Genomic DNA, 144,179 nt, shown 5'->3' on the forward strand with positions numbered 1-144,179 from the left:
GTGTTCATTTACTATGTATCAGGAGCTGCAACCACCTTTGTGAGGCAGGTATCTTGCTCCCATTCCACAGATTATAGCAAACAAATAAGAACCAAACCCAAACCACTCAAAACAACAAATGCTGTGTAAGGAAATCCATAACTTAGCCTTGTAACAGTGATCCTCAAAGTAACTGAACTGAGTTGTCCATCAAGTAGCAAAGTTGTATTTCTTTTCTTTTTAGGGAAGAGTGAAGTTTTTGAACATTGGGTATGGTAACATAAAGGAAACTCTTGAAGCAAAAGTCTTCATTGATATTTTTTTCCAGTTAGTTTCAGTGTGAGACATAAGAAATTTTCTTTTGTTCCTTGGTTTATGTAATTTTTTATAGGGGCTCTGATTATGGGGTCCACAGACTCCCAAAGGATTCTTGAACAGAATGCTGAGGTATTATGAACTTGGATGGGGAAAATATTGCATCTTTGATTTCATTGATCTCTGACTAAAATCAAACCCGTCTTTTGTTATGAATTTAGGCAACATCCTTCAGTCATATTAGTTGACCTTGTCATCAATAGAAATCACAGCTATTTTCACATTGCATTGTAGATGTTGAGGTCCTGATATACTTTGTCTGTCATTACTTTGCCTTTTTTTTTAAGTAGGCTCTACACCTGTTGTGGGGCTTGAACTCATAACCCTGAGATTAAGAGTCACATGCTCTACCGACTGAGCCAGCCAGGCACCCCTGTCTCTCACTACTTTGAAACTATGGCTGTTATAATACCTATCATTGTATATTGTTATTTAATAAAGAAGCGTATATATTTTGTATCACAAATTTGTCACTTTAGTATTTGGTAACTATTTACGATATAATTAGACTCCTTTACAACCTTACGTATGTCGTTTCATGTATTTAAAAATATTCTAAGAAAGGGTCTGTAGCCTTACAAAGGGTCTGTGGCATAAAAAGGTAGGTCTCCTAAATCCTTGCTGTGTTTCATCCTCCGTCTCTCCCTCTGTTATTCTTTTTTCTTTCTTTCATCTTCTCTTTTCTCTCTGTTTTCCTTCCTTCCTTTTGTTTTTTTCCCTCCTCTACCTGCTTATGCTAAACATGGAGACTCCATCCAGGCTTCTATGCTGAGAAATAATAAGTAAGTCTCCTTGACTTCATCTTTCCTTCTCTGACCCTCTTTACCTTCCCCTCTGAGATACAGGGCCCTGCTGCTTATTCACTTGAGTCTGAAGCATTGGGAGGGAGTAGAGAACCCAAATGGTCTGTGAGCCACCTTTGCGACTAAACCCAGTTCTGTTTTCTGAGATTTTGTTCAAGGTACCACATCCTGCCTTATATTCAGGAGTACTTACTCCTTAAATAAGAGGGAGGACCCAGATTTATTCTGTTACCCCAATTTAACTAACATGACTACAGCCTCTATTGGGGGGAGAGCAAGAGCGATGGGGATGAGAATCATGGCGATTCCTATTTTGGCCTCCTTGCTAACAGGATGGGAGAGGAGGATGTGAAAAGAACCCCTTGCCTTTTGTGCACCTCTTTTCCAGAAGTCCAGATTTCACAGATCTACATCTCTTTCATTTACCTCCATGCTATCTATGTTTATATTAAGTTCTTGTGTCTCACAGGCAAGAAATACTTCTAGGTCATTATGATTTCCCTGCCTTCTTTTTCTTTCACTCCAGAGGACTCAAATGTTATCCCATTCCAATGACTTCAGAAACAGTTCTTAAAACGCTTAAGACATGGGTTAGGGGCATATAATGCTGTGTCTCCAGGGAGCTTAATTCAAGCTAAAGATATTCTGAAACACAATCCTGCGACCACTTTCAACATGGATCTATATTGATATTTTTCTTTGTTCTCTTTATTTTGGCTATTCAATGGCCTAGTCATCTTTGTTCAAAAGGTGGGGGCTTAGCCTACTATTTAAAATCTGTTGTTGACAGGGCTAGAATTGGGCGTGAGGGTGGTAGTGTGATCCACCCTCAGGAAGCAAATTATGGAGTAAAGAGAGATAGGAAAGACAGCATCCACGGGCCAAGTTGAGATTCAGACAGAGAGTTGAACTTAGGCTGGAGTGAGTGATGAAAACAGAGAAGATAAAACTTGGAGAGATTGAGATAAAGAACTAGGAGCCTGACCAGAGGACAGGAGGCAAAGCTTGGACAGAAGGCTTGAAATACTTGTACCTAGCAGTGACCACTTTTTATAGGTATTTGACCTTTTCCAAACCTGGGGATAGAGAGCTATCAAGGACATTTGGAAATTTTCTCCCCATATAACTTTTATGTTCTGATGAATAATTATATTCCTTTATGTCTTGATTCTTTTTTTCTTTTACTTTTTTTTTTTGACATGTTCTTATAATTATGGGAGAGTGGAGCTTTCTTGCATGTCTGAGGATCAGTGAAGGTACCCATGCTGCTGCAATGAAATTAGAAAGATCCGGGACAGTGGATAGGAGATAAGGACAGAAAAGAGACAGGATAGAAGGGAGACGGGAGTCCAGATTATGTAGGATATTCCGGATCTTATGATAAAGACTTTGGATTTTCTCTGAGAGTGTTGGGCAGCTACCTGAGCATTTCAAGTAGAGGAATAATATAACGAGGTTGCTACTGTTGAAGGGTCTTTCTAGCTGCTGTGTTGAGAAGAGATTATAGGAGTACAAGAATAAATGCAGAGTGATCACTTTGGAGTCTATTGCAATTTTCCAGGCAGGAGATGGTGGTGGCTTGGCTTATGCTGGGACAGAAGGGATGTGAGAAATCTTGTCAAGGATTTGCTGATGGGTTAGATGTAGGGTATAGTAGAAAGAGAGCATTACAGATGATACTAGGGATTTGGAACTGAGGAATGAATAGGATTGAATTGCCATAAACTTCAGTAGAGAAGCTCCCGAAGAAACAGGTTTTTGGGAAAGGCTAAATCTAAAGCTCCCTCAACAGTGATATAGCTGACTTGCTCCCCAACCAAATGTGGAGGGTTCTCCAGAATTGCTATGTAGGAAGAATTTAGAGACCATACTCTCCCATTCTAGGGATGGAGGTGAAGCTTAGAACTACTTTTCTTATCACATTATAGGAAATTAAGAGAATAAAACTGTACACATTGCAGAGTAAGAGGCTAGTGGAGAGTTGGGTTAACTAATCCATCCTTTGATAACACAGCCCAGAGGGAAATTTGAATCTCCAGTTGTGGGTCTTTTGATCTTCCTGGAAATAACCCCCTCCCTGACATTCTTAGGGTTTTTCTGAAATTTGCTCTTTTGCCAGAATTGGGGCTATGGAAAATGTTGCTATCGTGTAGTTCAATGACCTTGTTTGAGGTCTTTGATGAAGAAGGAATCACCAGCATATCCTTCCTTATCAGAGAAGATTTGACCTGCCAGCAGAAGCCATGCTAGCTAATTTTAAAAAAGGAATCTATTACATGTATTTATGAAAGCATTAGGAAGTGCAACCAGAAGACAAGGGAACCTCAAGAATGGTGATTGTGGGAAGCTGCTGCCAACCTTAGGGTTGGAGGGATGCATAGAAGAGCCAGGCCACCAGAAGAAGTGGGAGCCCATGCATGTCTGCTCAAGGGGAACTGGGACCACAGATTTCAAAGCTTTGTCATATCCCCATGTGGATTTTAATTTTCCTTATGGTAGTAAATGCTTTAAACAGAGACAGCAGGGAAGGGAGGCCCAGGAAGACAACATTCCGTTTCACCAACACTTTTGGGGTAGGAAAATCTCACACGATGGAACTGGCAAAGGAAGATTTTTAAGAGGAGAGAGACTAAGCAATCATGTGGAATTATTAATTATGACAAAATAAAAATAAAACCGAGATGAAGAGGTAACCGCCAAGCAGGACTAATTCTTAAGTTCAGCTTTCCTTTCTGATATTCTAGACCATGGTGAGCAGTTCTCACTAAAATCATCATTTGCTTTTCCATCACCAGTTGTTGTTAGAGTTATGATAAGCAAACCTCTTTGTTTCTCTTTCACATTAAAGTCATTGCCTTTGTGTCTAAAAGAACACCTACCCTGGACAATGTAAATGATATTAGTTCTTCTGCAAGCATCATAACCTAGGAAGATTTGTTAGATAAAATCAGTATGGAGTCTGGCTTTCAGAGATTGATAAGTTATATTTTGCAGATTCATTTATTATGAGCAACTGCTGGATTTTTCTTTCTTTGTTTCTTTGTTTCTTCTTTTTTTTTAAAGCAGTACTTTAAGGAGACACTAAAGTCAAAACTTTGGTAATTCAAAATTCCACTCCATGATTTATAATTGTTGTAGACAAGCCAGATTTGATTTGCTGTCTGCAAGTCTAAAGTTTATAATGCATGTAATTTGATTTTCTTTCTCTAGAGATATTTTATCTAGCTGATATGAGTCTTTATCAGCTTAAGCAAAGTGAAAACTTCATAAAAGTTATTGTGAAGAATCCTTTAAAAGAGACTATTAGAAACTGTTGCTAATTTTAAAAGATATTTGTAACATTACTGTTGGACTTCAAGTATAAATTCTAGAAATGTTTCTAATTTTTAGTTTTACTTTTTATCATACTCATCTCCTTTTGTATCCTCTGACATGTCAGTGATATTTCCCATGTTAAATATTTGAAAATTCATCAAACTGAAAATCATTTTCAGATATTCAAATTTGTATTTTAGAGATATTTATATCTTAGTATATAAACTATTTCAATAATGAAAACTCTACAAATTGCTCAGTCTTAAGAACCTCTCAATGTGGTAAGTGCTTTATACTTCTCACATTTTGCTTTTGTATATATTATCACAAGAACCCTATGGAAGAGTTCAAGAGCTTTACCCTTTTGGAAGTGAGAACATTGAAGTTCAGAGAGGGTAGGTGACAACCGTCATTGTGATAGTGTGGCATGAACCCAGGTCCGTTGATGTAGAGTCTGTCTCTTTAAAGATGTCTTGTGTATAGAGCCCAGCAGAGTGAATGGTGGAGTAGAGGTTCAGGAAATGTTGGCTTTATTACATTTACTGTCTCGTATTTGGCACATTGTTTGATTCTGGGGGGCGGGGGGATGTAAAAATAGGGGAATTGCTTTGACTCTCATAAGATTCTTTAGTATCTTTCAGAAGCCGATAAAATAATAGCTTTTAAAGCAGCAGATGAGCCCAATTTACCTGTCCTGTTAATTCTGAAGGTTGTCATTTATGAAGATGGGGTTCAGAAATTTATGAAATAAGTGAATGCACAAGAAGACATAGAATAAGAAGCCTAAGTGCTTTGAATAGAGATTGAATCTAAAATAGCCATAATATCTTGTTTCTTTTGAATTCATTCTTCACCGGAATGACTTCTAGTTTCGACGAAGTCCAGTTCTCCACAGAAGCAAAATAGATGTCCTCTCTGCTCTGGTTTAGTAAAGGAATTTCTTTCTCTTTACTTTCTTCCCTTTCTTAATCCCCAGACTTCTAGGCATCATAATTTGCAGTAGAATTGTACTTTCTGGTTGGTACAATCTATAAATAGTATTGACATCTGACCCTGGGTCAGGCACCATGCATGGGAATAACAGAGAACAGGGCACATTCCCTGCCCTCGGAAATTCAGAGGAATCCTCCATGGAATTCAATAGCTTTGCCATTATTGCAATAACTGCCTTCCTATCCATAATCTCATGAATTTCTCACCAATGTCTTTTGAGGATGGTACTAAGATTTTAGTAACAGTTGAGTCCTGAGGTTAAATATGCTTAGTGTCTCTTGGAGATGAGGTGGTGTCTACGTGAATGGCATCTACACCTCTGTTTTCCAAGGTGCCTTTTCTCCTGTGTCTGTGTGAACATGAGGAAATGTTTGGGCTAGCCTGATGGAAAATGAAAGACATGTAGAAAAGAGACATATAAAGTTGAGGCCACCGGAGTTCACCCAACCGTGGGCTAATGGTAGACGTGAGCAATTTCAGCTGATAAGAAGAGCTTCCTAGCTGACCCTGAGCTAACCCTAGATGCTTGGGTAATAAACACCCTTGCTGTATGCCACTGAGACTCATGAATGTTTATTATCATTATTATATAGCATTATAATGGCAACAGGTAACTGACACAGTGGAATTACAAATATAAATACTATGCCTTCGTTCTGTCCAAGATGTTGACAATGGCCAAAAAGTAGGCCAATTGACAACTTGAAATCTTGAGTCAGGTGAGGAAAACAGGGGAAAAAAATTATTTTTGTTATCTTTCTGTTACAGACCACATGTTTTTGTCCCCTCCCCAAATTCATGTTTTGAAACTCTAATCCCCAAAGTGATGGCATTTGGAAATGGGGCCTTTGGGAGGTAATTAAGTCATGAGGGTGGAGCCATCATGATGAGATTAGTACCCTTCTAAGAAGAGATACTAGAGAGCTGCTTCTCTCTCTGCTCTCCTTCATGTGAGGATGCAATGAAAAGACACCTATATAGAAGAAAAGAAGCAGGCCCTTACCAGAAACTGGCTGTGTTAGCACACTGACCTTGAACTTCTAGCATCCAGAACTGTGAGAAATGAATTTGTATTATTTGAACCACCCAGTCTATGGTATTTTGCTATAGCAGCCTGAGCTAAACATGTTCATTCTGGTTGAAGGACCCAGATGAGATTGTTAAGTAGTTTCTGATACCTGCCTCCAAGAATATGCCTTGGCTTCTGCCCATTTGACTCTATAAGCCACATTCATTGTTCCAATAAACTTATTTTTCTTTGAAATTAGCCCATTTTCTGTTTGCTGTTTCTACTGCTTTGTTTAAAATTACTCCAAAACTAAGTAAATAATTACTTAATTCATGATTTTGGCGGGGGGGGGGGGAGTTAGGAATTTGAGGATGGCTCAGATGGGTAATTTTTACTTGGAGTCTTTCATGTAGTTGCAGTTATTCATTGGAATGACTCACTGGAATGCCTAATAGGGTCAGACTTCCAAGAATACTCACTTATGTGACTGACTGGTCATTGTTGCTGGCTGTTGGCAGAGAGTTCAGTGAGGCTGCCCTCCAGAATGCCTTCCTTTCACCTTTACAGTCAGTCCCAGGGAAACTGGACTTCTAGCATGGTAGCTGGCTTCCCTCAGAGTGAATGTCCCTAGAGAATCAGGCATGGTTCCTCCCATGGGAATAAGGTGAACAAATGTTGGCATGTTTTGAAACCACCCTATTCTGCCCTTTGGCCACAAATTATTTTGATCCTTCCGCTTGTAAAATATGCTTACCCCTCCCCACACCCCTCCCAGAGTCTGTCCACTGGGCCTGAGGTTCCAGCTCCAGGTCAAGAGCTTATCCTTTAAATCAGGTCCATGTGTAGATGCGGTTCCACGGATTTGTTTGCTTGGCTATGGTTTCTTTTAAGCTGAAAACCTTGGCACTAAGGGCAAGGTAGCAGTCATGGGTCCATGTTCGCTCTGAAATCCAGAGGGATGCAAGGCTCCCGTTTAATTAGAGCCTGGTTCTGCTTCCTAAAACAAAACTTATATTAGTGCAATGAAAGCAGTTGATTGGAAATTTATTTCATAATGAAGAATAGAAATAATCTTTTTTAAGAATTATAATTTTCACTCCTTTTTTCATATAAAAATTATCTCTACTTTCTGAAGAAAGGTTGACAGAGATCAAAATTATACTATCAGTTTGGTTGGGTTTGGTGATAATGAGGTGGTAAGATCATAGAGAGCACTTTGAAGTAACAATGTATAGGTATCTTTGATATCCATTTGATTTTGATTTTTTTTTAAAGATTTATTTATTTTGAGAGAGAGAGTGCAGTGCATGCGTACAGTGGGGGATGGGTGGAGGGAGAGAGAGAGAGAATCTTAAGCAGGCTCCATCCTCAGCACAGAGCCTGATGCAAGGTTCAATCCCATGACCCTGAGATCATGACCTGAGCCTAAAGTGAGAGACGCTTAACTGACTGAGCCACCCAAGTGCCCCTGATCTTGACTTTTATTTTCAGAGGAATAGTGTTGAAAACCCTAAATTATAAAGAAATAAGAGACAAACTGAGTATGCACTTTCATTATGCTTCATTATGCTTTTTGTTATGTGAGGGTGGCTTGTCTTATGAAACACTAGATATTTCCAAGACCCTTTCTTTTAAGGTTGAAATCATGATTTCATTTCCTTTGTCCTCAAATCAATGAGGGTATTTTCCCAGAAGTTTCATCGTTGATGCTATATATGTCTGCAAGAAAAGAGTTGTGAATCCTTTTTCTATCTCAACAGAAGTAATTTTCAGCAGACTTTTGTAGTATTTTTGACTGTCTGCAGACTTCTGACAAATTGACTAGATTTTATCATTTTCAACTTTTGCCTGCTGAAACGCTTCCTCCAGCATTGGAAAGTTTTCACAAATTTATGATTCTAATCTCCTCTTCCAGTGTGGCAAGTTTGCCAATGGAATCCACGGTTATCCAGCAGCAGCGTTCATAAAGGTGACTGCAGAGTTTCCAATTAAATGATTTACTTCATTCTTAAGTGCCCAGACAGCTGCCCAGCTGAACCAAGACATAAATGAACTCCACCCTTTCCAACTATTCTGAGAATCTGATTTACTTTTCTCATAAAAACATGTAACTTCTGCCCAAATTTCAATCAAATCCTTCAAGACTCATCTTCTTGTAAGCCAGGGAACATCTAGGTAGAAGATAGCTTTGTATTCTGTTTCCTCCCAGCCAAAACCACATGAAGAGGCTGTGATTCAAAACCTACTCAGATGAAAAAGCCCGCTTTAAGGGCAGCACACAACACTCCCAAGACTGTAGGTTGTCCGTAATTTCAGGACACAGTAAAGAAACCCCATGATGTGTACAGCTCCCTTCTTCATTGAAGTGGAAAAATATATTAACGTCATCAAGTGACAGGTGACACATCTGTAGAAAGCACCAAGAATTTGTGTGCCAAAGTTCTGCCTGGCAAATAAACTCTTCACTCTTTTGAGTTATCATTTGCACCCACAGTTTCCAAAAGGGGCTTAAAAAGTCATTTTTCATAGATATATTAAGTAGAAAATAAGTTTAGGTACTGGAACCACTGAGAGACCATGGTGGTTCCATCCAGTTAATGCTAAAGGAGAAAAAAAAGGTGCATTACTACATGAAACATATTAGAAGAGATACTGGCAGTTTTGGGTAGGATAATATTTTTGATAGAGGCAGTACTTCAATTTTTTGAATTTGGCCATTTCTAGATCACATGGTTTTATGGACCGAATTGTGTGCTGCTGAAATTCATATGTTGACGTTCTGACCCCGAGTGCCCCAGAATGTGACTGCATTTGGAGGTCTTTAAAAGGTATAATTAAGTTAAAGTGGGGCCATTAGGATGAGTCCAAATCCAATATGACTGGTGTCGTTATAAGAAGAGTTAGGACACAGACATTTACAGAGGGAAGACCATGTGGAGGCATAAGGAGAACATGGCCATCCACGAGCCAAGGAGAGAGATTTCAGTACAAAACCAACCCTGCTGATACCTTGGTCTTGGACTTCTAGTCACCAGACTTGTTAGAAAATAAATTTTTGTTGTTTAAGCCACCTAGTCTGTGGCACATTTTTATGGCAGCCCGGCAAACTAATACGCATGGATTCTCTAAGACCTTACCAATCATGTGAGGTTTTCTTTGATTGGCAATGTGATAAGCGTTGTTGGAGGATGCTTCAAACTTAGGTGTAACCTGGTAAAGTTAGTCTTTTCAAAGCGGGCTTCTTTTCATGAAAAAGATCTACAGTTCCTGCTGTCTTGACATAATGATCACTGAATATGTTGGTTTCTGTAATTGTGTTGACTTGAAGACTTTTACATGCAAATGAACCCTGTGGCTTTTGTGTCCCATCTTGCTCTGGAAGAAAGCAAACCCAAAAGACACCTAGGCTTTATCCTACTGGCTTTTTCCAACTGAAGGTAAAGGTAATCATGATGAAAACTCGGAAAAAACTCTCTAATTAGAATGGCAAGGTTTGTTTTCACTCATTCTTATCAGTGATACATTATTCTAGGCCTCATTACATAATGAATATTCTAATGAATTGTTATAGGACCCAATCAGTTGAGAGAAGAAAGAATAAAAGGCAGCCCAGAGAAGACACATGTGCTTTTTTTTTTTTTTTTAAGATTTATTTATTTTAAAGAGAGAGAGCGCATGCACCCACATGTAGATAGTGGGGGAGGGAGAGGGAGAAAGAGCCTTAAGCAGACTCCCAATGTGGGGCTCAAACCTCAGAGATCACAACCTGAGCCAAAACCAAGAATTGGACACTTAACCGACTGCGCCACCCAGGCTCCCCCACATGTGCTTTTTTAATGCCCTGTTCTGGAAGGGATCGTATCATTTCTGCTCACATTCTATGGGTGAGAACTAGCCACTTGGTCGCACCTATGTGCAGAAAGGCTGGGAGAGGTCTCTGACTACACAGCCTCTTTCCAGTCACAATGCTATGTAATTGGAAAGGGGTGACAGATTTTGGTGGAGAGCTGGCTGGTCTCTGCCAAAATAGCTACCACCCATTTAATCCTCACTATTTGCTGAGTACTGCTCTAAGCCCTTCCATTTCATATACCATTAAATGACCACATTTCATTAACTTTGGTTAGCTTTCCTAGAATATTAAGGACAAATTGGAGTAGAGAAGTTAAATCAGTTGGTTACACTGATTTAATGAGAATGGAGGAATAAGAAAGCAGGATTTCAACCCAGCTCAAGGAACGTTTATGAGACCACCTCTTGGTGGTATCTGAGTGTTTGAAGAAGATGGTGAAGGATACTTTCTCAGGAAAGCAACTCCAGCATCACTCCTGCCTTCCTTCTATCCTACCAAAATATCCCTAGTTTTCCAATAGCTGAGTAAATCCCATGTCTTGGTCCATCCGGGCTGACATAATAAAGATACCGTAGCCTGGGTGGCTTATAAACAACACATATTTCTTCTCACAGTTCTGAAAGCTCAGAAGTCCAAGATCAAGGTGCTGGTTAACTTGGTGTCTGGTGAGTGCCTACTTCAGGTTCATAGACGTCTGTTCTTCCCCTGTGCCCATACATGGTGGAAGAGAGAAGAGAGTTCTCTGGCATCTCTTTTATATGGGCACCAATCCTATTCATGATGGCTGTGCCCTCATGGTCTAACCAACGCTCAGAGGCCCTACATATTGGAGGTTAGGTTTCAACATATGAATTTTAGGGGGGACACATTCAAACTATGGCACCCAATGTCTTACATATATCATTTCCTTACCTCACTAGCCTATAGGAATATATTCCTCTGTTTGACTCCCATAGTACTCTGGATCATGCATCTGGTTCATATACGGATTTACTTATTGATTCACTTACTCATTTACCATCCATTAGCCATCTTTTAAGCATCTTTTTTTGTTCCAGTTACTGTGTTAGATACTGGTGGTATACTGAATACAACATGAATTGTTCTTCCAAGACTTCATAGTCCAAAGGAATATGTGCATGAGGAATAGACATCAAATAGGTTCTATTGTGAAATTCTCTTATATGTGCTGTGTTTTACTGGCAAATTGTTGGATTATAACTTCTATTACTTCTCTCTTTTCTGTTATGCCTAGATTGATGGCAGAGCCATAATAGGAGCTTAAAAAAATGTCTGTTTTTTAAAACATACAAATTTTGTTATTTTAACTAACACATATTTTGGAATAATATTTCAGCATCACTTTGAAAACACACCAAATAATGATAAGCTACTCCATTACCACATAAGGAAAGTTGAATTTAATAGCATGGTCAACATTTCTTGTACCATATAACTGCTTCCAGGGCTGGTTAATTTCTGCAGATGTGAGTTTGAGTGGAATCTGATAATGGGAAGTAGGCTGTTGGCACTGAGAGAGAAGGTGTCACACAATGCTCATCCAGTTTCTAACTCACTTAAATAAAATGTCACATTTGCTCACCTTTGCCTGAGCTCAAAATGGCTCAGATATTACACCTAACAATCAATGCTAACTTACAATATTTTTGCGTGTGTGAGATTTATGACACATCACACACATGCGCACGTGCGCGCGCACACATACACACAGAGTTAGAGGGGAGAACAGATGTTCAATTATACATTTGAATCCAAAGCCTCAAAATCCATCTTTCCCAGAGTTTGTGAAATTTTAATAATTAGTCTATCATACAGCAAATAGGGAGAAGAAAGCTAGGGGTGCTGCAGTTGCAACAATCAATTCAAGAAGTGAGAAAAAACTCAATTAACCAACTAGGTTGTGTTCAATGTCTGATTTTTCTCCCCACTGGAAGTGAGGAGTTATGGAAACAGTCTCAAAAACTCTAATTTTAATTCTCTGGGTTTTGGGGCTCTCCTTTGAGAAATGAGTTAACTGTGTTTGAGTTTGAGTAATCACTTTTGTAATGAATGTCTCTGTTGGTAGAGTGAAAATAAATTTTGATACATCAATTTGTATAGTTTTGGAGAAGTAATCTTTTATCCTTATACACCTTAATTATTAAGACAAATGAATATTTTGTTCAAATTAATTGAATGATAAATTACCCTAATCTTCACCTTAATTTTCCTATTAGTAATTTTTCTTGTTAATACTCTTAGTAGAATAAGGTCATCTCAGAGAATTATTCTAGTTGCTGTTCTAGGAAAAAAAGTCTTTCATAGCAATACAAACTATGGATTTTCACCATATTTACTCAGGTAGTATTTGCCTCTGCATTTCCTGACACAAAGTGTTGTCAACTTCTACATATGGAAAAGAAAATCAGGTATTTTCCCCAACAAAATTCTCCTCCCTATAGAAGATCTCAGGAAAGCACCCTACATCAGCTCTGAGACCCTATATTGCCACCAGGGAATATAGTTTCACTTTCAGGAGAAGCAGATGAAGTGAAGAGATTATGACTTGTTTGTTTTTAAGCAAGGTGTGGTAGGCAGCCTCCAACATGGCTCCAAATGATCCTCTTTCTGGTATTTGCATGCTTGTGTAATCCCCTCCCCTTGAATTTGCTGACCAGCCCCTAACAAATAGAATATGGCCAGCAGATGAGATATTACTCCTGAGATTATGTTCCAAAAGATTTTAATTGGAATCTAGAATTTTTGACATTTTCCTTTTAATACCCTATAGAACAAATCATTTCCCTTAATTGATGGCCTTAAGTTTCAGATTAATAAGGTCTACTTCATGCCCAGCAAAATGAAGAAAAAAGACCCACACCGAAGCCTGACCTCAAGAAAATGCAGAACATTAGCACTAAAGAGAGAATCCTGAGAGCTTCCAGACAGGAAAATAACTGCAGGTCACACATGATCAGGAATTATAAGGGCATCAAGCGTCTCAGTAACAACACTGGCCGTTAGAAGACAATAGAGAAATGCTTCGAAGTCCTGAGGAAAATGACTTCTAACTGGAACTGCATCCTCAACCCAACCATAAATCCAGTCTGAGGTACAATAACATTTTCAGACGAGCAAGAAGATGTCAGTGGATTCGTTGCCGTGGCTCCTCACTCAGTGCCTAGGGGCAGATAAGAGAAGAAACCACAGAGCATGACATCTGGGAAACAGAGGGTCCCCGAGGGTAGAGAGAAGTGCACAGGGAGAAGACGCAGCAGGCCAAGGGGGGGCCAGGCCACATGGACACCAGGAGAGGTGTCCCCAAGGAGAAAAGTAGGTCAGATGTCAACGTGTTTGAGCTTACTGAGAAGTGTTTTGCAGCTCTGACAGAGTTTGGGAATGTGGAGATGATTGACACAGAGGACACCGAGCAAACAAAACCCTGGTCTTCTTCCTTAGGAAGAGGAAATGAAGGTAATGTCCGTCCACAACTGCAAAATCAAGAGATAGCGAAGTAGATAGGTATCTTATGTTGAAACGAGGTGGCAAGTATCAGAAGAAACAGCTAAAGAGCTGAAGGTGGTGACTCTGGAGGTTAGGAAGTGAGGGTAAGAAGGGACAGAGGCAGGGCACTGCCTTTTTGGGGGGGGATTTAGAATCTAGTCATACTCTTTGACTCTTAGAATGATGCATTCATAAGAAAAGTGAGTTCCCATGATTCATATTGTGTAAGTGTTAGAATGCGTCACCTCATTCTTCCTCCCTGTGCGTCCCTCCCCTTCACACCCTGGAGACCCTGAAGTGTTCTACCTTCTCACTGCTGGTGTCCATAGAGACCCCACAAGTTCCCTCCACCAACTTCAGGATATCGTTCCTTTTCTGCGGGTGCCTCTCCCCCTCGATCCGCTCTGTGTCTGGGGGTGCTCCTGGGGCAAGGGCTTCACATAAACACGACTTTCTATCTCCTGCCTTTCCCTCCCTAGATGTTCACCGCCAGCCCCTGCCAGGCACTCAGCCGCAGCTGGGGTCATTGGCAGGTCTCGCTAATGATTTTTCCTCTTCCTCGTTTTGAAGCGGTTTGAAAGCCATAGACTTCCTGTCTAGTCAGCCTCAGTCTTAGCGCACCTGGGGAGTTTCTCCTGCCTGTGTTCTATCTCAGCCTGGGCTCTGCCCTAGAAATTGAATTGTCCTTTTGCTCATTTGGCCTTTTTAGAGAGGTTTCATTCCATTAGGATGTGCTAAGGCGCGCTTGGCTGTCATTGATTTCTACATGAATTCTGGAGAGCCAGGCTGTTAAACAAACACTGCTCACTGAGTTCCTCTTTTGAATGCACTCCCAGGAGGGAGGTCCGCAAACTCCTCGGAAGGTCATTATCGCGGCAGTTCGGCTGGCTATTGGGATAGGGGCAGGGGGAAGGTGTGCAGGAGCTTTGGGCCATACATTTCTTTCCTTTTCTAGGTTCTGGAATACTGAATCTGATCCAGTTCTTCGGTCAAACTCTGGTGTGATTTAGCAGGGGGACATTCTTCCTCTTTATTGCTCTCTATTTCATATGCCCGAAGTCTTGGAATGGGCTATGACAGGGCTAAGGACAGACTGCTATGGAAACGCTGAGGAGAGGTACCTAATTCAGGCTGGGCCAATCAGGGAACTCTTCCCTGGGTGGTGATGTCTGAGCATTGACTCTGCATGGAGCTAGAAAGTTACATCGTAATGAGCTCTTGAGCTAGGTGGGAAGACAACTAGGTGTAAAATGATACTAACAATCACACCAAAAGGTGAGTTCTTACCTTTACAGAGCATTTCACATTTTATAAACCTGACACCAAGTGCAGGAGTATCAAATAGGCCACCAGTTTGTGCTTGGAGCAACAGCAAAGTGGGGTCTGAGGGAATGGGCACAGTCCAGCTTTAGCAAATTTACCTACAATTTTGCAACTAAGAAAATCAACATGCTGTCTATCTTAATGGCAGATTTTAAGTTTTGGGTTTTGCAGTTTGCATTGATTTTATTTTGTCGGACATGTAGGATGAGAAGTAGTTGAGTGGGAGAGACACTCTAAGGTTTTGGTTTTTGTTATTTTTTTTTTTTTGACACTCAAGTCTTAAAGTGACTAACAGTCACTTTACATATATTTTTCTTATAACAACCTTGAGAATAGCTGGATAGGCTGAATAATAAAATATTATTATTGGGTTTTTTTAAAGATTTTATTTTTATTTATTTGACAGAGAGAGAGAGAGAGAGCACAAGCAGGGGGAGTGGGAGAGGGAGAAGCAGGCTTCCTGCTGAGCAGGGAGCCCGATGCGGGGCTCCATCCCAGGACCCTGGGATCATGACTGAAGGCAGATGCTTCACTGACAGAGCCACCAAGGCGCCCCATTATTGTTGTTGTTTATCATCACCACATTCATAGATGACCAAGCGTAGGTCAGAGGGCTGCTAAGGGACTTTGTCAAAAAATCACACCGCTGGACTGCAAGTAGAAGGCAAAAGTGGGGCTTGAACTCAAAAACCACTTTGATACCCTGACCTGTGAAGAGACCATGACTGGTGACAGGGCCAAATCCTTTTTCTACCATGTGATGACATTCCTTTACCTCATTCACCTTCGAATGGGGTGAAAATCTATATCCCATAGAGTTGTGGGAAGATGACAGAAGATCGTGTCGGAACAGCACCCAGCCTAGGGCTGACTTGAAGTGCATGTTGAATAAATGGTAGTTAGTAGCATCTCCTAGTTCCTGGGTTCAATATCTTGTCAACTTTGCAGGATGTGAGGCAAGATGGCAAGGAATTAAGTATTTAGCTTGCTGCTAGTGCGCTGCGGTCATTTTGATGATTCTTGGTGATCGACCTTGGTGCTCTGTGCCCTGCTTCTTCCATCTGATAGAGAGGGTTGAAGCAGCTGGGGTAATTTGTGAGTTCAGATCCTAGATAGAATTCTTGTAAATGCCTGTGTTTTCTAGTGAACCTTTTCTCTCTGATTGATTCAATCAGCACGTGGTGATCAGAGTGGATGCTCTGGGGCCAGCATGGCTGGGTTGGAAACCTGGCTTTCTTTACTTTATTTTATTTTATTTTATTTTATTTTATTTTATTTTATTTTATTTTATTTTATTTTATTTTAATTTTATTTTTCATCATGATAAGTGTACTGTTTAATCCCCATCACCCCACCCATCTCCCCTCTGGTACTTTCTCCTTACATTATTTCTACACCCACCTCTTTACTTTCTACTTGCATAATGTTGGAGACATTACGAAAATGGTCTGTGCCTGAGTTTCCCTGTCCATAAAATGGGAAAAGAGCAGCATCTACTTACTGGGTGGTTGAAGGGATTAAATGAGTTGATTAATGTAAGTTGCCCCCCCTTTCTTTTAGAGGAAAATGATTTTATTATGTCTTTATTCTCTAAGTATACCATAACTGGCATTCTTATTCTTTTAAAGTGAGGAAAAAAATCAGAACTAATCATTTTGAATTTATAAATGCTTTGCAAATACCAGCATCACCAACAAGAAATACCATCTCTTTAGCATGAAGAATCACTAGTATTTTGTGTAGACATTTCTTTAAGTTGCCTTTAAAAGGAACTGTTATGAAGTAAGTTTCAGTGTGAACTGAGTAGTATATGCCAGATCCTATTTTAAGTGCTGAGATATTACCAATGACCAAGATAGACAAAGTCTCTATCTCTATGGACCTTAAGTTCTAATGTGAACAAATAATTAATGTTAGGATTCTGAAAGTCTGAGATGTATTATGAGGACACGTTTTGATTCTGCCAGGTCAGAATGGAACAACAAACATTTTCAGTGTTCCTTTGGGTTTTGCCAGGTCATTCAGAACTGTGACAATATTTCCTTCAGCCCACGGGTAAGGCCTTAATTTTTTCCCTCGGGAATGACTTCCCACAAACTGATACTTAGGATTTCATAATAAGCAATGTCCTCGTAAGAACCATTTTATGGAGGTCAGGAAAAAAATGTGTTTGCTACAAGGCCAAAGATTAAAGATTAGAAGTGTCTAATTTTGAGTTTAGTTTTAACATGTGGGGATGAGCCACCTTCTTAAGTTCAGAGTACATAAAATTTGTCTCATAAAATTTGCATCATGCCAAAAATAACGGAAGGTTTATTATCAGCAAAGCCACTCCTTGACAAAGGGATGTGAAAGGAGATAACCTCTAGCTATCTGAAAATGCAGATCTAAGTGTCTTCCTTGATTCTCCTATAGTATTTTTATAATAACTCTAATCTACTTTTAACTGCTGTACTTCCCCAACTCAGGGAAGTTTTTTCCATTGAGTTGCAGGCAGAAATTTAACAACAGTTGATTTAAGACTGAAATATTGTGTTTGTGTTCTGCCTATTAGCATACATATAACAATTAACATAAACTCACAAATAACTTGAGGTTATCCAAAACCTAAGTCCCTGATGAGCTCATTCTGTGTAGACTATACACATCTCCCTTTCCAAAGAAAGCAGTTGGATAATTGGCAGGCAGAGTCCCAAATAGACATTGTTTCCTTTGGCAACAGCACACTACCACTTCCTCTGTGTCACCTGTTACATAGCAAGAAATTATGCACTGTCATAGCAGAGAGCCAGTGATTCTCTGTATGTGAGCGACTTCCTTAATTTCATCTAATTTGCATATTTCATAGTGTCCTAGATGCAGAATGCTCATGTCTATTTCGAAGTATACACATAGCCTCTCCCCAAACATGCAGAAGGATTTAAAAAACATTCAAAACCATCATCTCGGACTTCAAATTTGGAATTTAATTACCTCCCTCGTAATGGCCACTTGGTGATATTTCTTGTCAAAATCCCTTCTTCTGAGAAATGCATGCTGATCTCTCGTCTTGCATCCCAGTGCATGGGTTTATAGATTTTCCATTATTTAGCATAAATCCAACACCAAGTCCCCATCAAAATCCCAGCCACAATAGTTGAGTTCAAATTGGAGTAGCGTTCTTTGCTTTAGCAGACAGGACTACTATTTTACCAGTAGGCACTGGAAGGTCTTTACAGAAAAGCTTGTACGATCTTGGGGGTTAAATATTTTGAATAGGTCCCTAGGTAATCTTGCAGCTCTATGAACACATAATCAGTGACCTACAAATTATCACATGTTCATTTTGTCCATATAGATAAATTTTGTGTTTCCAAAAAGTTAAAGAACTTTTTTAAGTTTTAGAACACACAGTTTTGGGGAAAATGACTAGTGATTCTTGTGTTGATCATCTTGGCATCACCTTCCCTCAATACTTAATGAAACATAGGGTAATCCACTAATGTTCTTTAACAAGGTAAATGTTGGTTAAAAATTGTGGTATGAAATTATCTGTTAATCCATTTTGAGTGCCATTTGAAATTACTTGCTTTACTCAAGTATAGTCCTTTTTCTTAAATTAAGCAATAGGCACTTATGAAACACCACACCTCTTTTGACATTTAAAATATTGTGTAACTCTCTCTCTTTCTCAAATTAAAAAAAAGGGGGTGTGCATCTGGGTGGCTCAGTACGTTAAGCATCCAGCTCTTGATTTCAGTGAGGTCATGATCTCAGGGTCATGGGGTCGAGCCCTGCCTTGCCCTCCATACTCAGCACAGAATTTGTTTGTCCCTCTCCCTCTGCTCCTCCCCAATCATGCTCTCTCTCTCTCTCCCAAATAAAATAAAATAAGATAAAATAAAATAATAAAATCAGAGGGGGTGGAGCAAGATGGCGGAGGAGTAGGAGACCTGGATTTCATCTGGTCTCAGGAATTCAGCTGGATAGGGATCAAACCATTCTGAACACCTACAAACTCAACAGGAGATCGAAGAGGAGAGTAGTAACAACTCTCTGAACAGAGAAGCAACCACTTACTGGAAGGTAGGACGTGCGGAGAAGTGAATCTGAGCCGATATTTGGGAGGATAGATGGCGGGGGAGGGGGCCTCCGTGGGCTGCTTCTGGCAAGTGATAGAGCCGCGGAGCACAAAATCGGAACTTTTAGAAGTCGGCTCCGCTGAGGGACGTTGCTCCAGTGGCTCAGCGGGGAGTGGAACCCTCGCGGGACAGTGTGGTCTCAGGACCCTCGGGGTCACAAAAAGACCGGGGGTGCCTGAGTGCAGCAGAGCTCCCAGTTATCGGAGTGGGGAAGCCAGCTGCAGAGACGGAGCGGAGGCACGGGCTCTCAGCTCGCGGTGGCCATAAACTGTGATCCGCTGCCCAGTCGGGCCACTGCTCCTCCAGCAGGGACCCAACAAGCGGCAGAGCCAGGGAGACTCCCCTTCCTCCCCCGGGAGGAGCGGCGCGGGAGCATACCACAGGGATCTGCTGGGTTTGGAGACTCCACACGGGGTCGGGTGCCAGAGATAGCAATGCTTGGTCACAGGCCAGGTGAGCATGGAGTGCGGCCGGAGATCGGGGACACGGGAGTGACTGCTTTTCTCTGGGGGCGCACTGAGGAGCGGGGTCCCGAGTTCTCGGCTCCTCCGGGTGGAGATTGGGAGGCCACCATTTTCACCCTGGTCCTCCAAACCTGTACTGAGAGCTTGCAGGGAACAAAAGCCCCTGAGAGCAAACCCGAGCAGCTTGCATAGCCCAGACCGACAAGGGCGGGGCAATTCCACCTCCGGCAAAGACACCTGGGAACCACGGCAACCGTCCCCTCCCCCAGAAGATCAGCACAAACAGCCAGCAAGCCAAGACCAAGTTTACCCATCAAGGAGAACAGGAGAACTCCAGCGCTAGGGGAACCTGCACATAGAATTCATGGCTTTTTTTTAACCATGATTCATTAGTTTTTCAAAGTTAATTTTTTAACTGTTTTTTTTTTAATTTTACTTTTTCCCTTTTTCAACCAACATCTTATCAATCCCTTTTTTTAAAAACATTTTTTATTTTTCATTTTTAAAGTCATATTTTATCCCTTCATAGTAGTTGCCCTTATTTTTGGCATATATATATATAAGTTGTTCTCTCTTTAAAATTTTGAGATACAGTTTCTTCTAACAGATCAAAATATACCCTAAATCACTAGTGTATGGCTTTGTTCTAGTCTCCTGCCTGATCACATTCTCTCCCCTTTTTTTTTCTCTTTTTTTTAATCTTCTTTCTTTTTTCAAACAACTTCTTATCTTATCAATTCCTTTTATAAAATCTTTTATAATTTTCATCTTTACAGTCATCTTCCATCCCTTCATTGTATCATCCCTAATTTTGTACACATATAAGTCTTTCTTCCTTTAAAATTTTAGGAGGCACTTTTTTCTAACAGACCAAAATACGCCCAAAATCTAGTGTGTGGCACTGATCTATGCACTAGCCTGATCATATTTGATCATATTCTTTTTTTTTTTGTATTGTTCTGTTTTTGATTTATCTTTTTCTTTTTCTTTTTTTTTTTTTCCTCTTTCTTTTTTCTTTCTTTCCCTTTCTTTTCCCCTGGTTTCAGGTCTTATTTGATTTCTATAGAGTGTATTTCCCGGGGACATTGTAAACCAGTTAGCATTTTGTTCTTTCATACATCTATTCTCCTCTGGACAAAATGACAAGACGAAAAAAAACCACCTCAGCAAAAAGAACAAGAGGTAGTACCATCAGCCAGGGACCTACCCAATACGGACATTAGTTCGATGTCGGACCTAGAGGTCAGAATCATGACTTTAAAGATACTAGCTGGGCTTGAAAAAAGCATGGAAGTTATTAGAGAAACGCTTTCTGGAGAAATAAAAGAACTAAAATCTAAGCAAATCAAAATCAAAAAGGCTATTAATGAGGTACAATCAAAAATGGCAGCACTAACTGCTAGGATAAATGAGACAGAAGAGAGAATCAGCGATATAGAAGACCAAATGATGGAAAATAAAGAGGCTGAGAAAAAGAGAGATAAACAACTACAGGATCACGAAGGCAGAATTTGAGAGATAAGCGATATGATAAGAAGAAACAACATTAGAATAATTGGGATCCCAGAAGAAGAAGAAAGAGAGAGAGGGGCAGAAGGTATATTGGAGCAAAGAATAGCAGAGAACTTCCCTAAAGTGAGGAAGGAAACAGGCATCAAAATCCAGAAGGCACAGAGAACCCCTCTCAAAATCAATAAAAATAGGTCAACACCCCGACATCTAATAGTAAAACTTACGAGTCTCAGAGACAAAGAGAAAATCCTGAAAGCAGCTCGGGAGAAGAGATATTTAACCTACAATGGTAGAAATATTAGATTGGCAACAGACATATCCACAGAGACCTGGCAGGCCAGAAAGGACTGGCATGACATCTTCAGAGCACTAAACGAGAAAAATATGCAGCCAAGAATACTATATCCAGCTAAGCTGTCATTGAAAATAGAAGGAGAGGTAAAAAGCTTCCGGGACAAACAAAAACTAAAGGAATTTGCAAACATGAAACCAGCCCTCCAAGAAATATTGAAAGGGGTCCTCTAAGCAAAGAGAGACCCTAAAAGCAGCATAGATCAGAAAGGAACACAGACAATATACAGTCACAGTCACCTTACAGGCAATACAATGGCACTAAATTCATATCTTTCAATAGTTACCCTGAATGTAAATGGGCTAAATGCCCCAATCAAAAGACACAGGCTATCAGATTGGATTAAAAAACAAGACCCATCCATATGCTGTCTGCAAGAGACTCATTTTAGACCCAAAGACACCCCCACATTGAAAGTGAGGGGGTGGAAAACCATTTACCATGCTAATGGACACCAAAAGAAAGCTGGGGTGGCAATCCTTATATCAGACAAATTAGATTTTAAAACAAAGACTGTAATAAGAGATGAAGAAGGACACTATATCCTACTTAAAGGGACTATCCAACAAGAAGATCTAACAATTGTAAATATCTATGCCCCTAACATGGGAGCAGCCAATTATATAAGGCAATTAATAACAAAAGCAAAGAAATACATTGACAACAATACGGTAATAGTGGGGTACTTTAACACCCCCCTGACTGAAATGGCAGATCATCTAAGCAAAAGATCAACAAGGAAATAAAGACTTTAAATGACACACTGGACCAAATGGACTTCACAGACATATTCAGAACATTCCATCCCAAAGCAACAGAATACACATTCTTCTCTAGTGCCCATGGAACATTCTCCAGAATTGATCACATCCTAGGTCACAAATCAGGTCTCAACTGGTACCAAAAGATTGGGATTATTCCCTGCATATTTTCAGACCACAATGCTTTGAAACTAGAACTCAATCACCAGAGGAAAGTCGGAAAGAACTCAAATACATGGAGGTTAAAGAGCATCCTACTAAAGAATGAATGGGTCGACCAGGAAATTAAAGAGGAATTAAAAAAATTCATGGAAACCAATGAAAATGAAAACATAACTGTTCAAATCTTTGGGATACAACAAAGGCAGTCCTAAGAGGAAAGTATATAGCAATACAAGCCTTTCTCAAGAAACAAGAAAGTTCTCAAATACACAACCTAACCCTACACCTAAAGGAGCTAGAGAAAGAACAGCAAATAAAGCCTAAACCCAGCAGGAGAAGAGAAATAATAAAGATGAGAGCAGAAATCAATGAAATAGAAACCAAAAGAACAGTAGAACAGATCAACGAAACTAGGAGGTGGTTCTTTGAAAGAATTAACAAGATTGATAAAGCCCTGGCCAGACTTATCAAAAAGAAAAGAGAAATGACCCAAATCCACAAAATCATGAATGAAAGAGGAGAGATCACAACCAACACCAAAGAAATACAAACAATTATAAGAACATATTATGAGCAACTCTATGCCAGCAAATTAGATAACCTGGAAGAAATGGGTGCATTCCTAGAGATGTATCAACTACCCAAATTGAACCAGGAAGAAATAGAAAACCTGAACAGACCTATAACCACTAAGGAAATTGAAGCAGTCATCAAAAATCTCCCAACAAACAAAAGCCCAGGGCCAGATGGCTTCCCAGGAAAATTCTATCAGACATTTAAAGAAGAATTAATACCTATTCTCCTGAAACTGTTCCAAAAAATAAAAATGGAAGGAAAACTTCCAAACTCATTTTATGAGGCCACCATTACCTTGATCCCCAAACCAGACAAAGACCCCATCAAAAAGGAGAATTACAGACCAATATCCTTGATGAACATGGATGCAAAAATTCTCACCAAAATACTAGCCAACAGGATTCAACAGTATATTAAAAGGATTATTCACCATGACCAAGTGGGATTTATCCCTGGGCTGCAACGTTGGTTCAACTTCTGCAAATCAGTCAATGTGATAACAATACATTAACAAAAGAAAGAACAAGAATCATAGGATCCTCTCAATAGAGGCAGAAAAAGCATTTGACAAAGTACAACATCCTTTCTTGATCAAAACTCTTCAGAGTATAGGGATAGAGGGTACCTACCTCAATATCATAAAAGCCATCTATGGAAAACCTACAGCGAATATCGTTCTCAATGGGGAAAAGCTGAGAGCTTTTCCCCTAAGGTCCGGAATGCAGCAGGGATGTCCCCTATCACCACTGCTATTCAACATAGTATCAGAAGTCCTAGCCACAGCAATCAGACAACAAAAAGAAATCAAAGGCACCCAAACCAGCAAAGAGGAAGTCAAACTCTCACTCTTTGCAGATGATATGATACTGTATGTGGAAAACCCAAAAGCCTCCACCCCAAAACTGCTAGAACTCATACAGGAATTCAGTAAAGTAGCAGGATATAAAATCAATGCACAGAAATCAGTGGCATTCCTATACACCAAAAACAAGACAGAAGAGAGACAAATCAAGGAGTTGATCCCATTTACAATTGCACCCAAAACCATAAGATACCTAGGAATAAATTTAACCAAAGAGGCAAAGGATCTGTACTCGGAAAACTATAAAATACTCTTGAAAGTAATTGAAGAAGACACAAACAAATGGAAAAACGTTCCATGCTCATGGATTGGAAGAACAAACATTGTGAAGATGTCAATGCTACTTAGAGCAATCTACACATTCAATGCAATCCCCATCAAAATACCATCACTTTTTTCAAAGAAATGGAACAAATAATCCTAAAATTTGTATGGAACCAGAAGAGACCCCGAATAGCCAGAGGAATATTGAAAAAGAAAAGCATAGCTGGTGGCATCACAATTCCGGACTTCCAGCTCTATTACAAAGCTGTCATCATCAAGACAGTATGGTACTGGCACAAAAACAGACCCATAGATCAATGGAACAGAATCGAGAGCCCAGAAATGGACCCTCAAGTCTATGGTCAACTCATCTTTGACAAAGCAGGAAAGAATGTCCAATGGCAAAAAGACAGTCTCTTCAACAAATGGTGTTGGGAAAATTGGACAGCCGCATGCGGAAGAATGAAACTGGACCATTTCCTTGCACCACACACAAAAATAGACTCCAAATGGTTGAAAGACCTAAACATGAGACAGGAGTCCATCAAAATCCTAAAGGAGAGCACAGGCAGCAACGTCTTCGACCTCAGCCGCAGCAACTTCTTCCTAGAAACATCGCCAAAGGCAAGGGAAGCAAGGGCAAAAATGAACTATTGGGATTTCTTCAAGATAAAAAGCTTTTGCACAGCAAAAGGAACAGTCCACAAAACCAAAAGACAACCGACAGAATGGGAGAAAATATTTGCAAATGACATGTCAGATAAAGGGCTAGTATCCAAAATCTATAAAGAACTTATCCAACTCAACACCCAAAGAACAAATAATCCAATCAAGAAATGGGCAGAAGACATGAACAGACATTTTTCCAAGGAAGACATCCAAATGGCCAACAGGCACATGAAAAAGTGCTCAACATCACTCGGCATCAGGGAAATCCAAATCAAAACCTCAATGCAATACCACCTCACACCAGTCAGAATGGCTAAAATGAACAAGTCAGGAAAGGACAGATGTTGGCCGGGATGCGGAGAAAGGGGAACCCTCCTACACTGTTGGTGGGAATGCAAGCTGGTGCAACCACTCTGGAAAACAGTATGGAGGCTCCTCAAACAGTTGAAAATAGAGCTACGATAAGATTCAGCAATTGCACTATTGGGTATTTACCCCAAAGATACAAATGTAGGGATCCGAAGGGGTACGTGCACCCCAATGTTTACGGCAGCAATGTCCACAATAGCCAAACTGTGGAAAGAGCCAAGATGTCCATGGACAGATGAATGGATAAAGAAGAGGTGGTATATATACACAATGGAATATTATGCAGCCATCAAAAGGAATGAGATCTTGCCATTTACAACGACGTTGTTGGAACTGGAGAGTGTTATGCTGAATGAAATAAGGCAATCAGAGAAAGACATGTATCATATGACCTCACTGATATGAGGAATTCTTAATCTGAGGAAACAAACTGAGGGTTGCTGGAGTGGTGGGGGGTGGGAGGGATGGGGTGGCTGGGTGATAGGCATTGGGGAGGGTATGTGCTATGGTGAGCGCTGTGAATTGTGGAAAACTGTTGAATCACAGATCTGTTCTTCTGAAACAAATAATGCAACATATGTTAAGAAATAAAAAGAAGAAGATAGCAGGAGGGGAAGAATTAAGGGGAGTAAGTCAGAGGGGGAGATGAACTATGAGAGAGGATGGATTCTGAAAAACAAACTGAGGGTTCTAGAGGGGAGGGGGGTGGGGGGATGGGTTAGCCTGGTGATGGGTATTAAAGAGGGCACATTCTGCTTGGAGTAATGGGTGTTATGCACAAACAATGAATCATGGAACACTACATCAAAAACTAATGATGTAATGTATGGTGATTAACATAACAATAAAAAATAAAAAAAAATAAAATCAGAAAAAGATGGTGTGTAACTGAAGGGAATACATACCATGATTGAATTTATGAGTCAAAATCCTAATAACAGAAACACCTGGCAAATTGATGTCTAGATATTTGTTTTTCAAACCAAGTATTTAGGGACTGAAACATAAGAAATCCTGGCTAACATTTGTGAGTGCTGACCATATCTCAGACATTGTTTTTGGATATGCATTAACTTGTGTGCATTAACTTGGTTAATGCACACAAGACCCTACAAGACACTTACATTCATTATCTCAATTTTGCAGATGAGAAAACTGAGATGTATGACTTAAAGTTTTACACCTAGATGGTGGTTCAAAGTTAGATTCAAGTTCAAAGCCAGGATAAAGAGTCAGGTTCCCAGCTTAAGATCCCCTGCCTATAACCAACCACAGCATGAGCCTCTTAATATAAAATGGGGGTTGTGTATATATTTAAGTGAAAACTAAACCAGGAAAGCTTATTTTATGTACTCTAACTTCATTTCTCACTCTACTGAGCCTACAAATGGCCTTGGGATGTTAGTTCGTATGTTCCAGGGCATAATCTAAATCCAACTCACATATAGAAATTAATTGTTTCCTATTCACCACTGGACTCATGGAACCTTTCCTCACAGAAAGTCAGTCACTCAGCCAGTCCAATAATATAACTGTATGGGTTCTTCCACATCTTTCCGTGGTCACATTGACATTTCTCATCACTAGTAGCAATTCAGCAGGAAAATAATTCATGTTCCATGGAAGAGAACACTGGATGGAGGAGACATGCGAGTTCCTGACTCCAAGTCTCAGTTCTACAGTCAGCACGTTCTACATTGGGCATGGAACAGGGTTTGAGTAACCTAGATTGTAGCATTAACTTTGTGAAGAGCTCTTTCCCCTCTAGTTTTATTTCTTCACTTGAATACTTGAATAGAGACTGGATCAGATGCTTCTGTCTAGTTTGGAAAATCCTCTTATGCAATCGAATTATCACACTGAGTCACTGTTCTCTATGTCAGTGTATAAAGCAATGAGGTGTGTCTTCATTTCCTATTGCTGCAGAACAAATTATCACAAAAGTGGTGGATTATAACAATCCCCACTTCTTTTCTTTTTGTTAATTGAAATACATTTGACATATAACACTGTGCAAATTTGGGTGTACAACATTAATTTAATACATTTATATATTGTAATATGATTGCCACTGTAGTGATAATTAGCACTTCTATCATGTTACATAATGGTAGTTTCTTAAATCACTGAGTTCTAGACTCTTAGCAAGTTTATAATAAAATATTGTTGTCAATATTCACTGTACTGTGCACTAGATCTCTAGGGCTTATTTACTACTTATTGTAAATTTATACCCTTAAACAGCATCTGCCCTGTCCCCATATTTTCATCCACTGATAACTGCCATTGGATTTTCTGTTTTTATGAATTTGGCTTTTTTAGATTCCACATATAAGTGATATCATACAGTACTTGTCTTTGACTTACCTCATTTAGCACAGTGTGCTCTCCATCCATGTTGTTGCAAATGGCAGGATGTCCTTTCTCACAGCTTAAAAATATTCCATTGTGTATATATTTATCACATCTTTATCCATTCATCTGTTGATGAGCACTTAGGTTGTTTCCATATATGACTATTATGAATAGTGCTGCACTAAACATGGGAGTGCAACTATCTCTTTGTTATCCTGTCTTCATTTCCTTTGAGTATATAACCAGAAATAGAATTGCTGAACCATAGAGTAGATCTAGTTTTAATTTTTTCTGGAACCTCCATATTGTTTTTCCGTAGTGGTTGAACCAATTTACATTCCCACAAACAGTGCACAAGGCTTCACTTTTCTCCACATCCAACGTGTTATCTCTTATCTTCTTGATAATCAGTGAGGTGATATCTTATTGTGGTTTTGATTTGCATTTCCCTGATGATTAGTGATGTTGACCATCTTTTCATGGACCTGTTGACCATTTGGATGTCTTCTTTTGAAAAATATCTATTTTTTTTACTCTTTTTTTTATTATGTTATGATAATCACTATACATTACATCATTAGTTCTTGATGTAGTGTTCCATGATTCATTGTTTGCGTATAACACCCAGTGCTCCACGCAGAATGTGCCCTCTTTAATACCCATCACCAGACTAACCCATCCCCCCACCCCCTCCCCTCTAGAACCCTCAGTTGGTTTCTCAGAGTCCATAGTCTCTCATGGTTCATCACCCCTCTGATTTCCCCCTTCATTCTCCCCTTCCTGCTATCTTTTTTTTGTATATGATTCCATTTTTTTAATTATTATTATGTTATGTTAATCACCCTACATTACATCATTAGTTTTTGATGTAGTGTTCCATGATTCATTGCGTATAACACCCAGTACTCCATGCAGAACCTGCGGTCTTTAATACCCATCACCAGGCTAACCCATCCTCCCACCCCCTCCCCTCTAGAACCCTCAGTTTGTTTTTCAGAGTCCATTGTCTCTCATGGTTCATCTCCCCCTCCGATTTCTCCCCCTTCATTCTTCCCCTCCTGCTATCTTCTTCTTTTTTTTTAAATATGTATTATTTGTTTCAGAGGTACAGATCTGTGGTTCAACAGTCTTGCACACTTCACAGCACTCACCATAGCACATACCCTCCCCAATGTCTATCACCCAGCCACCCTATCCCTCCCACCCCCCCACCACTCCAGCAACCTTCAGTTTGTTTCCTGAGATTAAGAATTCCTCACATCAATGAGGTCATATGATACATGTCTTTCTCTGATTGACTTATTTCGCTCAGCATAATACCCTCCAGTTCCATCCACGTCGTTGCAAATGGCAAGATCTCATTCCTTTTGATGGCTGCATAATGTTCCATTGTATATATATACCACATCTTCTTTATCCATTCATCTGTCGATGGACATCTTGGTTCTTTCCATAGTTTGGCTATTGTGGACACTGTGGCTATAAACATCAGGGTGCACGTACCACTTTGGATCCCTACATTTGTATCTTTGAGGTAAATACCCAGTAGTGCAATTGCTGGGTTGTATGTAGCTCTATTTTCAACTTTTTGAGGAACCTCCATACTGTTTTCCAGGGTGGCTGCACCAGCTTGCATTCCCACCAACAGTGTAGGAAGGTTCCCCTTTCTCCGCATCCCCGCCAACATCTGTCGTTTCCTGACTTGTTCATTTTAGCCATTCTGACTGGTGTGAGGTGGTATCACATTGAGGTTTTGATTTGGATTTCCCTGATGCCAAGCGATGTTGAGTACTTTTTCATGTGTCTGTTGGCCATTTGGATGTCTTCTTTGGAAAAATGTCTGTTCATGTCTTCTGTCCATTTCTTGAGAAAAATATCTAGTCAATTCTCATTTTTAAGCTGGATTTTTTGTAGTTATGAGTTGTATGAGTTCTTTATATATTTTAGATGCTAACCCCTTATCTGATATGTGGCTTGCAGAAATGTCCTCCTTTTCTGTAGGTTGCCTTTGCATTTGGTTATTTCTTTTGCTGTGCAGAAGCTTTTAAGTTTGAAATAGTACAATTTTTGTTGATTTTTGCTTTTATTATTTGTACTTTGTGTGTAATATTCAGAAAATCATTGCCAAAAACAATGTCCATTTCTTATGCCAGAAGTCTGAATAGGATCTTTTGGATTCTCTTCTGAATGTCTCAGAAGGCAGACCAGGTTCTCTTCTGGGGTTGAGAGTCATCTTCTAAGCTACCTTTTGCTGGCAGAATGTAATATCTTGTGGTTGTAAGAGTGAAGTTTCCATTTTCTGGCTGGCTCTCAACTGGGGCTACTCTCTGCTCCTGGAGACTACCTGTGTTTCCTGCCACATGACTCCCTCTGCAACATGACAGTTTGTTCCTTTAAGGCCATAAGGAGAATCACTCACTTTGTATAACTCTGACATCTTTTTTTTTTAATCTTTGTTGATATGCTTCAGTTTTTTTTTTTTTTTAAAGTAACCTCTATGCCCAGTGTGGGGCTCAAACTCACGACCCTAGAGATAAGAGCTGCATGCTCTGCTGACTGAGCCAGCCAGGCACCCCAAACTCTGACATCTTTTAAGGGCTTACCTGATTAAGTGAAGCCCACCAAGTATGATCTCTTTTTTGGGTGGCTCAAAGTCAACTGATTAGGGATTTTAATTATATCTGCAAAATCCTTTCTTCTGTATAAGATGATATGATCCTGTGAGTGGTATATCATTGTATTCACAAGTTCTGCTTATAACCACATGGAGGTAATTGTACAGGTGTGTACATGAGAGTGCAGGAATCTTGGGGGCCATCTTAGAACTCTTCCTTTCAAAGAGTGTGTGGGTAGAGGGAACCTAAAATCTTGTTCGGTAATGGAGACTACCAATTGGAAGTCACCTGGGGGTCACTTTGGAAGAGATTGTGTTTGTGTCTTGGCTGCCTAGAGAACTTACATAAGAGTCCAGTGAACTTAGAAAAAGAAATATGTCAAGTTCCTGAACACATTGCTCTAAAAAAAATCCATGTTTTGAGAAATTCTGGTTTTGGATCTGGAATGCCTGCATTTGAATCCTGGAGTCATAACCTAACAACTGGGAGCCTAATAACTCTATGACCTTTGCAAGTTATTTAAAGTTTCTTGGCCTGTTTCCTCATCTCTAAAATATAAGAATTTACCTCGTAGAATGTTTCAAAATTAAATAAGTTAATACATGTGAACTATTTAAAAGAATAATAAATACATAGTGATTAGCACGTAAAGCTTCATTTTTTATTTTAGTTATTTAATCGACATTCATATAACACTTTGTGTGGAACAGGCACTTTCATAAGAACTCTGTGAGGTAGGTGCTGCTATTACCTCCATTTTATAGATAAGGAAATGGAGACACAGAGAATTTAAGTGACTTGTCCAAAGCCAAAGTGCTGGTAGGTAGGGACTTAGGATCTGAATCCAGGTAGTCTGTTCACTAATGGAGTTTTGCTGTCAGAAAAAGACACAAGGTCCTCAAGGGAGGGAGCTCATCCATGCAGAAAATTTGCCTTAAATCTATGCCTGGGCTTAGGTTGTTGGGGAGTTGGGGGTGGGGCACTGGTTCTGGCTCAGCAAACAGATGAGCATTAATGCCCTTCCCAAATTAGACACTCTGGGATGAATGGTATGCTTCAACAGAAAAAAAGTAAACTTTTAAAAGGCAGAATGGTTGTACCTAGTTCATGATTGGACCCTCAACAGCTGAAACTGAATTTTCCTTATGATTGATGCTTGCAATTGACCCAATCTGCAATGCCCAAATTCACATATTGAAATCCAAGCTCCCAATGGGATGTATTAGGAAAGTAATTAGGCCTTTGGGAAGTAATTAGGTCATAAAGGTGGAGCCCTCATGAGTGAGATTGGTGTCCAGAGAGCATTCCTGGCATCTCACAGCCACATAGAGTACAAGGAGAGGGTAGCTCTCAACAACCCAGGAGAGAGCCCTCCCAGAACCCAGCCCTGCTTGGCTCCCTGACCTGGCGTTTCCAGCCTCCAGGACTGTGAGAAACAGATTTCTGTTTTTCATCAGCCACCCAGTCTCTGGTATTTTGTTTCAGCAGCCTGAGCTAAGACAGTGCTCAATGAAAAATAATGGAATGTGTGAATGTAAGTTCAACTCTTGACCTGGGGAAGCCCAAGCTTTGAACACCCTTGTTTGGGCATAAAGAGTGCTGAAGGAATGGGATTGTCTTCTCTCAGGAAATCCCAGGAGACCGCATGGGGATCTGCAGCAGCAGCAGCAGCAGCAGCAGGGGTTAAAGAGCTAAAACACCAGGTGCTCTGGTTCCAGGTGGCCTGAGATGGCCCGGACTGAGCTTAACATTGAGGGGAAGTGGCTTCTTTTCTCCCCCAGTAAACCTTAAGTTATCACTGGCAGACCCCATCACACCAGTGGGATAGGATGGGACCAAGCAGTGCAGGGTCTAAGCAGCTGAACCCCAGCAAAGCAACACGTAGGAAAGGAGGGCTTCCAGTGGGCTCATCACATAAGCCAGTTTTTCTTCAGTGAAGGAATTATGGAGCAGGGCATGCCTCTCAGCAAACTTTGGGAAATTTCAGGGTCATCTTGGTCATATGGAGATGAGATAATTAACTTTGGAAATGTATATTTTATATATTATATAAGTTATATATATGTTACATATATATAAAATAAAAATATGAAATTTGCCAATTTGTACCCCAGACTACTTCTAAGGGTCAGATGGTTGATGTTGTAGTTTCTGACGCCAGGATGGCAAATGTTATTTAAGAAGAAATTGAAATGATAATGCTGTCAATGAGTCAAATCCATGAAATAAAGAATCAAGACCATTTCCAAGCTTTTGCATGCTTCCAAACCAAAATCTTCCATGTTGTTGAGTTTTTAGGCCTCGAAACTCAAGAGTTCGTAAAACAGGAAGGTCCCACAGGAGTTAAATATCTTTATCTTCCTCATGATTCCAACCCAGACACATCTTATTTCACTGAAATGGAATGCCAATCTCACAACTACCAGCGTAGATGGATTGTATATTCCAGTCTTTTGCTAGGGTTTTGGTAAATTTGGTAGGGTTGTCAGATTTGTTATCATGCTGCAGACCTTCTAAAAAAAACCCAGCAGGGCGACCAGAAACAATGAAGTGCCCCAGATGAAGTTGAGTTCAGGATTTTAACTGATAGTAGTCTCCTATTTCTTATTTTTCATGCCCAGCTTGATGTGATGCCACTGGGAACTTGTTAACTCAGCAGCGTTTATCATGATTCTGTTTTGTTGTACAACAGACTCTTTTTTCCCCCCTTTTAATCAATAAGTAAAAACAGGAGTCGGGTAGAGGGGAGAGGCATCCTGTTAGATTAATGGTTTCTGACTTATGGTGAAATTCAGCTCCAATATTGTACGCATTGTCCATCTGAGATAGTCTCTTCTAGGAGCAAAATATTTCCAAATAATTCAACCACATTGCTCCTATACATCACAGAGGCTATTTCACCTCTTCACTGAAAGAAGACATGAGAAGCATTTCACTCCGTCAAGATTTGTGTTACTTAGAAGATAGACTTTTGCAGGCAAGGTGAATGAAAATCTGGGGGAGGAGGATTGGCAGAAAGAGTAGAAGAAGAAAGGACATATTGGAGGCCTATCTAACTAGCCAGCTAGACACCGAACATACCTTATTTCATTTAACCTTCCTTATAAATGGAGTTCTAAGCTTATTTTGCAGATAAGAAAAGGACCGAGTAGTGTTGTGGTTTAGAAAGCTTGAGTAATCAGCTTAAGGTCTCAAGTCAGAAGGTGGCAAATGTGGCCACAGACTCAGGTCGGTATAATACGAAGCCCAGTATTTATTCCTTCTTTCGTTCCCCCCCAGTAGGCCACAATCTCTTTCTTTGGGTTTTTTATAATAATGGAGTGCGCATTTGCTATTATGGTCTATAATGAGGACTTTAGTGGAGGTTTTCCACAGAATGGGATATTAGGGTATTTGGTTTGATTTCCACTAATAACATTCTTTCTCTACAATCAAATAAGATCTGAGGAGACAAGACCTGAAGCAGTGAGTTTGAAAGGAAGAAGTAATGGCAAAGTTTATGGACATAAAAGGCATTGAGTGAGTTGTGTGTTATAAGAAATACTAAATCTAATACTTAAGTATCTTAAGTAAATATTAAGAGAAAATGATCTGAATTCTGTGGAACTCAGAGGAACACAAGGCCTTGCTGCCCCTTCTTGTCTGTCCTGAGTAATCTCCAGAGCTGCATGAGAGGTGAAGTGACATACTGGAAAGGACAAAGCTTTGGAGACACAAAGGTTTGAGTTTGAGTCAAGACCAACGTTGCCATCTCCTTGTGTCATGTACTTAATCTCTCTGGACTTTAATTTCCTGATCTGTAACACAGGCATGATAATGACTCCTTTCTGGGGTTGTTGGGAAGACTAAATGGATATAGAAAACATGGTGCCTGGCACATAGTAGACACTCACTAAGGAAGTCAGATCACCATGTTCAACTTGAATGTTCATTTTAAGATAGGAAATATAAATTGAGGAAAAATATGGGAAGAGTTGAAAAAAACAGTGTGAAAACATGTAACCCTTTCAAATGTGGCCATGCTTTGTATAATTAGGACTATTTTCTACATGATGTATCTGCTCCTTAGAAGACCCATAATCTACAAAGTCAGGGTGTCTGAAAAATCCACCAGTGGATTTCTTTTTGGCTCTTGAAGGCTTTTAGGAAATGACATTTTAGGAGGAAATGATGGTGAGGAAACTCAGAGAAGGGTGGGGAATCCATACCAAGGCCATATCACAATTTGCTAAGACCAACTCTGTTTTCCCAAAGTCCCATAGTAAAGCATACTGGAACTTGGAACACTAAGCACTACACTTGATTTCATTTTGAGAAATGGCCAATCAGGAAAAATGAGTCAGAAAGAGCTACTGCTCTCAGGGGCCTGAGCCAAGGCTTCCTTTCTGCTATTACAAATCATATCCCCCCTTGCAATCATATCCAACGCAGAATTTTACATTCAGATGCTTTTCTTTCTTCTGATCTCCTTGGAACAACAATATATGAAATCATTGCAGGAGGGAGAGCACCTTCTGTGAGATTAACCTGACATGTGATAGAAAGCGATGGAAGATAATAGAATGACATAAAATTTGACCATTTCTGGAAATGAGTAGGTTTTATACTATAGTTAGAGTAAAGGATATTTAGGACTTTGTGAAGGCACTGCCCAAGCAATGACTTACTCCACTTAGCATGGACACTTGGAAAGCTCAGTTCAGATATCATTATGACAAAGTATAATTTTCCTAGGCTGTGGGGTTCTCTCTGACTCAGCTGACACAAAACCTACCACATTTCCTTCACTTGGGTCATGACTAACAAAAACACTGAATCCAGAGAGCTATTTTGCTGTATCTCCAAAGAAGCACCCAAGGTTGTTATCATCATAAAGGGTACATTTGGCATGATAAATTAACCAAAACAAACAAACAAAAGCCCACTGTTATACCTCCAAGTAGAAACACTTAAGTACTGCATATGCAATCTCTAGGTAATAACATATTAAGGTAGTTCTTCACATTCCTTACCATGTACCTACTCTCTAAAGGGTGTTTGGAACCAGTATCAGAACACTTGAAAATTACATTATTTGAATTGAGACTAATAAAGTTCTGTATAAAACAGAAGAACATGGCCAGAAAGCTTTATTGTGTTGACAGCATTAAATTTAGGAAATAGTTTTGTGTTGTCTCATAGACATGAGCATATGTTATGATGGGATAATGTTTTTCAGACTTATTAAAGCTGCGCCTGGCATTTCAAAAAATTTAAAAACAGCCCATTGAAAGCATAGGATTCAGTATTTTGAAAATGAAGCAGTTAAATTCAAATAATCAGTTTCCAACTAGTCATTATCCAAAATAAGAAGACTCCAAATTAATTGAGCTATTCAGTGGGATATTCATAACCATTGTAGAAATAAGGGGAAAAAAATTATTTGCTCTGATAATACTTGATTGAAAAACAAATTTGGAATGCCTGGGTGGCTTAGTCAGTTAAACGTCTGCCTTCAGCTCAGGTCATGATCCCAGGGTCCTGGGATCAAGTCTCACATGGGGCTCCCTGTTCAGCAGGGAGCCTGCTTCTCCCTCTGTCTGCCACTCCCCCTGCTTGTGCTTGCACACTCTCTTTCTCTAACAAATAAATAAAATCTTTAAAAAAAATTTCATTTTCCCCAAACCTTAACATAGTGGCTTACATAGTAGGTACTGAAAAACTTTTCATTGAAAGAATGACTAGATGAACAAAAGGAGAGAAAATATATTATTTTGTAAAGAAGGCCATGATATGAATCTCTTGATGTCAAAAGAAGGCAAAATACTTTTAAGAAGGACAGCTTGTCTTTTGTTAGAAAAAAATAACCATAATGGTGGTTTTGATAATGAAAACAGTTGTCCTTCCCTTTGGGTATGGTCTGAAATTTATGCTCTGCCATAACCAAGTCTCAGGAAATTTGTTGTTACTCATAGCAGCTCTATTGAACGTGGAGGGGAAACAGAATGAGAGCTTGGAAAGGGTGAAAAAGAAGAGAAATATGGAATTAGGAGAGGAGTTTAAGAAGCTGGCAGGAACTACAATCCTCCAAAAGAGTATGGCCAACAAAATTTTTCTCTGTGGTGGAAATGGATTTGAAATTTTAGGGGAGTGAAGTCTAGTATTTAAATTCACATCGATCATCACTGTGCCTTGCCTTAACTTATTTCTGTCACCCCATCTTTAATCAAAAGGCTGCTACATTCAGGAGGATTGAGATAGTGTTTATTTTGGGAGAATGAAGGAACCTCGGTGTTTTTTAGTGTTTTTTAGTTTTTTAGTGTTTTTTAGTGGTAGGATAAAATGGATGAAAATAAAAAGATGGGGAAAAAAAGAAAAGAAAAAGATGGGGGATTAGAGGAGGTGGTACAAGGCAGATAATCAGAAATCACTGGAAACAAGAAATCTAAGCAATGGGAATGCAGAAGAATCTAAATCTATTCTTGACCTTGGAGATTTAGGACAGCCTGGCCTAGGAGTTGGGAGAAGGCGCTGGTACATGCTTTTTTCCCCACTACAAACATCCACCCATGTCTGTGCATTTTGTCTCCATCAACTACTTGTAATCATCTCTTCCCAGGAATATCTAATGAAAAGTACCTTGATCAATACCAATAATCACTGCCAAGGATTCTAGCCTTCTGGCAGCAAAGTATATTTTCATTTGATTTCCATTTAATTAACTAGTAGCTGATGAATTTTTTTATAGTTGCCCAGAACTAGGGGTTCTAAATGTCCTGATGATCTGATTAAATTTGGCCAAGGCATACCTTCTATATTACTCAGATATATGGTTGTTAAGTAACTCCTTAATTCTCTCTAACCCTGCAAGCTTATTACCTTATGATCTATTTAACAAATCCTCAGTTTCTTTTGATCACTACTTCCCCCCATCCTGAAAGCACTCAAGTGCTTAAATCTGTATCTCAAGCCTGGGTCTAGCTCCCAGAAAGAAGCTGAAAAAGTATTTTATATGGACTACTTGTCTCTGGATGAAGTTAGGGAATCGTGACAGAGATGGGATTTATGTGTATATAATGAGTATGTGTGTGTGTGTGTGTGTGTGTGTGTGTGTGTGTGTGTGTATGTGTATGGGTGTTGGATCTCTCCAGTTTTTCAAGTTTTATTCTAAAAGTAAAGAATATGAAAGGTATTAGGCAGGCTCTGTAGTAGTGGGAGGCATGGATACAGGTTTCATTTTTCTGTTTCCCACTGAATCTAGCACAGAGTACAAGCTCGATAAATATCTGCTGACTTAAAGAGCCAGAGTTTTCAGGATATATGAGGGCACTGTTTCTTTCTGCAGGGAAACCCCCACAGAACTTTGCTTCTCTATCATGATAATTTGAGCCTGGGAGCCAGGCTGACATTTCTTGATAACTATAAATTCTATTGGAGACAGTTATTCATTTGGCTGTCTCTCCAATCTCTGTCCACAGAGTAATGCTTGAAACAGTGGCTTAGCCAGGGGGCAGCTCTCCATGGCACAGAGGGTAGACAAGACCACTTTTTTCTTAAGAGGATTCTTTCTCTCCCTTGATTCTAAACTGATCTTCATTCGGATTCATCCTTTTAGTGGAAAGAAGCACTTCAAACCCAAGTTTGAGCACCATTAAAAAGTTTTCTTCTACCACTGTAACTAGATATGGTGCTTTATTTTTGGAATTTTAAGTAATTTAGCTCTAATTAGGGATCTTTTATTTCAAATGGGATGAAACTCATCCAGCTGTTCTCACCTCTGAGTGGGTGAATCCATGATGCTCCGAGTAGGCAAGACTTTGTAATGAGCTTCTTCCCTTGGAATGCAATTGCCTTCTTGTCTTTACTACAGAGCAGTTTCTTAAAAAGAGGGGGAGGGGAAGATGTGGGGATAGGTCTCGAAAAATGTAAAATCAAATTTTTGAGACTATATTTTCTATATGCTTTTAAGACAATCAGAAACCTTGTTGGTCAGATTGCCATGTGCAAATTCCCCCAGTAATATTCTACTGGGCTTCAAATATAGTATTCATCACGGACACTTATAATTGCAGATTTTGTACTACATTATCAACTCTGTACATGAGGGGAATATCAAGATAATGGGAAACAGACTCTGTAAATGAATATTGGGTGTTAATAAGAATTCCCACTCAAATTATGTTTTATTCAATTGTTGGACATCAAATAGTGTTATTAAGAGGCTCGTAGGAATACATGTGGGAAACATGGGAGAAGTAAGACAAAAGAGTACTTTACCAACCAGGAGAAACTCAAAGGAAATTTAAGACCTTTGTAGTTAAAGGTTTTTATTTTTAATTCCTTAAAATTTTATAGGCAATTCTATGACCAGTCTAATATTCTCTATTTATTTTCCAAAAAGTCTAGAAGGAAGACGAAGGTGGCATGATTACTTTTGTATCAGATGGCAGGCTTGGTTATTACAACTCTCTAAATGTTTGCCAGCTGGGGCGCCTGGGTGGCTCAGTCGTTAAGCGTCTGCCTTCGGCTCAGGTCATGATTCCAGGGTCCTGGGATCGAGCCCCGCATCGGGCTCCCTGCTCGGCGGGAAGCCTGCTTCTTCCTCTCTCTCTCCCCCTACTTGTGTTCCCTCTCTCGCTGTCTCTCTCTCTGTCAAATAGATAAATAAATCTCATTTCAGACATTTAACAAAATGCCATAGCTTTCTACTAAAAGGAGGATTGCCTTATTTTTTTATATGAACACTTTAAAATTATGGTATACAAGTGGCTAACCAACCACACAAACCAATAAAACAGTTGTTTCATGATCACAAGGGAGTGGTTTCTCCATTTGTGATTGGACAGCAATCGATTCTAAGAGTAGATAGAAAAGGGGTTGGGCTGACCTCTCTGAGGGCATACCACGGAGAGGCTCTGGGGAAGGTGAGTGAGCCTGGCCAATACTCCCCTCTTTTCCCATTCTGGTTCTACAGTCTTGCATATAGACTAGACTTTTATTTTTTAAGAGGCAGGTTTCAAGAGGAGTACAGAAAGCAAATCAAGGAGGAGGGAATGAAAGATTCAACTTTTCATCAAGTGAAGGAAAATGCCATGAAAGTGCTATGCCATTTGATACGGCAGCCATCCACAAGAAATAGGAAGAATTGGCTTCTTTCTAAAGCTGGTGGATATTATCATTCTTGGCTGGGCAACTCTCAGCTCAGGCCCCACATTTGTTTCTGCCAGTGCCTTTTCTACCGAGATGAAAACAACATCAGGAGATATGGAGGAGTTCTGAGTTCTAGAGCTACTGCCCAAAGCTACTGAGGCTGGGAACATCGGGAATGCTCTTATTTGGTGACTAAAAGTCATTAGAGGTCCCTCATTATGTCGGTGTCTATAATTCAGTGGTTCCTTCCCAGACTTCCTCTAGCATAACTTGAGTTGATCGCCCACAATCTGTCAATATGGATGACGCAGTGTAAAACACCATGCTCATGCTCTGAATGTTATTGTGGCAGCAATAATAAGAATTTTTTAGCACCTACTATGTGCCAGGCCTAGTGACATATGCTTTCATACATCCCAGTTTGTCCTCATGACAATCTTTTATTGGTAAGTATCTTTATCTACCCATTTTATAAAATTCGAGCAAGGAGCTAAGATTTAGACCATCATTTATCTTACTCTACAATTTGTGTTTTTCTTAGTCATCCACCATATTCTAGGCTTGTAACATTTCATTTTAACTTAAAAAATAGGCATAATTCTAGAATGATTCTACTACTATGCCATCAGACATGCTTATAACAGTTTTCTTCATCTTTTATTACCTTGTGACAGCTTGTCTTGGACATTGTTTAAATCATGACACTTTCTAACTCCTTTATTACTTGAGAGGCATGGATTTGTTGACAAAGATACCACACAAAAACAAAAAACACACAAAAAATTCAAAGTCAAGCAAAAGAAGTTTCATTTCTGGTTGTCCATAAGAGAATCACTTTTGCAGCCCTCCATAATTTACAGTTGTGTTAATTACATGTTCCATTGCATAGCCTGGTGATCCTGTTGGTAGGCAAAATATAACATATTAGTTTCATTCTAAAGGTGAATAAAGTTAAGCTCAAAGATTATTTACCAAAAGAATTAAATCCATATTTTCAAAGAATATGTATGAATTGCTTACTATCAGTGTCTCTGCTCTTAGGGGTTTTTTATGCTAGTGAATGGAGATAGAGAGTAAGGAAAGAAATTAGTTAGAGTCAGAGGGTGATGGTGAAAATGGGAAGAAGATGGGTGGTATTTTGAACTGAGATCTGAAAGCTGAGAAGGGTCCTGCTGTGTAAAATCTTAGGGAATGGTGATGAGGGCAGAAGAAAGAGCAAGTTCAAAGGCCCTGAGACTGGACCAGTACTGGCAAGTTTGAGGACTGAAGGCATGACAGGAGCATGGTAGTTAGAAGGCAAGGGGGAACAGTTGCTATCGAGATAATAAGGCAGTACCTGATCCTAAAAACTTTCAGAGGATGAAGATATTTATTCTACCTGTAATAAGGTAATGAGAAGATTTTAATCATAGGATCAATAGATTAAGAAAAATTCTATTTCCCCCAAAGATATCTTAAGCACATCTAGTCTTGGTGCTTGGATCTAATGGAAACCCCAAAGATTTCAGTTTTGTCCAGTAACTCTGCTTTGTCCACCAAGGACAATTGAGTGCAAAGCTTATTAGGCTCATTTCTTTCTTTCTTTTTTTTTTTTAAGATTATAATTATTTATTTGGGAGAGAGAACAAGAGTCGGGGGGTGGGGAGGAACAGAGGGAGAGGGAGAAGCAGACTCCCTGCTTAGCAGGGAGCCCAACACAGAACTTGATCCCAGAACCCCGGGATTATGACCTGAGCCGAAGGCAGATGCTCCAGCAACTGAGTCACCTAGGTGCCCCTCACATGTGCCTGGTTCATTCTCTACTCAGAGCTTTTGTATAAGCCCACACAGAATGCCTGAAATGCATTCCTTCCTTTCTGTCCTGGCCAACTCCTGTTCATTTATTAGGTCTCTGCTTGAATGTTATGTCTGTAGGGAAGCCTTTTGTGATCCTTAGACTAGCGTAATTCCTCTGTGTTCCTTGTAACACAGTTGTGATTCTTACAATATGCAGTTGTCTGTTCAATGTGCAGTTATCTGTTCAATGTCTATGTCTCCCACTAAACTGTAAGCTCCCTATGATGGCTAGTTGATGGGTCAGCTTGGCTAGGCTATTATTGTCAGTTATTGAATCAAACACTAATCTAAGTGTTGCCCTGAAGGTACTATGTGGATGTAGTTAACATCTACCGTCAATTGACTTTAAATAAAGGAGATGACCCTCAATGTGAGTGGCCTTAATATAAACAGTTGATAGGCTTTAACAGCAAAACTAAGATTTCCATGAAAAAGAAGAAATTTTAACTCAAGACTAACATGAGCTCCTACCCAGGAGTTTCTAAACTGCCAGGCTGCCCTGCGGATTTAGGTTCTGTCTGTCCCCAGAAATCATGTGAGCTAACAAATGTCTAAGAGAAGGAGGGAGTGATACATAGATTTAAGTCAAGGAAAGAAGATGCTCCTGGGAACTCTGTATGATGCAAACCCAAATTTTCATATATTAGTTTCAATCACACACAGAAATCCTTGGCATTTGAAGGTCATTTGTGGATTTAATTCATGGAAAGTGGCTCCCTCTTGCAAGGCATGCTGGTTCAAAGGAATGACAGGACTGAGATGGAGGTCAGGTTGTGTCAATTTCTCTTTTAATTCATTTTTTCTATGTTCCCTTTTTTCTTTTAGATTTCATTTAATTTTCTTGCTTCTGCTACAGAATTGTGAAGCGTTTTCATATTAGACAAGGAACATCTGCCTATAGTTACAGGCACTGTCAGAAAGGCCTTTGAGATTAACATATGCCCAAAGCAAATTTACTAGTTTTGCATAAGTCAAAAATCATCCATTAGAAAGAAAAATTAAGCTAAAAAGTGACATAGTATTGGGTCATATCTTATCAATCATGAGAATTAATGCTATTATTCTCAAAGTGCTACAGAAATGGACGAAAAGTTATTTGGGCATATTTAAATGACAAATTTAAATTATTTAACAGGTTTTCAGTTTGACTCTGGGGGACCACAGTTTTTTGACAATGCCCTGGAAGGAAGAACAGCTCCAATACTCTGATTCTGGGCTTTGTGTGATGATGAATCCATGATTACTTGGGCTGTCACCATCCACCCATGCTGCTGAAATAAGCTATTTAGCCAAAATAAGAATTAGTATAATTTATGGCTTTGTTTTTACAACTGGGACAAGGAAAGAATTGATCAAGTAGCAATCTATTAGTCTTGCTCAAGGCCTGGCTGTTTTTTTCCCCTTAAATTAAAATGAAAACCATGAAGAATATTGATTGAAAATCTTCCAAATTCTATTTAATTCCAAACCTCATCTCAGAAACTGTGATCACTTTTAAAGGTAAAATTGATAGCTTATTAGCTTTTTTATGGGGCTATTTCATTTCTTACTTCCCTTCATTATCTCTGCTTGAATATCCAGGTAAATTGTATCGGTCCTACTGTTTGTACCAGTCCAGCTTGCACCATCTTGGAAATAAACAAGCATTTATTGAATACCCTTTGGGTACCTACCACTGGCATACATCCTCCGCAGGGCACACAGAAGAGACAAACATAATCTCTGCCTTCATATACTTATACTCTAAAGGTATAGACATACTATATTTAACAATTAAAACCACTGCAGAGTCTGAAGAATCGGGGCCTAGTCTTGACTTTTTCTCTAAGCAGCTGTGTAGCTTTGATTAAGCACCAGACCTGTCTAAACCTCCATTTACTCAGATAATTTCTATGACTCCTAGGTTAGCACATGTTCTTAGGGGAAGTGTTATAGGAGCCAACATAGGAAGACTGCTGTAGCAAACAAGGTCATCTTGCTTGGAAAAAGTTGCCCAAAAACAATTACCTAAATGTTTATTGAGTACCTACTGTGTTCAGGGTGCTGTGTGTAACACTGAGGCAATACCAAGAGATATGAAATACATACCATTCCTGTCCTCAAGGAGAGCATAGAGTAGAACTGCAGATGTATAATAGACTGGGACTCAGGACTAAGGGTGGAGTGTATTTGAATCCACTTTGCCATTAATTAGCTGTGAGTAGATAATGCAGTTGATTATCTTCTTAGAAGAATGTAAGAAAGTTCCTACCTCATAGGCTTATTGAAATAAATAATTTATTCATTTAATGGACTAATATTTATTGAATGCCTACTCTACATCAAAGACTGCAATCGATGCTTGGTATATATTGGTGAACAAAACAGACAAAGATATCTGCCCTTGGATGGCTCAGTTTCCAATGGGAAGGAGGTGGGAACTAAATGAGAGCTGTAATAAGGAAGTAGACCGTATAATATGTGATAAGTGATATGGAGGGAAAGAAAAGCAGAGCAGGGTGGAAGGAATCTGGGAATAGGGACTGGGGAGGGGACTACAGTTTTAAATATGGTAGGTTTCATAGACATTTGAGGAAATGAGTTGAGAAAGATGGCCAGCATGTAGCCTAGAAGCAATTCAGGGACAGAGCAGAGCCAACATAGTACTCTTAGGCAGGAACAAGCCTGACATGTTGAAGGAAGAGCAAGATATTTCCAGTGTAAGTGATGGAAATAGTTTTAGGGAATGAGATCAGATAGGCATCAAGAGGGAAAGACCAGGTTTCATAGGGATTTTGGCTTTTTTATGAGGGTAAGGGGGTGGGGCATTATAGAACTGCATTAAGGAGTAACATGATCTAACTTAAGTTTAAGGTACAATTGTAGGGGTGCCTGGGTAGCTCAGTTGGCTAAGTGTTTGCCTTCGGCTCAGGGCTCAGGTCACAGTCCCAGGGTCCTGGGATGGAGCCCTGCCTCTGGCTCCCTGCTCAGTGGGGAGCCTGCTCCTTCCTCTGCTCCTCCCCATGCTCATGATCTCTTTCTCTCAAATAAATAAATAAAATCTTTTTAAAAAAGTACAGTTGTACAAGTAGGGAGAAGCAGGAGCATGGGCAATGGTGAAAAAGAGAGACAGATTAGGAGGCTATTGTCATTCAGTCAAGGGAAGATGGTACCTGGAGCTGGGATGGTGAGAAAGGGTTAGATTCTGGATTTACTTTAACAGAAGAGTCGACAAGATTTTCCGATGGCTTGTAGGTAGGGTTGGGAGAAGACACAAGTCACGGATAATCTCATAGCTTTATCCTGAGTAAATGAAATTTATAAAGCAGAGAAAATGCATGAAAGCATTGAAAGTACTTAGTACAGTTGGTGCATAGTAGGTACTCAATTAAGAAATTAAGGTAATGATTTTTGGAAATAACTTGACAGTCTGCCTAACTCTTTTTGTCTTTGAGATGTTACTTTAGATACCACTCGCATTGTACACCTTCTCTGACTTCCTTTGGGCGATGTGCCTCTACTGTCTTATCCCTGAAGTCTATCCATCTCTCTACATCAACTCATTTTACATGACAGTTTATGAAAATACCTTCAGAAAGAAAACAAGTGGTAGGAAGATTGAAAGAAGATTCTTCCCATCTGCTCTGAGATCAGAAAATGTTTCCGTTAAGGAAGCAACATCTGAGGTGGGATTTGAAAGAATGGCTAGGATATGAGGCCAAGGTCAAGGGAATAAAATAAACAGGGTCAATTTTCATGCTCTCTGGATGGAGACGTCAATTTAGGTGTCCACTTTACATTTTAGGTTACCATTCATGGCAAGCGAGGAGGAAACCAACTAGCTCCTAGTTTGAGATTTCTGTTTCATATCCTTTTGTCTGGCTAAAGAAGGTCTGTTCCATATCCTTTGTCTAGCTAAAGAAGGAAGGTGACCAAAGGAACACTGGCATGTTTCCATCCTATGAAGGCACAGTCTTTGCCCATTGCCTATGATAAGAACAAATTAATGGCCCTGTTTATAGGTGTTTTTTCTGTGTGTGTGATTGTGATGATGATGGTACTAAAATGTAGAATATGTTGTGTTTTTCCATTATTTCCTTACTGACTTTTCCAAATCTTCCATACTGCTCTGGATCAAGTTATGGGAATAGAGGAAATGGGGATTAGTATGTGCACATCACAAGAAGATAGTCAAACCCTAAGATAAGAATGTTGCATAGAGTTAGCTAATATTTACGTAGCTATATATGGTTTATCTTCTCCATGGACATTATATATTAATGAGATATATAATATGTATGTAGCTATGTTCCACACAAAACTCTATTAATGGGCAGACCCAATAAGGGCATAAATCTTTATTGATTTATGATGCAATATTATAAATGTACCATTAAAGTAAGAAAATAAAATGTAAATATATGCATTTATTCACAAAATATGTACAACCAAGGAAAATATGACCTCTTTTGAATATGTTCCTATTAAAGGATTTTTTTTTTCTTATATGGAGTACATAGTTTAGGTTTTTATAAATGTGAATTCAAAAATGTCAGTAAAAGAGAATTTCTTTTTCTGGTAGCTTACCTGCAGCAAGCAAAGATATTCTTTATTGTTGAAACAAAACAATTTCAAACTGTGTTCAGATTAAGTTATTCTGTCTTGCAGATTTTTTATTCTATGTTCAATATGCACGAATGTCTCTGATGTGATTGAGGTTGTAAAAGTGAATTTCTTTGAAGATTTTTATGATATGAGTACTTTTTCTTAAATGTGAATGTAATCGAGTTACTTCAAGGTGGCCTGTTTGGAGTCTTCTTATAAGTAAATGGAACACAGTGACATTCATTTCAGGGTGGGATACCTTAAGAAGAGAAACAACTGGCATCAGAAGGTTTTGTCCACAGGTTTCAGAGTGTTTCTAGACACAAGAAGGAATCCAGACAAGTCTTCAGCTCCTAGGAGGAAAATTTAATAGTAAGTCAGGAGTCTCATTTTGTAGGAAACTGAGATCCCAAGCAATTTATTACAGCAGGGACCAAGAGTGAACATGGAGTCAGAGCTCAGGCATACATAGAGCATATGATGGAGTTGGTCTGGCAGGAAAGGTTATGTATCTCAGAGACCTGGAATGGTGCTCTGAAGGAGTCCTGGCAGTCTCTACTTAAGGTCTGGAAATTGGGAAAGATGGATCTACAGGTTGCCTCAACAATGATAGAGAAGGAAGGATTAATGAGGAACAATTATGCTATAGTCTCCAGGAATATAAAGCCTATTACTCTCACAGGCGGCTGTTAGGAATGCAAACTGATATAATCATTCTAGGGGGAATTTCACCCTTTAGTATGTATCAAAAGATAAAAAAATGTACCTACTTCTCACCTCAAATGTTTAATTGTAGGAGTTCTATTATGAATAAATCTGCATTACATACAGATGAAATCTTCCAAGATACTCACTGGTGTTTATAATAGGAAATAACTAATTAAAAGACAAGCAAGGAGGAGGGGATAAAGGAACCAATCTAAATGCATTATAGGATTTTGGTTAAGTAAATTATATTTTCCTTTGCTTAAAAAGAATTCAGTTGACCTCTCTGCTCCTCTCACTCATCAAACCACTTCTTTTCTTTTCATCTTTCAGATAGTTGCAATATTATTTATACTGAAAACCTTTCCTGACTCCTTCAAGCCTGGGTGAAGTGCCTCTTCCATACATTCCCACACATTTTTCTAATTCCTCCTCCATATTGATTCCTACTTTACTATATACTAAATGCCTGGTCTTTTTTCCTAATACTATTCAGAAACTAGGGTGATGTTAAAACATTTTTCAAATGAACGCAAGTGGAGCAATTTTATCAAAGAAAGTTTTTTGCACTAAAGAGAAATGATACCAGATGGAAACAAAAATAAACACATAAAACATACCAACAACAACAGCAAATATGTAGATAAATATATGAGACTGTCTTTTTTCTTCACCTAATTTATTTAAGAGCCACCTTATTATTTAAAGCAAATTAATAGTGATAGGCTATGGATATTATAGCATATGTAGAAGTAAAACCTATGACAATGGACCAAGAAAAGGAGATGAATAAAAGGTAATATACTTTATAAGAATCTTATATTACACATAAAGTAGCATAACATTACTTTCAAGACATTATGACAGATCTGATAAATTAAGGATGTGTATTATAATCCCTAAAACAATAATAATACCACTAATAAAAAAAATAAGAGACAAAAGTAAAAAACTAATAGTGAAGATAAAAAAAAGAAATACTTAAGGGAAAAGGACTGATTTATCCAAATGAAAACAGGAAAGGAAAAGAAAATGAGCAAAAAACAGATGGGAAAAATAGGAAACTAATAGCAAGATGGCAGCTTAAAATTCAAGCATATCAATAATTACATTAAGTGTAAATGGAGTAAACACTCCAATTAACTGGCAGAGATTGACAACAGGGAATTAAAAATAAAATATAGGGAGACTAGGAGGCTCAGTTGGTTAAGCCTCCAACTCTTGATTTTGGCTAGGACCATGATCTCAGGGTCATGTGATCAAGCCCCATGTCAGGCTCTGAGCTGGGTGTGGAGCCTGCTTAAGATTCTCTCTCTTTCCCTCTGCCCCTACTCCCCACCCTGTGTACTCTCTAAATAAATAAATAAATAAATAAATAAAAGCAAAGTCTAATTACATGATATTCCAAGAGATTCATTTTATTTTTATTTTTTTAAAAGATTTTTAAAAATTTATTTGAGAGAGAGAGCATGAGAGCGTAAAAGAGCACAAGCAGGGGGGAGGGGTAGAGGGAGAAGCAGACTCCCTGCCAAACAGGGAGCCCAATGTAGGACTTAATTCCAGGGCCCTGGGATCATGACCCTGAACTGAAGGCAGACACTTAACCAACTGAGCTATCCAGGTGCCCAAGAGATGCATTTTAAACATGAAGAACAGATTAGCTAAAAGTAAAAGAAGAGGAAAAGGTAATGCCATGAAAGTACTACACAAAAAATACTCTGAATGATTATATTAATATCGGACAAAATAGATTTCAGGATACTGAGTATGTCAATAGATATAGAGAGATGTTTTAAAATGGTTAAAGCGTCAATTCATCACAAAGATATAACAATTTTAAAAGTTTGTGTGTACCTTTTAATTTAAATGATTTGATGATTTGATCATTCGTGTGGAATAAAGGTTCATAAGAAATGCTATAAGGATCCTATAAATAAACATTTGTAAAGCTGCTATTGCCATTATACCAGTATTAAAATGTGTTTTACCTTGTATCTTTTACTAATTTTTATGACAGGTTTTATATGGTACCCATTTGAGAATCCTGTAAATACTATGGCTTCATTAAGGTGTTGCTAATCATATATTTCCAATGTTTATTTTCAGACTGAATAATAACCAGAGAATATAAACACCAAGAGGTACATTTGATTATGTTTTTAAATAAAGAGCAGTAAAAAAAAGTGTGCATGTACCTAAAAAGAGCTTAAAATAGACATATCCACAATTATAGTTTGTGATTTTTTAACATTCCTCTCACTAATTGATAAAACAGACAAAAAATTTAGTAAGAATATAAAAGAATTGATCAATTCCATCAACTATTTTAATTAACCACATTTATATATGTGGTACACTGCTTCCCCAAATTGCAGAAAACAAATAATTTTCTAGTGAACAGGGAACATTTATAAAGACAGATCATATGCTGGGCTATAAAAAAGTCTAAAAAATTTTTAAAGGATTTATATTATCTGACAAATATTAGAAATCAATAAAGTAGAGGCACCTGGGTGGCTTAGTTGGTTAAGTGTCAGACTCTTGATTTTGGCTCAGATCATGATCTCAGGATTGTGAGAACAAGCCACACATTGGGCTCTGTGCGGGGCATGGTACCTTCTTAAAATTCTCTCTCTCCCTCTGTCCCTCCCTTCACCTCTCCCTCTCTAAAAAAAAAAAAAAAAAAAAAAAAAAAAATCAATAAAGTAGATATCTAGAAAATTCTCAACTACTTAGAAATTAAACAACATACCTCTAAGTAAACCATGTGTCAGAAGAAATCACAGCAACATTTAAGAAGTATTTCAAACTGAAAGGTAAAGACCGTATATCAAAATTTGTGAATACAGCAACAACACGGCTAAAATTTTAAATTCTTATATAAGAAAAGCAAAAAAGGTTTGAAATTAATCCACTTTGAGAAATTAGAAAAAATGAGTAAATTAAACCAAAAGTAAGTAGAAAGAAGGAAAAAATTAAGATGAATAGAAATCAATGAAATAAAAATGGAGATAATAACATTCAAAAGTCATTTCTTTGAAAAGTGTAATAAAATTAAAAAAACTTTAGGTGAACTGATGAAGGAAAAAGAAGGAGAAACAGTTATCAAATACCAATAATGATGGACATCACTATAAATCCTTACAGGAGTTTAAAGGATAATAGAGGAATAATATGAATAACATGAATAGTACTCTGATGCTAAATTTGGTTACTTAAGTTAAATGAACTAATCCTTTGAAGGAACATATTTTTTTTAAAGATTTTATTTATTTATTTGAGAGAGAGCATGCTCAAGTGCAAGCAGGGGAGGAGCAGAGGGAGAGGGACAAGCAGACTCCATTCAGAGTGCAAAGCCCCACTTGGGGCTCAATCCCATGACCCTGAGATCATGACCTGAGCCAAAATCAAAGATTTGGACACTTAACCAACTGAGCCACCCAGGTGCCCTGAGGGATCATATTTTTAAAACAGACACAAGGAGAAAAAAAACCAAAATCTGAATAGCCGTGCATCTGTTAAATAAATTGAATTCATAATTAAAAACTTTCTCAGAAAGAAAACACCATATCCATGTAGCTATATTGGTGAATTTAATCAAACATGTAAGGAGGAAAAAATACCAATCTTCTATAGACACTTTCAGAAAATAAGGCAATACCAGCCTGATCAGACTTTGTAAGAATGTTTATGTTCATGAAATACCAATATTCCTCATGAACATATATGGACAGAATATTAGCATATGATATCAGCAATATGTAAAAAGCATAATACAGCATGACTATGTGGAATCTATTCCAAAAATGTAAGAATGTTTTAACATCCCAAAATCAAAGTAATTTACCAAACTAATAAGGGCTAAAAATCATATGATCATCTTAGTAGATGTAGGAAAATTTTGAAAAAGTTCAACATACATTCATGATAGCAAACTGTCAGTGAACTAGAAATTAGGGAGAACTTCCTCAATCTGATAAAGGATATCTTTAAAAAAAATCTCAGCTGACATGATGCTTAATGGTGAAACCTTAAATCCCTTGCTTCAATCTATATTTTGGAATGAGTGTCAAGGACATTGACTCTCACTAGTTCTATTGGATATTAGACTTCAAGTTTTAACTGGTGAAAGGAAGAAAATGACCACAAAGGCATACAGATTAGAAAGGGAAAAATAAAATTGTCTTTATTTTCAACTGACATGATCTTCTAAGAAAATCGCAAGGAATCTACAAATAAATCATAAAAAAGCAGTAAGTGAATTTAATAATGTGACAGTACACAAAAATCAATTGTATTTCCATTTATGACCAAAGAATAATTGGAAAATAAAATTTAAAATACAATTTTCAATAATATGAAAACATAAAATCCTTATAAATAAATGTAATGATAGATGGAAAGACTTGTAAACTGAAAACTACAAGATAATTCTGAGCAGAAAAAGAAGACCTAAATAGGGGGAGAGATACATCATACTGTTAGATCGGAAGACTCAGTGTCGAGATATCATTATCCCTAAAATGTTCTATAATTCAATGCAACCTCAATCCAAAGCTTAGAAGTTTTTTGATAGAAATTGACAAAGTGAGTCTAAGAAATTTTATGGAAGGGCAAAAGACCTAGAATAACCAAGACAATTTTGAAACAGAGTGAAATTTGATGACTTACACTACCTAATCTCCAGACTTACTAAAAAGCTACAGTAATCTACAAAGTGTAGTTCTGGCATAAGTGTAGACAAAAAGATTAATGGAAAATAATAGAGGCCAGAAATAGACTCATGCATACACAGTCACTTGATTTACTACAAAGGTGCCAAAGGAGTTCAATGGGAAAAGAAAATCTGCTCACCAAATGGTGCTGAAACAACTGGATAACCACCTGAAAGAAAATGAACATGGACTCCTACCTCACATCTTAACACAAAAATGAATTCATTTTGAATCATATACATAAACGTAAAAGCTAGAACCATTAAGGTTCTAGGAAAAAAAAAAAAAAACAGGAGAATATATTTGTGACCTTGGAGTAGCCAAGTAATTTTTAGGCAGAGCACAGACATTATTAGGAAGTTTCTACTAAATGACAAATTGGATTTTGTGAAAATTTAAAACTTCCATTATCAAAATGTATTCTTAAGAAAATGAATATGCAAGTCACTGAGAGGAAAATGTTTGCAATACGTATTTCTGACAAAAGACTCAGATCCAGACTATAAAGGATTCTTATGAATAACCCAATTACAAAATAGAAAACACACTTGACTAGACCATTCATAGAGGAAGAAATACAAATGGCCAATAAACATATGAAAATGTGGTTAACATGGTAATTATCAGGGAAATGCAAGTTAAAACTACAATGACATACTACCATACTCCCTCTAAAATGGCTAAAATTTGAAACCGCTGAGAATACCAAATGTTGGTGAGGATATGGAACAACCAGAACTTTCAAACGTTGTTAGTGAAATTGTAAAGTAATGCAACCGTCTTGGAAAATGGTTTGTGAGTTTCTTCCAAGCTTAAACATTTGTCTACTCTATTGTCCCAGCCATTTAGCTGAGAGAAACCAAAACTTATGTCAATGGAAAGACTTGTACAAAAATATTTATGGCAGTTTTATTCATAATAGTCAGAAAATGGAAACAGCTCAAATATCCATCAACCGGAGAATGGATCAGCAAGTTGTGGCATATTCATACAATTCAGCAATAAAACTGAATAATCTACTGATACGTACAATAACATGAATGAATCTCAAAAACATTATGCTAAGTGATAGGAGCCAGACACAAATGTGCACTTACCACATAACACTATTTATGAGAAGTTTTAGAACAGGCTCAGCTGGTGTATTATAGTAAGGCTCAGAAGCAGGGTATCCTCTAAAGGGGGAGGATTTACTCTGAAGGGGCATGAAGGAACTTGCTGGAATGAAGAAAATATTCTATATATGAACAGCGATGTGGGTTGCAGGTTTGTCAAAACTCAGGCAACCATTCAGCCAATGTTTGTGCATTTTACTATATGAAAATTACATTTCAACTTAAAAAAAAGAACCTAACTATATAATTCTGTTAGTGACATATTAAGCAAAAATTGTAAAATTTATGAATTTAAAATAATCTTTTTATGTAGACAGGTATTTTACCGGTCAGGATTCATGATTACAAACAACAGACTCTAGCTAGGAATTTATTTAAGAATGCTTAGTTCCAAGGAAGCCTGGGTGGCTCAGTCAGTTAAGTGCTGGACTCTTGATTTCAGCTCAGGTCATGTTCTCAGGGTCATGAAACGGAGCCCCACGTCGGGTTCCGGTGCTGAGCATGGAAGCTGCTTATGGTTCTCTCTCTTCCTCTCCCTGAAAAAGACACACACACACACAAAACAACAACAAAAACCCAAAAAACAAAAAACTTAGACTCATGCTCATTCTTCAGGAAGGTCAGGGACTTAGGCTTGCATGCCACACAGTCAAGAACAGAACAGAAAGAGAATCTCTCAGCCACACATGGGAATGTTCTAGGTGAAATCCCACTGCCACTGCCATCTGCTGCTTGGCACTTATGATGCTAGGGTAGAACCTGCATGCAAGCTATACCCTAGATAACCAGATGTCTCCACCACTATAGATGCAAGGAAGTTTGGTTTCCCTATGTGAAGCTGCCATCTCACATTGCTCACTTCCCTCTTGCAAGATGTATGCAGTGCAATCTGCTGAGTGAAACCCTTGTTGCAAAAGACCTGGGAAAGATCTTCTCTGGTTTCTGAACAGGAAGATACGGTGCAGTCCCAAAGGGAATGGGAGTAGCTGATGACTGAACTAATCTGATTCATCTACCACAGTTCAAATACTTCATACACATTCTTTTTTATGTGCAAAAAATTTAAACAATACGAGTAGCACAATGTGTCCACATTGAACATATGTAAAAACATTTGCTTTTATAAAACCAAAATTGGATTCACTATATGTTATCCAAAGGGGAGATATGACGTCTTGTCAGTTATGACAACCAAAACTCTGGGTATTTTTTTTTTTTTTTTTTTTGTACCTTAGCTGAATCGCAGTCCTGCCTTGGTATTTTATAACCTACGGGCTAAATAATAAATCTAACCACCACTAATATACTCCCCAAATACACAGCCAACAAGAAACTCAGTTCTTGTCATGAGACCACTGGTATGTATGTATGTATGTATGTATTTTAAAGATTTTTATTTATTTATTTGACAGAGAGAGACACAGTGAGAGAGGGAACACAAGCAGGGGGCATGGGAGAGGGAGAAGCAGGCTTCCTGCTGAGCAGGGAGCCCGATGTGGGGCTCGATCCCAGGACCCTGGGACCATGACCTGAGCCCAAGGCAGACGCTTAATGACTGAGCCACCCAGGTGCCCCACCACTGGTATTTATAATTCTCTTCCTCTACTGTGTATTTTGTGTTTCATTTTTCCTCAAAACTACCTTGGTTGGTTGGGGTTTTTTACTTGGTGGAATAAACAAAGCTTGCTGTTCTGGTGTGTTCAGGTCTTTGATGGACTTTCCTATAGGGTTGCTTTAGTCTTATATTAACACTTTATAGTGGACTTGGAAACACTAGAAGGTACTCAGAATGATCCCCAGTGATCTAGAATGCTCCTCTTTGTCCTCATTATAGAGCAGCAATTTTTCATTGGTGATTATGGTTAATAACCCTGTCCATCCAGTAACCTAAGGATCCCCGAAGGTCCATATGGCTGTTTTAAGCTAAAGTGCAGTGGAGGAATTACTCTTTTAGGCACTCAGACCTATAATTAGCAGAGCCTGGAGTCCTAAAGACCATTAAAAAATGTTTTTTTGTTAAGTAGGTCAATAAGTGAAAGAGTGCAAGGTGCTACACCTACTCTCACCCCCTGGTTTAGACTATGAAAGAAATAGCATGATGTATTGATTGCTTGTTCAAAGCACACTCGTTTCCTAAGCTTCTCAAGGTGACATTTCCAAGCTGGCACTTACCTAAGTCTTCTGTAGGTCGTTCTTTATGGTTTACTCTTTCTTAGTGAATCTATAAAGATATTGCTCACAGAAGTGACTAAGAAAAAGCCAATGTACCTTCCCCATGCTCTCAGTCTACTACCAGGTAGCAGGCTTATCACCCAAGTCTAGAAATTGACATTGCTGTTGACAAGAGTGAAACTTTGCTCTTTTAATGGCCAGACCAGATATGGTGAGGGGAAGTTCATGCTTTATACATGAACATTTTATGTTCTTGCCACCTTGGCCGTTTTGTTCATGAATACTAGAGAAATTTCTCAAAGTTGTCATGGCTAGGGAGACAGGTTAAATGACATCCATGGAAGAGATTTTTTTCTTAAGATTTATTTATTTACTTGAGAGAGAGAGTGAGAGAGTGGGGGGAGGGACAGAGAGAGAGAGAGAATCCTAAAGTAGACTCCCTGCTGAGCAGGGAGCCCAACTTGGTTCTCAATCCCAGGACCCCGAGATCATGACCTGGTCCAAAATCAAGAGTTGACCGCTTAACTGACTGAGCCGCCCAGGCACCCCAGAAGAGATCATTTTTTTAACCTTTTCAGTAAATCTCCTCTGTTCTCTTTCTCCTCTTCCACCACGGGAACTCTATGGTAAACATTTATATGGCCATGCCTACTCTTACACTCTGAACTCATTAAGAGTGGTTTATCCATATATTTCTTTCACAAGTCTTATTACCAAATGTAATTTTACATTTGGCAGATTGGGATAGTTATAAATAAATCATTTTTTTCTAAATACTCAGCTGTCAGCCAATTCATTTAGCCATTATCCATGAACTGATATAGAGACTCATCTCAAGCTTTAATCCCTTCCATGCACAAGGGACTATGTGATATATTTCTTACAGTTTCACCAACTAGAAGCGTTACCTACATAACTGTCCTTCGGGGCCTCACCCAAGTGAGGCTACAATATCACAGCATTCCACTCCCACCTCAGCATATTATGCAGAATCTTCTGTAAATCATTTTTTTCCCCTTAGTCAGTCAGTCATTGGGAATTCTTTATGAGGATAAAGATGTAGATTGACCAGTACATGATAGTGTGTTAGGTGGAAGCACATTGGTAGTGAGAGCCAATTCTGCAAATTACTTGTGCCTCAAGTAATCTTGGGATTGCTTGGATCAGCTTGCATTTGATCTTGGGTATACAGCCTCACTAGATCATGGATGCTGCTGGGAACACCTGACCTATAGTTTCTTTCTTGGTACACAGTTATGTACTCTTTCATGGTTAGGTGTTTGATCTCTACAGAGGTCCAGTAACAAGCCAATAACTACTTTTCAAAAGAATAGTTACCTGCCTAAAAGGGGGATGGATCAGCTCCCAAAGCTGCTGTGATTCTCTTTCTGAGGCTGGTTATAGGCTCCATAGAGCATCCTCGTCTGCCACAGACATTTTGGGTACCAATGGATCTACCATGTAATAGGCATAAGATGGCAGAGCAGCTTGATTTGGAGTTCTCAAGTCCCTCTTGAACCTGGTGGCCATATTGGTAATTCAGTAAGTAGGAGCAGTATATCCAGCTGAGATGTGTGATGTTTCCAAAATTGAAAAACTACTAAATATTGCATCTTTTTAGTGGTTAGTTAGTGTGAAGTAGAATGGTTTTTCTTTCAATTTGGAGAGGATATGCTGTCATAATTTATGCTACTGTTTATGAACAAGATACAGGAATTAGATGAAAAGCCTTGATCATCTGTTTAACATACTAGAGTTTTGGGTATTTTTTATTTGTTTGTGTTTGTTTCTTTGTTTGGGTCATACAGGTGAACTAGAATCTTAGTGGATTACCATATCTATTAGTGCTAAGGATGAGACTATCTCGTGCACAACTCGAGGGGATATTATTCCCCTGATAAAACACACTGTATCCATCAAAAATCTCTTTGGACCAAGCTATCATCTTTCCCATCCTAGTCCTGCTACAAATTATTGCATACTGTGCCATCTTGTCTCTGGTGGCTAGGTACCCACCATGAGATCTCAACATTTTCACAGGAATAAGGCAGTCCATTCAGTGGCAGTGCCTCCTATCTTTATTCTTTATCTTCCTGTCTTTATCCCAAGAACATTCACTTTTCCAAGAGGATAGTGTTCTACTCACCAATGTATTTCTCAATGTTGCACCAAAGGGAATGTTCTCTTAGAACTCTTGGAGGATATAGGGAATGGGTAAGTGGCTCATTCATGATAGATTCACTATACAAATTCACTGTCATTAAGTCTATAATTTCTTTTTTACATTATCACAAGGAATCCTGATGTCTTGATTTCATTTAGTGCAGTTTACAGTTGAATACAGATTTTAGCCAATCAACAAACCACCAGAATCCCCATTAGTTGTTCTACACACAGCACACAGAATGCAGGATTTGGGGCAAAAGTACCCATATAAGTTAATTCAGCCCAATCTAAACTCCCTGCTGTACCTTCCTTAGAATCTAGCACTACATAATCCTCCAGGCTCCATTAAGGGATGCTTCTGCTGGCAAAGGAGGTTCCGCAGAATTTGGAGGTTTAAGACATCCAAGTTATTGCAGATGTTTCTCTTCCTTTTCAGAGTCTCATTCTATTCCAGTCAGTACCCTGGCTCTCATGTAAGAGACCAAGGCAAGGCTAAGAATTTAACCTACATTGCATTTCAGTAATCTGCCTGATCAAATTTTTGGTCCGATTATAGCCTCTATCAGCTAGTAGTGGTAAGAGGTGATGTAGATTAGGATAGTTATAAAAACTCTTTTGTTCCCTGCCTGTGTCTTAAGAATGAAAAACCATGAGTTTGTGATTTAATTGTTAAATTTATCCCATGCAGTTAGAAGTAACCAGCTTATTCCTCAGACTTCATGATGATGTTTCTCAGCATCCCTTCTGCTAAAATCTTATCCCCAGTAGACAGTGCTGTCCAGGAAATCATAGATAATTCCAAGTCACTGTTTTGTCACTTTGTGCAGCAGGTAACTAATGTTGCATTCTCTAATGACAATGGTTGGTCACTGCCTCTAATTCAGGTCAAGACCACTTGAGATCTCCATTTCTTTGAGTGTCTTGCTTGCAACCACCTTTGTCAATAGTTATCCTCTTTGTCAGGATATTTACTTAGAAATAATATATTTCACTCATAGTTTAAGCAGATAGGATTTATTTTTTACAAGTTATTCTATTACAAATAGGTAGCTTCAGAATTATTTTTCTGTGGAGGTGGCACTGGAGAATGTAGGAAACAAAATGCAGACAGATGACTCATAACCAGAAAAAAACACATTATGGAAACCTCCATGATGCAACAGATTGTTGTAGCCAAAATCTCAGTGCTGCCCCTGACCTTCTCTTATACCTATATTGTCATGGGCTAGACAGGAGAATCTCTGCCGTTACTGGCCTAAAAGAATCAAGCACTTCTTGCCATTATATTTGAAAGAAAACCTAGTTTCTCCAGGTGTCACCAGTACCTCACTTTACTTTCTTTTACCTTCCAAATCTCATACCAAACCCAACTCACATGCAAAATCCAGGTTTCTAGATTTAGGAAAGTTACACCTGCTGAATAGGGCAGAAATATGTTTGTACAGAAAAGCTCTACAAGGCAAACATAAAAATGTTCCTGACAATTCTCTCTGGCTGGAAGGTGTCTAACATACCATCTCTTTTGCCTATTTATATCTCTAAATTTTCATTAATAAACATTCTTTATGAAATAAGAAAAAGTTGATTTAAAAAATTCAATTAAAAAAGTGATATTTTTTGCTTTTCATACACCACGACTGTCAGATTAGCAGGTATTTGCAACAACACACTGAATTCACTCCTTCAGAGCCAGAGGACCCGCATGTCATTATTGTAGTTTATTCTCCCCCAGAAGTTTATTGACAGATTGATTCACCAAAGAGTAAGAAGTTGCTAATGTATGATTATTATTGTTCTAGGTTCTGGAGATGCAGACATGTAACTTTCCTCTTGAATATGCTGTCTGGACACAAGGGTAGATAAGAACACAAAGAAGTGTAATAAAGCGAAATAAGTCAATCAGAGAAAGGCAATTATATTATCTCACTCATATGCCGGGATTTAAGAAACAAAACAGAGGATCATAGGGGAAGGGAGGAAAAAATAAAATAAGACAAAATCAGAGAGGGAGACAAACCCTAAGAGACTCTTAACTATAGGAAACAAACTGAGGGTTGCTGGAGGGGAGGTGGGTGGGGGATGGGGTAACTGGGTGATGGGCATTAAGGAAGGCACGTGATGTAATGAGCACTGGGTGTTATATGCAACTGATGAAACACTGAACTCTACCTCTGAAACTAATAATACAATATATGTTAATTGAATTTAAATTAAAAAAAGAAGTGTAATAAAGAGGTATTGGTGCCAAAATTGGCCTGTATACATGGGGCTCATAATATATGCACACATGGATTTACAATAGAAATTGGGCCATTTCTACTAAAAGGAAAGAAAGAGGGGTTAAGACAAACATCAAAGAGCTTGTTGATTATTTTGAACTTAGTCTTAAAAATTAAATACATGTTTAACATGTGGACAGGAGGGTGAGGAAAGAGCATGAGTAATCCATAGAATAAATACCCTGTTGCTCTCCCTTCGCAGCACTCACTTTAGTATCACACATTACTTTATGATTCTGCTCCGTGGCTTCTAGCAGAAAGTAACAGATTTATAATTATCATAATTGATTCTCAATCAGAGAATTACACTGAGTCATCTTGAGGCAGAATGTGGGATATGGAATATCCCCATGATCATGCTGCAAATAATTAAAAAGACGGCAAAAAGTAAATCTAAGAGCTTCCAGTCTGAAGCAAAGCATACCTGTCTAGATTCAGGTCTCACCAGGTATCTCATCTTGGGAAAGTAATTTAAATCCTCTGAGCCTCAGTTTCCCACACCTATCAAGCAAATATCTAAATAGTACCTACTTCTTAGGGTTGAGGAGATAAATTTAATAAGAGAAAGTTTATAAAGTACTTACATGTTCAGTTCCTGATCTAGAATAAATATTCAATAAATGTTTGCTAATATTATTAGCTTTATTTGACTTGGCTTTCATGGTGACTCCAAACATCTAATCAATCCTATGCTATCTATTTATTCTTCTATGAAAATTTAATTAACACCAAACAGCCCTTAAGATTAATTAAGAAAAGAGATTACTTGAGAAACACAAAGCCCTCCAGGTAGGCATGCATGTCTTTTTTTTTTTTTTCCTACTGATATTGCTTGAACTGACAGATTCATTGTAATGTCACTTTCAGTGACACACATGGAGTAGATTATTTAGGGATGGGATTAACTCCAATTGACTCCAGTTGACTGACTCAAAGAGACCAACCTCTACAGGTAGTCACTGTGTGCATGGTCTCACGTAAAGCTGAGGTAATTCAGCACCAACACAATCATTTGAAAAATTATTTTGAACAATTAGTTACCTCAGAAATATATGAAGCTGATATTTTGTCATTAGACAAAAGTCCTCAAAGTGTTGAGTTCTTGTTCCATGTTTTTAACCGCATGTGTTGGAATCCCATGCAAAGTGCTCTTGGCCAATGTGTTCAATGGCATGAGTGTGGAAAAGGCTGTTGACTGACCTGATGTTCTCATACAAGAATAGACCTAAAATTATCTCAAACCATAAGAAAAGAAGGCAGTATGTTTCAAGTGGGAGAAAATGGATTGTCCATTGCTTTAGTATGCATTAGCAAAGTGCCAATGTAACATGGCAGTGAAAGGGGAAGGCATCGGGGCCAGAATGCCCGGTTTGTACTTCTTTCTCATGCATTTGCTGTCTATGGGAACTCGAGCAAGCTTAACTTCTCTTTGCCTTAATTTTCTTTATCCTAAGATACGAATAATAGTACCTTGCAGGACTAAAAGAATTAGTACATGTAAAGTGTTTAGAATAGTGTCTGGATCTGGTAAGCTTTCAATTAACACTAGTTACTTTTATTAGCTTTGTGATCTTGGCCTAATTATTTCTGAATCTCTATTTCCTCCCATGTAAGATGGGGATAAAAGTAAAACATACCTTAGGTTCTCCCTGAAAATAAAATGAGAAAGGTATATATAAGTGTATAGGAAAATAAACACACACACACACACACACACGCACATGCACACGCACATAGACATATTCGTTCTTTTTTTTTTTTAAGATTTTATTTATTTATTTGACAGAGAGAGACAGGGAGAGCAGGAACACAAGCAGGGGGAGTGGGAGAGGGAGAAGCAGGCTTCCCGCTGAGCGGGGAGCCCAATGTGGGACTCGATCCCAGGACCCTGGGATCATGACCTGAGCCGAAGGCAGACGCTTAACGACTGAGCCACCCAGGCGCCCAGACATATTCGTTCTTAACAAAATAGCTATTGGTCCAAACTGCTCTCTGCTGAAGTGCTGTAGAGAGCTCAGACACCCTCTCCAAGGAGGATGAGGGAGGCAGGTGCATGGCCTTCCCAAAGAAAGAGCAAGAGCTTGTGGTGGAGGCATTCCCTAATTTTAGTTTACATATAGTAAGTTTAAGGATTAGCCATTATCCTGAAACAATGTGATTCCTAATTCCCTGTGACTCCATCTAAAACAGCTATCCTAAACTTCATTATCCAAATGTTAGGATGATATTATCATTCAGAAAACCTTGCTTTATTTCATTAGTTTATGCTTGTCCTTTGAGAATTTTTTAATTCCCTTCATCTCATTTTATTTTTGGTTATAATCTCTTGCAAGATGTTTCATAGAAGGTTGTAAATGAATGTTACAGATGAAATGTATCAGATCATTTTTAAATAAATAGAATTTAAATCTTTCCAATATAACCTAAGTTCTTTTAGATGTGGGGTTGACATGATATATCAGGCAAGCTGGAGAAAAGTGTGAATTTCAGTTTCTGGGGCACCTGGGTGGCTCAGTTGGTTAAGCGTTTGCCTTTGGCTCAGGTCATGATCTCAGGGTCCTGGGATCAAGTCCCACGTTGGGCTCCCTGCTCTGCAGGGAGTATGCTTCTCCCTCTCCCACTCCCCCTGCTTGTTCTCTCAATCTCTCTCTCTCTCTGGCAAATAAATAAATAAAATCTTAAAAAAAAGAATTTTAATTTCTGTCCCCTAGCTCACATATATTTGAGACCTCCCCAGTTGCCTATGTTGGGGCATGGGTTCCTCTACTTCCTTGTCATATTCAGCCTAAACAAATCCATGTTTCTTTTCCTATTTATTGTCTCCTCAAAACTCACCTGTCCAAAGGTCTTACCTCAATTCCCAGACTTTTCAAGCAGTTGGAACTCTATTGATGGAATTAACATATAAGAAGTTAATAATGTCTAAACATGTTTTAAGAATAATATGAGAATGTAATCTCTCTAGATGATGATTATTTTCATTGTCATGGGGGAGAGACAGTGCCTTCAACCAAACTCATTATTAATGATGGATGTTTTAGATTTAGTGAAATGGTTTTGGAGGAAAAGTTCATTGAGCTCTTCAAATCACATAAACTCCTGAAAACCTTTGCTTGGGGAAATGCGATTAACCAGGAACGGAAGAAGGAATCCAAGGTCCCAGGGGCAGGCATGTTATGTAACAGTTTATGGCTATGGAGTCCTCCTTAAGTGCCTCGCACTTAACGCGTGTGTTACACTAATTTAATTCTCATAACAACTCCATAGAGTAGGTAGTGTAAAGAGTCTTATTTGAGAACAAGAAAATGAAGGGACACAGTAAGTGAGGTGACACTGCTAGTTGTCCTGCAAACACAATTCAAACCCAGGCTCTCTAGCTCTGAAACCTTGTCACTTGCCTCCTTTGCTACCCTGCCTTCCAGGGAGTAGCTCATTCAATCCCCACGGGAAGCCAGGAACTACAGTCAGTGCTATTCGTTCTGCTTAATGGAAAGAGAGAGTATTTGCGCAAGGTACCCCAGCAACGAAACAGAACTGGGATTTAAAGTCAGCCTTGCCTGTTCCCAAAGGCTGTTATTTCCACGTTACAAACTGCTCCTACCTGGACCTCTGTGTCCCTTTCGCATCGCCAGTTTCTCTTGCAGTGATCTCCTTGCAGTGAGGTTGATACCGAGTATGTCCTTCAGGCAAAGGGACACCCGTCTTTAGCCATTCGTTTTTTTCTGATGCCTTCTGGTTGCAGGTGGGGTCTCACACCTCGGGAATATTTTCCAGAGTGCTTCTGACAAAACAGTTTTGGCCTCTTCTAGCCTTTAGGCTGCCTGATGGCCAACTTCATAAACTAAAGGTGACTTACTCAGATAAGGTAATTCCACTGGCGCTCCTCTAAAGTGATGTAATGTCTTGTAATTCCCTGTGCCATTAAGAGACAATTAAAAGCAAGCACAGGAGGGTGGTTTCAATTCTCTAAATGCTGCAGCTCCAAGTCACAGATCTGGATACCCATTACATTTGTTTTTAGTGGCAAGGCAATCAGCACGGATCTTTCTTCTTTCTTTTTCTGTTCCTCATTATGCTTCATATCCCCCCTTGCCATTTAAGGGATGTATGTTCCTGTGACAATTCTCCAGAAAAAAAAAAAAAAAAAGGATTAGAATGATACAAAGGTATGAGGGGTGGAGCTGGTACAGAAAATAATGAGTTCAGAATAATCCAGACAGGTTCTGATTTCCAGAATGGTGTTTTCTTCCTAAACCCCTCTTTTCGGCTCTTCAACCACGATTGACTGAATTAGCCTCTTATTACACCAAGGGAAAAGGCTTCAACAGAAAAATGGCCCTAGGAGAGGAAAACGCATGATGGGAGGGTAAATGATGCCTTGTACCAGATTTTTTTTTTTTTCTCCCGAGAGCAGGTTTTACTGGGGGACAGCAAAGGAAGGGAGATCACAGTTTTGGATGCCTCTCTGCCCCTACCAGCATTGGGATGAGCTACAGGATAGCTCACCTTCCAGAGACTCCCATGAACTAGGTATTTACCGTCTGGATTTTAAGAGTTGACGAAATCTCAAAGAGGTTCAGTTACTTGCCTGAGGGTGTACAGTCAGAGAGGTTCAGAAGCAGGAGGCAGGTCTGACTCTAAAAACTGGTCTCTCTCTTTGGAGGTCATCACGCTTTAACTTTTATCAACAAGTACTTAATGATCAGGGCCCTGCTTTTGATACTGGATATAAAAAAGACTAAGACATGAATGCTGCCCTCTGTTGGAAAAGGGTGGAACTTTTCCCCTTTGAGTCATGTTCCCATTTGAAGGGACCCCGAGTTAGAGTAACACTCCTGACATCCCGCCCCCCCCAGACCCTCACTGTCCTCCTTCTCCAAGGTAGAGGAGGGCCCCCTATGACTGGTGAGTTAGGGAGGAAAATACTGAGCACAAGTTAGCCCTCTTCTGTTTTGGGAACTGTCTGTTGGCAGCGGAGATGTAGCCTTCCTCATCTAGACTTACGTATCCAGCAATTTTAGGTTTAGAAGTCCTGCCCTTGTGAGTGGAGTTGGGTTTTCAGTTCTGGTCTTGAAGGGTGAGTAGGTTTACCTCTAGGGTGTATTCCTATTAGCAAGCCAATAAAATCTTCTCTCTATGCCCTGCTATTTTTCTGTATCAACTTGAGCTCTGATAAAGGTAATAATTCATACTTCCAATCTCTGTCTGCCTGAATGTTGCCTTGTCTATCTCTCAATTAGTTGCAAAATCACTTGCAACCCCCAAACCCTCAATGGATTCAATCTCACAGGAAGAGCCAAAGGTAGCCCATGATAGCATTGCATCTGTCGTTATGATGTGCTAACCACACGTACAGGGCTGACTTCCTGGACTTTGATAAAATAGTCTCTTAGTTGAATAGCTGTGGTTTTCAAAATTCAAAAATGTTAACACCCTAGTTCTTCTCAACACAAAGAATTCTGATGAAGGGACACATCAAGTCAGTCAATCTTACTTCTTAGGATCTAGGGAAACATTATCTTTCTTTCAACTAGAAGCTTTGACATCCAGAAGACATTGTCCTTTTTGGTATCTCACCCCATAACCACCCTTATTCTACAAGATGCCAAGTGAAAGCAACAGAATCAGCCAGATTTATTGTGAATCAAGCAACATATCAAGATGATTAATTGACATTTTCTCTAATGATCATCCTGATGTTTTGGTGATTGGCTAATGAGGCCATCTTTCAAAGAAGTATCTTTTTTATTTTTTTTAAGATTTTATTTAATTGCCAGAGAGAGAGAGAAAGTGCATGCAGGCAGGGGGAGAAGCAGACTCCCCGCTGAGCAGGGAGCCCGATGTGGAACTCTATCCCAGGACCCTGGGACCATGACTTGGGCCGAAGGCAGAGGCTTAACTAACTGAGCCACCCAGGCATCCCCAAAGAAGTACCTTCTTAAGTAGTCACTCTGAACATCAAATATACAAAGATTGGCAAATGTTAGCTATTATCTAAACATTTTGGCAGGTATCTTTTAGTAGATAGTGCAGGTGAGTGCAGATTTTTTTTTTTAATTTAATTATCTAGGTCACTCAGAAAATCATAAAATTCTAAAATACTCAGATGACTGCAGTTGTATGTCTCTCACCTGAATTCTTAGTTCTGTGAACTCATTTGGCCATTGTTGGAAGGTGATTCTAAAAATAACCAAAGGCTCAAAAGAAAGGTGACTGAAATCATAGGTAGATATTTAGATATATCAGAATCAAGTCATCTGTTCTTTTTCATCTGCTTGTTAAGTGGAAACTTTGAAGCTATATCTGTTGCTTCTTTTCAAAAGGCAGGCAGTAAAGGAAATACTTTTAATCAGAACTCAATTCTCATGTATTTTACTTAATGGGTTACCTAGGTAACTCAGCAGTTTTCAGTGATCCTTAAAACTCCCATTTTTATCTTGGAAGAGAAATGCTTTATATACACTTTGAGGATTCATAAAGGATGCTTTAATATCTCTGGCTGAAGAGAGTCTGCAATAATCTTTTGGTTTGGATATTAATGTACTTTACATTGTGAATGAATTATTCACACATTTATTGAGTATCTACTATGGTCCAGGCACTATATTGGGCATTGAAATGGAAAATCTTTAACATATTTTATTGCTCATTTCCTTGTGATTTAGAATTATGTATATATTACATAAAAATTATAATATATGTATATATATATACATATATATATATATACTGAACCACATATTGCCTATAATTTTTGTTCAATATGTTGTTTAATCTTCTGTGTTCTATTTTCTGTTCTCAATTCACAGATACCAGGTTCATCTTCTTAAACACCAGTTTTGCCAAGTCATTTCCGTGATTAAAAATCAACACCGGCTCTTTATTACCTGAAGGATAAAGTTAAAATTATTCACTCTGTCATTTAAAGCTCTTCTGGTTCTAACATATATTTTATGGCACATTTTCTCTTTTTTTTTTTAATGCCACATTTTCCATAAGAACCCTAACAAAACCTTCCACTGTACTCAAACCATTTCATTTGCATTTTTCCCAAGATGTTTCTTGGTCCTTCACACCAAGGCTTTTGCCAAAGGCATTCCTATTTTCTAGGAATGTCCTCCCATTGTCTTCTGCCTCTATTAACTCTGTCTTTCCTGCAAGGAAGAGAAAACATCATTCCCTGATACAACACATCTCTGATTTTTCCTACCCAAAGTGATTTTCCCCTAACATGGATGTGAACAATCTGTCACTTACCATGTATGATATTGACTTATACTGTTGTCTGATTTTTTCTGTCTAAAGATCATGGGCCATAATGTGATGGGACTGACTCCACTAGCTCTGTTTTAAAACTACTCTTTCTATTTCATAGTCCAATGAAGTCTTACCTCTTCATCTAGATTGCATTCATCTTGTAGGAAAGGAATATGGTCTTGTACATTCTTTCCTCCATATATCACCAAGCACAGTACCTGGCTATAAACAGGCTATCAGTGAGTAATTTTCTTTTTTCTTTTTTTTTTTTAAGATTTTATTTATGAGAGAGAGAGAGAGAGCATAAGTGGGGAGGGGAAGGGCAAAGGGAGAGGGACAAGAAGACTCCCCCTTGAGCAGGGAGCCTAACATGGGGTTCCATCCCAGGATCCCGGGATCATGACCTAAGCCAAAGGTAGATGCTTAACTGGCTGAGCCACCCAGGTGCCCCAGTAATTTTCTTTAGTGTAGCACAAGGGACAGTGGAAGTGGTACTGGATTGAAAACCAAGAGGCTTGGGTTCCACTTTTGACCCTGTTAGTTGTATCCTCTTGGGAAAGTCTCATATTTTTCTGGACCTGTTTCATCAGCTGTATAATGAGAGACTTGATGACTTGATTTTTAAGTTCCTCTTCAGCAATAATAATATGTGATTGGTTTGGTAATAAAATTCTTATTTCTCCCTCCACAAATGCTGGAGTTAGTAGAGTTTTATATAGCTGCATGAAACTTGTAAGGGATTGATTTTTCTCATACAGCAAACAAAGTGAGTAAGGTGTTCTAGGGCTGGTTCTGATACCTTTTCTCTTTTTGCTCTCTCATCTTTAGCATTTGGTTTTCTCTCTCTTTCAGTCACAAGATGGCTGCTGCACTTCCAAGTCACTCATTCATGCTCTTTAGTCAAAAAAAAAAAGGGGGAAAGGGTGAAGGGCAAACTTTGTGTCACCTGAGCCTGTCCCCTTTTACCAGCAAAAAATAGCTTTCCTAGAAGTCTCAACTATAAGACTTCCACTCTCATCTTCCAACCAATTGCATGGCACATAGTTACCCCTGAAGAAGGTGAAGGAAATGAAGTTTTTAGCTAGACATGGCCATCTCAGTAAAATTAATCTCAGTCTCTCCATTTCTCTCTTGTTTGGCCTCGCTTGCTCTCTGTCTCTCTTCCTCTCTCTCTCTGTTGCTATGGGAGAAATGGAGAATAAATTAATAAGATCTTCATACTGTCACATAAATTCTGTATTTTCACATCTTTATATTTTGTTGATTAATTACTATAATGAGACAGTCTACAAGCAAATAAGAGCCAACAGAATATTTTGAGGAGAGAAGTTGAAGGACTTTAGACAATTTGGTTTTGGGTATATGCTATAGTGAGTGTCTCTTGATCTTTGGATTTTCTTGTCCGGAAGGTTTTATTGTATTTTAAATTGTAACTTCATTGATGTATGATTTATGTACAATATCCCACATTTATTTAAAGTGTGTAGTTTGAGTTTTTACAGGTGTATTATACTCATGAAACTACTATCAAAAACAAGACACCAAATATTGTCATCACCCCCCCCAAAATTCCTCTTGCCTCTTTGTAACCCATCCCATTCTCAACTCCTGCCTCAGACAACAACTAATCTGCTTTCTTTCACTATGTATTCACTTGCATTTCTAGATTTTTATATAAATGGAATCATTCAGGATCTACTCTTTTGTGTCTGGCTCCTTTTCCTCAGTGTAATGATTTTGAGATTCATCCATGTTGCATTTATTAATAGTTCATTCCTCCTTATGATTGAATAATGTTCTGTATGGGTATACCACATGTTTTTCATTCACTTGTTGATGGACTTTGTTGTCTCTCATTTTTTACTATTATGAATAATGATGCTATGAACATTCATGTGGAAGGACTTGTATAGACATGTACTTTCATGTTTTCTTGGTTCAATACATAGGAATGGGATACATGAATTGTTTGGTAATGTAAGTCTGACTTTTAAGAATCTGCCAAACTATTTCCAAAGTGTTTGTGCCATTTTACATTCCTATTAGCAGTTCATAAAAATTTGAGTTGCTCTACATTTTTGGTGACACTTGGTATGGTCAGTCTTCAATTTTAGCCATTTTGATGGGACTGGAGCCATTGGATTTTGTATATTCATTATGATCTGACCATGTCACTGGAAATAAATTTCCATATTTCTATGACACTTAAGTTGATTTTTTTTGAAGTATTGTCTGAAAATAGTGATAATTTTGTTCCCTCCTTTTCAACTATATAATTTAAAATTTTTACATCTCAATGCAGTGTTAAAACTTCTAAAATTACATTAAGTAGTATTAGAGATAATGAATGTTCACTGTTTATATGATATAATATTTAACTTATTCCCAAATGAATGGCAATTTATTTAGTGATTCAGCACATCACAGTAAAAAGTAAGCCTTTGAAAATTGTTGACAAAGAGGTTTTCTTTAAATCATAGCTACATAATGAATTTTTTTAAAAAGTCTTTTTGGCATCTAGTGATTTGATCCCAATTTAATTCAAATTCCTCAGATGAACTCTTTTTGAGTACATAAAATAAATTTTCATTTGTTAGTACTTCATTTATAATTTTGTCAGAAGTATTCATAAGCAACATTGGTCTTTAATTGTCATGTTTTCCTATCAGCATTGTACTATCTTTACAGAAATCAATATGGAATCTTTCCACTGCATTCATGATCTGAAATAATTTATATATTATTGATATATCATTCCTTGAATATTTGGAAAGTTGTTATATAAACTTATATAAGCTTTTGGAAGAAATTCTTTAACAACTTTTCTGAATGTGTTCCATAATTATTAATCTATTAAGATTTCCTGCTTCATGAGTTTTTATTGGTTTTTACCATCTCCTGCTCCCTCTGACGAACACACAACGTCATTCATTTTATTGCTTAGTTAATTTCATTTGCACAGGGCATTATTTTTGTGCTTAACAATTAAGGAAAAAACCCTGCATCAGTGATTTGGCTTATTTCTCTTCCCTAGTTTCTTGTATTGGGCTTTTCTTTTATTAGATTATATTAGATTTTTTGTTTACTATTTATTAGATTTTCTTAGTGTTGTCAAAAATACTATTAGATGTGTTTATTCATTTAATACTTTTGCTCTTTTCAAAAAATGAATTGGGTTTCACTTCCTTTTCTCTACCTAACTGCAAGTAGTATCTGTTCTTGTCTCAAGTGTCCCTTTCTTGTCCCCACTCCTGGGGGTTAGCAATTGGGGGAAGAAGCCATCAGGAGGATGGAGGCTCAGAGAAGATACGATGCCAATCTGTCTAGTCTTGTCCTGCCTCATTTCTGGGGCTTGATTCATCTGTTTTTTTTGTGGTAAATCCTATGTTTCCTGGTATTTTACTTCCACCTAGCATTCATTCATTCATTCAACAGGTACTTTTTAAGCCATTTTTATTTATTTATTTATTTATTTATTTATTTATTTATTTATTTATTTAAAAGATTTTATTTATTTATTTGAGAGAGAGAATGAGAGGTAGAGAGCATGAGAGGGAAGAGGGTCAGAGGGAGAGGCAGACTCCCTGCTGAGCAGGGAGCCTGATGCGGGACTCGATCCCGGGACTCCAGGATCATGGCCTGAGCGAAGGCGGTCGCTTAACCAACTGAGCCACCCAGGCACCCTAAGCCATTTTTTGAAAACTGCAGGCGCTATAACAGTGGGAAATAGGGCTTAAGCAAAACAGACAAATTCCCTGCCCTCATAAAATTTGTGGTCCAGTAAGGAAGAAAGATAATCAACAAGTGATGATAATGAAGTGTAATGAAGGGTCACATTGAGGAAATACAGGGTGCCATGGGAACAAACCAAGAGAACGTAACCTAGATCAGAGCACACATGTTTTGTTTCTGATTTTTGTTCTAATCATTTGTTTCCCATAACATCTGGGAAGAAGCCACCCATTGGCTTTTATGAGATGCTTTGAGACCGTGCAGGATTAAGTCATGTTTCTCATTCTCAGATTATTTTAGTTCAAGCCACTTTGTTTGGAAGGAAGGGCTGAATCAATAAAATCAATAAATCAGTAATATTTGTGTTTCAGGTCTAAATTGCAAACACATCTTCAAGCAGAAGTAAAACTAAATGTAACAGTAGTGAGATTATAATTGCAGGGAGATTAACTAAAAATTGGAATAAAAAACACTAAAAGTGGTTACAAAGCCACTGGAGTTGTGTTCAAACATAATTTATGAAAGACTGTTAGTCTTCAAATGGATAAAGCCATATGAAGCCATATGTGTGGGTGGAAGGAGGGAGAAAGCAAAGAACGATACATCCTCCTTCTACCCAGTGTTACTGCAGCCACTGAACTATCAAGACGGCATTTCTCAGAAAACAGGAGTCCAACACCTGTTGCTAAGGGTGGGAGCAACTTTCACTGATGGAGTGACCAACCTGTCATACGTGAAATATCTCAACTATGGTGGCTGCATCCAAAAAATAAGGAAAGAAATTTCAACAGGAAAATCAGGTCACAGAACTGAATATTTAGCATTGGTAGGATTTGCAGAGTGCAAAACTCACCATTCTTTCTTCTACATTCCGGACTTCTAGAGAAATAGACACAGTAGCCAGGTGAGATGTAAAGTACGATATTTTCTTATTCTTGATAAACTGGATTTGGAGAAGTGAACTTCTCTGGGGGCCCCCTATAACCCCCTACAACTCTAGACTTTGAGATTTAGTTGGGGATGAATGAGTGTGTAGAGCAGCTCCTAAATTAGACTACAGCGTTAGACCATGCTGCCTGGGGTATTGTTGAGTCTGAGAACCAAGGGTGAGGGCTCTCTTCTCAATGACAACTTGTAAGTAGTGAATCCTGCCCCCTGGAGAAACAGAAAGAATGAATATCAAGCTCTCATTATCTCAGCAATCAGATGAATCCTTCTCCTCTCCTAAGAGGCGTAAGTATGTGCATAGAAATGGCAAGAACTACTTCCCTTCAATGATTTTTTGAGAAGATGGAGGTTTGGGAAGATTTCTTATTGCATGAGTTGCTGCAGGTGAAGGGAGACTGAGTTCTCTTCAAGTGTATGTAAAAAAGTATAAACATGTAGTATAAATGTGTAATTCCTGAAAAAAAAATCCTGGAATGGAAAGTCACTGACATTTTGAAATCGGTATCTCAGTTGGATGAGTTTTTTAAATTTTCTAATTGTTCTCCAATGGTCATGTGTTCAATAACTGGGAGCAAGGCAATCCCATTTATTTTTAAATATATTCATAGTGATGGATTGTATTTTGAGTTTTCCCATAATAAAGTGATTCCTGAAAGCCATTTGCTTGGCAGACAGAAGAATATGAATTCCAAAAGGACAGGGATTTATACTCAACAACAAATCAATGGATAGACAGTTATTTGACACCTACCATATACCAGACATTATTTCATGTGCTGCAAGTACCCTGGTGAACAAGACAAAGTCCCATCCTTCTAACAGCTTTTATTCTAGTAGAGGGACAAACAATAAAAATATGCACAAACAAATGAAATGCATTTCTGGGTACTGATAATTGTGGATATGAAAATAAAGTAGGATTAGGTAAATATCTGGAGGTGTGCTATTCCATGTGGAAGGAACTGAAAGTATAAAGGCCTTACAGTTTGGGACTATAAAACCAAACAACAGTAGAGGAAAGACCAGTAACATAAGTCATGAAGTAATATGGAGCCATGAGAACTCCAATGACCTGGAAAGCGTGGGTCCCATCTGAAGTTGCCGAGTGTCAGAAACAGGAGTCTAGTGCTGCTGAATATTTGGGATCTTTTTTATCCACGAGAAACTGGAAACCCATATTGTTGACAGAAATCTTACAATTTTTAAATATTTGCAGCCATTTTACAGTGTTTGGGGTCAACAACAAAAGCACACAAATATATGTCTGAATTGAATCAATGGCTTCCAACTTCTACCTTCTGTCATAAACCATAGAGTTTAAGGGAATTTACAGATCATAAAGTTCAACCTAAGCAGTAAATATATGAGAAAGTTGAGGCCCAAACAGATTAAGTGATTGAACTATGGACACACAGCTGAGAGAGTTGTTCAGGCAGGGATGAAAATGTGCTTTTCAGAATTCTTTCTCTTACACAGCAGTGTCTGATACCTGTCTTATTTTCTCTGATTTGCACCATGGATTATATTCCAACGCATCATAATAAATCATATTTATTTTGTCTCCTTTCCATATACTGATGTCTGAAAGGGAAAACTGAGCACATCTTAATTATGTTTAATAATCATAGCAGTTACTGGCATAATGGATTGGATACTTGAAGTTAGGATAGCTTTCGAGAGAGCCATAAAACAAACTGTTTAGGAATGGGAGTATTACCTCACCTACAAAGTCATTGAGTCCATTTAAAAAAGAGTCAAGAAAATCTACCACTTTGATGTCAGACACTTTAATGTATGCTTTTACTAAGAGGAAGGCTACCAGGTAATGTCTTTAGGGTCAGAGCGGTTAGAAGGGAGATTCTGAAATAGAAACAGTCTCACTTTTCCTTTTTGTTGGCTTCATGAATGGTCTCATTCCCATTCTCAGAGATGAATTTATAATGTTGTACCTGGTGGCAGAGGAAGGTGACGTAATAGCTGGTAAAACAGCATAGAGTATCGAGAGAGAGATTACCTTAGGCAAAAAGCACTCTGAACTTCTTTTTTGTAATCATTTTGCAATTGAGTTTCATTCATCATTGGGGCAAATGTTGGTTTCCTAGTAAATTCCATGTCTGTTGTGCTTTTGGTTGTGTCCCCACTTATGGAATAAGTGAAAGAATGAAAACACAAACAGAATAGTACTTAACCTGAGTGAAAATAAAAACAGCATTTGGAGTGCCTGGGAGTCTCAGTTGGTTGAGTGTCCAAGCCTTGATTTCGGCTCAGGTCATGATCTCAGGGTCATGAGATCAAGCCCCACACTGGGCGTGGAGCCTGCTTAAGATTCTCTCTCTCTACCTCTCCTTCTGCCCCTTGCCCCACTCCACCCTGCTCACGTGCTCATGTACTCTCTCCCAAAAAAAAAAAAAAAAGTTTAGTATTTGAATATTCTAGAGAGAGGCAACTACTTTGTGGTGAGCAGGAAAGAGGTATCAGTAGAACTGGACTGTAGAGTTTCTTTGGGACATCATTGGGCCCCATATTGGATTCTGGAGATTGGTCCTGTTACGAAAAGTTGAGACTTTTGGCATACAATTCAGGACACATGGATACTAGTACTGGTTCTGTGGATGCTTAATGTTGATTTAGTTCTTAAGTATTCTGTATTTTGTTTTCTCATCTATCAAATAGAGCCAATAATAGTATAAAATGTGATGCCAGACCAAAAGCTTTAAAGATAGAAAGTGCTAAACCGATGCCTAGTTACTGAAGAATCTCAATTAATATGAAGCCTCTTAGATGGATGATTCTTAGGAGTCGGTTCTTTTATTTCTTTTATTTCTTTAAAGATTTTATTTGTCAGAGAGTGAGAGAGAGCACAAGCAGGGGGAGCAGCAGAGGGAGAGGGAGAAGCAGGCCCCCTGCTGAGCAGGGAGCCTGATGCGGGACTCAATCCCAGGACCCTGCGATCATGACCTGAGCTGACGGCAGATGCTTAACCAACTGAGCTACCCAGGTGTCCCTGGAATTGGTTCTTTTAATCAGTGAACTAAATGTATTTATTTTCATAGGATTTGCTCCTGATGCAGCTAGGAACTGTCACCTATACTGAGGCCATTTATGTGAAAGAACTCACACACACACACACACACACAGTATACATATATACATATATATGTATATATATGGCATAAATATATCAGAATAAATCAATGTTGGTTTAGTGAATTGAAAAGAAAGGCTGACTGGTTGCTACATGCATAACCTCCCAGTTGAATCTTATCTTGGTGGAATTACCTTAGGTCAGTGTGATCTTGCTTGCTTGCTGGCTAGCTAGCTATCATATATCTAAAATGGAGTGGGATCTAGGAGACTGATTTACGCTAACTAAGCTCTTAAGAGATTGGTGTAAAACTCGTTTGGAATTCACTGTTGGTTAGCTGACTCAACAGCCACCCTTCTCCATAGCCGCTCTTCCAGGAAGGGTGGCCATTGTCACACTTCTGACTGATAGATATGAGCAGAAACATCTAGCACAGGTTTTTCAGGAAGTTTTTCCTTTCCTAATTAATAGGGACAGTTTCAACAAGCACCCCTATTGCCTTTCATTCCTTATATTTCTTTTTTATTGCTTTTTGGAATGAGGATATGATGCTTGGAAGTATAGCAGCTGTCTTGTGACCATGAGGTTGCTCATCTAAAAACAAAAGCCAAAAGCAATAGAGAGCGAGCCTAGGTTCTTTAAGATCTTAACCACACAACCTATGTGTGGTTAGGATCATTTTAAAAAACTATTTCTAGTCTATTATAGACTGATTAAAATGCAACAAAATAAATAAATAGAAAAACAAAGTGGAAAAGACATACAAAATACAAGTCCAAATATTTTATCATTCGATTCAGTAGGCATAAAATAATTCTGTCAAATTGTTAACCAAGTCTCCAAATGCTTACTCTGATGTTCTATGTTTATCTCATCTGTATTTGTTTGCTAGAGTTGCCATGACCAAATACCATAGACTGGGTAGTTTAAATAACAGAAATTTATATTCTTGTAGTTCCAGAGGCCGGAAGTCCCAGATCAAGGTGCCAGTGGACTGGGTTTCTCCTGATACCTCTCTGTTTGGCTTGCAGATAGCCACCCTCTTCTCTCTGTGTCCTCATGTGAGCTTTTTTCTCTCTGTGTGTATCTCTGATGTCTCTTCCTCTTGTAAAGACCATAGTCCTATTAAATTAAGGCCCCACTCTTAAGACTTCATTTAACTTTAATTACCTCTTCAAAGGCTCTATTTTCAAATAGAGTTACATTAGGAGTTAGAGCTTTTTTTTTTTTTTAAAGATTTTATTTATTTATTTGTCAGAGAGAGAGAGAGTACAAGCAGGGGGAATGGCAGGCAGAGGGAGAAGCAGGCTCACTGCTGAGCAAGGAGCCCAACGTGGGATTTGATCCCAGGACGCTGGGATCATGACCTGAGCCAAAGGCAGACACTTAACCACCTGAGCACCCAGGCACCCCAGGAATTAAAGCTTTGATAGATGAATATTCGGACTGACATAAGTCAGTCCCTAACAACCAGCAGCTGGGGCCACACGTTGTAATCACTGCCCTAAGATGCAAGTTGTTACATCATCAGTCCTGGACTGGAACTTCCAGAATTCTTGTTTAGTGAGAAAAACACCTCTATTTGTTGAAGCCACTGTGCATCAGGTTTCTCTTACTTGCAGTTGAAAGATTCCAAATGATACAACCTGAAAGTACATTTAAAAAATTTACATTAGGAAACATAGCTGCCTTGAGAACAAAGCCAATCACATCCATTGGAGAATTCATCCATTGTTTGATTCCTTTGCATTCCCAACATCCATTTTCCCTTTTCTGATAACAAACCTTCATTTTACTTTGGGAATTCTCTTGCGTTGCATGCTGTTTTCATAGGAATGTCAATCAAGGTGCTTTGTCCTCCTCTGGACGAAGGACTCAACCCAGTATAGGCCTGTTCTGTTTCCTTGACTAACTGGTGACCTTTGACTGGCAAATAAGGAACGCTACTAATAGAGTCGGTTAATTCAGAGAAGTAAATGAGGACTATGAAATTTGCTCAGTGAACATGTAATAACAAAAAGGGAGATACTTGAAGCAGGAGCTCAAACACTGCCTCTTTAGCTGATTCCAACACTTGGGGTGCTTCATCCTGTGTATCTACAGTACCTTGTATGTACTTTCCCCAGAGTGATTATGGAATCCTCTAGCAAACGTTCTCCTGCCCGGTTTGTCAGCATAGTCCATAAGGAGGAGAACTAGGTCTCTTAATCTTTGAATTTCTAGTACCTAGCATAGTAGAGATGCGTAAGAGGCTCTTATTAAATCATTGCTGAATGAATGAACTGAATATTTCAGTATTATCAATTTCAACTTATTGATCAATTCAGTCAGGAAAAATGATTTAGCTTCCAGTATGCACCATGGAGGCAGTGGTAGGTATATGAGAATGCATAAGATATAATCCTGACTGAAGAACTTTGTCATCCAGGGGATGGAAAGTTGCCATGAGATAGCAGACCTTGGGAGGACCTAAGTGGCTCAGTCAGTTGAACATCTGACTCTTGATTTCAGCTCAGGTCATGATCTCAGGGTCGTGAGATCGAGCCTTGTGTCTGGCTCTGCACTGGAGGCAGAGTCTGCCCAAGATTCTCTCCTTCTCCCTCTGCCCTCCCCCAACTCATGTGCGCTCTCACTCTCTCAAATAAATAAATATTTTTGAAAAAGATAGTGGACCCTCGGGTGCCTGAGTGGCTCAGTCTTTAAGTGCTGCGTTTGGCTCAGGTCATGGTCCCAGGGTCCTGGGATCGAGCCCCACGTTGGCTCCCTGCTCAGCGGGAAGCTGGCTTCTCCCTCTCCCACTCCCCCTGCTTGTGTTCCCTCTCTCACTGTGTCTTTCTCTGTCAAATAAATAAAAATAAAATCTTTAAAAAAAAGACAGCAGACCTTTGAACAGATTATGATGATACAATAGGCCTAGGCAAGTACACACAATATTTATTCATCAATCCATGAGACAAGTAGTATCTATGTAGTATTATCTATGAGTCAGGCATCATGACCAAATATGTACTAGCTCTGATGGGAACAAACTTTTAAAGCATCTTACGGAAAGGGCAGAGAAAGTTCCTTGAAGAAGGTAGTATCTGAGCAGAACCATAAAGAATGAGAAGATAATTTGATATAGTTGCTAAAGAAGATAAGAGTTGGCTGATGATACAATGAAATCCCGTTGAGCATATTTGAAGTTTCAGATGATGTTTGAGACAATACTACATGGTAGCATCCATGTGTGTGACTGTGTGGTTTTCCTTGATGTTCAGCTACAGAGTCTTAGAAGCCCAGAAACTGGACGGATTTTAACATTGACCCAATGTTAGGAATTTACTGGGTGGATAATAATAAAATAATGCCATTGACTGTACTAATGAGGTAATTAACAGTTAGGTCCAGCCAAGGCAGGACAGAACAAGTAGGAGGAGGGTGACCAAAGATGGAGGAGACCAAGGGATGAGAGAGGCTCCACTGTTTTGAAGAGCTGATTAAGCTATCATTATATATATGTCCTTTTTATGCATGATCTTATGTTGTCCTTACAACTATCTTAAGAAGACAGTAACAGTTTTATTATCTGCATTTTTTAGGTGAAAAGAAATTGAGGTAGAGAAGTCCAGCCACTTTCCTGATATTGTACACTCCATAAATGATGGAGATGACATTAAGATAGGATCCAGGTCACCTGGCCCTAGAGCCTAAATTTTAAACTGTGTTAAGTGGGAAGTATATTAAATCTTTAAAATAGAAAACATAAAAATAATTTGCTCATAAAACTATAGTAACATAGAATCCAGTGCATATTCTCCCAGAAATCATGCTAAACAAGCATTGGCAAATCTTTGCTTTTACACATTTTGCTTTTGCTGAAGTATTTTACATTATTGAAATTTCAGTACTTCTGCCCTCCAACAACATTTAACATGGTTCTGCAAAACATTACAATGTTATGGCATCGGATTCTTGGTACTCTTGGTATAAATGGCATTAACTCATGCTGGGCACATGATGATATGCTTGGCCGAGTGACAATGTCCTTTGTCCATTGAATTTGATTCATATCATTATGAGGATCTGTTCTCATTTGGGTAAAGACTTGGAGACACTTTAAGAACCACACAGTGAAAAGACCCTTCTGGTGTGTCCCTTTGAATGAGGACTTGGGAATCCCTGGGGAGCATCCCATTTTCAGCTGAGAGTCTACCAGGTAATTGTGGGTTCTTTCTCCTCCGTGCTGTAAGCAGTAAGAGAATTTAGGTGAACTGAGAGTCCTGGACAATATGGGTCTTTTAACTGGTAATTTATTCTGTGTTGGTTATTGAATATCAGGCTGTGGAATTTCAACATTACATACAGAACAACATTAACTTGGGTTTGGGATACTGCTTTGAAATAATCTGAGATCGTGTGATAAATGAAAACACAACAGAGGCACAGCTTTTTCCTTAGAATACATTATGTGAGAGCATTTATTTGACTTGATGCAAACACATACTGAAAAATGAAATCCTCAACTCTTGTTAGTCCTTGATTTACAATGTACAAATATCACACAAAAAGTACTTTAGGCCTTGGGAGATGATTAAGTAAAATCGCAATAGAAAGTTATCAAAAAATTGTGAAAACAGCCACTTCCTTCCTCGTACTTCCTTCCTTTGTAAAATCAGCTTATTTTGTCACTTATTTTGTCACTTGTTAAGAGTCCTGCCATCAAGAGGGATTGACCTAATTCTGTCTTCTTTCTCTTGTCATCCCTGCTAGAGATAGGTTGGGGAGAAGCACATTTACTGTGTTAATTAAACATATTCTTTATCCACTGAGAACTAAAGGATTACTTTTCTCTATTAATTTTGATTATGTAATTGTTCATTATGGCTATTACTAAAATCCTTTCTCCCAGCGGTATAAGATTTTTGATACCAGCAATAAAAATATGCTCAAACTTATATTTAAATTAAAAAACCCCATGATTTTCTTAATTCCTAACATCTTTCTGCTTGGCTGCAATAATTTAGGATAGTGAGTACTGCAATATGAGGCACTTTTTCTTCTGTGATATAATAGACTGTCAAACACTATAAAAGTTGACCTTGTTTCTCTAATGCAGGATAACCACTCTCCAGGGTCCTTATCATTTTTTTTTATACTGAAGGAATAGAATTGGTGTTTTCCCCAGGAGCATTCTGACTGTTTACTTAAAAGTAGTGTTCTCAAGGCAGATGTCAGAACTAGTTAAGCAACTAAATCAATTAAAGCAGATAATTACTGGGACATTATCTTCTTGCTTTGAAGGCAAGAAATGTTGATGTCTTCCTAAAAGATGATTTTTCTTTCCACAGTTAGGATGAAGGGATCATATGCTCCACAGATATGTTTAAGTTGATGAGGTCCTGACAGATGGAGAAATGGGGGCTCGGAGAAGTTGAGGGAATACTCAAGTTTACCCAGTTGGTAAAAGGAAAAGACAGAGATGACTGTCTTTTTTGGCTCCCAGTTCAGCTCTCTTTTTGCTGTACCATGACTGACCTAGTTATTTATGGAGCATGTTACCTCTGCTATCTCCCTACTGTGGAGAGACTGCCAAAGAAGAGTCAGCTCTACCCTTAGATTCACATTGTATGAGGATAAAAAGCAATGACTGTTTTTGTTCCCCAAGTGAAGGATCTTCCAAAGAATGATTGTGATGACAGGATTATGTGTCTGTCACTGCTGTCTGGAGGCCTAATCCTCTGTGATCTTGCAGCAGTGACTACACATTGAGAGTCCTTCTATGCTGTACTGCACAACGCCCCCACCCCCACCCCGAGCCGGGCTCCCGTGGGGAAGACAGCAGTGTGAGCTCGAGGTGACTTCTTGGGTGAGAGCTTTGGTTCTTGTTTACCGTACTATACCTGCTTCTATGTGATAAGTTAGAGGGGTTTGTTTAAAGGCTTCCTTTATGATACAATTCCTGCTAATCAATTTCTGTTTGGTTTTCTTCTTTTGTCAACCTAATTTCCTTTGTATATGAATCAGTAAATCAGTTCACAAATATTTATTAAACATCTACCAAGGACATGGCAACCGTCCATGGATTTCATTAAGAGAAATACGATATGCAACCCCTACATTCAATCAAATCATAACTCAGCAATTCAGAAAGTGTGTTCAGAAAGATACCAACCAAGAGACATACATAGGCAAACATCTGTTAAAATTTGAATTAAGGTAAACTGTATTCTTTCTTTACTGTAGGACTTTTCAGGCCTAGAGTATGTTAATATGGATTATAATCCTTCCCAAGGGATCATAAAGTGCAATGTTTTCCAAATGTGATGAACCATTTTAAGTTATTTTGTATGGAAAAATTCAAAAGACTGTATTTCCTTCGAATATACTTTGGGAAATATTCCACAATTTGAGGAGATGTATTATCAAAATCCTCCTCTATGTGGCTTAAATTCTGTGCAATTTCTTGATGGAAATTCCTCGTGTTTGGAATAATGTGTGTGCTTGGAATAATCTAAGATGATCCAGGGGTGTGCATATTCCTGGGATACACAATATCTTCTAAGAAGTACCTGAGAAAATGGATAGTTTTAAGAGTATCAATTTATAGATTCTCAATTTCCAAATATAATTTCTATTCTACCACAAGTTGATCTGGGAGAGAATGAACCTGGTTTTGAGGAATCTGAGGAATCCTACTTCCTTTTCATGACATGACTTCTCTCACTTTACAAAAAAAAAAAAAAAAAAATCCTGACTCTCAACCCTCTAGATTCTCCCCATGGGGCATTGCCAGTGGAAATCTGACTCTACACCAAAAGAAAAAGACAAATGGAAAAGTTGGTGACATTGTTGAGAAGACAATGACTTTAATGACCGGGTAAAAAAAATTTTTTTTGCAAGGCAGATGTTTTCAACTCAACAATACTGCAGGAGTACCTAATTGACTAATTGATAGATCATCAAAAATAATTTTTGATGTAATTCCTATGTGACATTTTTAGCAAATACATGGACAGAGTTGAAGAATTAAATCAAACTTTTTCCATTTCCATCCATTTGTTTAGATGAACAAATTTTTCCCATGCTTAAATCTATAGAAGATAAAAACTCGGGATGGAATTAGTGCTGAACCTTGTCTTATTAATATAATGATATGGTAATGGTAATGTGTAGTATTCATTATTGGATATAAAAACCATATAGGGAAAAAGCCTCAGACCCATCCATTTAATTAAGAAAATGTTACCAATGATATTTTATTTCTTGTGTTAATAATTATTTATGCTCATTAAGATGAGGACAAAAATATTTATAATCATAACTCAATACAAAAAGAATAATATTTCAAGCTTTATGGTTACTGGATGTTTAAAAATAATTTACCCTTCAATTTGCATACAGATTTTTGTTGTACTGGGTATGACTCAGTGATCATTAAAGACTTCCAATCACAAAATATCTTTTTTTAGGATGAAACTCTGTGGGGGAGTTGGAATGGAATTGTGAGTTTAGAGCGAATAAAGAATGATGTGAAATTTTTGACTGCTGCAAAAGAAGAGTGTGCTTTTATTTATCAAATGAATGATTGTGGTTCTCAACTTGCTGTTGTGTTTAGATGACTTTGGATAGATTTTACAGAGTAATCTGACAGGTTAATTAAAAAGTGACATTATGGGGCACCTGGGCGGTACATTCGGTTAAGCATCTGACTCTTGGTTTCAGCTCAGGTCATGATCTTGGGATCGTGAGACTGAACCCCGTATCAGGCTCCCTACTCAGTGTGGAGCCTGCTTGAGATTCTCTCGCCCTCTCCCTCTGCCCCTCCTGCTCGTGTTCTCTCTCTCTCTAAAATAAAGAAATAAATCTTTAAAAAAACATTATTTGTAATATGCCAGAAATTATGCCTTTTGCAACTAGTTATAAATTAAAGATGAAATTTTAGATGTCAGTCTATAGATGTACAAATTTTTCATAAATCTTTTTCATGAAAAAAAGGCAAAAAAGAATGTTTAAAGACCACTGATTGAAGCCACAGTCCATGATTACTATTCTACCCTTGTAATTGCCTCATTTACTCGGTGTCTTTGCAATTTACACCATGAATTTTAATTGTTCTTGGATTTTTTTTTGAACTGTGATTTGTTTCCAACCAATAAGTATTCGCACATAACCACTTCTTAGGGTCTTCTTCTTTAAACCGGTATTAATATTTGCTTTCCAGGTGTCAATCTTGAAAATAAAACAGCCACTTATTTTGCCGGCAAAATGGGTTTATTTGGAAATGACAGAGGAAGTGCAATGGACAGGCAAGCTATGGCAAAACCACAGGCAAGTCCAAAGAACAAAGGAAAGTAACATTACTTTATAAAGAACATTGGGAGAGGCTGCTTTGAGTGAAAGTCCATTGGAGGAAAGTGAAAGGTCAAGGCGGTGAAGGTTTCTCATTGGCTGAGTTGTGGCAGTTTCTCATTGGCTGGGCTGATTGCTAGATGAGGAAAAAAAACTTCTTCCTGCTGGGATAGTGAAGTAAGCTTATTCCCGTTGGAAAATGTTAGGTACCTTTCTTCCTATTAGGGTCTGAATGAGAGCTTCCCCTTGAGGACTACCGACTCCATTTTAAATGAGGTTTCCTTTATTCATTTTCATACAGGGCAAGGTGTTGATCACTCATTTACATGGTTAATGTAAGTTAACCCCATCCTCCCTTGTCTCTGAAAAAGACATGAAATGTGAAGACTGGCTTATGTACCTAGTCTCAGGTATTTAGAAAATTGAGGTGAAGTAGGATGCAGTATTAAAGAGAGAATGCCAGTGTTTGGAGACTAACATTCAAGGTTTGTACAACTTTGGACAAGTCATACTACTTCTTACAGCTTTAACATGTAATTGATTTATCAGTCAGATCCCTTTGGTACTAAGACGATGTATCTTTTAAATAAAAAGAATAATTTGGTAAGAACACTTATATGAGATCTACCTTAACAAATTTTTTGAATTTTAATTTTTTTAACTTTTCATTTTGAGATAAGTTCAGATGCTGCAAAATGAGTTTTTATATATCCTTCATCTAGCTTCGCCAAATGTTAACATCTTACATAGCAGAGGGTATTTGTAAAAATCAGGAAATTAACATTGATACAACACTGCCATCTAATCTAGAGACCTTATTAAATTCCAATTGTCCTATTAGTGTTTTTTTTTTCCTCGTCCATGAGCCAATCCAATCTCATGTTGCATTTAGCTGTCATGTTTCTTTAACCCAGAAAAGTTCCTAAATCTTTTAAAAATTGAGAACAATTCCTAAATCTTTTTTTTTTCTTTCATGGCATTGACCCATTAGAAGAGTACTGACAAAAATTTTTTGCTTGACCAAACTTGAGTCGGGCTCCTGAACCTTCTCTCAGTCTCATCTGTGCACTTCCTTATGAAATCCAGTTTCAGTGAGAACCTTACTAAGTCAGTTTAACCAGAATGCCCCCACCTTCAATATCTCGTCACCCTCTATATCTGATCAGGTTCTTCACCCCCCTACCATTCTCCAGGTGATGTCTGATATCCCTGCCTTGTCTTCAGCAAGAACCCTCTAAGTCAGTGTACCCAGAATCCTCTCTTACCTCTGATGCTTCCTCTTAGTAGTTTTCCAGCCACAGACTCCTGCCCCACTCCTTGGCTATAAATTCCCACTTGTCCATGTAGTACTGAGAGTTGAACCCAATCCCTCTCCACCCCTCTGCAAAATCTCAGATAAAGGGCCCAAATAAAGTCTGCCTTACCTTCTTTAAAAGTGTCATGAACTTTTTTTTTCTGTAACAGTACCCACCAGTTATTTTGTAGTGTGGGTTGGGTGATCTTTCTTCATGTTCAAATTCAGGTTTTCATACTTTTGTACAGAATGTCACAGAAGATGTTGTGTCCTCAGAACAGCCTATGATGAGGTATCTGGTATCAATTTGTCTCATTACTGGTGACATTAACTTTGATCATTTGGTTCAGGTGCTCTCCATCAAGACTCTCCAATGAAAAGATGAATTGAGTTCTTTATTAGCATAATTTTCCTTTACAAATAAAGTCCTGCATGGAAACTTCCAATATTTTTCTCTCTTTTTTTTTAACTCATCAAAATGTATAGGATCTGAACTTAGGGTAGTTGGCATTCATCTCTGACTTCACATTTCTTTCTTTACAAAGAAGTGCGAAATGGAATGTTATGTAGACTTTCATAATGCATCTCTGCCGAAGTACAGGTATAAAATTAGAGCATGACACATTAAAGAATTTATTTGTAAGAAATACATAATTCTCTGTTAAAATAAATCTTATTCTATTATCCAAGTCTATATTTTTTAAAAGCAATTTTTGAAGACCAAAGATTAAGGCCCTGCTCTAGGCTTAATTAGCTTCATGAACTTTCTGTATTTTTGTATCTCAGTTGCCTCTTTTACAAAATGAAAATACTTAGGTCTACATGAGTTAGCCTCACAGAGAGGTTCTGTGACATTCAGAAAAGGTAACTGTAAGTGATGTTGTGCCCTGTTGGGTGTCTGCATGTCTGTGACAGGAAGTTGGGGAGAGCTGCTCAAATGCTCTGTACACTCTGGGCACCAGACTCCCCAGTTTGGTCTATAAATTCAGCTTCAACAAGACTGGAAGTAAGTTGTTAGAATGACCAGAAATGGATTAGCTAAACAGTGTTGTAGACTGTCTTTCACACACACATCCACACACACTTCAAACTGCATTAAATGCAGATATAATCAGAACAGAATACTGGTGCTGAAAACAAACTACTCTCCATTAAAGCATCAGTGAAGGTTCTTAGACATCAGAGGTCAAAGGAAGTATTCCTACCCCCTTTAATGTCCTAGGCTGTGTCTTATCAGCTTACACTGGACTTCCTTCCTTCTAGCAGTTTCTTGGCAATTGAATTTCTACAACTCTAGGTAATTCTTTCCTACTTATTACTGAACAATTCCATGCAAACCCACCAACTCCAGGAGCTGTGGCTTTCCATCATGAAATCAGAGAGGGAGACAAACCATAAGAGACTCTTAATCATAGGAAACAAACTGAGGGTTGCTGGAGGGGAATGGGGTGGGGGGATAGGATAACTGGGGGATGGGCATGGAGGGCATATGATGGAATGAGCACTGGGTGTTATATACAACTGATGAATCACTGAACTCTACTTCTGAAACTAGTAATACACCATATGTTAATTAATTGAATTTAAATAAAAAAATTTTTTTTAAAAGTGGTCATCAGACTCTCTTAGAGCTGGAATCCCCCAGGAATCCCCCTGAGCACCCCCCTGTCACCACCATCCCCACTGTTGTCTGCGCTGTGTTCTATTTAGGTGCTTGATTTTTATAGACAAGGGAACAACATCCTGTTGGATATTATCCAAGAAAATGTCTTCCCCTCATTCCCTCTAACTTATTTCCTCTTTAGTTATCCCCTGTACTGTTTATTCATTTATTAATCATTTAACAAACATTTAATGAGCACTTCATATAAACCAAGCACTGTTCTAAGAGGTGGAGACCTCAAGATTTCATGGGGCTTATAGTTAGGTTCAGCAGATGAAGGCAAAACCATCTCCCCTGACTTTTTATGACTTTGCTCTTTATTCCATGCCCATTTCCATGTGCATTATAAAATAACTGTTGCAAATAGTAAGGAGTTATAAAAATAGATTCTAATTATTGGTGTTGCTTTCACTGTATGGGTACCATTGCTAAGACAGCTGATCCAAGTGATACCCATTCATGTTGTCAACAAGTAGAAGCACAACGAATTATACCTGAGTAGCTATTTTATCTCCTGACTCTGCACACCTCTTTGATTATTGTCTTTAGTTTCCACGTCTACCCCATTTCCCCACCAGGAGTCATTTAACAAAGCCACAATGGCTCCATGTCACTGCTCAGTTTAGAGAATGTCCATATTGCACTCCTTTATGAGTTCACATTGATTCCTAGTGCTTGGTGGGTCCTCCACACTTCCCGTCTGGAATCACTCCTGTGGTGTTTCTCCAAAGGATAACTTTCTTCACAAGTGGTAAAACATCTTAGATGCTGATTCAGCAGAACCAAAGCAAGACCCAGGAAACAGTGTTTTTAACACCAGGGGATAATCTTATTGTAACTGCTTGGACTGTGAAAGTTGCCAAAATGCTACCACAAACCATTGTGTCTTTTTTTTTTTTTTTTGGTATTCTTTGTCCCTGTCATAGTAGTGTCTAGGATTCTTCATTCTATTTAAATGGCTGACATTACTTGGGGATGAGTATCCATATCCATGTCTCTCAGGTGCTCAAGAAAGAAAACTGAGGTTACTTGGGAACATGACTCTTGAACAATTACTCAAATCAAGACATTTGTCTCTTGAAATGGGTTTTCAAAACCATATTATTTTAAATGGAGAAAAAGATTGAAAATTTGATGCAGTCATTTACTTTTTGGTAGGAAACCAGTGACCCCATGTTCTGCCAATTCTGTTTTATTGCCAATAAAGTTCTCCTTTGAGCAGTAGAGGACTGAGGTGAGATTCACTTATAATAAGAACCCCCAAAGAATCAGTTGATGGTGGATGGCTCTAGATTTGTGTTGTACTGTTTATTCCTCCCTTTGGGTTTTGCTTTTGCACTCTCTACTATCATATTAACATCACCTAAACCATTAATAACAGGGCTGGCCCATAGTTGTAAAAAAAAATGATTGTTGCTATTTTTATATCCGGAACCCAAATCTACTGGACATAAGTGGGTGTGAGTTACAGTTATTTAGGCATGTTGATTTCGTGTGTGTGTCTGTGCAGAATGTGGCGGTTGCCATGGCATCTCCGTGCATGATTTCTGTGAAGGTAGTGCTGATTGAATCTATAAAAAGATGAGCACAGAAAAATATGTTTATAAAACCATTTTCTGATGCAATTGTCAAAGTGATGCCAATCTGTGTGTTTGTTTTGTTTCAGTCGGCATTCCATTATTTAATGTTTCTTAAAATCATAGATTTTTAGACTGCTGTAAGGTTGATTGAAGCTCTTACTGATGATTTATTAGCTCATAATGCTCACTGGTATGAGCTAAGAATAAAAGGTAGTTTTTCATACAGCCCAGTGTACATGTATCCTTAGCTTTTATGCATATGCTATGTCTCTGGAAAAGAAGTATGGAATCAAATTTTTAGAAATCAAATGAGACATCTGGCTATTTAAAACAATTCTATTGTAACTTCACATGTAAAGCTAATAATCACTCTCCCTGTTCCCCACTGTGAACCTGAATGACAGACTGAATTATTTTAAATTTGGTTTTGGAAGTCTGAGATCTGACTGAGTTCTAGCATTATCTGTGGAACTTTAGGCAAATCATTCCTCTACTCTGCACCTCCATTTCTACTGCTCTAAAACTGAAAGGGTTGGCCAGGGTAATTCTAGGCTCCCTTCAGCTGTTAAATGTAATTATGTGTGTGTGTGTGTGTGTGTAAACATATATTGTTACATGTCAGATTTTCTTAAAGGAAGAGCCTTTTTTTTTTGAAAGCTGGTAGTTCACACTAGATATATTTCAACAAAACACCATTTGTTGAAATTAAGAGAATGGCATTTGGTTTCCCTCTCTATTCACAAATTTGTTACTAATTTTAGGGTAAAACACAGTAAAAAGAGGCTTGACAGGGGTGCCTGGGTGGCTCAGTTGGTTAAGCGGCTGCCTTCGGCTCAGGTCATGATCCTGGAGTCTCGGGATGGAGTCCCCACATCAGGCTCCTTGCTCGGCGGGGAGTCTGCTTCTCCCTCTGACCCTCCCCCCTCTCATGCTCTCTCTCTCCCTCTCTCTCTCTCATTCTCTCTCTCTAATAAATAAATAAAATCTAAAAAAAAAAAAACCTAACATATGTTTAAAAAAAAAAGAGGCTTGACAATGAAGTCAGACAAAATGGGCCTGAAATTGAGCTCTGCTACTGGTGACTTGAGTAGATGAGAGACTTGATTTTGACTTTAGATAAAAGTTAAATGCGATGTTAGAAATGATGGCACAGGGTGTACATGGTTATCTCTCAAGTAAATTGTATAGACTGAAAAATTTAGGAAAGACTTTCAGAAAAAGGTATCCACAATTAGGCAGTTCTTATATACTTGGAACATCGATCAAGACTCAGCAACTTATGAATCAAAATTTCTAGTTCCCCTGAAGAGGAACATCTTTTTTGTGGCACAGAAGCAAGTGGGTCAAAAGTTCATGTGAGCGTTTACGTATCTGTTGAAATGATGCTTATTGTGTTAGATTGGGTTCCTAAGAAGCAGACTCCATAATGGAGAATTGTATAGAGAAATTTTATTGGGGCAGGCTTTGGGAGACACATACCTGGAAGGAAGTAGGAAGTGAGGAAGTCGGTATGGGACGGAGAGACAAGCTGGCCTGCTTGTAGTTGCAACTGATTCCTAGCTGATCCTACAGGGAGTTCTAGAGGTCAGATGATCCTTAAGATTTGTCTCACATTGAGACAAGAGGATGAGCCTTTATTTTGGGTCATCGGCCAGTAATTGGCCACAGGTCAACATCTTGGGGCAGTTCCCTGATCCTAAGGGCAACGCCTGGTGAGCAGCACAGCAGTGAGCATTCAGCAACAGATATTGTCAGCAGCTGGGGATGGGTGCATTGGCTCTGACGGGAGATCCAGGAAGAGCACATAGTATGCATTATACTTAATCCATATTAAGCAAAGTGTACTTTATACAGTGTCCTCAAACATGAATTTCTTTCATTTTTTTAAGATTTTATTTATTTATTTGAGAGAGAGAGACAGCACTAGCAAGGTGGAGGGGCAGAGGGAGTGGGAGAAGCAGGCTCCCCGCTGAGCAGGGAGCCTGATGCCAGACTCGATCCCAGGACCCTGGGATCAAGACCTGAGCCGGAGGCAGATGTCCAACTGACTGAGCCACCCAGGCGCCACAACATGAATTTCTTTTGAAGTAAACTGGCAGACATGTTCTCTTAGAGAACTATACACCATTTTGTCATACTAGATGTTCTGTTAAGACCTACCAAAAAGAAACTCAATTAACTAGATGTTCCCCATCCTATCTTACCACAGGAACCTATTTTGGCATAACACCAAATAACAATATGCAGAATTAGATTCTGTACAGCATTCCTTGGAAAATGTTGATTTATAAATAAGTTACTAGGGTGACTACTATTTAATAGTGTCAAAGCTAGAAAATATTTTATCATTTCAACCATTCCTCCAAATGATATATTACACACACACACACACACACACACACACACACACACATACACATACATGCACATACGTGTGCATTCATCATTCTTCCTCTCCAATTCATGAGTTGGTTGACTTGGACTGGTAGAAAAAAGACCAAAGTTAACTCTGTATTTAAGTTTAGTTATTTTTACCCCATAAAAACATATCTATCTATTCATACATTCTTCTGTTCACTCAACCAACCGTTTATTCAAAAACCATTTACTGTGTATCTGAATATCTGCTATAGAAGGTAGAATGTAAACTCCATGAAAGCAAGAGATTTTTCTACCTTGTTAACCACCTCTAGTGTCAGGCACAGAATTTAGCGGCACAAAAATATTGGTTCAATGAATGAATGCCTAGTGGATGTAGGTAGGCACTGCGCTAGACCTACAACAGATGCAAGGAAGACCTAGATTGTGTTTCCAGCACTGCAAAGGCTCATCTCTAGCGAGGACCCTCATAACAATGAAGGATTTGGGATGGAACCTACTAAGTAAATGATTTCAAAAATATTACCTGTGGTAATTTCTGAAGATCTCACACAGATAAAATATGCAGTAGATAATTCCCTTTGCATGCATATATCATACTTGAGGCTTGCAGTAATAATCCTCAGTTGTTTTTATATCATTCTGTAGGGCTGCTAGGATTGGAGGTTGTAGGATGGGAAAGAGACACAGGTGGGTGGTTAGAATTGGCATCAACTGTAGGAAAGGAGCAAAGTCATTATGTCTGATGCTGATCTACATTCTTTCCAATTCTTTGAACATGTAGTTAAATGGACTGAGAGAATTTAGGGAGAGTGAATGATAAGATTTGGAATCAAGCCTAAACCATAGGTTGATAATGGCATTCGGGCTGTATTTCTGCAGACTTCTGGCTGATTCTGGGGCCTAACCATGTTAGCACATCTGCCAGCACAGTGTCTTCTCAAACTGCCGACCTCATCTCCTCCACTCTTTGGCTCTTCTTGAAGAGATCTCTCCCTGCTCAATTTTGCTAAACTCCTCAAAGCCAACGGGAGCCTGGCTTTGGGTTGTCAGCAGCCGATATGTTCAAAGACAGATGGCCTAGGATTTGAGGCAATGAAACACCTGTAGTACGGTCAATGCCAGGAAATAGTCAAAGGTGAAAAATGAGAGGGTCTGGCAATAAAGCCTGTGTGTGAAGAAATGAAATGAATAATGGCAGCTATGCTTGGTCTGACCCAATATTGTCGACATGTCTTTACGTGAAAAATCACACCCTCTATTAGAAACCTAAAATCTAAGTTGGAGGGTCTCTTTGTTATTCCTGCTTTTTACTAAGTCATCACTTCAATCTTCTGCATGCCCTTTGATATTATCTCTCCTTCTGTCTGATTCATACAAATACGCATAATGAATTTGAAATAGGAAGTGAAAGATCAGTAAGTTCTATGTCTTTCAGTTTTTTTTTTTTTTTTTACTTTCCATACTGCCTCAATATATTGAACTCTTTTTCTTGTTGATAAAATTTGATATTTTGTACTCTTTATTTTTTACTTATTTGTACCTTATTCAATAAGAAAGCTATATCCACAGCCCTATGGCAGCTTCTTTCCCTAAAATAGACTTGGAATCAGACAGCACAGTTGGCTACTAATTCACTTTAAATCTCCAAACTCCCAATAGAACTTTTGAATCAGTGAAGATTGCTCTGATTCTCCAGTTTTCACATACGTGAATACACTCAAAATTCCGGCTCTGTATGTAGTTAAATATTCTTCATAAAAGATGATAGCTAAAATAAAGATTAGAATTCAAAGAAATACTGCTGCCCGGGTACAGGTAAGAACATTTACAAATGTTGTAACTGACCTGGATTCAACACAGCCTGCTTTAGTCTTGGGGTAAAAATTTATTCTGACTTATATTTGTCAAAGGCTTTGCCACTGTGTGCTTTCTCAGTTCCTCTAGTTGGTGCATAGTTAAATAAAAAAAAGCTAACACCCTAATCTGCTCTCCTTGAGTCTCCTCTAGCTGGTCCTATAATCTTCTGTCTTTAAACATGCTCTAACTTCAAAAATTATTCAGCAAAACAGGACTTCTCCAGCCATCCAGAAAATCTAGACACTCAATTTTCCTTCTCAATGTTAGAGATCCTTTTGCTCCAGTAAGTCTTTGGAAATGACAGGTGTCAGCAGGCATCCTTCCTCCTTTGGCCCTTGTTCATTTCCCACTGGAAAGGGAGTTCCTGATTCCAATCTGCTCTTTCCCTCCAACCCTATCCCCTCCCTATATTTTTTTCTGGGTCATGAGAGAAGGAAAAATGAACAAAAATCATTCAATTTCCTCTTTTCTCTCCTCCACTTATGACTTAAGAACTAAATACCTTCTGCTCAGAGAAGAGTTGCTTAACTGACAATGTGGGATTTCTAAATAATTTTCTTAGTGCATCTTACTTGATCATATTACTTTCTTTGCTAATCAATAGCTCATTAAAGCCTTGAGGCTTATTACTGAAAATTGAAATGATAGATGCCCTGCAGGTTTAGGACATCTCAAAAACTGATTATCAGTTACTTTTTTCCTAAAACAAATACCATCATTCTCAAAGTATGTTCGACCAAAAGAACAATGTTAAACAGTATTTGAAGATTTTCTCATAGATCCACAGTCATGTATCTTTAAATACATTTGTAAGGGAACGGAGTAGGGAGTAGAGTGAAATTGTTATCTGTGATTTAAAAATATCTCAAGGAGTTTTGTCTAATAATGTAATATTGAAGAAGTGAAACAAGATGAATAAAAGACTAAAATCTGTGCAATTCATTCTGAAGATGGTCCACAGAGAAGCCTCAGAACCACAGTCCTGCCTTGGAGGTCCCTCTTCCAGGGAGGCAACCAGTATAGATAAAGAACACGGTCTCTGTAATCTCTTGGCCTTGGACCAGATACCGACTCTGCCACTCTTTAGCTGTGTGATCTTCCACACACTACGCAATGTCTCTGTGCCTTTTCTGAAAAAAAAAAAAAAATGGGGATACTCATAGCACGTCCTTCATAGGATCATGGTGAGCCTTACATTTTCCTAATCTGATGTGCTAAGAACCATGCTTGGCATGTGCGGAGTGCTCTGGAAGGGCCTCTCTAACTATTATCAGACTTCATTTAAATTAAATTAAAAAATATAGTTTATTAGGAGATGGGAACATTCTGTCATTAAAATCTAGTAAGTCAGCTTTAAATTTTACCGAATATTAATTATTGTCTTTCTGTTAACACCGATGTGTCTCAGCTTGCTTTTTTTTTTTCCTTGAAATTTAGGGAGGAAACCCATCATGCCTTGCCGTGATAAGCAGGGGAGATGTAGCACTTCCCAGGGCCCATTTCCTCCTGGACTATGTTTGAGATGAGGCTTAGTTTGAGCTGAGGACTCGAAGGGAATCCTGGGCTATAGCTCAACTCCCAATGGCTGTTAACAGGGTGACCTCAGGGGCTCGGAGTCTGTGTGGATTGCAAGAGCACAGGAAGAGAAGCATAAGAGAAGCAGGGAGAGCAAGATCAGAATCACTGTGAGAGTATGCTCTCCCCTTCTTTTTCTCCCGTTGGTTTCCTTCAATGCCCAATCCTTAAAATGAGGTCACGTGGTTTATATTTGGTGGTTTGGAACAGATTTTAAAAAGAGTCACAGGCCCTAAGAACCACTGAAGACATCTTGCCTAGGGTGTAGATTTAGACCAGCTAATACAAGCAGACTTTGGTGCAGTTGTTTCTGGTCTCTTGCATATAGTAATGATGGGGAGGAGGAGGAGGAAGAGGGAGGATTCCAGAAGCTACTGTTGAATGAGTCCCTACGATCTGTGAGACACCATACTAGGTGTTCAAACATGTTGAATGATTTAGTCTTCCCAACAGTCCTGTGAGTCATTCGCCCAATTTCCTGGACAAGAAAAATGAAATCAAGGAGGCCAGTGACTTTCAGAGGGTAGACAAGCAGTGGATGTCCATCAACCTCCAAAGCCCAGGCTCCCCCACCTGCCAGCATTACTTTGTTACCTATCAACACGTACATGTTTTCGGCTTAGTCAGAGTGCTTTCACCCCTCTCAAAGTCAGGATGCCTCGTTGGCTCTTTTATGTGTTTTTCCTTACAGCCTGATAGTAAATTCATGTTAATATACATTGCCTTGGTTGACTCCAAGGTATTAGGTTGTTTGACATTGTTATTCTACTGCATGCCCCTTTGGGATATAGCTACAGGGGAAAACTGGACCTTGCAAAGCTCATGCATTTCCAGATGAGTTTATAAATAGAAGCACCATCGCCCAGTCTCTTGAAATAGAGAGACATCAGGAGCGAAGGCATTCTCAGGCCTCTCTTGCCTTGACCAGGTCACTTCTTAGTATGTCCTTATTGACGAGTGAAGGCAATTGATACCCCTGTCTTTTGGACATTTCCTGGATGCTGTTTGCTATAGAAAGAAGCTACGGAATGCTTTTAGCCTCTGCCTATTCATCTCCTTTTACTAGCAAGATAAAGTCATACTGGCAGGTTGGAAGAAGACAGTGGAATGAATTTAGCTCAGTGTTATTTGATTCAACAAACATAAGCAAATGATTAGTTAGGCTTTAAGCGTAGAAGACTATAGAGCACATTTACAGCTGTGGGGCCTATTTAACTCAACAGCAGTGATAATAGAAATTCAGTGCAGTCTTACACTGAGTCATGTAATAAGGGGCATGACTTTATATATAAGATGTACATTTAAGGGGCATCTGGGTGGCTCAGTCAGTTAAGCGTCTGTTTGCAGCTCAGGTCATGATTTCAGGGTCCTGGGATCAAACACCACGTTGGGCTCCCTGCTCAGTGGGGAGTCTGCTTCTCCCTCTCCCCCTGCCCTTTCACCTGCTTGTGCTCTCTCTCTCTCTCAAATAAATAAATAAAATCTTAAAAAAAAAGATGGACATTTAAAAATTAGCCATCATTAAATTCCAACTACTCTTTATCACAAGTCAAAATAAGACATTTTCTAATAGCATTTCCTGGCTTATTCCCCATCTGCAGTTTGTACAGTATGTCTGCTTTCACCTCCTTCCACGCTGGGGTTATTTGTTGGGGATTCATGTGAGACAGATAACTTAGTATCTAGTTTTCTGACTAGCTACCTTCTTGACCTCATGCACTAGCATTAATGGGACCATGGTAGCAGGAACAGCAAGGGCTTTGGAGGTAGAGAATATGGGTGGAAACCCTTTCCATATTTTACTATCTCTTCCTCTTTAAAAAAAATAGATGCAAGGATCCCAACCTTCTGTGATTATTGGAAAAGTTAAGTGGGATGGGCTATGTAATAGCCCAGACTGGGTATATATTTGGTGCTTGATATAGGTGTGATCTCTCCTTTCCCCTCACTGCCTACCTCTCCTGGTACTAAAGAACATCTGAGACTCAGAGTCATATGAGAATACAGGTTCCAGAGCTGGAGTCCAGACTTGAAGCTCCATGTCCACTGCATACAAAGTCTTTCAAGCCAAAACGAGCTCTTTTTTCTTTTTTTTTTAATCTGAGTCCCCAATTTCTTATTTATAAACTACTGATTAGCATCTTTATTTTAGGATTGTTTCACATGAGATAATGCATATAAAAAGTCTAGCACATAAGAAGCATTTATACACCTTTGATATTAACATTATTAATGGAAATGATGGAATTAATGGAAAAGATGTCCACTCAAAAGGGCCCTATCTTATCATAAGAACAAATAATGGCCTCTCTAGTGGCAAGTGCAGTTCTAAAGCCTTCTATTTGAATTAAGTCATCTAGTTCCCTGAATAATAGGATGAGGTAGGTATGGTTGTTTAGAAACATGCCCATTTTTGAGATGAAAATATTGAGATCAAAAGAGAATCACTTTCCTAAAAGTCCACAGCTAGGAAATGAAGAGCTGGGATTTGAATTTTGGCTGTTGGGTTTCGAAACCACATTCTTAGTCATTTGCTGTACCTTATCTGCCACACATGTTATTTTAAAACAGCTCACAGAGGTATATAGGTAGGGAATATACCAATGTTTCTCACTTTATAATGAAGGGACTGAGGGTCCAAAATGTCAGGTTTCTTGGTGAAACTGCTTTTCTTAATCCTTGAAACAAAAGAGCCAAACTTTCCTTCAGAGTTCCCAAAAGAACTCTAAGAATTCCTGACCACCTGTTTTCTGTGCACATGGGGAAGAAAGGGAAGGAAATTGACTTGAAGTCTTATGTCTTATTTTAAAAATTCATTTTGATTAGCATTCTACTCTATGATGTAACTGGAAAAACAAAGCTGGGGGCATCATGTTGCCCAATTTCAAGCTATATTACAGAGCAGTGATCACCAAGACAGCATGGTACTGGCACAAAAACAGACATATAGACCAAAGGAACAGAATAGAGAGCCTAGATATGGACCCTCAATTCTATGATCAAATAATCTTCGACAAAGCAGGAAAAAATATGCAATGGAAAAAAGACAGTCTCTTCAATAAATGGTGCTGGGGAAATTGGATAGCCACATGCAGAAGAATGAAACTCAATCATTCACTAGCACCACACACAAAGATAAATTCAAAATGGATGAAAGACCTCTAATGTGAGACAGGAATCAAAATCCTAGAAGAGAACATAGGCAGTAACCTCTTTGACATCGGCCACAGCAACTTCTTTCAAGGTACATCTCCAAAGGCTAGTGAAACAAAAGCAAAAATGAACTTTTGGGACTTCATCACGATAAAAAAACTTCTGCACAACACAGGAAACAGTCAACAAAACAAACAGGCAACCCACAGAATGGGAGAAGATATTTGCAAATGACACTACAGATAAAGGGCTGGTATCCAAGATCTATAGAGAACTTCTCAAACTCAACACCCAAAAAACAAATAATCAAGTCAAAACATGGGCAGAAGATATAAACAGACACTTTCTCCGAAGAAGACATACAAATGGCTAACAGACACATGAAAAAATGTTCATCATCATTAGCCATCTGGGAAGTTCAAATCAAAACCACATTGAGATACCAACTTACACCAGTTAGAAGGGGAAAAATTGACAAGGCAAGAAACAACAAATGTTGGAGAGGTTGTGGAGAAAGGGGAACCCTCTTACACTGTTGGTGGGAATGCAAGTTGGTACAGCCACTTTGGAAAACAGTGTGGAGGTGCCTCAAAAAATTAAAAATAGAGCTACCCTATGACCCAGCAATTGCATTCCTGGGTATTTACCCCAAAGACAGAGATGTAGTGAAAAGAAGGGCCATATGCACCCCAATGTTCATAGCAACAATGTCTGCAATAGCCAAACTGGGGAAGGAGCCACGATGCCCTTCAACAGGTGAATGGATAAAGAAGATGTGGTCCATATATACAATGGAATATTACCCAGCCATCAGAAAGGATGAATACCCAACTTTTACATCCACATGGTTGGGACTGGAGGAGATTATGCTAAGTGAAATAAGTCAAGCAGAGAAAGTCAATTATCATATGGTTTCACTTATTTGTGGAACATAAGGAACGGCATGGAGGACATTAGGAGAAGGAAGGGAAAAATGAAGGGGGGGAATCAGAGGAAGAGATGAACCATGAGAGACTATGGACTCTGAGAAACAATCTGAGGGTTTTAGAGGAGATGGGGTGGGGGGATGGGTTAGCCCGGTGATGGGTATTAAGGAGGGCACATACTGTATGGAGCACTGGGTGTTATACGAAAACAATGAATTGTGGATCACTACATCAAAAACTAATGACGTATTATATGGTGACTAACATAACATAATAAAATAAAATAAATAAAAAAAATTACATTTAAAATTTCTTAGTGTTGAGAGTATAATGGATGATCCGGGAAGATGTGCCATGTTTTTCCTATGGATTTTGTGTCTACCTGTTTAGAACTTGGCCTTAAACATGATGTTAGCAATGCTAAATTATAAAGAATCTTGGGCATCAGTGGACTCTATCTAAATTAATATCAGCTTTTGGGACCTTTCCTCATACAATAAAGATGTCACCTAATGGGATACATTACAGAAGAGCCAAGATAAACAAATTATCCTGGCAGCCATCCTGGTGAAGAAATAGCTCTTGCACTGAACTCTTGAACCCATACATCGATCACTGGGAAGAACAATTATTAGCACAGCTGGAGTCATTGCTTATCCCATTGCTTATGGTGGATTTTTTTTGATATGAAAAAAATGTTTTATATATTTTTGCTAATCACAGATTGATTTATTTTTTATTTTATTATGTTATGTTAGTCACCATACAGTACATCGTTAGTTTTTGATGTAGTGTTCCATGATTCATTGTATTGCTCTAGGCAATACATGCCCTCCTTAATACCCATCACTGGGCTTATGGTGGATTAAAGCAGCCCAGGGCTGGTGAGCAAATCCCAAGCCAAACACACTCCTTTCCTCACTTAAGCACACTAGCTGTGCCAGATAAGTGGGCTCTTTGGATGCTGTGGTCTTTCTCACACCTCCCACCTTTGCCCATGCTACTCCCTTGCCTTGGAATATCTTTGACAAGTTCAGAATCCAGCTTACATTAATACGGACTTTGCAACCTCCAAATGTGGAATGAATCCAAATGATTCTCACTGAAGAGAATGATGGGGGTGATTTAAGAATTTGATATAACAAAAGTTTATTGAGTATTTGTTGAGTGTCAAACATTGTAGGAGGTACAACCATAAATAAGAGGTAGAGCCTATACACTTTAAATTCAAAATAATAAAGAACTATTCATTGCATATCTTAAACCAGTGCCTTTATTGGGTGTCGAGAATACACTCATGAGTAAGATGTTTTCCATGACTTGGAATATTATACAGGTTGTCAAGGAAACCAAACATACAAACAAAAAAAAAATCCCACATTAAAATGTAATAAGAGATAATAGGTAGGTGGAGGAGGGGTCTAAAAACTATCATAGAGAGATATAAGGGCTGGATCACAAAAAGAAAAATAATGTTTGCCGTGGAAAAGTGGTGCAGAGGACATCCCAGGGAGAAAAAACAATATGAGCTCCTTCTCATTTAGAGGGGGACCCAGGAAAAGATTTCATACCAAGAATTAGAAATATACAAAACCAGTAGAAAGATGGAAGAGCAGAAGTTATGACTTTCGGTTTTTGATTTTGCCTCCCTATCTATGATCAGCAGGCAATTGCTGGTTCATCCTCAAGGTTAGACACTGGACCACAGTGAATGGAATGCAGCTGCTATAAATACTCACATCTGTACAACGTCCTCGTCCACTGCCCCTGTGCAAGAAGCAAGGTGTCTTGTTCCCTTCCACCTTCCAAATCTTGCATTTTTATCTTGACAGAACCGCCAATATTCTGTATTCACAGCCATAGTCGCAGAAGAAGCTGTAATATATTGCTTTTAGCATTCCATCCCATCCAATATAGTGTGGGAAGAACATAAGAAGGGGTGGAAATTATGCTAAGGCTCAATACATGACAGCTTACTCATGTACCAAATCCCTTTACGCAAAAGTGAAGTGTCCTTTATGTATCACGCACATGGTCCTGCAGATACTAAGATGAAGGACAGTGGGCTCTGCCTTCAGGCTGTTCCCTTTGTCAACATAAGAAAAGATGGTTTGAAAGAACATTGTGCTACCTCAGGGTAGACATTTAAAAGCTTTCTTTACAGGGAATAAAAAGCAAAGAAACAAAGTAACTGGTGTGGGGGCCATTTGTAGAATTTACCATTCTGTCTCCAGGCACCAAGGAAAACCCTTCATCTTCATGAATAAGAGATTTAAATACATATGTAGCCTTGAGGCTCTGGGTCTTTAAAAGCAAAAGTATTAGAAAGTGTAATCAATAAGTAGTTTATACAATTTGAACTGAACCCTCTAACTACTTATAGAGAAATGTTCCATTTCATGCCAGGAAAGCTGTTTGGCAGATTGTAATGTTGCAAGTAGTGAGAAAACATAAGTCACCTTGAGAGCTGATTGAATATAATCAGTGATTAATGGCAAATTTGTGGCTCTTTTAATGACCATAGCTAAGTCAAATCAAATTGAACCATAAATTTGGGTGCTCTCTGGAATTGGGTCATGTGAAAGTAAGCTTTAAAAGAAGAAAAATCAATTTTGTAATATTACAGTGATCAGACTCATAATTCACAATTTGGATTCTTTCATTTGAAGAGTTTTGACTCTTCCTTTTACATATTTGCATATGTTTAACTGAGGTGGCAAAGTTGTGTAGACATAGTCTCAAAGGGCTCAGTTAACAGCCATACATTTCTTTTGGTTGATTTTACTTCCACTACATGCACTAAAATCAGCATGGGTTCAATCACTTAAGAGTAGAGATGTTTTAATTATCATTTCAGTGAAAGACATAAGGAAGTAGACTAGTTTAGCTCTCAGTACCAAGGCCTATTTGAAATTAGTTGGTTGCAGGTCCTCTCTGTTTCCATCGGGATAAACTTAGCAAAATCATCATCGAGAAGTATGCTATTGTACTGATCTCAGGATTTATTATAACTGCATGGATACTATCTCTGAGGCTTTGCTGTCAATTTCTAGCTGAAGTTTTGGAGTAAACAAAAATGGTCCTTTATGGAACCATTAGCTAGTTCAAAAAAAATAAATATGGGGAGGGTAGGTTGGGGGAGAGAAAAAATTACAGCAAATGCACCCCCTACTGCAGGGTTAGATGCCACCAAGAGCAGTTACAGTATTCCTGATCTCACAACTCCCACCCATACCCTCATACGTTTTTCTAGAGGCTGCCCTGGGCATAGGCACCAGAGAAAAAGGCTGGATGATCTGTCACTTCTCTTCTGGGTTCAAAACCAGGAATCAGAGGCTAAGAGTAGAATCAGGAAAAAGATGAGGGCATTGAGAGTAGACTTGAAAGAAGGAGGTGGGAGAATGGCATGTAAGGGGGTACACGCCACGGCAGTCATTCTCCATCTGTCAACATGAATGGTGTAGAGAAAAACGTGCTCATTTTCAGTCCATCAGATGTGATACCAATAACTGATATTTGACTGAAATTTTTATGAAATAAATGGAGGTCTTACAACCACCATTGTGAAGCTCAGTTAGTATAGACAGAAGAACTGTTTTTTTTTTAAAGATTTTATTTATTTATTTGAGAGAGAGAGAATGAGAGATAGAGAGCATGAGAGGGAAGAGGGTCAGAGGGAGAAGCCGACTCCCTGCTGAGCAGGGAGCCCGATGTGGGACTCGATCCCAGGACTCCAGGATCATGGCCTGAGCGGAAGGCAGTCGCTTAACCAACTGAGCCACCCAGGCGCCCAGAACTGGGTTTTATCATATGTTTGAGACAACAAGGAAAATTATTTAGGTATAGAGAAAATAGTCTTCAGCTTTCTGAACTAAATAACAGCGCCCCCTTCAGATGATTTGCACACTCTGGTTTGCAAGGTTCCATGCTCATGCTGTCTGAGGCAGCACTCATCTTGTTGCTCAAACCCAAGGCTTGGAGTCTTCCTTGGCACTTTTCTTCTTCTCACACTCTTCATCCATTAGTCCAGATATTCTCTTTTTTTTTTAAGATTTTATTTATTTATTTGAGAGAGAGAGTATGAGCGGGGGGGGGCAGAGGGAGAAGCAGACCACCCACTGGGCAGGGAGTCCCACTCAGGGGCTCAATCCCAGGACCCCGGGATCATGACCTGAGCCGAAGGCAGATGCCTAACGGACTGATCCACCCAGGTGCCCCCAGCAATTCTTTATTTTTTTTTTTAAGATTTTATTTATTTATTTGACTGAGAGAGACACAGCGAGAGAGGAAACACAAGCAGGGGGAGTGGGAGAGGGAGAAGCGGGCTTCCCGCGGAGCAGGGAGCCCGACGCGGGGCTCGATCCCAGGATCCTGGGACCATGACCGGAGCCGAAGGCAGAGGCTCAAGGACTGAGCCGCGCAAGCGCCCCAGCCCCAGCAATGCTTTAGAGTCTATCTTGAACATATACCACAAACCCTGTCCTTTTCATGCACCATTACCCCCCATCCTAGCCGGTATGCTGCATCAGCAGGCTCTGCCCCAATCTCTCTTCTTGCACCGAAATCAAAATTTAAAAATGTAAATCTGATCCTGTCCTGCCCTGACTGAAAACCCTCGAAAGGTTTTTAGCTTAAGTAAAATAAAATCAAAACATTTAACATAATTCCAAGATTCAAAGGTCTTGCCTCACTTACCCCTTCCAAAGCCAGTTCCTATTATTTGTTACTGCACCCTGACCCCTCACTCTTTCTGAGCATATCCAGGATGTCCATCCCTCAGTCCCTCAGCATCCCTGCACTTGTCTCTCTTCTTGAATGTTGTTCCCCCAGAAATTTGCAAACCTTCCTCCTGCACGTCATTCATATCTCTGCTCAAATGTCATCTCCTCAGTGAAGGCTTCCTTTATCTCCTATTTAATATCCCCCACAATGGTCACAATTATTTCTTTACCCTGCTTTTATTAAACCCTTAGGGCACATACATAACTGACTTGACATCATATCTTTACCTATTTAGTGCTTTATCCTATCATCTGTAAACTCCGTGGGGGTAAGGACTTTATCTTCATTACTTGGAATGGTGCATGGCACGCACTAAGTACTAAATGTTTACTGAATAAAAAAATGTATGACCTTTCACTGAAAATGGAACCTGTTTACGATTGTGTTAACTAGCAAGATTCATGTAGGCAATCAGGTTTCAGAACCATGTCTTAGATAATAAAGGCAGTCTGTTACATAATTTCCCAGCATCATTTGATTATTCTGGTCATTCCAGTGGTATTGAAAAGGCTCCTCTGTGTTTTGACCTCACCAGGGAGATCTATAATAACTAATTTATGTTTATGAAAACACAGAATATATTATCCACAGTAATGCTTAGATCGAGTTTGATTTATTTCAGAAATTAAGTATTATCATCATGTTTGCCAGATTTGTCTTTACTTTTCCCATCTCCAAATATTAGAGATTCTCTAATTCCAGGCCCATTACTGACTACGGTATTAAATCTTTCTTTTCTGTTGGAGTAGTACCTTAGGAGTTCATTCTGGCATAGACAGCTTAAAATAGAGTTGCACACAAGATCACAGCAGCAATAAACTTGAAAAGGCTTCTAACCATGGCATAAAGGGAAAAACACAGTTCAGAGGAAAACTGCCAGAACATACAAGAGAATTTACCTTCTACAGAGATATATTTTTAGAAATTTTCTATGGTGGGCCTGGGGTATGCGATAGCGTGACAAAATTCATTGCCCTGCAGCAAATTTATTGTTCCCGGAGGCAGAGGAGAAAGATACTTGCGTATGGTGATTTTAAGGTTCCTAAATATCTTTTCACCATTGGCTTTCTATAATTTTTGTCAAAATTATTTTCACTTTGCATTTAGATGATAAAGACCAGAGCCAACATTTCAATGCAGTGTTGCTGGGAGGAAAGGAATGCTGGAAATTCAGCTAAAAGTCCTAGATTTGAGTGATTTGCTCTGCTAGTTATTGAAGCTGCATGATCAAAGTAAACCATCCAGTGTGGTGGGTGGAGGCTTGTGTTTGCCACCTTGTCTGATTGCCCCTTCTTCCTGGACACACAGCCCTTAGCAGCTCCTTGTAAATGGCCACGTAACCAGCATGCTCACTGTATTAGTTTGCTAGGGCTCTTGTGGGTCCAAGATACCACAGCCTGGGTGGATTAAACAACAGACATTTATTTTCTCACAATTCTGAAGTCCAAGATCAAGGTGTTGGCAGGGTTGGTTTCTTATGAGGCTTCTATCCTTGGCTTGAAGTGGGCTGTCTTCTCTCTGTGCCCTCACATCATCTTTCCTATAAGAGGACCAGTCGTGTTCGATTAGGGCCCACACTAATGACTTGATTTTAATGTGAAGTCACATTCTGAGGTACTGGAGGTTAGAAGTTCAACATAGGAATTTTGTGTCGGGGGGACACCATTCAGCCCAGAATGCTCACCGGTGGTGAGTAGAAGTGATGGTGCACAAATTCTATCTCGTCCATTTACAAGATGCTTGCATGTATGTATATATTTTTATAATTTCTTTCCTCCTCCTGTCTTCTCTCTTTATGGAACACATATTATTCAGACAGTGGGGCACTGAAACTGACCTCTGGTTTTCTAATTTCTTGTTTTTTTTGGTAGTTTTCTGGGAAGAGTCTCTCAACTTTATATTGCAAATTTTTTTGAAATGTTATTTATTGGGGCGCCTGGGTGGCTCAGTTGGTTAAGTGTCCAACTCTTGATTTCGGCTCAGGTCATGATCGCAGAGTCATGAGATTGAGCCTCAAGGGGAGCCCTATTGGGCTCCATGCTGGGCATGGAGCCTGCTTGGGATTCTCTCTCTCCTTCTCCCTCTGTCCCTCCCCTCCACTCACATGTGCTCTCTCTCTCTCTCTCTCTCTCTCTCTAAAAAATTTTTTAAAAATAAAACAAAATAAATAAATGTCATTTACCGAAATGATCATATCTTAAGTTTTTAAGTGCTCATTTTGGTGTCTGTTGCTTTTTGTTTCATTCAGTTCTGTCTTTGGTTCCTGGTTACAGTGTTGTTATTCTTTCCTCCTGGGCTGATTGGATTCCACAGAGCCACATTCATCAAAATCCCCCTTGGAGGGTGAGACCCTGGCTGCCAGCATTGCGAGAGCTGGGTGGGAGAAACAAAGGGTTCCAGTGTCCACTGTGCACAAGTACACACAATTCTCCTTTTTCCATTGTGGTGGCTCTAACTTCCTTTATTTTTAAGATGTTATTTATTTATTTGAGAGAGAAAAAGAGAGCACGAACAGGGGGAGGAGCAGGAGGAGAAATAGACTCCCCAGTGAGCAGGGAGCCCACGATGCACGGCTCAATCTCAGGACCCTGAGATCACGACCTGAGCCAAAGGCAGACACTTAACTGACTGAGCCACCCAGGCGTCCCTCCAACTTCCTTTTTTACCTGGTGTCGTCCAGTCCAGAGATCCTTTGTTTTATCATCTCCAAAAAATGAAAACTCCAGACTTTGCTGAGGTAGGGGAGGGAAGACACCTAGGAGCCCATACTGGGGAAAAAGATCTGAGGATGGTAGGTTCATAAACACACTTTCAATCAGTTCTTTTTTGCACCCCATGATTCACCCCTTTATTTAGAGGTAATTGATGCTGCCAGTTCCTGGGCCTTTGGGAGCTGTTTTGTGATAGCTGTGTTTTCTTCCCCTGCTCTTCTCATCCCTACAGACTTGGGTGTGAAAGGAGTTTCAGGAGAGCGTAAAGGTGAGCACGAAGTTGATTCCCCTGGAATGGAAAACTGTGGTCCTCCTTTTTGGGTAACCTTACCTATAAAGAGGGGTCAGAATCATTTCTAGCTTTCCCCAGAGGCCAGAGAGTCACTCTTCATGTGACCCACTGAAAAATCATCATACTTCATTGCCTTATATGTGATAGGGGACGATCAACACCTGTAAATTAGGGAATCTGAGAAGACCAGGTGAGGTAAGCTATGAAAACTCATAACACTGTATCTGGTGCAAATTAGGCATTCGACGAATAACATCTCCTTCAAATCCTTTGGAATGAGGTCGTAAAACAATTTTTAAAAGACATTTCACTCCGAACCCTGAGGACCTACCTCCCAAAGCTGATAAAATTCTCCCTCTAGGATTACCCTGTCCTCCCATATCCAATTCAATATCAGAAAGGCTTTTTTTTTTTTTTAATTTATACCCGTTTTATACCAATTAAGCTTCTCAGTACTGGTAGAGAGGTAAGATTGGGTAAAACACAAGCCCAACCTCAGAAACCTCATAGCCGAAAGCCTGGAAGCAGGAGTTTATGGTTTGGGACAAGTTCTTCCAATTCCACATGGGCTGCTAAAGACTCTACTAGGAAAACCTAGACTCCCTCCTGGGGGACCAGAGGAGGTACACTTCAGGGAAAACTGCTCGTATTGATGCACTGCTGGAGAATTCGTGCATTTGGTTTGACTTCCTCTAATCAAATTGGAAAGGTCTTCTTCAGGTGAGGCAGAATTCTATTTCCTTTCCCCTCCTGCACATTTGGGGGAGGGAATTTGGGTTAGACAGTGACAGAAGATCTTCAATGTCTTTGCTTCCCACCTTGATTATGTCCAACAGGAAACCAGTCATCTAGGTTCAGATCTGTTCTTTGTAAACTTCCCATGGCACCACCTTCCCATCTGATGTGCTAGCTCTGTGTAGCTCCTTATTTCTGCTCTTCTGCAACCCCTCCTCTCTTCCTACCTTGATGAAGAGTGGCTCGCTCGCTTCTTGCCCCAGCTGCATGCCTTGGAATTCCTCCTTGAGAATAAACACATTCATGCAAATACAACAGCAGAGAATATCTTCATGAATCCTGAGGACCCAGCTTAGGGAAGAGTCAGGTCCTCCCCCACTCTGCCTTTATGTATGTTTTGTCTCCCTGACACATTTGAATTCCTTGGAACCAAAAATCAAGTGCATACATATTTACTCCTCAGAGTGTTAACGCCTGTTCAATCGCCAACTGTGCAATAGGTAAATTTTACCATCAGGATTTTGCAAACTGAATGCAGTAGATTGAATGATTGGGCCGGGTGCCCCTCTCCCCATGTGTCATAACAGTGTTGGGCATCCATGCTGTTCCCAGACCCTCACGGTGGGCGGAATGTATTTCCCAAACTTTGATTTTGGGCGTGGCCACAGGGATGCTGGTGCAATCAGGGTCTGGAAGTCTTATGCAGTTGGCTTACCCCCCCGGGCTTCTGATGCCACGAGAAGAATGTGTTGCAGGAGGCTACCCCCCAGACTCCCAGTTTCATGGCTCCAGTTGACCTGCAGACCCCCAGACTATGCTGGAACCAGCTCAGCTGACTGGCAGATGTACGAGGGAGAACTTCATGTTTGTTGTTGTGAGCTTTAGCATTTGGTGGTAGTTTGATATGTACCATTATTGAAAACATTGCAGACTAAGGCTAGGGGACCTCGGTGGTGATGTATATTTTCAGCTGCTAGTATGGCTGATAATGTGGATTTATTTTTTGAAAGGTCTTTGTGTTACATATGATCAAAGTACTGTGGAGGTCCCTGTCATCATTATTGAATGATGGCCCTATCGACTGCCTTTCCTATTTAATGTCTCTCTTATTTAATGTCTTCTGTTTCTGCTGATGGCTGAGTTCTGTGAGGTCAGCAATTATGTCTGATTTATTTCTTACCATACCCCAGTGACTCTCATGAGATCTAGTACATAGAAAGTACTCAATTAATATAAATAAAATCAATGAATAAATAGATAGTAGATGGGCAGACCCCCACAACGCTTGGGAAAGCTATGTATTTTGCATCAGAAAAATGAATATAAATATGCGTGTAAATACTGGCATGTAATAGAAAAGGGCTCATAGGATTTTAAAATATGTCCGATTCTTGGGTTGAAAGCTTCGAACTCATGATTAAGATAATGTGGAAACATTTCAAATACCAGAGCCTGAAAAACCCCTAATTTTTGCTGTGGTACTTTTGGGAATAAATGTCTATATACATTGGCAAGGCTCAGTAATTTTCCAGGGGACAGGTTATTTGGCCAGATGAGTCATTTTCCTGGTCATGCTGTGTATCCTTCTGTAAGTTATTTCATCTTCTACTCATCAAACAGGCTAAGAGATAGGGCGGGAACCAAAGGAAACAGACTCAAAGGTCATTTTTCTAGGACCCAGAAAAAGAAGAGAGATGTTATGACCAGAGAAAGGTAACAATAAATACAAATGGTCATCACGGCTGAGAATTGTAATGCATTATATTTAGTGAGCATGAAGCCGTATGCCTGGAAGACAAGAGAAGGGAGTGAACAGTAGGGGTAGCTCTTTAAGGGCATTTGCATCTACACAGAAAGAGGGCAGAATGTTCTGTGGTTTCCAGGTTGCACCTCTTTGAAGCAGGCTATTCCCAGTCATACTGGGAAAAACGAAGGCAGCTCAGCAGGCGGAGAGGGGGTCATTTGTTAGAATTAAGTCCATTTAAATTCTGATGGGAGGAAATTTCACATGTGCCCCATGGAAATGGAGAGAGAGCTTTATAAACTCCGGTGGGATGGGATTGGGGCTGGGAATTCAGATGGAGGATGAATGGACTGTAGGCCAGTGAGCGCTCTCTTTCTGAAATCGTCTCTGAATTATGCAATTTGTGGTGAGCCATTTGCTCTTTCTTTTCTGTCTCAAAATTATCCAGTTTGTGGTTGTAAGTCTTGTCATTTCTCCACTTTTAGGCCACTCATTGTGACTCAGGGTGACTTGTGTAAGGTGAACAAAAGAGTGGAGGGACAAAGTAGATGCACAAATTGAAAGGGAGACATGTGGTCTGTTCTTAATGGTGTGACTTTGAGCAAGACACTTCTCCTCTCCAGGAAATGCCTTTCCCATCCCTTGAGATTAGAACCTTCATTACTTACTTACCTTGTTCCTGTTGAATGATTCTTGACACCATAGGTCCATGGGAACCCAGCCATCTACTGAATAGCAGTGACTGAAACCTTCAAACTCATATAAAATTTTAAGATGTTAGTGAGCCAAAAAAGAAAGAAACAAAGGGAAAAGAAACTTTCCCTTTCATCCCAGACACTAAGAGATTGAGGAAGTTTATGGAATTGGCTGGTGTTGTGGTTATTTGTCGGCTGAAGTTTGTGTTTATTATGAACAATGGAAACAAAAACCATGTGGAAAAGAGCAGCCTTTAGTACCGGGCACAAGTACTAAAAAAGCTCGTCCACATATTTTGTTAGGTTTACAAAATACTTGTATGTTATCAATAGAAAAATTCTCCAAATGTTTTACATAGAAATGACTCATTTAAATTCTGTGCTTGACCTAGCAACACATTAAATGACAAATTTCTATCAAATCTATTTGCTAGATAACAGAGGAATATATTGTGTTTAAATTAACAAATAATATTCCATGGAAACCTTTTAAAAAATCCATCAGGTGCATTTTTGCCTCATCGGGAAGATTGTTTTGAATACAAGCCAATCTTTCCTCCATTATTATTCTTATGTTCATAGTTATCATAACTGACAGTAAGGTAGCATGCTTTTCTTCCACCTTGATTGCTGATTACCAGCTCTAATTTTTTCTGTGTGCATAAACTCTAGCTAGTTTCCTATACTTAGGAAAGGTCAGATGAACAAGTTGTTAGGATGGCATGTAAATTAAGAGTCAATAGGATATGAATTAAAATCCAAGGGACCTGACAGTAAGGAAGAGAATTTTAGAATGTTTAGCATTTGTCTGTGAGAACTTTGCTATTTACTTCTTAATTTTTCAAAATCACATTCTTGATATGTGAAGTTTGCATTGTATAGGCTTAAATATATGCCTGTGTATACATAAAGGCACATATGTGTGTGTGTGTGCTTATGTGTGTATATGTGTGTAGGGGTCCAACATGGCCTTGTGGGAGGAGCATGGCCATTTATCGTCAAACAGACCCTAACGATACACTTATAACTTCAAGTTCCTTGTTCTCCCTTCCCTGATGGTTAAGTGGAGAATAGGGAGAGTTACTTTATATACCTAGGACAATTTTTGAGACCTGAAGTTGTAAAAATATTAATTCCATTTCTTTTTGTCTTTATAAAGATACCTGGTCTAGTCCTTCACCCTGTATCTACTGCCAAACACACTCTTACTAGAAATATCAAACTTGTTTGCTGTTATAATTAAAAATAGCAAAGTGGGGGGTGCCTGGATGGCTCAGTTGGTTAAGCATCTGTCTTTGGCTCAGGTCATGATCCCAGGATTCTGGGATCGAGCCCTGCATTGGGCTCCCTGCTCGCAGGGAACCTGCTTCTCCCTCTCCTTCTTGCTCGTGCTCTCTCTTGCTATTTCTCTCTCTCTCTCTCAAATAAACAAAGTCTTTAGAAAAATGGCAAAGTGATTTCTTTAATTCAATAATTTTCTGCCAGCTTATTTGTTTAAATGACTTTGTCCAAGAATTGTAAATTCATGGCATACATGCCACCAGTTTTTCTTTCATAAATGATAATGATTCTCTTTTCCAGTGAGTCTACATGAAGACTTCTAATCCTTTTCAACACAGTGCCAGATTCCACAACCAATCCACCAGAACTGGTACATAGGATGAAACCCAAATCCTTAATTGAGTCACTACAATCATGATTTCCAAGATCGTAATAATTTTGACTGATGGAGAAGCAGGTGAATTGAGAAGTAGGCAGAAGAGCTTCCCCTAATGTGTTAGTGGGTAGTGATGGGAGAAACCTCAAGATCTGTTTTGGAACAGGAATTTTCTATAGCAGAAGGAGCACAGCGAGGGTCTGATGAACATTTCCCATTACTCTAGTCAGCATCCTCAGTCATAATGCCAAGAAAATAAGCTTGCTCAGCCCTGGCACTGGTAACAAGTCTATCAGCTATTCTCATCAGCCCTCAGTCTGAAAGACAGTGCTGTTTTCATGTTCATCCTACAATTTTTCCAGTTTTATCATTCCAGAGGGAATATTGTCATTTTTCAATCCAGCCGGACGAGCATGTATGTATTAAGTACCTACTGTGTGTCAAGCATGCAAATCATGCCAACTCTGTGAGGCCGTCCCAGCTCCCACAGTGCTCATAGACAGGTGGAGATACATACCTGGGGACGCAGGGATGCTGTCCACTGTGATGGGTTCCATGAGAGAGCAAGAGCACGTTCATTCATTGTTGTTCTACCTTCTCGTCCTCTTCCCAAACTCAGTAAACATGTAGGTGGTCTAATTTCCTAACTAGAGTGAAATCAAAAGTCTGAATCTTAGATGTGACTAACCAGTGATGTGTGCTAGCTTAAAACAAATCATCTTCATCAGCATCACCCCCTTTAAAAAGTCAGTTAGCCCTGGAGGCTAAACAGACTGTAGGATCTGCAATGTGCCATTGCAGAAATGAGTTCTGTAGCTCATTCTTTTGGAATAATGTTTAAATTTATTTGGCAAGTCTATTATTTCCAGGGAGTGAACTAAGCACTGGGAATACAGAGGGAAACAAGATCTATGAATGCCTGAGCTGCTGGGTCTAGGGAGATAACCAACATGTAAATAAGGAATTAGCATAAAATGGAGGCACCAAAAGCCATGACATTTGGGTTGATATTGGATGGATGAGCAGACACTCATCAGGTAAAGAAATGGGATAAGGGCATTCTAGGAGAAGGACATTCAGAAGAAAGAGATATGGCCAGTCAGCAAGCACCAGGGCAATTTATGAATTAACAGGGATAGGAGTTCTTTGCCGTGTTAGTACTTGGCAAAGTGAGGAGTGGGGAGAAGGTGGGAAGGTAGGGGAATGGATCCAGACGGGATTGGACCCAAAGTTCAAGTCATGAGAAGTGTCGAAGTGCATGTCAAAAAGTTTAAGTTTTAACCATAGGTAAGGAAGCTGCTTCAAAAATGTAAGCATGCAAATGACATAATTCTAATGGGCAGCATTTGAGCATATCTGGTATCCCTTCAACTAATCCTCATGAAATGACATTAAGCCAGTGCTTCTAATATTATCCCCATTTTACAAGGTACAAAACTGAAACTTAGAAGGGTTAAGTAATTGTTTTAGGTTACAAAGCTAGTGAACGTCAAAGCCAAGACATGAACAGTTTTGCTCGTAAGCTGTGAACCTATGGAATAGAAGAAGACCAGAAGCAAGATGTTCTAGGGGGAAATTGCAAGTTTTGGGGTAGGGGGTGAAGACAACTGGCAGCAGAACAGTAGGAGTATGGATGAGTTAAAGGCTCTGGTAGGGCATGTTTCGAGGATAGACAACTCTGTCATTCTAAAAGGCACCAGGAAATCACATTGCCATTATTTTACATTCACTCCTTTTTAAATTTTAAAGCACCATTACTGACTTGACCATCAATTTGACTGTTTGCAAGAAGAACATTCAGGGATAAAAATTCATAACCATGAAGAAAGTTAAAATGGAAACATCAGAGTCAAATTCTAAAGCAAAAGTCTAAAATGATCTGAGCAACCTCAGTGTTGCCCATATCATGCATGGTCTGTTAAGTACAGTGATTTTTCTCAATCACATTTTCATGCAACAGTCCCCTATTGAAGACCTGCTTTATCTCAGGCATCGTGCACAGTGATGGGGATATAACGATGGATTATAATTTGGCAAGAACCAAATGGAGAATCTTGTGTCTCAGGATGTAAGCTCTCCACATTACTTGAAAAATAACAGTAAAGTAACAGTTATTATTGCAGTGCGTAGGTGTGATGTTGTTGTTAAAGTATTTTAAAAAATCATTCTCTTAATACCTTTTATTCACCCCTCATATTCCAGGCAATGTTATTACTAGAAGGAAGGTTCCCATGATCTATTTTGCACATTTATCAAAGAACAGATTGTAGCAAAAGACTCTGCCTCTGTGACAATAGCTTTGATTAACACCTATCAAAATAGAACCATCATTTGCTCACTTAAGCATTTGTTAAATAACCCAATCTGCTACTGAATTAGAAGCCAGATGCCTCCCTCGCAGCACGTGCTGAGAGGGCAGATGACACCTCCCTCTTCCACCCTCGACCATGAGTGGCCTTTGCCTACAGAATGTCTCACGCTTGTTCCAGTCCAAGGTTCTAGGATTCTATAGATATAGGTGTTTTCTCTGGAGTGGCCTGTGGTATTTCAGTGCTCTTTCCCATGAATCAAGTAAAAGATCCTCTAATGACACACCCACCCAAACTGGTACCCGTGACGGGTGACACCATATTCTGGTAAGCCTTCATCACCCAGGCTGACTGCTGTGTCCTCTGCAGAGTAGAGTGAACACCTGGATCAATAGGTCATATTGAGAAAAAAGGACCGACTTCACAGAATCTCATTACAGGTGGTGCTCAACCCCTGACTCTCTCTGTGACTAGAACTCTCTATACTAATATTCATTTTCAGAAGATCCATAATAATTAGGACCTGCTTTCTTACACTTGGCTGAGGTCTGCTTGTCATTTTCATTCTGATTTTTTCTCTGAAGCCAAAGAGTAAATTCATCACGACTAAAAATAGCCAAGCCCTCTCCTGTTTGTATCAGATCTTCTTTTTGTTCAATTAAGCAACCAGATTTCCTGTTGTTCTTCAAGTGACACCATTTCCGGACCCCCTCATTATCTTGAACACTTTCTTCTTGACTCACTCCAATTCTTCAGTGCTCCTCATTAAAATGTGGTACCAAGAACAGAATTTAGCAGAGTATCCTAAAAGAAAGCTGGCCAGGAAAAATTAGAGGGCAATATGAATTCCTTACTATTCTATGACTAAAATCTATCTAACTATCTAAACTATCCTTTTTTTAAAAAAAAATCTGACAGCCATATTGACAACTTCTAATGAACAGTCTTGCCTTAGGGCATTTGCACTTGCTCTTCTCTCATTCAGGAAAACTTACCTCTGATATTCATATGGCTTCCTCTTCCCTTCATTCCGTCCATGTCTCACCTCCTCAGCCATGCCCATGGAAGCTGGGTTCCCCCTTCACTCTCTTGCTCCCTGCAAGGCTTTATTATTTTCTCATGGGACTAGCATCACCTGATATGTAATTATTTTATGTATGCCTCCTTCACAGAATATGTGCTCCATGAGGCAAGAAACTGTTCTCTGCTGCATCCCTCTGGTATGTGGAATATAGTCAATAGTATTTATGGATTAATGAAAATCGGGTGTGTGATCAGCTACAGTCTCTAGAACCTTTTCTCATGAAAGGCTGTTAGATTAAGTCTTTGCCCATTTTTCACCTGGTGAGTAACTTGTTTTTCTAATTAAAAAATAGCTTATATTTATTGCAAATAATTAGGCAATATAGGTAAGCAAAAAAAAAAAAAAAACCCTACTCAAATTTTCCTGTCTCTACACAGATTTTTTTAAAAGATTTTATTTATTTATTTGAGAGAGAGAGAGAATGAGTGAGAGAGAGCAGAAGCAGGGGGAGAGGGGGAAGCAGGTTCCCTGATGAGCAGAGAGCCTGATGTGGTGCTGGATCCCAGGACCCTGGGATCATGATCTGAGCCAAAGGCAGACGCTTAACCCACTGAGCCACCCAGGAGCCCTAGACAGAATTTAATATGTAATTTTTTAGACTGTCATTCATATATATATATTACTAAAATGAGATGATAGTTGACATATTTCAACCTGAGCTATTTTTACTGTGCATTCCCTTAACAGAAAATATTCTTACTAAATAAGACCATATGATTTTTACTATGCAAGTATATCATAATTTAATATAACTTACTTAACTGATAATCATTTATTAGAAATATAGATTATTTCAAATTTATTGTGAACTTAACAGTATTACATCAGGCTGTATTGTAGCTAAATTTATGGGGCATTCGTGACTATTTCCTTGGTATAAAGACTTGTGCATCAAGGAGTATAAAATATACAAGCTGCTAATAAGTATTATAAATAGATACAGGTAAATTTTGAACACGAGCATTTTTGGTTTTTAGAGGTAGGGAAGAAGACATTAATGTACCACTAGTAATAGTGTAAACTGACATGGTATTTTCTGGATGATGATTTAAATTATACTCAACAAACAAGGAAAACAACAAGTTTTAATTTCCCTCTTTGGTATGTAAAATTTGTAACCTTTCCCTCTTGGCCTAAAGGAAACAAATACATTTTTTTTAATTTTTTTCCTTCTGTCCTGTTGAACTTTTTTATTTTTATTTTTTGAGTCCCGAGTCTGTACCTGAAATAGGGGTCACTACTCTTAGCTGTGTGCATTTGATGAGTAAATCTTCTGAGTCTTTATTTGCAACAGATAGATTACAATGTTTTGAACAAGATATGCCAAATACAAAGTTACCTTGTAAACCACTAAGCACTTTGTTAGGGGTTTTAAAAAAATTGTGTTTTAGGGTGCCTGGGTGGCTCAGTCAGTTAAGCATCTGCCTTTGGCTCAGGTCCTGATCCCAGGGTCATGGCACTGAGTCCCGCATTGGGCTCCCTGCTCTGCGGGGAGCCTGCTTCTCCCTCTGCCTCTCTTTCTGTCTCTCATGAATAAATAAAAATCTTTAAAAAAATTTTGTTTTAATGAAGACTGATGGAGAGAAAGGAAGTGACTTTCAGTAGACAGGTACAAAAAAAAAAGAGCTTTTAAAGGAATTTAAAACAAAGTAAAATATAAAGGAAGGCTAAATAGGTAACAACGATCTGTTCCAATGAGGACAAGTCCCAAGCACCCTTACTGACATTTCTAAATCATGCCCTTGACTGTTGAAGCATTTCTGTAAGGCAAATGCTGATCCCTATCTCCACTGAGGATAAAAGAAGACACTCAAAGATCAAGGTTTTGATAAGAGAGAACCCGTTTAACAACACAGAAGTTCAAGTATTAGAATATTCTTCTAATGGAGATTATATAATCCCTATCTTTAAGAAATTAAATAAATTCATTATAATATCTGTGGCTGCATAGCCATCTCATGTCCCCATACCCCCCCCCCAGCAAAAAAAATTCCCACAAAAACCCCATAGTGGCTTAAAATAGTAGTTTGTCATTTCTCACAGTCTACAGTTCTGGATCAGGCCCGCTTATTGACTTGCTTATTTGTCTGTAAGTAGCCCATGGGTTTATTGGGGACTCTCTAGTTCAGGGGTTTCTATGCTGGGATGATTCAGTTCTGCTTCATAGGGTCCCCAACAGGCTCACACAGACTTCTCAAGGAGGAAGAAGAGTTCAAGAGAGGAGCAGAAATACACAAGCTCTTTTGTGACATTCTGTGTGCTTCATTTGTTAATGTCCCATGTTGACTGCAAGTCACATGCCAAGCTAGTCAGTGAGGATGTCGATGACCATAGGGTAGGAGACAGGAGAATGTAAAAAACAAAAACCACCTGGGGCTATTGATGTTTCAGTCATTCATGTGGGAGTGTCTAGTAAAATCTCTGAGTCTAAGGAGGCCCCCAGTGGTTATTAACGCTCTCTGAGTTGATGAGAACAATGTACCTTGATGACTCAGGCATAGTCACACGTGAAAGCAGAATGACTGTTGGAGGTGTCGTCTGAGTTTATGACTCTATGACCTGGGGATTAGTTTTTCTTAGGACACAAGATTGACGAGATGGATGTATATGTTTATGACAGTAATATATTATGGCCCAATACAGCATCTTATAATGGGCCTATATTGATAACAGATATTCTTAATGGTCTCCTTTGATTTAAATACTAGCCTTCTATATGATGTACATTTATTTCTGTTTATTTGGCTGCATTAGAAGGTTAAAAAAAAGGATAGAGCTGCCTAAAAATACCATGAAAGTTACTCTCTTCAACTTTGCCTAAATTGTTACATGTGGATCTCAACAGTGGGCAACATCTGCTAAGAATATATCCAGTGTAAATAAATGTAGGATTCCACAGTGGGTGAAAGAACACCAAAAGAAGATCTATACATAAAGTGTCTGAAAAGCAATGTGTTTGGAAAAGCCAAAGAGATAGCTGTTAAATACATTTTTAAAATTTCCCAACATGGATGCAAAAACAAACGGGAAGTATTCTTGGAGAGATGTGCATGTGTGTGTGGAATAAAGAATATCTGACTTTTCTCCCTTGCTGGGCTTTAGTTAAAGGGTGGGTGGGTTTGACCAGATGATATGGTCGTTATTAATCCAGACTTGGTGAATCTGGAGCACTGTTGGTGGAATGAGAAGAGATACAGGAAATTCGTCAGATCCTCCGGGATCCAAAAGGATTACTTTATACCTGCCTCAGTCTTACAGCTGCCGTTGTGGCAGTTCATTCAGTAAATAGAGCTGCCTCCTCTCTCTGTGTGTGCCCTTGGGCATCATAATGATAATTAAAATATGCCCATTAATTTCCATTACCCCTGAAAAAATCCTGTGTAGGAGTCAGGTCACATAATATTATTCCCATTTTACAGATGAGGGAATGGACTTGCTCAAGGTACATAGGTAGTGGGGGCTCTTCCTAATCCCAGGTCAAGGCTTTCCTTCCTAAACTTTACTCTCTGTTCCTATGTGGGTTCAGGGTCATAATCATCCCGCTCCTTGTGATGGCACACGATTGGCTTCCCTGGGCAATTTACAGGAGGAAAGCAGAGGTTCAGGAGAATCAAGCAAGAGATCATTGAGTAAATATATTGAGAAAAGAAACACAAGATCAAGGTAGGAAGTGTTATAGGTACTGAAAACAGGTCGCCCAAGAGCCAGCTGTATTTCTTTGACTTCATTTGATCTGCACAATATTTTGAAGCATGATTTGGCAGATGTTTGATGGCAACACAAGCAGATTAGCACCTATGATTTAATACTTATGCTTTTCTATATTGACGTTGCTTGTTTGGCTTCTGCAGATATTTGGTATTGCGACCCTGAATCTGAATTGAAAGTAAGAAATTCAAGAGTACATTTTCAAGAGTAGGCCGAGAATGATGAATCCTTTTAGGGCACAAGAGTTTGGCTGGTTCTTGTGACTCTGGCTGGTCAGGCGGTCTGTGAGTAGCTCTATGGGTGGGAAATGGCCTCTGAATAAGGAAACCCTGAAGGTGCGCACCGAGGCTGAAGCGTCTTCAGCGAGTCTGCGCAGAACAGCCTCTGCGCCAGAGTGAGGTCAGCGTGGCATTTGGCCTCCGCTCCCATCTCCCCTTAGAGCTGTTGAAACACAATATGTTCCCTGAAAACTGGCTCTGAGAGGAGAAACTGTCATCCTAATTATGTCACAGAGATCGGGGACCGTGCTTCTCACCAGAACCAGTAACGAACACTCAAGAACACATAGTGGCGAGTTGACTTTAATCACTTGTGCCTCTGAGCTTTGGACACTTGAGATGTCTCCTCACCCTATTCTAGAAAACACTGGGGGGAAAAAATGTATCCTACTTGACTGAGGGAAGAAGAAAGCCCTTCAAGGCTTAACCACCTAGGTTTTGCCGACTCTGCTTGAACATACTGTAGAACCGTCTTTGTACATATTTTACCAAAAATAATAAATAGATTCACTAGGATTGACCACATTTTTCTTGATGGACTGCACGTTGGATACCATGCTTTTCTAAGTCACGGATATATTCTGTCCCTCCTAATCACTTATTCCCCTTATGGTTCTTCAAATTATTTGGCTCAGCTTGTAATAAATACACTCTGACTTTCCCTAACCTTAGATTCCTATGCTGATCTAAGAGATTAGGAAATCGGCAGTGAAGGATAAGGGAAAGAAATTATTCTCCTCCCAATGACAGACAGAGACAACTCTTACACAGTACTTACCATGTGTCCAGCACTGTTGGAAGTCATTTACATGCATCAACTCCTTCAATCCTTAGAACAAATCTATCCCCAACTTACTACTACTGTCCCCCCCTTTGCAGGAAACTGAGGCACAGAGAGTTGAAGTGAGGTATCCAATTTAGCATAGATAGTAAGTGACAAGTCTGGTATTTAAACCTGGACTGTCTGTACCCTGAGCTTCTGCTCTTGACATTTATGCTATTCTTTTTCCTTAGGTGAACTGGAGAAGTCACCCAGAAGTTGTTCTACTTGGGTTCCTGGGTGACTCAGTCAGTTAGGAGTCTGCCTTTGACTTGGGTGGTGGTCCCAGGGTCCCGGGATCAAGTCCCGAGTCGGGCTCCCTGCTCAGTAGGGAGCGGGGGTCTGCTTCTCCCTCTGCCCCTCACCCCACTCTCATGCTCTCTCTCTCTCTCTCAAATAAATGGATAGAATCTTTAAAAAAAAGAAAATTTTCTACTTAGTGTCTTTGCTCAGGCTCCTCTCTTCTGGAATGTCCTTCCTCAGATTCTCTGCCTGTTGAGGTCGAGTTCAATTGTTATCTCCTCTGTGAAGCCTTATCTCATTCTTCCTAGCCTCTCTGTTCTTTTGCCTCCTCTGTCATCACACTTATCCTTTGGTGATTTTTTACTCTATGCTCAGCTCTCCCTACAAAGTATAGTCAGCTTATTGAGAAAGAGGGCTAACATGTCATTTTTTATATTTGTATATCCGCAGTGTCTCGGAGAATGTGTGGTACCTAGTAAAGAGTACGTATTGTATTAGACATGATTGAATGAAATGCTTGGAGCTGCTCATTGATAAATAAGAGTAGGTTTGATGTTTCCTTTAACTCTATCTGTTTATTTAGGGTCATTCTCTGGCCTAATAGGAAGTATTTTTATTGGATACTTGTTAAACACTCTGACGACTCTAGGCATATGGGACCCTGTTTATTTTAAAGCTCAATTGAGGGCCACCTGGGTGGCTCAGTCGGTTAAGTGTCTGTCTCTTGATTTCAGCTGAGGTTGTGATCTCAGGGTGGTGCGCTTGAGCCCTGCAAAGGGCTTTGTGCTCAGCACGGAGTCTGTTTATCCCCCTCCCTCTGCTCCTCCCTCTGCTCCTCCCTCTGCTCCTCCCCTTGCTTGCATTCTCTCTCTCTCTCAAATAAATAAATAAATAAAATCTTAAAAAAATATATAAAGCTCCATTGAAATGAAAGAATAGTCAACCTTGACTTAGGTGAATTTAGGTAGCTTCTTTGATCTTGAGTCTGTTGTTTCTGAATCTTAATTAGTTACCGTAAATCAGCAGTGGCCTGTGGATTATTGAATGGTAAAATAAATGTTTTTTTGTAGTTCCTTTATGAATCTCACAGAGTATCTACATTTCCCATATTTCATTGGATGTCATTATTTTACACCAATTGCTTAATCTGAAATAATGACATTATGCACAAATTCTATGAGACCCCATCCATTGATGTTTCTCTGAACACTTAAGGTATTAGACTTCTTTTAATTATTTTTCTCTGCACCAGAGCACTCACTCTTTTCTCTACTACTGCTCTGAGTATTCATGGCTGAACAAATCAATTATTAAAGGGAAACATGCTCCTTTTGTGCATTTCCTGGATGTCTTAACAATCTCATTATTTGATGAGTGACTTGTAGAAATATTTAACTCATCCTGTTTGACAGATGTCATGTGCTCAACAAGTATAATGAACGTGCTCTCTGGTACTGAGAAGACTGTGTTTGCAAGGGTTTTGCTCTGATTTCAGCACTGCTACGGGTGAGAGATTTCTGTTTTAATCACAGCCATGTTTTGGCTCAAAAGTGTTGAATTGTTTGACCTTGATAACGAGCTCCACAGAATACATTTTCAAGGTAGAAAAAGAAAAAGAAAGATCTGCATCAGGTCAAGGTTAATTGTAGCTGGTATTTGCTTAATAATTCGTCTCCTACCATTCTGGCTTGTGATATAATAAATGAACTATTTTGAGGAGAAGGAAGGTCAATCCTATATTCAATTTACTGCAGCAGGAGGGCTTCCAACTGGGAACTTAATTTGAAGAGGATTTTAATAAAGAAGGAGAGGTGCCTTGAAAATGTCTAGGTTAACATAGCACATTTAATGAATGACTCCTGTCTGTGGGATTATTTTATGTTCAAAAAAGTGAACGTCAGATATAACCTCAGTGACCAGGGACTTGGTCTTCATTTGAATTCTTGACTTGGGAATCTTGATTGAAAACTTTTTCTTTCTGCATATCTAAGGCAAGCTCCTCTCTGAGGGTCACCACAATGCTCTGCAGTCACGCACACCTTTGTGCCCATGATACCTTCTAGGAATGACCCCTTTTCTCACACACAGAGCCAGCTGGATGATCCTTTAGGACAGGGATCCTGTCTTGCTAACACTGCTTGCAGCACTGGGTGCGGTGCTGGGTCATAGTAGGCAGTAGAAAATGGCTACTCCATTAAGTATTTTATTAATGACAAGAATATTGGTGACAACGCTAACTTTATTGACTCACTCTTTTTCACAAGATATAAGAATTCTGGCTCCTTTCAAATTCAAACCCAGTGTTTCTTTGGAGTCCCTTGAGGTGTTGCTTATAAGCTTCTGATCTTATGTTTCTTCTCTACTGGCCCCACCGTGACTCAACTGATGTCCAAGTCAAGGGCATGGTATTCACTTCTTCCCAAAGTCACAAACCTTCCAAGTAGTAATACAGGGCTATTTTTTTCTGAGAATCTTCACAGTGCTGAAGGCATGCTTTATCTCTTGTGGGAGTGGAGAGAGTATCCCTTTGCTTCCCTTTGCCAGCTTGGAATTAAAGATATACCAAACCATATCCTACCTTTCACAAAGTATCTTCATGTCCCACAAAGTTCCCCCACAGAACAGCTTTTTATCCTTACCTGAAACTCCTCTCTCCATGCATCTTGGATATGTGTCTATGGTGCTGGGCTGGGTACTAACCTGGTTCCAATCCCAATTTTCATGCTGCCTTCCTAGCCTGACCTCTCCCCAGGGATCAGCTTAAATAGTTCCCTTTTTATTCAGATAAAAAGCTAATTTTATTTCCTTTTTAGCTACTTTTCTCCTTTCCACCTTCTTTCATTCATGTAGATAGTCATTTAACACATAGTTATTGGACAAAGATTATGTTCCAAGCACTATAATAGATTCTGGGGATAAACTGAAGAACAAAACAGATGAAATTCCTCTCCCTCTGGAGTTTATAATTCTCTTCACTTGAAGACGCCCAGATATGCTCTAATCCCACTTAAGACTTAATTTGGATTCATGCTAAGTCCTAAAACATGACACATGTTTCTGTCTCTCTTGCTAACACCTTAGTGTCCATAAACTTCCTCCCTATGTTGTGATTAATTAGGGCAAGGCATGTTTTATGTGATCTGAGGATTTGTAAACACAGTAGGAAGAGGCCAAGAGTAAGAAGGAGCAAAGCTAACTGTAAGGACCTTCTTTAAGGCAAAGGAGACAAGAAGTGTATAGGGAGATAAGAAAGACTACTTGATCATCTGATGAGGGATAATGACCTCCTGAAAATTCCCAACCAATATGAGGAAATAGTAGTCTCAGTTAGGAACCCAGGAGACAGGGAAGGAGTTGTATGTGGAGAAAAAGAATAACAGAAGGAACCGGGTCTCCGAGGTCCAGCTCCAACACAAAGGCAGCCCCTCCATGGAAGGGCTGCTTCAGTCTGTTCAAAATCTGACAGAGCTCGATGAGCTGTCTTGGAAGAACATACACTTAATGGAATGAATTTTAATTTGCAGCAAACAAAGCCCCAAATTCCTGAAATATTTTGTTAAAAAAACACACAGAAATAGACTTGCAAACAAGGGGACCTAGTTGCCAGTAGTCCCAGTCCCTCATGGAGAGAGGCCATTTTTCAAGAGTGCCTCATCAAGAGAAAAGTGACTAAGTAGCTCAAATGGTAAATAGGAGGGACGATCACCCATGAGCAGACGAAGTTCCCCAAGAACCAAGGGCAGGAGATCCAAAAGGAGCTTCTTTTCAAAACTCCTGCTATAACTGCTAACATTTTCCTCGTTTGAAACCCTCTTGCCCAAATGGGAAGATGGAAAAATCAATCAACTAAACTGCAGGAGACAAACTTGAATGACACCAAAGGTTGAATTTTTCCTATAGTTCACTCTTGGAAGCTGTTCAAGTCACTGCCCAGGGCTGTGAACCATCAGTCAAACCTCCCAATGACCATGTCACTGAAGGGAAGCATTATATGGAACGCGGTGCCAAGAATATTCTTTATGCAAATAAAGTGTATAACCAAGGATAATCACTTTAAAGGAAAGCTCTCAGAATAATCTTCATTCCAGAGAAAATTTTATGGGTGCTGTTAAAGAAGATATGTTAAAACAATACATTTTTCTAACTTTATTCCTCAAGTTTTCCCTTTTTTTAAGAAGGAAAACAGATCTGGTCTTAGAAAGAATATAGCGCAAATAAATCTCAGATCCCTGCATGGCTCAGTGTATAGAATCACAAGACAGAAACAAGGTTCAGGGGCGCCTGGGTGGCTCAGATGGTTAGGTGTCTGCCTTCAGCTCATGTCGTGATCTCCGGGTCCTGGGATGGGGCCTCACGTCAGGCTCTTGGTGCAGCAGGAGTCTGCTTCTCCCTCTCCCTCTGTCTCTCTTCCCTGCTCATGCTCTCTCTCTCTCTGTCTCTCTCTTGCAAATGAATAAATAAAAAGAAATCTTAGAAAAGAAGAAACAAAGTTCAACAATCTAATGGTGATATAAACTTGTCAGTGACTTAGCTGAATGTGGTAACATGCCAACAAAGTAATTTAATTCTTTCTCCCATTTTTCCTTCATATTTGCTCCACAGGCCATTTCTTTCTCTGCGTCTTGATGAAAATTGAGATTTGTATCATATATTTTCATCGTCTTTAATTCTAACAACCGTCTTATTTCAGTAATTTAAATGCCCAGTCGTCAGTGTAATAATCAAAATTGAGCGGGTAACACATGAAGAGACATTCACCTCCTACCAGCTTGCATTGCTTCAGATCTGGAAGCCTCACTGGGAAGAGGAATACGGTTGGCCCCTTCTGCCATCTTTGATTAGATCCTTGCCTTCTCATTGGCTGGGCTCCTGACCCTGCAAGGTACATTTTAGGGAGAGACTGGATTAGGAGAGAAGCATAGCCTTATGTGGCTGGGTGGATTATCATTTGTCACCGGCTTTTCTGCATTTGAGAGAGATTAGAATTGGCTCATTCTCTCAGGACCTGTACTGTGCTTCTCAGAAAGTCTCCTTGTGGTATAATAAAAAGTAAATGTCTGGTCTTTTTTCCAGTTTTGGACACATAGCTCCTAAAACCCTTGGGATCCCTGAAGTGATGAGTGTCTTACATATGCTAGCCAGATGACTATGACTGGGGACCCCTTGATAGCTTCAGAGTGGGGACTGGTCACCAGATAGACCAAGCCCAATTACAGAGTTAGAATTTTTAGCTTCTAGTGCCTCCTTAGGGAGAGTGGGGTGGAGACTGAGTTCAATCACCAATGGTCAGCGATCCAATCAATCATGCCTAGTAATGAAACCTCCACAAAAACACCTAAATGACAAGGACTCGGAGAACTTCTAGGTTGGTGAACACACTGAGGTGCTGGAAGGGCGTGGAAGTTCTGTACCCAGTCTTCTATCCCTTCTTCCATTTGACTGTTTCAGAGTTGTATCCTTATAATTAAAAAAAAAAAAAAAAAGGTAACAGTAAAGTGTTTCCTAAGTTCTGTAGGTCATTCTAGCAAATTATCAAACCAGAGGAGGGCTGTGGCAGACACGTGGGCAGCCTGGGTACCCAGACATTATTGTGCACATTTAGTAGATGGCTGGCATCTGAAGTAGAGACAGTCTTGTGGGACTGAACCCTTAAACCCATGGGATCTGTTAAACCTGTCTCTCCGGCTGTTCTAGTGTTCCCAGGGCCCGCATGGGTCTCCTCTCTCAGGACCGGCCAGGAGAGCTATGTGAGCACCAGAGGCCTGAGCCTTGGCCATACTTGGGGCTCTGTGCAGTGTCAGGATGTCTGTGTAGATGGAGAATGGACCTGAGGACTTGGGTGTCCATACACTTGCTAATGAAGTTCCTCACGGTACAGAACAGAGAAGAGGTAAACGATAATGGGACAGGCATGGATCAGGAACTGGCCTACTGTCCCTTCTCCATTCAGTCTGGGACAGGACATCTAGGAGTCCATAAACTCTAAATTCAAACCAGGCCTTCCAGGTTTTCCATTTGTCAAAGTAGGAAAATAGGACATCTTTTATTTAACTGTTTTTGGCTTGATTTATACTTTTTAAATGGAGACATATGGCATATGGGCTCTCCATGTGACTCTTACCCTAGGCGCACACAAGTTTGGGATGGGCCTGGCAGTAAATGTAAATTCTATTTTCTTCTTTAGTGAGGACTTAAAGGATCTTCCATGAAAGATTCCTACAGAAACTGGATAGCAGTCTCACAAAATTATTTTCCTTTGCTCCTTAGCTTCATGTAAATAGACCATAGCAGATTCCCCCTTTGTAGCTTTTTTCCATACCACCCCATCTTTTAATAATAGCACCTAATATAGTGTATGATACGCTTATGTTTATTTTTTACTGCTTGTCCTTCCATCCTCTGCCCACTACCCTGTTCCAACCCTGCCTGCCCTGGAATGTGACTTCTATGAGGATGTCTCAAGAATTAGAACAGTGCTTGGAACATAGTGGGCACACAATAAATATTTGCTGAATAAATGAATATATATACAAGTATATAAACATGAATACAGTAAAATGTACATTAGGTGTGCTTGAGCTGATAGGATTTATTGATGATTTGTATTCATTAACTATATTTTTACGTATCTTACACATTTTCTATAGTAAATACATCTATAATAAAATAAGAGTATATTAAATTATAATGGATCTTCCTTATCTTTAAATGCTCTTATATTTCTTGGATAATGAATATTATTGTGCACATTTAGTAGATGATGAAGCAAAACTCTTAACATTTCAGCTTGTGAAATACCTGGTGTTTCTCATGCTCTCCCCAGGGCCTTTGCACCTGACACAACATGACTGTTGCCCACGTGAGATAGGTTTTTGTGTGATGCCCACTACCTCCCTTTCAGTTTTGTGTTTGCACCTGAGTGGAAACTACTCTGGGTGGTTTTCCTTTGCCTATCAGCCAAAAAAGATATAATACTGGGCACACCAGCCTTGTGTTCAAACATAGGCAGATGTAATAATTAAGCCACAATTTCTTGTCAAATACTTAATTTGTGCTCAATCCACACTATAAAAAGATGGTCTTCTTCTTTTGAGAGCACATAAGTCAATCATTTCAAATAATTTATTTTAAAATAGAAGAGTGTCATAGTAAACAACTGCATATAGTGTACTTGTTTAAAAAAAAAAAAACAGTTTTGGGTTTTCATCAACACCAAAGTACCTGAATGAATGTGTTACAGTTAAAAGGCTGTGACTCTGTGTGCATTGGGGGTGGGCAAAGTCATGGCCTTGTTTTCTTTTGAAAGTCAGGTATCAGGGGTGCCTGGGTGGCTCAGTCGGTTGAGCATCTGCCTTAAGCTCAGGTCATGATCTCAGGGTCCTGGGATCGAGCCCCACATCGGGCTCCCTGCCCACTGGGGAGTCTGGTTCTCCCTCTCCTTCTGCCCCTCCCCCTGCATGTGTTCTCTCTCTAATAAATAAATAAAATCTTTAGAAAAGATAAAAAAGAATGTCAGATATTAGGCTGTCTTGAAACATCCCGATTTTTGGCACTATCGGAAACAAACAAGCACCTTTCCAGGTGATAGTTGACCAGACTTTTCAATTTTCATCTGGTTGTTTGACCATCATAAGCTATCAGAGAATATAGGTATTTATGATCAACACAACTATTCTACTTTATTTTATTTTTTTTAAAAGATTTCATTTATTTGAGAGAGCAAGAGAGAGGGCAGGGGGAGGGGCACAGGGAGAGGGAGAGAGAGAATCTCAAGCAGACTTCCTGCTAAGCTTGGAGCCTGACACGGGGCTCGATCCCAGGACCCTGAGATCATAACCTGAGGGGAAATCAAGAGTCAGATGTTTAACTGACTGAGCCACCCAGGCACCCCAACTATTTTACTTTAAATAGTTGTTCTATAGACATGAAGCTGGATTTCAGTTGTCTTCATGTTAGAAACATGGCTAACACAGACATGTCACGGTTCCTTGAGTTCTTTTGAATTTTTTAAACCATTGATTACTCAAGAAATAAGGAAAATGTTTTTCGGTATACTTTCTTGGATATTCCATAGTATGCGGGGGAATTATTTTTTTAAATGTTTCAGTAATCTCAATTCCAGTTTTAATGGAATCCTATAACTCAAACTAGATTGAAAATCAAAACACAAGCACATTTTAATCATGTGCAAATATTATTCCATCTCGTGTTACTCTAGAAAAATTATGACAATAAAAAGCCTGGCCCACAAATCACCTCCTTTATGAAACTGACTGTAAATTCCTCATTTGAAAGAAGAGTCTTTTTTATAAAACTCTGTGATATGTGCCCAGAAGCAAATTGGGTATTGCAGGGAGTGTGGGAAGAAAGCAGACCAGTTCCCAGCCCAGAGTTTTCGGGCAACAGTCATCACACACACACACACAAATATATATAGATATTTTTTATTACAGAGGTGGATGAGTGTTATATAGGTAACAGGTGGTGTAATTAAAATGCTTAGACTTCTAAGGAGGAGGCATTTAACTTTTTCAGTTGACAAAACTTAGCCAGGCTCAGCATGAAGCAGCCAGAAGAGGCAGGAGTTGCACGCAAGGCTGAAGGCCCTGAGGTCCACACAGCTTGGTTTGTTAGAAATTTTGAGGGGAGGTCGGTGTGGCTGCCCCATATAGTGAGTGTGGTAGGTTCCTTGGGGTGAATCTTTTTAGAAAGTTCCAGAAGTAAAGCCATCAAATGCTGTGCTGAGAAACACTGGGATAGAGAATGGAGCTATTTCTGGAATGTGTCGATTGCGGTGTTTTTTTTTTTTTCTTCTTTAATTTCAAGTTAATTACTATACAGTGCGGCACTGGCTTCAGGAGCAGAATCCAGTGATTCATTACCCACATACAATACCGGGTGCTCACACCCACAGGTGCCTTCCTTAATGCCTATCAGCCATTTAACCCATCCTGCAACCCACATCCCCTCCAGCAACACTGTTTTTTCTCTATATTTAAGAGTCTTTTACGGTTTGCCTCCCTCTCCATTTTTATCTTATTTTTCATTCCCTTCCCCAATGTTCATCTGTTTTCTTTCTTTAATTCCACATATGAGTGAAATCATATGATATTTATTTTTCTCTGACTGATTTTGCTTAGCATATTACCCTCTATTTTTATCCTCATTGTTGCAGTGATTGCCGAATAATATTCCTTTGTATATATATATAACCACATCTTCTTTACCCATTCATCAGTTGATGGACATTTGGGCTTTTTTCATAGTTTGGCTATTGTGGACATTGCTGCTATAAACACTGGGGTGTATGTAGCCCTTTGAATCAGCATTTGTATATCCTTTGGATTAAAGCCTTGTAGTGCAATTGCTGGGTGGTAGGGTAGTTCTATTTTTAACGTCCTGAGGCATCTCCAAACTGTTTTCCAGAGTGACTGTACCAGCTTGCATTCCCATCAACAGTGTAAGAGGGTTCCCTTTCTCCAGATCCTTCCCAACACCTGTTGTTTCCTGAGTTGTTAATTTTAGCCATTCTGACTGGTGTGAGGTGGTATCTCATTGTGGTTTTGATTTGTATTTCCCTGATGCCAAGTGATGTGGAGCATCTTTTCATGTGTCTGTTAGCCATGTGGATGTCTTCTTTGGAAAAGTGTCTATTCATGTCTTCTGCCCGTTTGTTTTTTGGGATTATTTGTTTTCTGGGTGTTGAATTTGAGAAGTTTTTTATAGATTTTGGATACTAGTCCTTTATCTGATATGTCATTTGCAAAAATTTTCTCCCATCCTGAAGGCTGCCTTTTAGTTTTGTTGATTGTTTCCTTCACTGTGCAGAAGCTTTTTATCTTAGTGAAGTCCCATTTTTGCCTTTGCTTCCCTTGCCTTTGGAGACGTGTCTAGTAAGAAGTTACTGTGGCCGAGGTCAAAGAGGTTGCTGCCTATGTTCTCCTCTAGGATTTTGATGATTTCCTATCTTACATTTAGGTCTTTCAGCCATTTTGAATTTATTTTTGTGTGTGGTGTAAGAAAATGGTTCACTTTCATTCTTCTGCATGTTGCTGTCCAGTTTTCCTAGCACCATTTTTTGAAGAGACTGTCTTTTTTCCATTGGATATTCTTTCCTGCTTTGTTGAAGATTAGTTGACCATATAGCATGGGCCCATTTCTGGGCTCTCTATTATGTTCCATTGATCTATGTGTCTGTTTGCATGCCAGTACCATACTGTCTTGATGATTACAGCTTTGTAATAGAGCTTGAAGTCCAGAACTGTGATGCCTCCCACTTTACTTTTCTCTTTCAACATTACTATGGCTATCTGCGGTCTTTTCTGGTTCCATACATATTTTAGAATTGTTTGTTCTGGCTCCATGAAAAATGCTGGTGTTATTTTGGTAGGGATTGCATTGAGTGTGTAGACTGCTACAAAGCAGTCTAATATATATTAGACTATACTGTCTAATAGTATAGACAGTTTAATAATATTTGTCCTTCTAATCCATGTGTATGGAATGTTTTTCCATTTCTTTGTGTCTTCTTCAATTTCTTTCATAAATGTTCTATAATTTTCAGCATACAGATCTTTCACCTCTTTGGCTAGGTTTATTCCTAGGTATATTATAGTTTTTGGTGCTATTGTATTGTATTGGGATCAATTCCTTGATTTCTCTTTCTGCTGCTTCATTATTGGTGTATAGAAATGCAACAGATTTCTGTACATTGATTTTTATATCCTATAACTTTGCTGAATTCATCTATCAGTTCTAGCAATTTTTTGGTGGAGTCTTTCGGGTTTTCTACATAGAGTATCATGTTGCTTACAAATAGTGAAAGTTTGACTCCTTCCTTGCCAATTTAGATGCTTTTTATTTCTTTTTGTTGTCTAATTGCTAGACTAGGACTTCCAGTACTATGTTGAATAACAATGGTGACAGTGGACATCCCTGTTTTGTTCCTGACCTTAGGGGTAAAGCTCTCAGTTTGTCCCCACTGAGGATGATATTAGCTGTGGGTCTTTCATATATGGCCTTTATGATGTTGAGGTATGTTCCTTTTATCCCTACTTTCTTGAGTTTTTAATCAAGAAAGATGCTGTATTTTTTTTTAAAGATTTTATTTATTTATTTGACACAGAGAGAGAGCCCAAGTAGGCAGAGTGGCAGGCAGATGGAGAGGGAGAAGCAGGCTCTCCACTGAGCAGGGAGCTGGATGTGGAGCTCAATCCCAAGACACCAGGATCATGACCCGAGCCGAAGGCAGCCGCTTAACCGGCTGAAGCCACCCAGGCGCCCCAGAAAGGATGCTGTATTTTGTCAAATGGCTTTCTCTGCATCTATTGGGAGGATCATATGGTTCTTGTCCTTTCTTTTATTAATGTTGTATATCACATTGATTGATTCATGGATATTGAACCACCCCTGCAGCCCAGGAATAAATCCCACTTGATCATGGTGAATAATCCTTATAATATACTGTTGGATTCAATTAATTCATATCTTGTTGAGAATTTTCGCATCCATGTTCATCAGGGATGTTGGTCTGTAATTCTCCTTTTTAGTGGAGGCTTTGCCTGGTTTTGGAATCAAGGTAATGCTGGCCTCATAGAATGAGTTTGGAAGTTTTCCTTCCATTTCTATTCTGTGGAAACAGCTTCAGAAGAATAGGTATTAATTCTTCTTTAAATGTTTGGTAGAATTCCCCTGGGAAGCCACCCAGCCCTGGACTCTTATTTGTTGGGAGATTTTTAATTACTGACTCAATTTCTTTGCTGGTTATGGATCTGTTCAAATTTTCTGTTTTTTCCTATTTCAGTTTTGGTAGTTTATATGTTTCTAGGAATTTATCCATTTCTTCCAGATTGCCCAATTTGTTGGCATATAATTGCTCATAATATTCTCTTATAATTGTTTGTATTTCTGCAGTGTTGGTTGTGATCTCTTTCATTTGTGATTTTATTTATTTGGGTCTTTTCCTTTTCTTTTTGATAAGTCTGGCTAAGGGCTTATCAATCTTGTTAATTCTTTCAAAGAACCAGCTCCTAGTTTTGTTGATCTGTTCTACTGTTTTTTTTTTAATTTTTATATCATTTATTTCTGCTCTAATCTTAATTATTTCTCCTCTTCTTCTGGTTTTAGCCTTTATTTGTTGTTCTTTTTCCAGCTCCTTTAGGTAAAAGGCTAGGTTGTGTATTTGAGACCTTTCTTGTTTCTTGAGAAAGGCTTGTATTGCTATATACTTCCCTCTTAGGACCACCTTTGCTTCATCCCAAAGGTTTTGAACAGTTGTGTTTTCATTTTCATTTGTTTCCATGTATTTTTTTTATTTCTTCTTTTTTTTATTTCTTCATTTATTCTTCAGTAGGATGTTCTTTAGCCTCCATGTGTTTGTGGTTTTTCCAAATTTTTTCTTGTAGTTGACTTCAAGTTACATAGCATAGCAATCTGAAAATATTCATAGTATGATCTAAATCTTTTTGTACCCAGCTGAGGCCTGATTTGTGACTCAGCATGTGATCTATTCTGGAAAATATTCCATGTGCACTTGAAAAGAATGAATATTCTGCTGCTTTAGGATGAAATGCTCTGAATATGTCTGTTAAGTCCATCTGATCCAGTGTGTCATTCAAAGCTATTGTTTTCTTGTTGACCTTCTGCTTAGATGATCTGTCCATTGCTGTGAGTGGGGTGTTAAAGTCCCTACTATCATTGTGTTATTATCAGTGAGTTTCTTTAAGTTTGTTATTGATTGATTAACATATTTGGCTGCTCCCAAGTTGGGCGCATAAATATTTATAATTGTTAGATCTTCTTGTTGGATAGACCCTTTATTATGATATAGTGCCCTCTTCATCTCTTTTTATAGTCTTCGGTTTAAAATCTAGTTTGTCTGACCTAAGGATGGCTACTCCAGCTTTCTTGTGATGTCCATTAACATGATAGATGGTTCTCCATGAAGCACAGAGGGATTAAATAATATCCCATGGTTCCACAGCTTTATAAAGTTACAGAGCTTGAATTCAAACTCACATCTTCTCTTCCCAGTGCCCATGTTCTTAGCCGCTATGTTGTGTTGCAACATGAATTATATTTTCAACTCTGAGGGGACAGTGAAAGACACCAATGGAGCTGAGTATAATTATGAGGAAGAATAAAGTGCCAAATAGGAGTATAAACAAAAGATGCCATTAATTCTGATTTTGGAAAGCTCGAGGGTTGGCAGGAGGCTTTGGATGGTAGGAGAGGAATCTGATAATGCTTTTGTCTATACCAATTTTAACGAGCTCCTAATAAAAGGGAATTTAAGAAGTGGGCCCAATGGAGAACACCTCCCAGTCAGGAAGTGTCCTAAATCAATGGCAGACCCTGTGGTCATGGTCAAATAGCCCTACTATGCTACATGGACAGAGTCCAGGGTTCATGCCTACTACAAGTTAGACACAGTGAAGGTTTGCTGGGTGATTGACAGGAACCACATCTTCTTTCTTCAAAGTAATTAGGTAACAACAGTGGCACTTGGTTCCTGCTACAGATGACCAGCTGATAAGCAAATACATGATTTCACCTGTGCTGAAGCCTGGCATCAATCATTATTATTTTCATTTTTTTTGCTTGAAAATATGTCATATATTTTTTTAAATTAACATATATTATTTGTTTCAGGGTACAGATCTGTGATTCATAAGTCTTATATAATACCCAGTGCTCATTACAACACATATGTCCCCAGTGTCCATCACCCAGTTACCCATTTCCCCACCACCCTCCCCTCCAATTATTAACAATATCTTCAGTATCAGCTATCAGGATAACCATGATTAGCATTCACACAGCAACTTGCATATTACAAAAGATTTTCTTATGTATTATATCATTTTAATGCCTGAAAATTCGTGTACTTGGCCCTTACTTTTATAAAAACTATTTTGCATCTGCCCAAAGTAATATATGTTCATAGTTTAAAAAGTTAAGTGGTACTATTAAATAATGAAAAACAAGTGTCCTCACCCAATTACTCCATCCTTCCAATTTCCACCTCTACAGAAGTCATTAGTTTTAACTTATTTTTAGCTGCTTCTTTTGACATTTACCCTCATATAGCTAAGTAATAGGGTTACATTGCTATTTTTTTATTTTTCCACTTTAAATATTATCCTTTGGCTTCTTATGAGAGAAGATACGGCTTTAACTTTTTAACTCCCTCCTTCTTCCTTCCTCCTCCACATATGCATATACATTCTCAAATATACACTTCCCTTCCCCCTAGTCAGATAATACAGTCACATCATAACTTTTGGTTATGTCAATATCTTTGTTTTATTCCTATGAAATTTAAAAGTAACTCACAGTTTTTCTGTGTATTGTACCATGGATCTTATCATGTATTGTTCCCTTTCTTGTACAATTCTGCTTGAAGTACATAACTGTCTTATTTTAATCATTTAATTAATTACTTAATTTTAATTTACTTAATTACTTAATTACTTAATTTTCTCTGTATCTATCACTCATTAATTCCCAACTTGAAAGTTGTTATTAATACATTCAAATTCATCAAGTAGCATATCATCTTTTCCCAAAGGAATTCACTCCTCAACCCTGTGTCTGCTTTTCCACTTCCAACTGGCTAATACATAGGCTTCCTGCATCTGGGATCACTCCATCACTTGTACCTGAGAACTCCCTGTCTCCTGGGTTGGTTCCATTGGTTCCTGAATCCCATTTTCTGATTTACATCTCTGTTTTGTAGCAGCACATACATTCTTTGGTAGAGTCTCAAGAAGGACTGCAGGAAACATTTTTGAGATGTTGTTTATTAGTCAGGAAAAGCCATCAGGGTTTCTCAACCTCAGCACTGTTGACACTGGAATCATATAATTTTTTGTTGAGGGAAGCTGTCCTGTTCATTGCAGAATGCTTAGTTCACCCCTGGGGTCTACTACATAGATACCAGTAGCACTCCCTCAGTTGTGGTAAACAAAAGTATTTCAAACATTGCTAAACGTCCCCTGGGGATCAATGTCAACTACAGTTGAAATCCACAGGGCTCTGTAAACATATTCACCTCCAAATCTCAGTTGTTTAATGAACAAATGTCTGTTGCTTGTTCATGGTACATGTTCAGTGTAGGTTGGCATAGCCCTATGTTCCTCATATTAATTTATACAATTATTCAGGAACCCAAGGTGACAGACACGCTCTCATCTTTTATTGGCACAGTAATTGTATTCTAAAGTCAAATGAGCTAAGAGAATAGGAAGCAGGACAATTTTCACCATCTCCGTTCAGAACTGGCAGACTTGATTTCTTCCCATATTCTATTGGCCAGAATTAGTCACATATCCATTCTTAATTTCAAGGAAGAAAAAGAAAAATGATCCCTATCACATTAAAATTCTGAAAATATCTTTATTTTACCCTTATCTAATTAATAGTTTGGCTGGGTTTAGAATAATCCACAAGAAAGCAATTTTGTGGTATAAATATCATTTCACAGATGAAAGAACACCTTCAGAGAGGTACAGAACTAGTAAATAGTATAACAGGGAATGAACCAACTGCAAAGCAGGGGCAATGCTATGTGTTCATTTTACCCATCTCATTTTTCTCCTGAGCATAGAGATAGGCTGCATTTGCCAGCCTCCTTTCACTAGATTTGTCTCTGTGACTAAATTGGGGTCAGTAGAATGGGGCAGAAGTGATATGTGCCTGGTCCACAAAAATACTCCATGTGCAATTCTCTATTACCTTTTTCTTTCCTCATGGTGAACCCAGAAGCCATGAGTTGAATGGTGTCATCATCAAATGGGAAGCTTGAGTGTCTGAATGATGTGATTAAGAAGAGTCCTGCTCCAACCTCCCTGGCCAATGAATCATTAAGTAATGAACTTCTGCATGAAATAATAAACTTTAGCTACTGAGGTATTGACGTTAGTTATTTTACTAGCTGGTATTATATATCTTTCTTTTTTTTAAAAGATTTTATTTATTTGTTAGAGAGAGAGAGCATGGGCGAGAGAGAGAGTGAGCAAGGGTACAAGCAGGGGGAGCTGCAGGCAGAGGGAGAAGCAGGCTCCCTGCTGAGCAAGAAGCCTGATGCGGGACTCGATCCCAGGGCACTGGGATCATGACCTGAGCCGAAGGCAGACGCTTAACTGACTGAGCCACCCAGGCGTCCCATAGCTGGTATTATATCTCTTAACTGATAGAGAAATGAATACTAGAAGTAGAATGCTGCCATAAGAAAAATGTGAAAGTGTTATCTCTGACTTAGTAGTCTAGAAGCAAGTGAGAAGAAACTCAGGGCAGAGGTAGAAAGATGGCAACCATGTTCTGCAGTGGAAAAACATTTGATAAAACTCTTTCATATAATGATGTGGAGGATAGATAATATACCTCCTATGCCAGAAGCTCTAGGAAAAGTGATTGAAAAGAACTTAAGTGTTAGTGTATAAGTTACTAGAGATGAGAATTTGCCAGTTTGCCAGCAGAAATGAAAAGATATAAAAAAGACTCCAGAAATATGAAATCTTGAAGGACTGGAAAAACCGTTTTTCTTCTATACCACTCAGAATAGAAGACATAATTGAGAAATACTTTGAGCAATTAAATTCCATGAAGATCCCACTTTGGGGCAAAGAACAAGGGATCAATGTCAACTACATTAAGGATGTGGTCCATTTTAGTATCATAGCCTCAAAGCAGGAGCCATTCTATTGAGAAAGAGGCAGGGAGAGGTAAGTCAAATAAAATGGATTTGAGAGCTGTGTTTCCAAAGAACTTTTGGATTAAAACTCAACGAATTAGATATAGAAGGAAGTAATTCAATAAAGGCCAAATGTGATAAGTCCTTAGCTAACATCATACTCAACTCTGAAAGACTGAGAGTTTTTTCTCTAAGATCAGGAATAAGACGAGGATGCCCACTCTCACAATTTCCACTCAATATAGTAGTGGAAGACCTAGCCAGAGCAATTCAGTAAGAAAATGAAATAAAAGGCATCTAAATTGGAAAGGAGGAAAGTAAAATTGTTTCTATTTTCAGATAACATGATCTTATATAGAGAAAACCCTGAAGACTTCATCAAAACAACAACAACAACAACAACCAGAACTAATAAGCAAATTTAGTAAAGTTGCAGGATACAAAATCAATATACGGAAATCAGTTGCATTTCTATACACTAACAATGAGCTATCAAAAATATTAAGAAAACAATCCCATTTACAATAACATCAAAAAAAAATACTTAGGAATAAATTTAACCAACAAAGTGAAAGATCTGTACACTGAAAACTAAAACACTTATGAAAGATACTAAAGAGGACATGAATAAATGGAAAGACAGTGTATGCAGTTTTGAAGAATTCTATTATTAAAATGCCCATACTACCCAAAGCGATCTACAGATTCAGTAAAATCCCTATCAAAATCCCAATGGCATTTTTCACAGAAATGGGAAAGAAAATCTTAAAATTTGTATGGTACCACAAGATACCGTGAATGACCAAAGCAATGTTGAGCAAGAAGAACAAAGTCGGAGTCATCATACTACCTGATTTCAAAATATACTACAAAGCTATAATAATCAATGGTACTATAGTTTCATAGTAATCAATGCCAGCATGATACTGCATTAAAACAGACATATAGACCAATGGAACAGAATAGAGAGTACAGAAATAAGTCCACACGTTTATGGTCAACTGATTTCCAACAAGAGTGCTAGGAACATACAACAGGGAAAGGACAGCCTTTTCAACAAACGGTGTCAGGAGTATTGGTTTTCCACCAGCATGGGAATGACATTGGACACTTATCTCATTCCATGTACAAACATCAACTCAAACTAGATTAAAGACTAAAATGTAAGACCTAAAGTTATAAAGCTATTAGAAGAAAACATAGGGAAACATCCTGACACTGATCTGGGCAATGATCATTTAGATATGACTCCCAAAGCACAGACAACAAAAGCAAAAGAAAAATGCACAAAATGGATTGCATCAAATTAAAAAGCTTCTGCTCAGCAAAGGAAAAAAAAAATCAACAAAGTGAAGATACAACCTACAGAATGGGAAAAATATTTGTAAACCATATATCTGATAAGGTTAATACCCAAAATGTATAAGGAACATAATAACAAGAAGACAAATAATCTGATTATTAAATGGGCAAAGGACCTGTATAGATATTACTTAAAAGACATACAGATGGCTAAACGATATATGAAAAGATGCTCCACATCACTAATCATCAGGGAAAGGTAAATCAAAATCACAACGAGATACCACCTCACACCTGTTTGAATGGCTATTATCAAAAAGAAGAAAGAAAACAAGTGTTAGTGAGAATGTGGATATATAGACATACTGAATGCCTCAGTTGCCATCATGATATCCCAAACAACATTACTTTTGTTTTACAGCTTAAGAAATGAGACATTGGCTCCTATCTTTGGAATTCACTTCCTTGCCATGTACCCAATCACCCAGAAGCAACTAAGCCTATTGATTAGCAGAATGGAATGTTGAAATGATTGACAACCCCTTGCAGACTTGGGATGTGTCCAATCCAATGAGATACATTTTTGGAGCTTCTGACCAATTTATGTTTCTCCCATATCCAAAATATAAAGCTCTTGGAATAAAAGGGTGGAAAGAAAATGACTTCTTGTCATTATTATCCCTAATGGTCTACTTGTAAAATTGTGCTTCCCATTTCTGCAATGCTTGGATCTGCTGATTTTTAGGTCTTAGTTCTTAAAGGAGAAAGTGTCTACCAGGTACACACTCATGGTTAAATTGACTAGGAGTTGTAGAATGTCAGCTAGTCATTTGGGTTTTACATACCAGTCAACTGACAGTCAAGAAAGGGAGTTACTTTGTTATCTGGAGTGATTGAGACTGATTATTAAGGACAAATAGTTAGCTATTACACAACAGGGTCCAAAGGAGATTCTTGGAACCCAGGGAATTTTACGGGACCCCCTTTTAGTATTTCAATGTCTAGATGTCATAGTTAATGGAAGACTGAAGCAACGCAGTACAGTCAAGACCACTAATGTTTCATTCCCTGAGGAATGAAAGTTTGAGTTATTCTGCCAAATAAAGAACAATTACTAGCTGAGATTGTCACTGAGCACATAGGGAACATGGAGCCACCAGTTATAGAATGGAGGAACAGAGTAGCTATGCATTTTCTTTCTTACATGTTTTGTATGTGTATTTATCAGTTTCTTTTTTTTTTTTCTCCTCCTCGTTGTGTTAAGGGTGTTGGTGGTAATTACCTTATAATGCAGGCTTTAAATTAAAGAAGGGGAATGTCACCAACCTACAAGAAGAATGAACATCATCCAGAGATGGATACAGTTACGAATAAGACTTTGGGTTTCCTTGTTTGGGGAGGGGATTAACATATCATTTGTAGAAGGAGTCATTGCATCATATTCAGGAGAAGAATGATCTTGTCTCATTGTTCTAAAGTTTAAATACATGGATAAGATTATATATGGACACCGAGGATTCAGAAAGGCAGACAGTGCCTATGTTGTTGAATCTCAGCACCATTCCTGCCCATCGTGGTCCTCCCCCTTATGCAAGATCTAGTTCATAGAACAGATTTGCCAATGACTGGGCCTCATCCAAGATGTGGAAGGTGAGAGGGAAAGATAAACCATTATTCTCTGGCAGCAGCTCCTAGCAGACACATGGGCAGACAGCAGACTTGAAATTTGCAGTGGCTTCCTGGTGAACTCCTGCAAAACACCTGCTTCTGTGCGGCAGGCAGTGGAATCCATGGGTGTGAATTTTCCTGCTTTCCTGCCCTTTCTGAGTTCCTAAAAATCGGCTGTGAGACTCTTGACCTTTTAACCTCCAATTCTTCCAAAAGTTTGTAAGCAGTTAGTTTATTCCCTTCATTCTCTTCCTACTTAAAATAGCTAGAGTGATTTCTGGTCTCCTGAGCAGCACTTGACAAATACTTGTTTTCTCTTTTTTCTCCACTATACCACTCTACACCTGTTCTGTGTTTAGCCCTGTGGGATGTCATTTAGGAGACCCAGTAGAAGAAAAGGCATCACTGTGGTGACTGCTTACTGTATAGCAAAGCACCCCAAATTTAGTGGCATTCAACAACAACCATTTTATTATGCTCACAAATTCCATGGGCAAGAATTTTGACATGACACAACACCCTAGCTTGTTTCTGCTACATCACATCATGACCTATCTGGGAAGATGCATCATCTGGAGCTAATGCCACAGCTGGTTTTTAAATCATCTGAAGGCTTATTCATTCATGTATCTGGTACTTGAGCTGGGAAGACTTGATGTCTATTACTATATGGTATATAATGTCTATACTATCGTGGACTAGAGTACGCACAAGTGTTCTCACCATGTGGCTTGCCTTCCTTACCATATGGCAGCCTCAGAGCAGTCAGACTTCTCACATTGTGGCTCAGGGCTCCAGGCCTGAGCCAGCAAACAAGATGGAAGCTGCATCTCCTTTTATGACCCAGCCTCAGAGGTCATGCAGGGTCAAGTCCACTGAACTCTATTAGCCAATTACTGTCAGAGGGCCATCAAGCTCCAAGGGAAGGCATATAGACCCCCAGATTGATAGAAGAGTGTCTAAGAATTTGGGAGCCATGTTTCAAAACTTTAATACCATCTGATTGAGAAGTCAAAACTCCTCTATTCGCAGTCATACGTCCTCCTACTTGGAGTGTTCTCTCGTCATCTGAATCTCAGCACAAATGCTGTCCCCACCGAGACACCATGGAGAAGAGTAGTTAAGCACACCAACCATGAAGTCAGCATCTAAGTGCAAATCTCGGCTCCACCACATACTGGCCAAGTGACCACAGCAGTTACTTACTCTAGCAGTAATGGAGTGTCTACTCTTTTAAGATGAGGACAAATATATCTACTTCAGAAGCTTGGTTTAAGACTTTAATGCATTGAATGGTGGCCCCAACAAAAAATATCATCCATTGGGAACCTGTGAATTTGACCATATTTGGAATTGGGTCTTTGCAAATGTAATGCAGTTAAGGATCCTGTGATGAGAACATCCTGAGTTAGACGAGCTCTAAATCCAGTAAGTATCTTTATTAAGAGATCAGTTGTGCTTCACTGTATGAGTGTTATTATCTTTACTTAAATTATCTCCCCTTTCCATCACTCAGTCCTATGATTTTTGTTTCATAGTTCCTATGAATTGTTCAATTTTCTTATTTATTTGCTTCCTTACTTATTATCTGCCTTTATATAATAAAATATAGGCACCTTAGACAGAAGGGTCCTTGTTCTTTTTCATTGTTGTGTCCCCCAGTCTCTTCGAACATGAGAACAGGTATTAGATGATCAGTATTTACTGAAAAAATGGATAATCAAGTGGGTCTGGGAAAAAATCAGAGAAAGAACAGATGCTAAACTATATGGCCAAATAGGATTTCAAATGGGAAGTGCACAGTACGATGGGAGAGTTCAAGAGGCTTCATGAGAGAGGTGGAAATTGAGGTGGGACTTAAGGAGAATGAAAGTTCAATGTGGGGAAAGTATATTGAAGGTCAGAGGCAGATCTTACTCACTTTTATACCTCTACTCCATCATATGAGTGTTGGGCACATAAAATATCCTTAAAGATAATTTTTAAATTGAATTTAGGAAAGTGAACATTCCAGAAAATGAATAGTATGAGTACTTTCTAGAAGGATTCTAGGAGGAATGAACAATGAACACATAAGTAAAACAGAAACATTCTGAACCCATTTGTTTGACTGAAAGTGGGATTGAAAATCTTTTCATACTTAGTCTCCTACAACTTACTTAATACCGATTCCACTTTATTGAGAAGGAGCTTCCCTTATGAAAATATGCCTACCAAGAAGAGAAGCCCCTAATATTGACCTAAACTGAAGCCTGGTCCAAGTTTGTCATTGTGAAGGTAGATAGCTCTACTAGCATTCCCAATCTCTGCCTCTGAAACTAATAGTTCAAGAGGCCTGCTCGTCACATCTTCCCTCCATCCCGTGCATCTGAACAAATCAACCCTTAAGTAAATCAAGCTGGGTTGTTTTCTTTTTTTTTCACTTTTCTTTATTTTTTATAGTTCTTTCCCTTGGCTGCACATATGGTTATTGCTTCATAAGGAAAAACAAGCCACATACAAACTCTTTCTATATTTTTTTGGTGGCTTCGAGCTATTCACTTTAGAACCTATTTCCTTTTATTAATAGGTGAGTGAATTGAACTGATTTTCCAACTCAATTTCTCAGTATTTTACCACACTTCTAATTTAAATTTTCTTTTATTGTTATGACAGACCAGCAGACCATTTTCCTTTTTTGTCTCAGTTGTGCAATGACCTATGTGAATAAAAGTACTTTAAAAAGATGCCATAATGAATAATCAGAATTGTAAACATCTTAAATCAACACACACTACTGAAAATCAGTCTCCAGAAAAGGCAAGCATCTTCCAGAAACACTGTGGCAAAAATGAAATCATAAAAAAGAGACATTAGAATAGATAATGAAACATAAATACTTCTGCCTCCCGAATATTTCCCTCCATTTCATTTTATCTTGTATCTATGATAAAATACTGTTGAATTTTAATGAGAAAAAAATTATTTACAATGAATTTAAATATAGGCTCTTTATTTTTGAATCTCTTCTTTTTGTCTTTCAGTTTCATCATCTATAAAATGGAGGTGGTCTTGGTGACTGTCTCTTGGGTCTATTCACTGATATCTGATTCTGTGGGTTTTGTTCTGTTTCATCTCATTTCTTGACACTCTATTAACATGGGGATATTTATTCAAGGGAAATGCATAGACATGGCATTGAAAAACAGAGCTAATCTAATGATTGGCTTTAATTTTTTATCATCTTAAAGGGCACTCACTAAGTTTACCTAAATAGGAAGGAAAAGAATGACACTGGTCTTTATAAAATGCTGGAGAGTGGGTCATCCTTGAGAGTTGCTCTGCAGAGCAGGAGCCTGGCAATGGATTCTGCAGAGATGCTGCTTTAATTCACCCTGCTGGGCAATCTCCACAAAGGGCCAAGGCAGATCTGCTTGGACACTTCATGGCCAGGCTGGTGTATAGTGTTAATGCCTATTCAACAGAGGTATCACATGCAGCACACATCTTGTACAAGCTCAGCTTATTTCTCTCCAGGGCCTTTCTACATCACTCTGTGCTTCTATAATTAAGTTAGGTGCCTAGAGAGCTGTGTTACTTTTTTTTTTTGTACCACTGGGATAGCACTTAGTCGAGTCCTGCACTGTTTTTTCTGTTTATGGAGGCAATGGGAAGCAGAAAGCCCAATATACTATCAGCTTGTCTCAGATTTAATTGGTGGATTCTTTTTTGGATGGAACTGCATCTGCTCAGTGAAATTGTAAATGGCCACTTACCTCTTGGAACTGACTCATTTTTGGCCTGTTTTTTTCAATGTCTCCCGTAATAGAACAGTAAACAATTCAAGGGTAGGTTGATTTGTTCTCTTTGGCTTCTTCAGTGTTTCACCTAGCATCTTCCAGCGCACACCTACAGTCCTATTTAAATAACAATTATCCCACACTGAGTCAGAGCAAATAATAAAGCTCACTGCAGATTCATTTCAAACCCCAATGAGATTGGGAAGGTCAAAGCCTTGGGGGAAAAAATACCTAAACCCCAAATAACTCAGTCTCTCACAGCTCCAGTAACAACTCGGTACAGGTCAATGGCAGAAACAGTGTCTGAAATATCATTATCACTTCAAATATCAAATTACTCTTTTATCTTAATTTGGAGGCAGATCTCTTCTATAACCCCAGCAATCATTCTATTGTGATTAAAGAGAGTTCACAAAGTATTAGACCCATTTCCAAACATTTTGTTTGGGTAGTATCTAGTTACCTAAACTAACTCATGTAATTCTTACAGCAACCTCCTGAGATAGATACTGTAATTGTCATCCTATAATTGTTTACATTTTACAGATGAGGAAACTGAGATGTGCAGAGATCAGGAATTTGCCCACAGTCACATGGTTAAGAATGGGATTAGAGAAATCTGATCATAGGTAGTTTGGCTCAGAAACTGCAAACTTTCAGTAGGCAGGCTCTGTGCATACCAGCCGATTAAAATATAAATGTAAGGAGCATGTTTTGAAGTGTCCTCTCAATTTTGTTCCCTAATCATTATGCCCATTTCTCTGTCCCTGCACTTTATCTCACATGATGTCCTTAGGGAAAAGGGGAGGGAGTAGGTCTAAGAAGTTATGGTATGGGGAACTCTCCTGGCCATTTAGAAGGAAGAAGACAGAAATGAGGCTCCCGTCTCTCTGGGGAATTATGGAGAAATGAAGGAGACGAAGTTGGGAGAAACAGAGTTGGATAGAATGGGAGAGACTGACTTTGTGTTCCTAACCATGGAAGGAACTCTGAAGTTCCCAAAGGCTCCCCTAACATTCACATCGAGGCTGCTGAAGGCTTGACAACAGTGATTACCAGATGGGTGACCCTTTTTATCAAAGCCAACACTGCAGGTGGACCGCCTGAGTCTGGGTCAAAATGGCAGTGACAGTTGCTTTGCAGGACAAAGGAGAATGAAGAGGAGGCTAGATCAGCAGCAGAGACCCCCCCAGGACTTGATCAAGCTAAGCAACAAGGACCGAGACTTACAGGAACTGCGGATGTCAGCAGCAAATGCCGGCGCTACATGAACAAAGATCAGATCATGCACACCTCAGGGGTGCAACTGGGGACCAGCAAGGCACCAGGGAACCCCCATTTTTGCTAACTGGGTGAGGGCCCAAATCTGAAAAAAAAATTGAGTCATTTTAAAGAGATTGGGTTACTTGAAGAGATGTCTTAAATTATTCCATTATATCCTGATTGAATTAAAATTAAAGTTTTATTTCCTTCTACTATTAAAGGGGGGCTCAAGAGGAAGATTAATGAAATGAAATAAATAACTACCTTTTCTTCGCCCTGGTGGTATGGTGTCTTACTTTTGATTTGTCTGCAAAATTTTCTTCCAAACATGGAAAGCTCTGCCTTAGTTTCTATTTTATGGGCAGAGTTTATCTCTTTTAAACTTTCTAAGGGTGCACATGGGTTTAGACATTAGTTTCTACTATAAGTTGAAAGGGCTCTAAATATCTTCAACCCTCTTGAAGAATGTTATTAAAACAGAAGCAAAATACAAATGCATTCATCCATTCATTCAACAGATATTGATTGAGTACCTACTCTGCTAGGCACTCAGGATAATGTAAAATAACAAAAGTTCTTGCCTTTAAGGACTTGACTACTAATATCTTTTCTGTCTAATAATACTATAGGTTCCTGGACATCCATTTCATTTTTTTTTAAGATTTATTTTATTTTAGAGAGAGTACGGGGGGGGGGGAAGGGCAGAGAGAGGGAGAGAGAGAGAATCTCAAGCAGACTCCCTACTGAGCATGGAGCCTAACATGGGTCTAAATCTCACAACCCTGAGATTATGACCTGAGTCAAAATCAAGAGTGGGATCATGCTTAACTTACTGAACCACCCAGGCTCCCCTGACTTTATTTTCGGAGCTTCTTTTTATTCTTTATACCTGCTATGGCCCACTACACATAGCAGTGAAATTAGTCAAGACTCTTACAAGAGAATGACCCAATTGGTTTTAATGACAGCATAGATCTACTTTATTGACTCATAGAAATAAGTCAGTACAAGTTTAGTTCAGGGTCTGGCTTTCAATAAACATTAAATATTGATCTCTTTCCTCCTCCAGGCACTCTTTTCCTCTTTAACTCAATGTGAGCTTCATTTTCAGCTCTTCTTTGCCCATAGGTGGTAGAAATTTGCTCATGTATGTCTCAGGCCTACAACCTATTTTGTTAATATCTGCAGAGAAAGGTTTCTTTCCTAAGAGTTCCAGCAAAATTCTGAGTATGTCTTTCATTGGCCCACTGTGGGTCACATGCCCATCTTAGAATCAGCGATTATAGTCAGAGAGATGGGGCTCTCTGGTTGGCCATACCTGGCTCACACATCACCTCTGGATTCAGTAGTCAGGTCCAAGCCACCCAAATCACTTGAATTTACAGAAGATCCCAAGGCAAGTTGGGTTTGTATTACCAAAAGGAAGAATAGAGGATGCTGGTCAAACAAAAGCAACAGATGTCCCAGATACTTAACTAAAAACTTTATACTTTATATAGTAATATTCTAGTTAAAGCTTCTAATTTGAACTAACTTGGAGGTGGAAATTTTGGCTACATTTGTAGAAACATTGAAAAGAAGTTTCTTTCTGTTTCTTTTAAATGAATTTCATGTGGGTTTGTAACAGAACAAATTTACTAAGCTTTGCTTCCATTTCCTTAAGACTAATTGCTGTAAAGAATACATGGAAAGAGTT

The sequence above is a fragment of the Eumetopias jubatus genome, unplaced genomic scaffold (genome assembly GCF_037043125.1).
Source record: "Eumetopias jubatus isolate StellerSeaLion01/CBP00866 unplaced genomic scaffold, mEumJub1_p1.0 scaffold_2, whole genome shotgun sequence".
Lineage (NCBI taxonomy): Eukaryota > Metazoa > Chordata > Mammalia > Carnivora > Otariidae > Eumetopias > Eumetopias jubatus.